Source organism: Haemaphysalis longicornis, unplaced genomic scaffold, assembly GCF_048455015.1.
Source record: "Haemaphysalis longicornis isolate Haplotype H1 unplaced genomic scaffold, Haemaphysalis longicornis Haplotype H1 scaffold_3, whole genome shotgun sequence".
NCBI lineage: Eukaryota > Metazoa > Arthropoda > Arachnida > Ixodida > Ixodidae > Haemaphysalis > Haemaphysalis longicornis.
In genome coordinates, this window is record NW_027526335.1 from 167,123,785 (window position 1) to 167,267,963 (window position 144,179).

At 47.3% G+C, this 144,179-nt stretch overlaps 1 protein-coding gene across 5 annotated transcripts; it reads right to left on the minus strand.

Moving 5' to 3' along the window:
- Positions 1-5,237: 5,237 nt before the first annotated feature.
- LOC144175581 (proton-coupled zinc antiporter SLC30A2-like) lies at positions 5,238-118,182 on the minus strand. 5 transcript variants are annotated; one of them, XM_077704639.1, is made up of 9 exons: positions 118,108-118,182; positions 50,824-50,877; positions 35,930-36,095; positions 26,334-26,451; positions 24,952-25,098; positions 21,406-21,559; positions 18,091-18,361; positions 10,450-10,690; positions 5,238-7,019 (listed from the first exon to the last, which is right to left on the minus strand). In XM_077704639.1, exons 1-9 carry the CDS (start codon positions 118,125-118,127, stop codon positions 6,874-6,876), a joined length of 1,317 nt encoding a protein of 438 aa, XP_077560765.1. In that variant the 5' UTR covers positions 118,128-118,182; the 3' UTR covers positions 5,238-6,873. The 5 variants fall into 5 exon arrangements, with proteins under 5 accessions (XP_077560765.1, XP_077560766.1, XP_077560767.1 ...); XM_077704640.1 differs by lacking the exon at positions 118,108-118,182 and adding an exon at positions 109,614-109,642; XM_077704641.1 differs by lacking the exon at positions 118,108-118,182 and adding an exon at positions 105,216-105,899.
- Between the last annotated feature and the right edge of the window lie 25,997 nt (positions 118,183-144,179).

Here is a 144,179-nt window from a genome sequence, read left to right on the forward strand (position 1 = left end):
TTGCGTGCGTGCCTTAAGTATACATCAACGTTACATAATGCTCACGAGGTTTGTGTGCTTCAGTTCTAAGGGAAGAAATAACGCATGCCCATGTCATAATCCTGACATTGCAATTTTATTCCAGGATAAACATAAGACAACTTTTTTACACTGTATACAAAATCAGCGTGTATGAAAATAAGTGAAAAAAGTTTGTGGCCGCTACATGCATTATGATTTTCTTTGCGTGTCGAAAAATGGACTTTAACCGTAACGCATAGCATTATGAGCAATGAAAGTCTCAACAGCAGAACTACTTCGCAGAAAAGCAGAACAGGAAATAGGGTAGGCACTGCTTCTTGACGCAGAAAACTGAGCCGCAGGATTGCCGATTCACGAAAGTTCAGGGAGCACACCACTCTGAACCGCAGCTGTCCTGGCGTCTTATCAAGTAGACATGGGTTTCTACAGAACTCCACTCAGGATTCACTTCTGCAATTTCATGGTTGCATTGTTTAGGCAAGTGTCGCAACGGATAAGAAAAAAGAGAAACAGTGGATCAATGCAAAGTAAAGCGACGTCAATAAAAAAACACATAGCAGGAAAGATGTGGCAGCAGCGCAGCACAGAGCAGCACAACACACTACGGTGATGGGAAGATTGCTTGCGCATGCAAGCGCGGGAAACAACGATCACTACAAGCGTTGTAACGCGACATAGAAGGCACTGCGATAGACAAAACGAATCGTTTGAATCCGAGTGGCGCACAATACTTGCGCTTTTGGAATACGCTGAGATGTCCTAGAGTATTTGACACCACTGGCTCGGAGCCAAACCTGAGGTTAAATCAAGCGATAACTGTGACATAACATAAAGCTTTAGGCCCATTTTTTTATAAAGCCCCGCGATGTCCCCATAAATAACCCTTCGTGCACGTATTAACAGTGCTATAGTTTTGCCTTGCCTTGTGGAAATGAGAGGAAAACGGTGCAGTGAAATGCCAGGCGTACAGGAGTGGCTGTTGCAACCTTGTACGGTACATGTCGTTTCCGTGGGTACCGAGGAAAGCGCTCCACGCCAACCATTGGCAGCATCGCCCCGTAGGGCACCGTGCCCGTCGGGCGCGGTACTAAACGGGTTCACCCGCCATACGACGCACCTCGCAGCTCCACGCACAGCAAAAATTAAGTTCACCCCAAATTAATAAGGAAAAACGAATGCAAATGAGCAACACCAAAACACGTGAGGTGCGTTTCCTAGCAGGCGAACTTTAGGCGCGCCTTTCCGAACACTACCAGGACTGCATCACAGAGCAACTGCGTGTGCCATTCTTTAGACGGCGCTCCAAAAAAGGTTATTTAAAATGAATAACATTTTCATAAATTCATTGTGCATTGTGCCCAAAAATCTGATTCATAAATAAATACCGTTCGTAAAATATAAGTGTTGTTGGATTGCTGAATAAAACTTGTATATTTGTTATTATTGTTTGTTCCGTGCAATCGCCACTCCCATAACTCCCCGTATTGCTGTCACTGGCAATAGGTTCTGAACCGCCTTTCGTCCGAAGCCTCGCTACCAGCAGAGTCCTTCAACGCCTTTGAAGGACTCTGCTACTAGTTACATTTCCCTTGCTACATCTGCGAGTGCCCCCCTTACCGTCCTCCTCTCCCAATCCGTGCACGCATAAACCAGCAACCGGTAATGCGCGGGTGCTTAGAAGTGAAAGATACTGCCGAACATGCCGCTCTGAAAATCCTTTAAGCTGAGCGAGTGATATTGACCCACGTCGGCGTTAAAAGCGGGCCAGTTGCTGTTCATCCGGGTGGGATTCGCGGCTACACAACCAGCTGGAAACTGAGGCGGAAACGGCAGCCGCCGCGGCTTTCCTTGAAGTTCGCGCCCATTCACACTTTTGTTCGGGCTGACGCTTCTTCAGTTTCCGCTTTTTTCCCTCCAACTAAGCGACATGCTGCCGCCCCATAGCGAGTGAACACCGCGACGGCACCGAATTCTATACTAGTGGACACACACATGGGTGTCCCTTTTGCTGCCCAGTGGTACGGTTCTAATTGTCTGTGCAGCACACCAACCCATACCCAAACCGCTCGACTCCGGAGAACAGCTGACTGGGCATATTGAGCCATGAGTCTGCCACGTTTAAATCTCCCACTACCACGACGGGTATGTCATCGGCAGCGGCAGTAAGCCATTTTGTGCGTGCATGCCCACCCCCTTCACGACCAGCGCCGGCTTGGATTCACAGCACCTCCTGGTGTCCAGGGCTGAGACAGCGAGGTCGTACCATGGTCTCCTGGACTGAGGAGCCACTCCCACATCACCAGGTTCACAATAAAGTTTTTCCTCCTCATCCTCCGACGCCTAAACCGTCGACGGGGGATAGGCGCCTAATTAGGCGTGAAATACACTGGCTAATGGAGAGAGAAAGACTAAATGCGACCAGAATAAGATTTAATATTCTTCCGCCAGAAGAACTATGACCAGCTGGTCAACTAGGGGCGCGGACGCGACAGTGTTGCTCGGAATGGCTTTCAAACTAAAGAAGAATAATGTGCTAACACCAGCGTTCCAACGGGGCAAGTTTCTTCCAACCGGGAGGAAACTGGAGCTAGTGGGCGATTTGTAATTTGAAGCGGTAACGGCCGCCGCTACATTCTTGGCGGCGGCGGCTTTCGGGCGTCTTCACACGCATTCGCGCTGGTGTTGATTCACGAGTAAGCTACAAAAACTGGCCATAACAAACACCTTTGAGGAGATCGACGTAGCCACGCTGATCGCTCAAAAACAAAGGCTGCAACTCACTAGAACAGGCCGAGCCATAATAGAAAGAGTAGGCACGCCCGTAGATAACATCAACATCGCATGTAAAGTCGACCTTGACAAAGACATACGCAGAAATTATTTATATCACCAAAACCAAGACACATGGACAAGACAGCCCACCAATGAAGACGAAAAGCAAGGATAGCAAATATAGAAAAAACCTTCATGGAGACCCTAACACAGTCTACACTGACGCAGAAATGTACAAAAACAGCAGAGATGCGTTAGCGGCTGTCATAGATTCTGACCACAACGTAATAGACTGCTTGACTATTAAGAACACGAATCCCGAGGAAGCGGAGGCCGGAGCAATATGGTTTCGCCCACGGAGAGAGACAACAGAAGAGCCTGTACATAATCACGGTCTCCAAGCAAGCATGCTACGACTTCGTTAAAGTAAGAATACCACAGGTGGCAGCAAACACACCGAACAAGATCAAGGGAAGATCCCATGGTACGCACAGATTGACCTGGACCCCCGGTCACGAGGGATTAGCGGGGAACGAAGCGGCTAACAGCACTGCCCGAGAATTTACGAACCGGGCGGGTGACAGCACGCCGCTTTTCACCCTACTTCCCAACGGCTATGGGGAAAGACTGGAAGCCCTCAGGGCATCCAGGGCACTGTACCCGTCCCTTCACAAAAGCTAAACGCAATGGAAGCCACCTCCTGGAGACAGATTGAAACGAATACTTATCCAAACCTCCACAGGTATAGCCTCAGTTACCCAGGAAAATACCAACCAGAATGTCCAACCTGCAGCAGCACTCCCACAGTCTACCACATCACCTGGGAGTGCAACAGCAATTGGCGTGAAGACACAACACCGGAGAAAAAACTTGCGCTATGGGAGGCAGCCCTGGCCAGCTCGAGCCTGGAAGACCAGCTACATCTGGTCAACCTGGCCCGGGAGAAGGCCAGACTCAGTGGAGTCCTGGACTGGGGTCCCCACCCATTAGCGACACCAAAAGCCTTGTTTTTCAATAAAAGTTTGCTCCCCCTCCTTCTCCTCCACAATCATCTGATAACGGCGCTACGGCCGCTGTCAGCGGACTGCACAACTTGTGAAAGAGGCATCAGTGGAGGCGAGGGGAATAATCGTTGTGATAACCCTCCTAAAAGAGGGGTCGGTGGTGGCGAGGAGGAGCGCGGAGCGTCGCTGAGTAAATCTGCTTCACTAGAATGAAAACTTGGGGGAGGGGGGGGGGGGGGGGCAGGAGGGAGACATACACCGTTTTGCAGTAAACACCAAAAGCAGCAGGTTTTCCAACCAGTGTTTTGGCATCAGCGTGTAATAAGCTTCTCAAAATGATAAATGGTCGTGATAAGACTGGCGCAAAGAAGTAGACCAACAGATAATGTACGCCGCGATTCCTTATGTTCACCGGACCACTCATAGGCTAAAAATAGTTGCTTCCAGATATGAGGGGGAGGTTGCTATATCGGCACCAAATACACTTGGTAGAGTCTGTGCCTTAGTAGACAGAAGAAAGAAAGGTAAGGAAGCTGGTAAATATGACAAGTGCTCTGTTAATCACAAGAATGAGTCTGTTCCATGTTGTGTTAGTGCTGTTTACCAAATTCTTTTGTCATGTGGTCAGGCATACTTTGGCGAGATGGGCTAGTGTTTAAATGCGCGTTTAAGAGAGACCTTTAATTCCTTGAAAGGCACACCGACATCTCATTTGTAGGATCACTGCCGTTCATGTTCCTCACGCTCCTGTCAGCCCCATTTAGATAAAACTGTTGTACTGTTCCGTCATCGCAATCAGCTTAAGCAAGAAATTATAGAGGCCTTCAACATAACCAGGCTTGGTGAAAAGTCCGTTAGTCAGGCCTACGTTTGTTTACACGTGAAAAGTGGCCTTTCTTGATTGTAGTTAAACACAAGAGCAAGATAGGATCCTTCCTTTTATCTCTTAGTGTTCGGATATGATTTTTATCCTAGCGCATGTGCAGAGTCATCGTTTTATGCGTAAATACTTCTTCGTTTTGAATAATTCTCAGTTGAGTCAGCGCTCGTCTTATCTGGTTTTGTTTGTGGTCCTGTTTTAGCGCGCTGTTTACAAAGCCATGTTGCCTTAGTACCCCAGGACATAGGTATTTGAAGATTAGCGACATACTTTCATTGGATCACGTGGGAGCTTCCTCCAATATACGTAAATTTTTCTCACCCGCCACTGTATACTTTTTTTCACCCTGAAAACAATGTGGTTCATACGTATCTTTGAATTTCCCGTTTATAACATTGCATAGGCAACGCGTCAACACGGTGATAGCAAAACTCCCAATTCAATGTCGAGCATGTCGTATGTACTTAGAATTGGCAGGTGTATCCTTGCCTTTCTCGTTGCAATGTATGTGTGAGGCCCAGCGTGTTTCGAGAGCCTCCAAATCCATAAAAGACAACAGATAAAAATGAATTATTTATATCAAGTTTGGTCGCGGAACAAACCTATAAACTTTGTACAAAATAACGAAGCCACGCAACGCACAACCGTTGGGAGGCGCCCTTGTGGCTTCGACGTTTTTCAACCTAAATACACGCTTCAACTGACAATTAACTCTAAAGCGAGATCACAGTTCCTAAGATGATCACATTCGCACTATCAGTATGCACAAAAGGCGCCGTAGTACTGCACCCAGTGCGTTGCTACACGAGTGCTTTGTATATAGATTGCAATCAAAAGTACGCTTTGTTCAATACTCCCGGAAGGGTTCTCTTGTGGGGCTTTCACACCAAACAGCGTGCTTTGTTTTGTGTTTTTAGCATCGTCTTTGCTCACAGAGGCGCCGAATCGGATACACCGTATATCATGGTCTTTACGTTTCTGAGAAGACAAAGCCGGTGAGTTGTGTACAGCTTAGCATTACTTATTTCGTGCATCAGGAACGTCGTTCAGACCGGCCACCCTGAGAATACAAAGGCGCGGGGGCATAGAAAACGTGCGCAGTTCGGTCCATAGATTGTGCAGAAAGAAAGACAATAATGCTTTGGCATCATGATTTCAAACTGCTGCTTCAATACTTATTAAGAGTGGGGAGCGAACGGATGTGTCCAAATACTTAATTCTAAGCATCTCAAGTACTTGATTCTTTGCACTAACCCGCCCACATAAAGAAACGCTGTAACTGGAATTTCTTGCACAGGTATGGATGAAATCGGGGACCAGAATATGCATCACAACCAATAATTCCCCTGAACAGTAAAACTCGGTGCACGAATAGCATTAAAAGAAGCATGCACGTTCAAATACATGTATAACCAGGAGGTGCAGAGATTGCAAAGAACGCATTGGAAAAAAGTGTTATTTTCAAACAATGTTATCTTTAAAACATACTGAATATCACTGCACTGCAGGTACTAAGCGGGAGTGCACAAAATTCGAAATTATAAGTTGTGGCCTGGCACTTCCACTTTACCCGTAACTCCTGGGTCACTCATATCTCCAACAGAGTCTGGTGTTGCGCGCACATCATTCGAAGCCGCTGAAATTGTTGTAGCGCATGGAGCTCTGAACAGACTCATCAGAGTAAATTTCACAGCTCTTCACAAAATTTGGCTATCTTCGATTCGGTACAAGTAAGTCGTCTCTATTCAATGCGCATCAAATTAAACGTCAGTTACCCAGCGCGCTAACTGGCACGGGAACTACTTAAAAAGTGAGTAAATGTTGCAGCCAAATCTATCGATAAAACGTGAAGTACTTTGGAGTAAACAATGCCAAGAGCGCACCGAACATCTTCATGACATCGACAGCCTCTAGACAAGGGTTGTTGCAAGTCCAAGAAGCACAGCTTTGAACGTCTTATCAATAACTGCCCAAACACCGACGATCGTGGAAAGAGTAATTGATGCAGCAGTACAAGCGGCATTTCCTGAACGTCGCACTTAATTAAGCACTGTGTGAGTTCGACACCACAAGAGATGTACGGGGCAAGCCGCAAGCTTCACTGGTCTTCATACGGCCTTGGCGGCATCTGCCCGTTTGGTCACCCTTCCGAGATGACGCGGTTGAAGACTCGACGATGTAAGAACCACAATGGCTTCAGTTCCGCAGGTCGTTGCACTTGGCACAGTCTTCCATGATTTCGTGGTACTCTTCCACCTGCAGCGTCAGCTCGAAGATGTCGTAGTTGGAGCGGATCATGCGCGAGCAGGATTTCAGGATCTGCATGGCGTCCTCGTTCGGCCCTGGATACGAATGAGCAAGGACGGCAATGTGATTTCATCGTAGATTAAAATTATCGATTTTACAGGGTTAGCAATCACGTGTATGTCGTTAATATTTTTATACCAAATTTTAAGACTCCTTTTGGAAAGACACATAAGGGTGGCGTCATGTTACACGTGCACGGTTCTGGGAAGGAGCGTGAACTTGATAAGCGAAACCAAAAGGGAAGTTTAAAAAATAATATCGACGGGTTACCTTAAGAATTTATTAGCAACAAATCGCAAATCCAACACTGACTTCCACCGTTCAAAGGTGGTTCAAATCAAGACGTTCGGAGTATATATTTTATTTTAGAATGCGTTACTTTTAGGCGTGGGGTGCCAGCGGTGTACTGCGCGCATTCACTGTTACCGATACGTCATAGCGCGCGGGGGTTGAAACAGTTCCTTTCACTCCGACTTGTTCGAGCGGCGCTGGCTACCAACATAAAACGCAAGGCACAATTTTATTCTCATAAATACCCCAGAAAGTGGACGGTACTGCGGAAGACGCGTATACCGAAGGTGGTGGGTTCGTTGGGGAAGGATGCTTTCCTCAACTTTCGTTATTTCAAATGCTTAAAAAATATATTTTTTATACCAGAAATAGATATATGTGATCGTACCTGGTGGCTTTCCTTTCTGTGTTCATTCAAGGAGCCCCTCATTCGAAATTTTGATTCGTGACACATGCGGGCAGTTGCATCTATTCACTTGCAATTTGAAGTCGAGGTGTGCAGGAAATTTATTCGAATTATACGAAATTAGAATTTCAAAAGGTCATTGTATAGAGTACTTACGCACAACGCTCAGTCAGCCAGCAAGTTCCGCAACGTGCCTTCACACAGATTGCCAGTTCAAAACATTGGGTGATGCTCATTTGGGAGCTGCTCTTCTGCCTTGACTACAAAAAATAAATTACAATACTCCCTAATGTGAAATTTGCGCGCAATGCCAAATGCCGTCTTCTTAGTGACTACGCATTCCAGCTGCGTCTCGGAAAGGGATCGCCGCATCAGCGAACGCATGAAGGGGACCATGCCTCGCGCAAGCCTCGGCATACCACCCTTCCCCTTACACTTCCGCCATATTTCATTCTCAGCTTTCTTGCTCGCTCCGTCTTCAGTGCCTCTCCGTCCTCTCGGTTATCTGGTAGAGCGTCGCCGCCGGGGAGCGTCATGTGCCCCTCGGCCTACCGCCCTCTCCCTCACACTTTTATCCTCCGTTTTCCTGCTGTCTGTATCCCGCCTGTCTTCGGTGTCCCCTTCGTTCGCTCGGTTACAACGAGGGGCGACTGCGCGGCGGAACCACGGGAGTGGGCGCTTAAGAGCTACACACTAAAACGTCACTTGGGGCTTGCAGACTAGTCCTAACGCGGTGTGCGCTTCTCTCGGCGAGTGTAGCAGCACGTGGTTGTATCCAGCGCCCACAATTCTCCGCGGATGTTATTATGCGACCCGTCTCTGCCCCATGGTCCACGAACATGTAACTCTCAATTAGGGCCACCCGGGAGTACATGCAGCGCTGACACTGAAGGCGTCGCTGTGTCAGTTCGCTCCCGGTACAAAGTACAAAGTTACCGGACCACAGCATCATTGAGAATTAAGCATGCTCAAATAAAGTAGAATCGAATGTATGCACATAGCTTGATCTAAATATTTCTTTCAGACCTGCAACGAGGACGACCGCGTTCCAAAGCATCGACTCGTTACTGGTTTCGCCGCTATCGAACACCGTCTTGAAGAGGCCATAAAGAAAAAATGCAGCTTTGTTTAATTTGAAGGAACCCCTTTTCGTTAACCAACTCAGCCCCATTAATTCACGAAACACGTATTTTAACAGAAAAAAAAGCAAACGCAAGAAATAATAAACCTTCACATTTTATGCTACACGACGCCAGCTAATTGATTGTGGAGTTGAACGCGCTGAAGCTAAACTTGGGATATGATCCGCGCCGTAGTGGAGGGCTCCGGAATAATTTCCACAACCTGGGATCTTTAACGTGCACCAAAATGTCGATACACGGGCGTTTCCCCTTATCGCCTCCATCTGAAAAGCAGCCTATGCGGCCGGGGCCAAACCCGCGTCAAACCCGCTCAGCAGCACAGCGCCTCAGCTACTGAGCCACCGCGGCATGTACACGACGCCAGCGGTTGCTCTTAGCCTTCAAGTCATATGATCGAACGGAACTAGAGGCCCTACTGCGATCGAACAGTCCCGTTGGATGGCGGTGCCTTTGGTGAGCAGCCGCCAAGCCAGTACAAAACGGATGCCGTTACGCCATTCAGACACAGAAAAATTGGCTAGTGATTCGCCACGTGTTGATGTGCCTTCTTTAATTTCTGGATTATTTATTTGAATTTCGCGATACAATGTTTTTATCGTTATTAAGACAACGTGGCCTTCCTAATGAACGAAATTTGTATTTTATCCTCATGGCCCATTTAGTATATGCCGAATTCACAGGAGCATCGTAATACCCGCACCCTCCCACCCCCAGAGGAAAGCACTGCATAAATTCAACAGCGGTAAGACGGGGCAGTGAAGAGTAGCAAAACACGGGCTCTGACAACAACGGCTTATTTTTATAAATACAGGCAATATATAGAGGCGAACAACACATGCATGGTTATCGCTGCGCATGGGCACTGCGACACGCGAAAAACAGACTATACAAAGCTAACAAAGCGAGAAGACGTTTGAATAATATCGACGCAGCCTACAAGTCGGACGTGGGTATGTGCTGTCTCGTCAAATATGCTGCAGTACACCCCGTTAATTCATAATTTCGGTAACCCCCAGAATTTCGGCTAACTGGGACGTGGGGTCTGGTCCCGTTCAAACTGTGCATTGTTCTATATGGCCGGAAACACCTTAATTCGGACGCATTCGGCCGCAGTTCGGTTAATTTGACCTCCCAACCATGTACACGTGGGGAAACAGCAGCTCATTCCCCCACGGCCGTGCTTCAGCTAATTCGGGTTCGCAGCAGAAACAAAAGGCGCATCTAAAAAAACTTCGACCAAGTTAGCAAAATAATGATTGTTTCACACATTACCTCCGCGAGGCAAATGACAATTACTGACTTCGAAAAAAATATTTTGGTGATGGTGAAAGCTTTTTTCAGCGGCAGTAGTCGATATAATTCGGACACTCGGATAATTCGGACATTGTCTCCATTTCCCTGAAATATAAATTAATCGGGTTCAACTGTATTTCTTCATCCATCAGGACAACGGATGGTTGGCTTACGCATGACGATCATCTGTACAAACAGATGGTCGCCATGTTTGTATTAGTCAGCAGCCGTGATTGGTGCTCTTCATACTGGCCCGTCTTAGCGCTGTTCAATTTATGAAATGTACCAACTAGTCCACCTACAACAAACTCTCCTGCAGGAAAGCGTCCTTACTGATGACGATGTGTGCCGAGAGCGCAATCTTGTCCATGGAGAGCGCCCAGATGCGCAGGTTGTGCACCATGTGCACGCCGGGCTGCTCGGCGAGCAGCGTGAGCACCTGGCGGAAGTCGATGCTGCTCGGTTTGCCCTCCATGAGCACCGTGAGCGCCTCCCGCAGGATGGCGATCGTCGACAGCAGCACCAGCACCGAGAAGAGGAACGTGCACAGCGGGTCCGCGATCCGGTACTCGGGCTGCGCACAAAGTGGCAACGTGCAGAGCACGAAGATCACTCGTGTCTTCACTCGTTGCAGGCATCCGATAAGAAAACGGTCAACAGCGCGAGGAATCGTCGGAAGCTACGCGCATGCGCATCGGACACCGTCATCGGGACACGTGCCTTTTTACTTCGGGCAACCAACGACTGGAGTTGCTGGCTTCGCTACAAAAGGGAATGGAGCACCGGCCAAGCCACATTCAGAGCGGTACCGGCGGCCGTGGTGGACACCTCGGCTAAACCGCTGTCTTCACTCGTTGCAGGTGGGGATTCAATTTTACTGCCCATTGTAATTCAGCTATTTACGGCTGCCGGACTGCTCTGAAACTTGTGTGTTACTGTAGTCGTTATCGTAGAGTTTTACTGTAGCCTGTGCATCTGTGTGTTACTGTAACCTGTGTGAAATACGCCTTAACACGATGGGAAGTAAAAAGGGTGACACTTTGACCACATTTGCACAGACACTCGCTAAAAAAGCGCCTAGCAGTATAAAAGAAGTAGTCAAGGTTTTGACAGACATGACTTCCAAATTTCTGGAGGTAATGAATGAACTAAAAAATGAAGTAAAAGAGCTGCACTCATCGAACAATTCTGTCCAGGCAGAACTTGCGTTAGTGAAAGAGGGAGTGAACTTCATGAACGGAAATTTCGAAGAATTCAAAACCGAAGTTATCACTCTCCGTAATGAACTGAAAGAGGCAAAACATATTGTCCTTGAATGCCAGAAAGAGAACCGAACACTAAGCAAAGAACTTGATGAGACGAAACAACAGCTAATTGAACTGAAGCAGTACAGCAGGAGGAGCAACCTCGAAGTGAAGGGCATACCTGTTACTGACAATGAGGATATTCCCAAGGTCGTTGAAGCAATCGCTTCGCGTTTGTCTGCACGACTGTCCAGTCACGACATAGAGGTTGCACATAGAGTGCCTACAAAGGCTAAAGGACCACCAAACATTGTTATTCAGTTTGCCTCCCGAACTACCCGAGACAGATTTTTGTTGGCAGCAAAGAAAACTCGTTTGAACGCATCGATGCTTGGATTTCAAGGGGCGAATCCCATATTTGTCAACGAACATCTATGCCCGGAGAATAAGGTTCTTCTGGGGAAGGCAATCGCAACCAAGCGCGCTAAAGGCTGGAAGTTTGCTTGGGTCTCGGACGGGAAAATACTGATGAGGAAAGCTGAAAAATCAAAAGTAGTTCACGTTACCTGTGAAGCAGATCTACAAAAAATTACTGGCACTTCTAGCATTCACCCACAAAACGAAGCAAGCTACACTAACTCTGGCCCATGATTGCTCCCAGAAAAAACATATCCGTTCTTCGCAGTAACGTCCGAAGCATAAATAAAAAACTGAACTCCCTTCTTTCTTTTATCGGTACACAAGACGAGTCGTTCGAAATCATAGCGACAACTGAAACATGGCTAAGAAAACGCGAAAATACAACAATTCCTGGCTACATGACAATATCGCAGCCACGGGACTCTCCGTTTCGTGGTGGCGGTGTGGCATTATCCGTCAAAGATAGGTTACAATACACTATCTTATCATCAGTTTCTTGTTGTTCGCCGGCACTTGAAGCGTTATTTTTGAAACTTGAATGTGGGCTCGTAGTGGGCGTTGTCTACCGACCTCCGCATTCAAGCCTTGCCGGGTTTATCGATTAAATGGAAATAATCATGTCTTCCTTAACCAAGAAAAGCAAAACTTGTGTCATAATTGCCGGAGATATGAACATTGATGCAGCTTCCAAGAATTTCATGGATTACACACTCCTTCTTCGATCGTACAACTTTCGCAACCTGATCACCGCCCCGACGCGTATAACAACGTCTTCGGCAACATCAATCGACCATGCGCTGACAAACATTGATACAGGTATAAACGGAGGGGTCTACCAAACACCAATTTCGGACCACTTGCCAATCTTCGTACAGGTTAACACACTTCCTATGGTAAAAACGCTCATGCCGACACGCAGAACCAATGTAAATTATGAATTATTCCGCAACAAGCTGTTGTTAATCAGACCGGATGATATCTATCATGAAGACGTAAATACAGAGTTCTCGAACCTGATTACTACCCTAAATGAGCTTATAGACTGCAGTAGCCGAAATGTAGCATCGTCGCAACGCTATAAACCAATTTGTCCGTGGATGACCGAAGAAATTCTAAGCATATTAAGGAAAAAGGACTATTGGTATCATAAGTGGCTGCATCATAAGGGAAACGAATATTACCTGTACCAGTTCAAATGCGCGCGTAACAAATCAGTGTCTTTAATGAGAGCCAGAAAAAAAGAATATTTTACTCGCCGCATTGAAGATGCCTCAGGGAATCCGAAAAAAATGTGGGAAGTAGTCAACGAGGTAACGAGAAATTCAAAAAAATGCTCCACCCTTCCGCCTATCGTTACCAAAGACGCCGTTAACGAATTCAATACTTTTTTCACCAATGTTGGTCCTGAACTAGCTTCGAAGCTTCCAGTCGCAAGTTTGGACAGTGTTCCTCTACCGCCAGTTGTTAACTCTTTCGCCCTTCACGAAATTGAAGCTAACGAAGTATTGTCGGTTATTGCGCAGTTGTCAACAAAGAAAGCAGTAGGCTTGGACAGCATTTCTGCAAAACTAATTAAGGAAAACAGTGATATCATAGGACCAATTTTGTGCCGTTTGTACAACCATTCCTTGCTTGAATGCACATGCCCGTCTTCCTTAAAGATAGCCAGAGTTACACCGGTATTTAAGGATGGTGATACTTCTGACCCTTCCAGCTACAGACCTATTTCTGTTCTAAGCGTTATTAATAACATATTTGAAAAAATTCTCTCTAAACGTATTCACAATTTGCTAAATAAATATAATATTATTTGCCCGCAGCAACATGGATTTCGTCCGAAGCATTCCACTAGCTCAGCCGTCATTACACTCACCCAGTCTATCAATAGTGCCCTAGACACCAACAAACTAGCTGCTGTTATTTTTCTAGATATAAAGAAGGCGTTCGACACGGTGAACCACGACATCTTGCTAAACAAATTAAAAATATACGGGTTTCGTGGTAGGGTGCTTGAATTTTTTGCTAGCTATCTTACAAACCGTCAACAAGTTGTCTCAATGAAAAATGTGACGTCATCTATGCAGTACCTGCGAACAGGAGTACCGCAGGGCTCTACTCTTGGTCCGCTATTTTTTTCCCTTTACGTGAATGACTTGCCTCAGATATTAACCTCAGCCAACTCTATCATGTACGCTGATGACACTGCCATTATAATTACTGCCAAACATACTACCGAACTCGAAAGCATCGCAAACGCTGAGCTGAAAGCAATCTCAGACTGGTATCTGAGGAACAAATTGACAGTCAACACAAAGAAAACTAAGTATGTACTTTTCCAGTCGCGAAACCGATCTCTCGGTTTGGCTGATATCAGATTAGCTATTTGCCAAGCACAGCTTGAATCAACCAACTGTTTTACGTACCTCGGTGTCAGCTTAGATAAACATATACACTGGGAACATCACGTCGACGCGGTTTGCGCGAAGATTGCGTCTGGCTGCTCTGCTCTGATCCAGTTGCGTGAATACTTCGACACCGATGTTCTGCGACTCCTATACTTCACGTTAGTGCACACTCATCTTACGTATTGCATCGAGTCGTGGGGCTGGACATACAATACTTACCTAGAGCGCCTGAGGCGAGCGCAAAAACGAGCTCTTAGAATAATTACGCGTTCTGGCTACTCTTGACCCAGCAAGTCGCTGTTTACTGAACTACGCGTCTTACCATTTGATCTACTTCGCGAGAAAAAAACTGCTGAATGTATCCACAACATAATAAGAAACAACCTTCCGTTTGACGTGTCTACACTTAATACTCCTACACGCGCAACACGGGGCCATACCTTTGGAAACTTTAACTCAGCCATAAAAAGAAATGTGTACGGTGCGCGTATGCTAGAATTTACTGGTGTAAAGATCTGGAACAGCCTGCCGCATGACGTAAAAGTTGCTAACAAATTTTCTGTTGCAATAAAAACGCACTACCTTAAAATGAATGACGCACTTTGAGTTCATGCTTGCAGCTATTATTTGTACGTTTTCTCACACTTATACCCCATTATCGAATGACATGATTATTCTTATACAATGTGATGGCATCCTGAATTTTAAGTGATTCTGGTGCTTTATTATGATGTATTCATTGTAACCTGCGTGACAAATGCAATTGCCGTTGTTACTGCTGAAAAAATTCAACGTGTTCTTGCTTATTTCACTGGCTTTTAGAATTGTATTCATTCAAGAAATATGTGCTTTAACAAGTGTTTAGAGTGTCTTTACCGTTTTTTTTAATTTACTATTGACGATGTGTACTGACATGCGTGTCTGCAATTCTTGCATTTTTTTATTGGGCCCCTTACTAGCCGCTGGCTATGGGTCCAAACAGTTTTTGGGTATGTTTTGTAGCGCCACATAGAACAATAAATCGAATTGAATTGACCTATATAAAAAAAAAGATTAGCAGAGGTAAAGGGCCGTACACATGTGCGGCGAGCGACGCGTTTCCGCGCCCGTTTTCTCTCTCCGTTAACCGGTCCGGCAGCGCTCAGGGACACGCATAAAGTCCGTTCTACATGGTGCGATTTTCCCTGCGATTTCGCAGATGCTGCCCCGCTAGTCCGGCAAAATGAGCTTTTTTCGTTGCTGCGGCAAAGTGCCAAATGTTTGGTAAGGTCCAGGATCCCCTGCGAACGCCACTCGTGCGGCGTGGAGGTGCCGGACCTGCGGTCGATAGGAACGCAGCTAGGTGAACATCACGGCATCACAATCGGCACGCTCAGCAACCAAATGGCGTCGCAGGCGTGGGTGCACCAAAGCAAACGCACGTGTGTTCACAGCACCATGTCGCGCTCCGTTTTCAAGGAATGCTTAATCGGTGCTCGCGCATGTGGCGAACATCACTGCAGGGAACAAGTACAGAAGAATTCAGGAACCGTCCGAGGTATACCGAGGTGTGCTTGGCACGCACAACAAGCGAACCCAGGGTTGGTTGCTGTGTTTGTCTTCTCTGCTATGTGTGCGTATGTTGATAAATAATTGGCGAATGTTACATGAAAACGCAAACAAACTCGTATTTACTGCAAAACAGGCTGAAACAATTCGTTTACAAAGTTAAATAAACCGTTTTTTAAACCACAACAAGCTTTGCTCGTGGCAGACTTAATTCGGTCTGCAAAAAAATGTGCCTCTGAAATGCGAAAATCGCGACGTTCGCAAGTCATGTAGACGACATTTCCAGGCATTGCGAGCTTCGCAAGTGCGAATGTTCGTTCTACCGAATTCGCAGACGAAAAACGCACCAGTAGAAGGGGCTTGAAGTGGGCGACACATGAGCGGAGAGGGACGCGTATTCGCACTCTGGAAACTGGTCTGGTGGCGGCCAGCAGCACACATGAATGCTACAGGACCGGGGAAGAACGGAGAGGGGAAGAACGCGCGCCGGAACGCGTCGCTCTCCGCACATGTGTCCCCCGCTTAAGAGAGCGACAAGACCGGTTCTGGAGAAGGGGAAAAAGCGTGTGAAAACGCGTCGCTCACCGCACACGTGTTTCTTCCTTAAAAGGTGCAGAAGGATGAACATTTGGGCAAGTTGGTACTGGTTAAACATCCTCGAATAATGGCGTAAATACGCAGACACTAGGGGAAGAAATTGGCAGGTGCCAGGAGCGTCCTCCTGGCACCTGCCAATTTCTTCATCCAGTATTTGTGTATTGAGGCTGTTGTTCGAAGATGTTTAATCTCAAAAGGGGTTCAGTAATGGGCATTCAACCAGTTATCGACTGAACTCGCCCAGCTGGCGTATCTCCGAACTGCACCTACGTTCACCTCTGAACAAAATTGAGGAAAGATTGTTGAAGGGCCATCGCGTACGTTTTGAGAACATACACTTTTTTTGCACTAGAACTGCTATGAAATCGTGAACCTTGCACCAAACAAAAGCCCGAACGTGAGGCGCAAACAGGGGATTAACTGAACACGGCCGTATACGGGTTGTTCCTCCCCTTCAGCCCCTCTCTGTACACATTGGCTCTACGTATTTTAAGGTGCATATCATTGAGAAACCCAAACTCGTGTAGGTGTCTTTATGCTCTGTCGCTTTATATACTCCCCGTCCCGAAAGTTATCAGCCAGTCATGCTCCGTCATCCGAAATGCGATGACAAATCTTTGTTTAGTGTTCTTTAAGATGTTCGCTCCGGAAACGGGCGTTGCGTTCTTCAATCTCTGTGCTGCCATATCTACAAAACTAAAAAGGGAGTGTGAAGGGAGTGAGTGTGTGTGAAAAAGTAAAATGGAGTGTGAAGAGAGTGGAGGGCCAGTAGGCGGCAGAAGAGGATGGATCGGGAATGATGTCGGTGAATGGCCGGTAATGAAGAGCAACCAAAGGAGCGACAGGCAGCCAGTGCCACTGCTAAAGGTAGTAATCATGATTACTGAGACGGTTAGACCGCAAATCACAGTTGGCACGGTGTGCGAAGGGCGTGCGAGAAAAACTGTGTTGCGGGCTCCTCAAGCCGGATCAAGGCGTGCTCTTCGGGCCGAACATAAAGTTTCCGAGGCGGAAGGAACCAGATTCGTGTGAATTCTAGGAGACACAGATACAGCGGTGTCTTTTAGACACCTACATATAGATGAATGATTATGTTTTATTGCTCTAATTTCTCACAATGCGTGACTGAGCATCAAGCTTTCGACTGCGACGTTTCTTTTTACTATTTTTAACTACACTTTGCATGGGTCGTAAGTAATTTCTTGAATATTTCCACGTGTATAGCGATAATTAAACGCTGACGCCGGGACGGTTCGCAGAAGATGAACTTGCCTGACAATCGTAGCCCTCGCTCCCATAGAACCTTTTTAGAACCAACATTAAGTCAAAAAATGCTTTGGAGGGGAAAAAGAAGCACCATTCCGTAATTTGATACTGTTCTTGCCTTCATTCTGACCTCCAAATGAGCCAATGTCTACGTTTCAAGTGAAACGTGCATGCTACTACGATCCATACCAGTATTGGAGAAAGAGAAACGAGTCCCTCGTCCTTGCAAGTAGCACTAGCAAGGAATTTTTCTGAGATTTGTTTGCAGCTCCTGTTATTGTGTTCGGTACAGACGAACATGCACGGAGGCATTCTGGAGAGAGGGTAGAAGTCACGCAACAGTAAGTCGAGTTCGCAGACTCGCCAGTTCCCTTATATCATACATTACCCAGGACACACGTGATTTTAGCGAGCGCACTTGAAACGTGCGTACTCGAATGAAGCGTTGAAGAGTACGTGCTCCGGCATGCGGCGAATCTGCCCAGTGTGCTCACCTTGAAGAAGATTATGAGGGCCGCCACGAACACTCCGAGGCTCTGGAGGAAGTCGCCGATGACGTGGATGAGTGCTGCACGGACGTTGATGTTCCCCGAACCTCGCGACGATCTAACAGCTGCGCGCTGTGGCGAGGCCTTCTCCATGTCGATGGACCCGTTGCAGTCGGTTTTCACGGCCAGAGCGCCGTGGTCGGAGTGTTCGCTACCGCCGTGCCCTCCGTGCGAGTGGCCATGCGGGACGCCGCCAACTTGTAGGGAGACACCCATGCTGCGAGAAGATGCACCAGCATTTCTCTCTTGCTATTCTCTGAGGTTTCACTCGAGGAACCGTTTACCGTGTCAACCTTTTAAGCAATACCTTTGGGGGTAATTAAGTACACCAGGGCATCATGTTAGAGCGCGACCAGAAAGTTCATGTTCCCGAGAAACGGCTCCACCTTTTTAAACATGTTATGTGCATATGCTATTATTCCGGTGTAAGGAGCGTTTATTTCTAGTCCAAGATGAGGAATCCGGCACAGAAACTGGGCTCCAAAGACCACCACAGTTAAGGGAGCTTCATACTTTTCCACGCCAATCAAAAGGATTTCCAGCTATTGGATATGTGCCCACCCCGGATGCATATATCCAATCGATATGAACTGTTACAGTACGTACTAGAATGTAACATGCCTTATAAAATTTAATTTGTTCAGAATATCTGCCACTCTTAAAACAAATTATACACGTTGACCCGCTGAGAGGTTGTGAAATATTGCCATGTTAGGCACTTTTTAGATTGATTTTATTAGTCGCTATGGGTTAGCTTTCGTAACTAGATTTTAAATACCGGCTTGGGATTACCATGGTCACGAATGACGGCTGTAACTCGTCTTCTACTGAACATATATTTAGCCGAGCGAAACCGAATTTCGCCCCTAGGGCACATAACATTTCCAAGGTTACGACTATTTATTAACAAAAATAATAAGCGGTTGCTACATAAACCGAATGGTGCCATCGTCACACCCCAAGACGGGAATTAGGCTGCATTGTTTCTTAGAAAACAGTTTTAAATGGAGTTGTTATTGATTGATTGTAGGGTTTAACGCGCCGACGCAACGCAGGCGATGAGGCGCGCCGTAGTGGAGGGCTCCGGATTAATTTTGACCACCTGGGGATCTTTAACGGGCGCCGGAGTTGTTATGCGGATTTACTCGAGCGAATTACGGCGCGTCTTTACAGCGTAATCAAAATGTAGCCTTGAAAAGTTTCATTAAGGATTAACGATCAAAGATTGCCCAGCCCGGTTGTTTTAACAACATTACGCGAACATTAAATAACTTCTGCTGCCTTTTCTTCCCACATTAACCTTGCAAATTGTTATTTTTTACTCGAATTATTAACCACCTCCGCTCTCTTTTCAGTATTACGGGTGCTTTCAGTTGACAGTGACAGTGTCCGCACTTCAAAAGAACATTTTACCATGCAGACAACTTACGAAGATGTTTACGAGCTGCAAGTGCTTTTCCCAATTCCATCTTTTGTCGCGCTAAGCCTGCCCAAAAATAACTAATTCTTTTAGCCAGATAAGCTCAGCTGCACGAAACAATTCTTAGAAGAACCTACACCAAATTTAAAACTGTCGACTACTCTTTGCTTTGAACAATAAGAACAACCCAATTTCACCGTGAATTTTTCGTTGTACACATGAGGCACTTCATAAGTAGATTTGCCTAGTACATCCAACCTTTTTTTCCTTCCCTTCGAATTAGTGGCTCCACGTTCCACTGTACTGACACTTCATCCAGCCTTGACCGCACGCTTTAGGCTATTGGAGACATTACTTTGTGTGCTATTCCGACACATCGGCAATCTTCAAAATAGATTCAATAGCTTCATTCATTTTCGCGGGATGAAATAAACTGCAAACAGCACAAACACTTCATAAATGACCCTTTGTTTCCAGTTTCAGGTCTCGCCTGAACACCGTATCGTCTTCGCTGTGCAAGTAAACGAATGTTATGAATGGACTTAGCACAATAACCCTTTTTTAGCTTGAAACCGCACTTCTGTAATATATGCTACCTTAGCACATGTACGTTAGGTAACCCTGTGCACCAAGTGTAAAGTCACGGAGGCGTCGTTTCGTTCCAAACGGCGTTTGCACTTTTAGCTTCGAGCACACTGATCAAACCAGTTACACAGATGTTACTTCATCGCTTATGCAGAGCAGAATAATATATACGTCGGGCCTTGCGCAGAGACCATGGAAGCGAGCCTTCAACTGCAATGGAACGGTAAATTTATGCCTACTGAAATGGTCGTCTTCTGGTAGTTTGTTATAGCAGGGAATACGCCGATGACAGCATTACAGTTCGAACAGAATGGCTATGTAAATGGTGGCACAAGTTGTAGACAGGCCCGCTTCAAGGACCAGGAGAAGCCTTAGGATGAGGTGCCATCATAACTAAGGCGAGCCTGTTGATGATGTCTGGGCACCCGCAGGGTGGGGGTTTCCTCAAGAAAGGGATAGCCTGGTTTGCAGCTGGCCTCCCGGGCCCTCTCCACCAGGCTACGCTGGAAGGAGAGGTCGGAGCTGGTCAGCTGTGCCACCCACTTCTCGTGTGGGAGTAAGGGCCGGGGTTTGAAGACTTTCCCGTAAAATGTACAGGAAGACCGCAGAATGTGGCCTTGCGCGTAATAGCAGGAACAAACAAAGAGCTGCCTTCCTATTCGCGCTTTCAGATATACCGGAAATCAGCGCCAAGCAGGGCATGCCAATGCGCGTGCACACACTTCACCAAGAAGGATACGCTGTACGGGCTAAAGGAGTGGACCACCCAGCACAGTATCGGAAAGTGCAGCGTGCAAAAATCACAAATTTATCCCTACTATGCATTCACTACGGCAGTCGAAAGTTGATTGATTGATTGAAGGGTTTAACGCGCCGACGCAACGCAGGCGATGAGGCGCGCCGAAGTGGAGGGCTCCGGATTAATTTTGACCACCTGGGAATCTTTATCGTGCGCCGAAATCTCGCACACACGGGCGTTTTTGCTTTTCGCCTCCATCAGAAAAGCAGCCGCCGCGGCCGGGAATCGAACCCGCGACCTCATGCTCAGCAGCGCAACGCCTTAGCCACTGAGCCACCGCGGCGGGTGGCAGTCGAAAGTTGTCGCGCTCACCTTTACAGACATCACGACACAGCATGGTCTTGCCGCACTCTCCAATCTAGTAGAGTACATCAGGTAGGCTTAGCAGCAGCCTTTCAGCTTTTGAAAGGCCTTGTTACAGACAACGTGTTTACTGGACGTTAGCGCGTGAACTCACATGATGTTGACAAGTATTCCGACGCCAGCAGTGATGAGCATAATGGTGGCGTTGATTTCGTACTCCTCTAGGATGATCCTCTGCACAGCCATGTACACCAGTACTCCCGTTACGACCCATATTAGCAGCACAGACGTGACGGCACCGATGACCTCTGTGGAAAGAGAAACAAGAAGAAGAACTAAGGTATGGCTGATGAATAGGAAGCTAATTTTAAAGCTGAACACGACCACTAAATCTTCACTTTCACCGCGTCCCTAACAACCGTTTATTTTGTAGAAACTACGAAGCCTAACTTTTATTTTCTGCTGAGTCGCTTTCACAGGGATCCATGGAGGTAATCCTGCCTGCTTTTTTCGGGCGCGTACATTTGGCCATGGGGGAGGAAGAAAAAAAATTCCTTCGGAACGCAGAGTCCTCTGTCAGCGGGGCCCACTGACAGAGAGGAGAGACTTCTACGGGTATTAATGCGTAGCATTCTTTTCCACGTACTTCCATAGCCTGGACATTGTAACCACCTGCATTCGCGCAAAAATGAATTGGTGGAATTAAGACATTTAACCGTTATAATAGCGTAAATGAAGGTCGAATAGATTTTGAAAAACCATAAAAAATAAGGAAAACAGAAAAATTAAAAATTCTACAGAAATGTGCTAACGAAATAAAAATAAATGGGAATCTTGTTCTCCTCCTCAACAATTAAATTAAAAAAACAACTTAATTAAAAACAACTGGAAAAGAACGTTGGAAATACGAATTAAAATACCAAAACGCGCCAATCCTGCACTAACGTTCGCATCTACGGAAAAATACGCTTTAGCGAAGTGTAAATGGTATAAATTTCCATCATTGGAGAGAAGGAGCAAAAGAAACCTTCGAACAATAAAATATCCCAAAGTATTTCGCCACCCATAGTTAAATCTGACTGTAATGTACTCACCGTGTATGCCAGCGGGCTAATAATGCTATGCCTTAGTCGAAGATTCTTTAAATTTCTGCACATTTCTTCGACCGGGATGGTTTCCGTGGAGTGTTTTTTTTTTTCCGGTGAGTGTCTTAACTTCAAAGTGGAGTGTTTTGGTTGCACCATACCTCACTCGAGTTTCCCGCGGGGGTGTTTCCAGAATGGTGTTTCACAAGGTGTTTACATCGGAGTGCACCTGACTGACATCGGTGTTTATCGGCTTTCACTCATCTAGCACGCATGCGAGGTGCTTCAATGTTGTAACAAGCGCGGTGAACCGCAACTCCCCTCCTCGCGGCTCGCTCGATTGCGGTGGGTTTTTTACGTCGTTAGAATACACTGTCATCAATTATCTCAAAACACAGTATACATTAACAACCACAGTTTGTCCGTGAATTGACGAAATTCACCCCAAATATTTGCAACCGCTGCGCCCTCATGTCGCCCCAATCTCTTTAATTGTGGAGTTACTGAGTAGCGAAGCTATCATCACCGTCTTCATTAGCGTCCCTATCACGATCATCAACCAGCTCGCGCTAAGAACTCGCTTGTCACACGGCCTGGAGCGTGCCGTGTTCTACACTGCTGGTCCACCACCGCGGCGCAGCTGCTTAAAGAAATAAATGTAGGCTTGGCCCCTTCTCGTCGTCGGCCACCTACAACTTGTGCTAGTTGCCTGCTTCACTCAACATTTTGTCGCAACCGTTGGCACCGCCTCTGTACGACCTCCTGCGTGAGTAACACCTGCTGAACGCACGCTTTGTCGTGGCCGTGTCCTCATTTGCTCTGCAGTGAAATTAACGCTTCCTTATAGCTGTGTGTATTGCAGAAGCTCTAGCTGCGACTGATTTGCGCACCTTAGTACAGGAGTGTGTTAGCAAGTTGTAGGTGCATTTATTGACGAGACGTGTTCGCGTATAGATGGGCCCCAGCAGCGTTTATGGACATTTTTTGAGATGAGAAAGGTGGCTTTAGTAGCTGATAAATTTTCTAAGTGTCCGTATACCGCCACCAACTTCGCGTCTTGCTTCTCAAGTACGGCTTCAGAAAACTGAATATATTTATCCTTCAAGCACTGCATGGCGTTATGTCCACACCGCATTCCAGATATATTGAAGAAACGTTTCTAACACATTTCTATGACTGCCACAAACTCATTTTGCCGGTTTCTGTCCACGCTTAGCAAGAAAACCTTCATCGACACATCTTGAGTATTCAAATTTCTGACACCTATTGCTCATAACTGCACCATGCAGACCAATGCAAACCTCTCCACTAGCTGGGAAATGGTTTCAGGCGATTTTCGTCTGCCTGGGCTCGAAACAAATGTCAGCCCTAATCATACCAAATTTTCGAATCCCGCGCTTCCATTGCATATCCCCTGGAGCACCGTCTCGCATGTCTCATCAATCCGTTGATTAGCTTTGGGAATATCTCAATTATTGTATAATATTCACTGCAATAAATACTTGCTCCCAGCCTATGTTGCCAGACTCAGTGGTGTAATTACAATACTTTTTTCCATTATTTTATTCATTGCATAAATACGAAGAATTTTATAACGCCCTTTCGTAGTGCACATCGATCTCTGCGTTGGTAGAAACCTATTGTATTGACCATGTTTGTTGCCATCGATATCTCAATAAATTTGTTCTCTAATAGACGTTCAACTCCTTTGTTCCGGGAGCGGCCAATCATTGTACTTCACTAGCAGCACTATAATTGATGCAGTAGGCAGGGTAAACTGCGCATGCGCGACAATGTCAACTTTATGCGCCTGTTTTGTTACGATATGGAGAATTAAATGGGCGACACTCAGTTTCCTGACTTTTGCGTTTTACCGATTGTTCAGGAACCACATTTGTCATTGATTGATTGATTGATTGATTGATTGATTGATTGATTGATTGATTGATTGATTGATTGATTGATTGATTGATTGATTGATTTTATGGTTTAACGCGCCGACGCCATGGAGGCGATGAGGCGCGCCGCAGTGCAGGGCACCGGATTAATTTCGACCACCTGGGGATCCTTAACAAGCACCGAAATCTCGTACAAACGAGCGTTTTTGCTTTTCGCCTCCATCAGAAAAGCGGCCGCCGCGGTCGGGAATTGAACCCGCGACCTCTTGCTCAGCAGCGTAACGCCTTAACCGCTGAGCCACCGCGGCGGGTACATTTGTCATTATCAATAACTTTATTGAGAACAAATTAAATATGTATATTCACTGCCGAGCGGTGGTTGGGGTCCTCATTGCAAGGCTCCGTGGGATCTTGCCACCAATCTAACTTGTTTAATCAGTTTCCCATGAAGCTCCATGTCTGAGCTGGCAATTGCTGCCTCCTATTGATCTTGTTTCTCCCGTCGTGTTGTACTGCCTGTTCATGTAACCGTGTCATCCCGTGTAACATGGTGCAGTGTGGATTTACTGCGGCCATTTACGGCAAGTGTATCGATAACGTTGCATATATATTAAGCTGTACGTAAGCAGCTTTAGATGAGAGTTCACTTGAATTAGTCGTCATGATATAGATTCTTCTGTGCGCCAACTGATTCTTCTGTGCGCCAACTGTACTCACCTGCTCGATACCAGCCGAAACTCATACGCTTGGTTGCCGGCCGGTGGGCCAGCCAAATGGAGAACAGGCTGATCATGAAGCTCGCGAAGTCGGTAAGCAGGTGCGCAGCGTCTGTTGCAATGGCCAGACTGTTGGCGAGGAGGCCACCTATAGGCAAAGCATGAGCAAGAAAAGGGGTGTCGATTCGCAATGCAGACATTAGTGGCCCAGGTCTTCAGAACTATTTGCATTAAAAGGCCCTAATACATCGGCATCGGCCTCGATATGCTACGCGCAACGATCTACCATCGCAAAATAAACTTTGGAAAACTGCGGACATTTGCTTCTGGGCAGCAAATAGTCACGAAGGAGCCGCGATTGCAACTCTAGTGTGAAATCAGAAGCGGCGCTGAGCTCACCATCATTTTTGTAGCTCTGTTTACCGACGTTCTCCTACGTTTTATGTTTGTTGTGACCTTTCGTGTACGCTTTCTTGTTATTTGAACTGCAGTTGTACTCACACCCCCCCCCCCCCTCCTTCCACTGCGCATTTTTGGGTATTCACGCTGTGAACTGAAGCTATCAAAAACAATAGTCTCTCACAAGTGAGTTATAGTTTAGAACATGCGCAGTTATAAATGACTTCAAATTTTGCGAAGGCCTTCCACCCTCTTTAGGTGCGTACCTACAGTGGTGAAAACTGCACCTTTCTCTCACGCTTAGTCGGGAGCGATGTACTTTACCGGATACCTTCCATTTTAAATCACTGAAAATTTGATGAACCCAATTCCCGCTTGGGTGGCACTCAAATATTTATGCTCGAAAGGAAGGCGCTTGGATGGGTGCCGGATGAAACATGACCATTAAGACGCAGGCGAAGAAATAAAAAACAGGCTCAAGAGGGCAAGGATCAGGCCATTGAAAAACGATTGGCGACACCTGAAAAAACTCATGGGAACTCATGGAAGTTTATTTGCGTTGGTGTACTTATCTTCAAATAAAAATTTTCAAATGGATTCAAGAAAAATAATGATGAATACTCCAGCGACATAACTTTCATTAATAGCCAGAGAGGGCACTAACACTGAAAGTAGTCATGAGCAATGCCATCAAAGTTCAGCACCGATGCACCGACTAACCAACGTTCGTCCACCCAGCTTTAAGTAGTGTTATTGAATGTTAATTTAAAGAGGGATAAGCACTCCGTTTACAGTGAGTGGATGGGCACCGTAAACGTTGAGATCTTCAAACACATGAAATCTTCAAAAACAGCGCCGTAATCCCTCGCTGCCCTCTTCATCACCGCAAAATTTCCGCGTTAAAAGGAGTTTTCATTATTGTTTTCATTGTTTTCATTATTGTGTGCGCCGTGTTCCAATCTCGGGTAAATCGCGTGTACTCGCCTACGATTTCCAGGATCATGAAGAGGAGGCACAGGATGCTGGCGATGATGAGCTTCTTCCTGGCAGAGTGGTCGATTTCGACGCCATCCGGGCTGTGGCAGTGCTCCTCCTGACTCGCCTGCGACACCATGTGCGCGGGAATGAGTGTTCAACAGGAAACCTCGCTGAAACGGGGTTTCCCCATGGGCAGACGAGTGCTACACCGCTATGGGGTGGGCTACTAGCGTGTAAGCGAATAAAATATTACAGCGTGGGCCTGGTTTACGGTGTAAAATAACTTTGCAACCCGGAAAACAGCGCAACCGAACGAATTTACAAGACGAAGCATGACACGAGCACGGCATTGACTCACCGCCGAAAGTGCATTGTTTGACACGTAGTATAAATAGCCACATTATCAGCAGCAACAACTGCAGAAAGATGAGAACGATCGAAAACATATTTCGATAAAAACACAAACGGAAAACCGTGATAACACAAAACTAAAATGAACGCGCTCACAGCACCGTCATGGTAGCGTCTGTGTGCCCCTTCGTGACTGTTTATTTAGGAAACCCTGCTTCTCTGTGGAAAGTGAAATAGGCAATAGTTAAATAGTGTAGAAAGCTAGAATGGTTCAGCAACTGAGCAAACCATGCTACAAAAAACTAAAGGGCTCAGTTTGAAATGTGTGTGACCACGAAGACGCGTAAAACAAGGTGAGCCCTTGCGAGTAATCGTTTATGAAAACAATACGTAGTAAAATAAATAAGCTCTCTTTTTCAAAGAAAATCGAGGTTTCTAAATGTCGCGGATTCGTATGCAAGGCAGAACATCGAAGACGCATTTTCTCAGAATACTACAGAAGAATATACGTCGCTTGCGAAACACGTCAAAGATTTCTATTGCTCCTCACCCAATCGTGAACTCATCGAATTTATTGATTAGTGAATTCTCAAGTGAGGTCCAGTAAAATTTTATAACAATGCACGTCTGTCTGTTTACTGATTTGTTTATTTAGTTACCGTGTACTTGAACTCCACTTTTGCGTAAAGAAGGCGTCTGTGTCGGGTAGTGTATCGCACCAATCTCAAGCGACCTTATTATGGCTAGCTTAGACATAGCATTAGTGAACGTTCATGGAGGAGCCTGAGTCGCGGAAGTATTCTCCTTTGTAAATTATTTTTATTTTCTTTTATACAAATAAAACGGGATTTTAGAACTCCTTATCACTGCTTTTGGATTCGTTCCAGCAAGCCATAGCAACATCAACCTAATTTACCAACTGTCTTTAGAGGGTAGCATCAGGTTCTTGTATTTGAAACTTCAGTTAATACGCTGAAGCACTAACAGGTGTGCTGGAATTATGAACATAGTGGTTGCAAGCAACTGTGGCTTATGGAATCGCCCATTCAAGGGTTGTGACGAGAGGAATGCCACAGCAAACACTTGCTACGTAAAGGTTCCGTGTTAGTCTGCTTGCAATGAAGAAACAGCGCCTTCTCTAGTTCCTCAAGCAGCTAGTTTCTCCACGCATGTGCTTCCATTGGTAGCATAGTATATGGTCAAAGAATAAAAAAAAGATATCTAGAAGGATGGAAAGGTTGTTCAAGGGGAGAAAAATTAAAATATAAAAGGTAGCTGTAGTGCCATATGCCATACATACCTGCCGTATCGCACAACCTCAAGAACATCAGGAAGCGGAATCACGAGAAAGTTTTTTCTGTCCTCAGAACTTACCACCATTTGCAGAAAAGTAAATTCGGGTGCTTGAGAAAGACCAGAAATGTCGTACAAAGCTTCTCAAAGGATTCTTTTCGGGTTGGGAAAAAGTGGCCATCTATTTCTTTATGGCGTGAGAAAAGATGCGTTGTGTAGGCTGATGGCTGCCTCAATGAAAGACTAAGTGATTATGATTACAATGTGTCCCAAGTAGTTAGTGGAGACTTAGATACACACTGCCGAGACTGTGGGTGTTCGCCAAGATGTTACCACCACTCTGCTAACTGCAGAAAAGGAAACCAGACGGCGTGCAAAATTGTCGAAACGTCTGGGATTGTGCGACTAGGTACAGTGTGTGTAGACAAGCCTAGTTTCCTAGATGCCTAATTTCTTAGATGCGCGGTCCCCAAGCGACAACCAGATGTGCGCGTGACGTTGCTGTGAATGTGTTCATTGCAATGGTTTGTGCTATCATAAGTTTATATATCGCGTTTTTTATTGAAATCTGTTTCTCTAGTTCTTATCTTTCTGCAGTTGTTGATGATAACGTGATTCATTCTCTACGTAAAACAATTATCTGTTGTGACTGAGCGCCGTGTTTGTTCCCTTTTTCCTTTTTCCTCTTCCCTTTTCGTCCGGTTCCGCTATTTTACAGGCATGGCGTACCAAATCCTCCAAACTTACACTGTCGCAAACGTTGTAAACACACACACTAATTCATCGGAAGTGATGACCCGGTATGTTCTTCAGTTAACATTCTAGACACGTCTGAATTTTTTTTTGCTGATTTGATTTGTATAACCGTCCTTCACGGTAATAAGGGTGGAAAAACCAACCGCATTTTTCTACTCAACGCGGCCGCATCGGCGACCTAATTGATGAACTATACAGTACATTCTCAACCTGGCGAATGCCTTATCCCGAGATCCGAGCAAGATGAATGTAGGGGTGTAAACGTACAACTTTCTCAAGTACACTGGCGTGGTTAAAAGTACGCTCAAAGCAAGACTATGTGACAGAAAAAAGATTTAGCGCAGCGAAAGAAACGGACGGTGAACAGACGGGACCGGAGCTAGCAGTCGGGCCCCGTCCCGTCTGTTCACCGTTTGTGGCTTCCGCTGCGCTAAATGTGTTTTGTAATAGAAACGAACTGGTCAACAAGGCTTACTGAAGACTGTGACCCTTTGACATGTCCTCTAAAGACCCGTACGTTTGTATAGAGGTTAATTTTTTTATCCCACACACGGCACGTCCTCAATTTGTCCCTGGGACACAACCGAAATATCATCATCACCTAATTACGATGCACCGATGTCTGGCAGTAGTAGTCATTTTCCGTCCAGTGCCCGGACAAGCGAGCACTGCATGACTTCAGATTAGGCGCACCCCATCCTTTTGAGGGTCTCCTCTTTGACTCATCGAAGCGCGAAACGCAAACTACACCTACTTTAAAATGCCAGAAGTAGCCAGATGATCACTTGTAAATGTTCGATTACGCATTCGGCCTTCCAAGGCAACCCAAGCTGGCTGTAGGCTTTCGCAGGAGCCGGGTGTCTGCCCCCATTACATTCAATCTGCGCGCAGATGGCTGTTACTTAACGTCTTACCGCCACTTACTGCCATAATACATCAACAGAGCAGCCCGCGCCGCAAAGCAGTTCGTTGAATAAACAGAGCCTCTATGTTACAGGTGGTCACGAGTCAGGCGAATCGAAGCCAGGTCAGCCAGGCCGATCTTTTTTTTTTTTTTAGTTCAGTGAGAAGTAACACATTGGCCATGAAGCCTGCCTTACTAAAATACAACGGAAGGTTTTCCCCCCTCTAAAAAGGATTCCCACATGCGTTTCGCTACTTCGCTTCCATAAGAGATACTGCTAAAGTGCTCACAACAAAACTTACTCCAGTGTGATCAACACTTTACCGTTTTAACCACTGAGCTGATGCTGCAAGGTAGTGAATGCCGGCCTCTCGTGGCTTCATTTTACCAGCGTAGTGGCCTTTCAGATCGTCTCGTCACCAGCAATATCCCTCGCTCATCGCTGTGCATATTAAGAAAAGAGGGCAGCACGAACGCAAGTGACCATCGAGACTTACAAACGTCATTGCGAAGAAGTAGCGCCCGTAGAACACCGGAAGGAGGGCTTCTAAGTGACGTGATTAGTCCTCGACGGATTCTTTTTCGGAAGTCGGGAGGAGCGCTTTGCCAAAACTGCGAAGCTTGATTATCGGGCGTCCGCACCAGACGACGCGAGACGCGCCAGGGCCGCGAGGTTCGTCGTCTCCTCCGCGCTAACACGTCTGCAACACGGAGAACGTAGCTCGCAACGAGAGACGCGTCTTCGCCCGCGCATCTCGTCCGTGACGCGGCGCAACAATATCCGGCGAAAAATGGCCGCGGATTAGGTTGCACGTGTAGTATAGACGGACTTTCTCCTGGCGCCTGTACGCGAACACCTGTCGCTTCAGGCATGAAGGTAACGTGTTCGTTCCGCGCGGGTCAGGATTCGCGATATCGGAGCATCCCTTTGCCGTGGACACACCGGCTCAACAAGTTTCTGGAATGCTCGGAATGACTAGAGTAGGTGTAAATTCCAAAGGTCACGTTGATAACAGAGAACGCTGGTTTAGTAGTTGGCTCGGCTTGAAAGGCGGGGTTGCTTCAGGCAGAAAACAAAACCACTGCGCAGAAAATTGTAACAGTTTTTGCTAACCATACGTAACCTACATGCGGCTCAACGGATTTTACTATTTCTGAAATTCTGGGTGCAAAATTGGGCGCTAATTGTAAGCTCAGGGACTCGCGAAGAACCGGGTTTTTAATAACTCTTTTAAAAACACTGTGTCTAAGTGTACGTCGGACATTCCCCGATCCCAGACGCTAAAGGTACGTCGGACGCACTTCACGTTCGCCATCCGCCTTCTCAACTTAGACTGCAGAGCAGTCTGTCTTAATTTTTTCCCAACTGGTTAAACTGCTTCCGCTCAATCACTAGTCAGAGCCGCTGTCAGTGAGTCATCGCTACAATTATTTACAGATCACCACACGTAGCTCTATCGGTGGCTAAGTCAGCCGTGGCTTGAGTGAACGCAAGCGGTATGGCCGGTTGGGTAAAAATGAAGTTGCATGGCTTTCATCGTGAGTTATCAACCGGGCATGAGGTATAGCTATCACTGAACGCTAATTACGGCCACAGACAGAGGTAGGAAGAATCGAACCCAGGACCATAACGATAACAAGCGCATGCGTAACCACGACACCAAAGAGGGCGATAGTTCTGGGAGTTCGAGCAGCAGTATTTCCCAGTTTGACGGTACTCTGGACACTTGGCAAAATAACAGTAACTCTGGTTAGTTAGTCAGCGGATGCGGTGTGGTCGGTTGGGTAAAAAAATTAGCAGTAGCTTAGCTCGGCTATGCCCAGATGTACGTAGCGTGAGCTAAGGTTCAGCTGGTTATACTTAGGTTTCCTGGTTGTCTAGGATTAGCTGATTATCATGCTTAGGTCTGCTAAAACGATTTCCAATCCAATCCAATGCGGTCGCGGAGTTAGTGGTGGTTCAGGCGCGCCAGCTGTGCGCCGTGAGACGTCACTGCAACTCGCGCATGCGCAGCACGGCTCTCCAGGTGCACGCGAAACTGCTCAACCTCGGGCAGTTTAGCTCACGGTACAAAATTACGGCCCGCTGAAATTCACACTTCGGTATACACCCGCGGGTGCGTCAGAAGAAGCTTCAGCCTCCGGGATCCGGGTACCCTGTGGGACTGGAATACGGCCGACGTCGGAAGCAATAATCCGGATTCTATATCCGGAGTCGTTCGGTTTTTCTGAGGACTGAGCGCGCGTCGGCTTGCGCGAGAAAACAGACAGGTGGACAGTTAACATGTGCAGGTAAGCACGTTTGAAGTTCATCGTCATCATCATCATAATCATCACCCTATCTGCACTCACTCCAGGGCAAAGACCTCTCCCATGGATCAACAATTCGGATTGAAGGCGGGCCAGTTGGTACATAGCTCATATCTCCAATTACCCCGGTCGTGTGCTAACTGCGACCAATTTATCCCCGCACACTTCTTGATCTCATCTGCCCATCTAACTTTCAGCCTCCCCCTGCCACGCTTGCCTTCTCTTAGGATCCATTGTTACCCTTAAAGACAAACGGTTATCTTGCCTTCGCATTGCATGCCCTGCCCACGTCAATTTCTTCTTCTTAATTTCTACTAATATGTCCTTAACACGCGCTTGTTTTCTGACCACTCCGCTCTCTTACTGTCCCTTAATGTTGTTACACGTGAATGTTAATGTAACGTGTGCAGTTGTGGAGGGACAAACTCATATGAGGACGGTGCACTGCCATTCGAATGGTGCCGACGCTTGCTCCCGACAGTACCTTTAGAGCAGGGTCAAATAAACTTGGTCTGTTTTTTTTATAAACATCAAACTACTAATCAGCTCAACTAATGCATTTTCAGATGCAAGAAGCTTTGGCAAGGGCAACGTAGGCATACACAAAATCCATAGTAAAAAACAAGGTCACTGTACTCGCACAGTGTCTGTACACAATTTAAACTTGCAGTCTCTTTCGACATATGACTGTGCGTGGCTTCCCTTTGTTACCTAAAATAACGTCGGGCGGTGCATTTGCTGTGGCGCGGCGCGCGGACGATTAGTAATTTTCCCTGTGTTTTTCAATTGGGTTGGGGCATTTATCTCTGAAAAAGAGGAACTAAAACTGATTTCAAAGAGAATGTTTTTACTCTATCATTGAAATCAAGAATTTAAGTGGTCAAATTAATCACTCGGGTGACATTTGCGGTCGGGGCTACTTTGCAACTTTATCTACATGGCAGTACTTTATTAAAATTATGTTCAGACAAAAACCCCCTATTTCTTGCCATAAATGTATTTTTGGATGCACTGTGTCGTGGAGACATCGAGTGCACGTGAATTTCCAAGAACGTCGTTCCAGTGGAGGGGAAATACCGTATAATGTCGGGTTTTGGCCGCCCAACGAACGACCCTAATCATATTCTGATAACATTTGAGACATCATATATTGTGTTCGTAAGTTGTTTGGGATGTGACTAGTTAGTTAAATGGTTTCGAATACTTGCAGACGGCAAGGAATCGTAGCTGTCGAGAAATACCTGGTTATTTAGAGGCTCGGCTTGCGGTTTTCGCTTGTGCTTCGAATCCTTTACGTTCTACTTGCTACTACAAGCTCGACATCGATGCTCTGCATTCGGTTTCCGGCAATTTCCTGGACCAAATCTGATTATCGTACACCTGTATCGTCTTAGAGATGTCAGTTTACCGCCCGTATTCCTACCAATAATCCAGTAAGAAACGTCATCGCAGGAAGTGACGTCGAATCCGGTTATTGTGCAAACTACGACGCCGCTTTTCGTAGTGACGTCACGGGGGCGGTCTCCGTATCGTTTCAGGACATACGCGTTGACTACCGCGGGGGAAGGTCTACTGCATTTTTCTTTCGTATTTATGTGCATGTAACTGCGCACCCTACACTGGCGGGTGTCGACACCGCCACTAGGACGGTGGTCATTTTCTTGTTGCTTTTTTTTTCTGCGAGGTGTCAAGACTCAAACTTGAGCGTGCACGTTAACATATGAACCGTGGGGTTCTGCTTATGAATCCCGTAATGACATCCGAGAGCCATGGGTTCGGTTCGGCCATTAGCGACAGCTCACAACTTGATGCTTACGCCGCTGTGAACGCGCACAAGCAAGCACGCGCAAACAACATTTAAGGAGCACTTGTATTCCATTGAAGGAATTTCTTCCTTAAGGGGCACAATAACGCAAGAAGCGTGAATCCGAGAAGCTTGGAATGGTTACGAAAACAGACCCGGTTACGATCACAAAGCAATCAAAAGAACCCATTGTTGTATCATAAAAAAGTAATCTGGCCTTGAGGAGGCCGTGCAACAACCTAGAGCATTTTTAGAACAGCCGCTGAATGAAACAGCGTGAATAGAACAGCAGCTGGCCTCATTCACGCACGCAAGGTCCCGTGCTTTGAGCGTGGAATACGCACTTCCGCACATAGATCATAGTCCAGGTTTGTCAGCAACCTCCGGCCTCTTTCCAGACTGCGGTCCTTCCATCACGCCTCTATGCGTTCCGTTGCGTTTAAAGCTACTCCTGTGTTTAAAAAGGACATGTGGTCAATTTTTATCCGACATTTCTTTTCAATATTGCCACAACTGTAAGGTTGATTCCGCTGTCAGCGGAATCCTATTAGAGAGGATTTTCATAATGCACTCAAAGAAGAAGAAAATTTCGGGCCGCCCGGAGGCCAAGGCAAAAAAGACGAGAAAGAAGAAGTCGAAGCTGACTTTGACTGGGTCGCTGTCGGGCACAAGTTCGCCTTTTGGAAAAAACGCACTGTTTTCCCCAGGTACAACCCCCAACGAGCACAATAATATGATATCCTTCCACATTGAGACCCCCAAGTGAAGCCATCATTGTGTGACCACCGGAGTCTCACTGTACAGCCGCTCTATCTATGTATATAAATGCGTCCCTTCATTTCCACACCTCACGAGGACTACAGTAGTCAACTTTCGAAAGGTTGCTTGCGCCTAAGCCACGTGGTGTGTGTGTTGGGCGCGCACGAGCGTTCTTAATTGAGCTCACGGCACCGTTGTACACTTGCTCACTCATGAAGAGCGTGCTATAGGGCTAGACTACTCTTGAATGCACAGTTAGGATACACGTCTTTGGCGGAAACTTTAGCCATGAACACCTTTTGTTATTATCCTTATTCTGGACCACAAAAAAAAGGCTGCTCACACGGGTAATCATGGAGGGGCCTGTGCACGGCCAGCATATGACGCGAAAGGAAAGAACGGCTGACTATACGGTGTACATAAAGAGGTTGAGCGTGGCAAGCGATATATCATGGCAAACAGCCGAGAAACCAAAGCGAAGAAAAGGCGCTAATTCACTCGGAAAACTAATCGTCTGATCTTGTGTGGCAACCTGTCAGAGGGTTCAATTGCGGCACCTGCGCAATCGCGACCTACGCAGGGAGTGACGTTGTCTAATGGGAACGCAGGTTGCTTTCTGACAAGTTACGCGGCCACGTTACGTACGTTCCATATCACTTCAGCCGTATGGAGCGATATCCGCGGTACACCTATGGTGAAGAATCAACACTAGGGTGAGTTGGTATTCATGAAGCAAATGCACAAGACGGCGCTAGACAAGACGGTGCCGTCTTGCCTACTGCCTTCTTCACGTATTGTACTTCTGCTGTGCTCCAAGATGTTCGATACACTTGATGCTTGTGCGACTTATAAAACGCTATTCGCTTTCGTCTTGATATATTTTAAACAAGCGTATTCGCGCTTTCGTAAGACTGTTAATTGTTTGAAAATAATACATAAAGAGGGTCACAGCGGGTAAGGTTTCGTCGTAAGGCATGGAAAAACTTTATATCACTGAGTAAAAAGCATGCAAAGAAAGCAATGCGTGGAAGTATACGCCCACCACCAAACTGATAACAGCAACCGCCGCACGTGTTATTAGGCGACAAATCCAGCGCCCTGCACTTCGGACTGCCTTCTTAGTGACACACGCAGAGCGAATTTCGTAAACTTTGTCGAGTCGGTAAACCCACCTTCAGGTCACCTCTTTCACACGAGACCACCAAAAACAGCTTCCCATCAAAACAAAGCTGAATCCCCCCTGCGAGGAGTTAACACGCACCCATCTTCCAGAAACGTAGGTTTCCACGGGCTGTGCTTCTAGATACGGCCCTGGTTATGATATGGACATGCTCGCAGCACTGAGTGGCAGCCCTTGAACAACCTTTAAAACGCGTCCCAGTTACGACACATCGCAAGCACGCCCACAGCAACTACCGCACTCACCTGAGAGCTGTTGTTGAGAGGCATGTGCATCGAAGCTTGGCCTCCTGCTCCTCCTCCGCCCTCGCTGTCGTCGGGTCCCCCTCGCGCCGAGTAAATGATGGACGAGCCGGCGTTGACGATGGACTCGTAGTGCCTCGGGCTGCCCGCCAGCGACGCCTCGCGTTTCCTGTGGAGCAACGGCAGGTAGCCGGCGTTTGAGCCCCCAGCATGGTCGCCGACCAGCCGCCGCACGCACGACTCGACCCACGCGGTGCACAGCATCGGGGCCGACTTCGTACGGGCGTCGGGACGAACGGGGCAGGAGGTCGCATGTGCTGTGGTCGCCGCCCGCGGGCCTTGCGGGGCCCGGGCCCCTTCAGCCTCCCGCCGGGCGCCCCATCAGCATCATGATGATGACGCTGGTGGTGGTAGTGTTGATAGGGATGGCCAGTTGAGTTATATTATATTGTTCTGCATTATTGTGTTCGTGCTGTTTGTTTGTTTCAACTCTCCACCATCGTGATGATTGAAATATGTCTCTAAATCAGAATATTGTTGAATGATGTTTCCTTTCTAGCAATATTTTATTATCAATTTTACAGTGCTGTATTTTTCTTTATTACATCAAGTTCTTGTTGATTCTATCCCCTGCTGTAGCATGACAGTGTTGTGGGTTTTTTTTTTTTGTGCAGTGTGCCGCAACTAAGGCTTCGGCTCTTCCGGAGCGCGTTAATAAACTTTGGTTCTATTATCTTTAGTATATTTATCATTAGCGTTATATATTGCTATTACGATTGCGCACAGAATACCGCATGTCTACTGGGACTCGGGAAGATCGGCCATGAAAAATTTGGGTTAATAAAAATAGGTAGACAGCCCAGGGCCGCAACCGTATTGGTATAGCGAACATTTCCCTAATTTTTCCCCTGCTTTCCAATGAATGTGTCATGGCATCGCATTTAATTTGTTTTTAATCCTACGCATCCGAGGGATGAAGCCACATCAACGTCACTTCAAATTTCATTGAGAAATTAAACTTGAAAAAGTAATTAAAACCCGGGCAGTATGAGTGTACGAGCTAAGAAGGGTTGTCTATTTCCAACTAACGTGACGAGGTATCGACGTGGGAACACGCAGTTGCAATAGCCGATATTCGCATAGCGTAGATATAGTTAAGCCTGAAAAAGTAAATGCTAACCGGAAGGAGTACAGGACCTTAAAATTCAAATTACCGGGCTTAGCGCGCCGCGGCTACGAGGCGGGCTGTAGTACAGGACTTCGTATTATTTTGACCACCTGGGGATACTTAGTTTGCACCGAAATCTCGACACACCGGCCTTTTCACTTTTCGCCTCCGTCTGAAAAGTGGCCCCCGCGGGCGGGATGGCACCCGCGTCCTTGGGCTCAGCAATGCAAAGTCTCAGCCACTGAACCATCGCGGCGGACGTAGTACAGGACAGTCAACTGTACTTTAGACCCCTCATTTTCTTCTGGCCAGTTAAACGAGTCTCGGTTAACGAGGGAACAAGCCAAGCCAAGCTACTACCCGCTGCCGCGCAAAACGGCTTACACGTCGCACTTTGCGACCAGTATACATAGACCATGATGCAATGCTTCTCAGTCTCTGTAAGTCTCCATAACGGTCCCTCTCACCAGCAACGGATACCGCGAGTGAATGCCGCTTAGAGAGGCTAAATCGAGTAAGTAACGCTACCAAACATGCCATTAACCGCAACACCGTTAAAGGCACACTAAAGGCTGAGTAATGTTTGCAGCGGAGCTGTTCTAGTTCCGTGCATTTTTGTTATGCGTGTGCAGCCACTACGGTTCCAAATTTGATACAAAACCGTTTGGTTATAGGCAACCGCTTATACGTCTATCACTTGCATATGCATTTGGAGTCGATTAGATTGGGTCGGCGGGACGATCTACAATACCAAACGAAGGCCTTCCATGCCATATGAAATTTCTTTCTAGCAATGGAGATACGCGAACATTTTTTAAATGTATGCACGTTCCCTTGGAAAAGTGCGGCGACACACATCGGAGTTATGCGTTGTACTGTAGATAGGTGAATAATTGTGTATACATTTCATTGTGGTTGTTTGGTGTAGTTTTTATATAGATGCGTATATGTTCGTTGCGTTACATTTCCCGTGTTTATAGGTACGTCCACGCTTTGGGCATATTGTTGCCGTATGTATGTCTACATATTTCTCGCAACAAATTTCTCACACAGGGCACACGGGTCCTTTCAATGGTTGTTGGTTTTGTTGTGATTTATGTTACCTTGTGGTTTTAAGGCAGTCACTATTGGCGCCGAACTCCGCGACTCTGCGCCGCCTGCCGCCGCCTTTCCACGGCGTCTACGGAGTGAGCGCTGCGTATCTGACAGAGTTCAGTGTTTTGGCTCTTTCTTACTTCTTTTCGCTTTTCCGCACCTTAAAAAACACATGGTAATGTCTGTAAGCGCAAATAATTTTAGGGTCAGTCCAAAGAAACGTGGTTAAAACGTGAAGTTTGGTCCCATGCAACCCGACCCGAGTCAAAGTCAGCGAAATGCAAATTACGGCCGTGTCGGCATGGCGCAATCGTATCGACGTCGTCATGAGAATGCGAGGGACGAAGGTTCGAATCCGTCCACGGGGAGCTTTTTTTAGGCACTCATTGCGTAAATTGGCCTCCCTGCTGCGCGTTCTGCTAGAACATCGACGCCGTTACTAAGGAATAGATTGCTTCTCTTTAAAAATCATTGTGGCTTGACAGGGTCTTCGAACGAATGCTCTTTTGAACTGGATCTTTCAAAAAACGTTGGCACTGCGGATTAATAGAAGCGGTGATAATGTTACCTTCATGAAAGGTAGCGCGTGAAAGTGGCCTTGGTCCATTACAATTTCGCATACAATGTAATCTGAATGGTATGATTGTGATTTGTGAGCGCCTAGCTGCGAATGGTCCTCTTACGCTGTACCAGAAGCGTCCGCTGGTTTTTGCTGGCGTCAGGACGCCCTCGCTCAGCACTCATCTAGGTTATCCTGGCGTGATCGAAAATATTGTCAATGTGACTGGAGTCTTTGGAAAGGTATGATGAAGTGAGGTAAAAAAGAAGACGACGACGATAACATGAAACACAGTTATGTGCTTAGCACGGACAAGTACCGCCATCCCGCGGAGCCCGACGTAACCACTGGCGGCGCACTCACACGGTTGCCGGCATGCGCACCTCGCAACCAGTGAATACAAGCATAGCTTTAGCGCTACCGAACACAGAACACTACCGAACACTGTGGTTACGGACTCTCAACGGAGAAGTTACGGACTCTCATGGAGAACTTTCACGTTGGCTGTAGTGACCCCGGCTGCAGTTAGCATCCTGCGGAGCAGCCTCCGGAACCGCAAGGTCGAGTTTGTTTGGATCCCGGCACACTCCTCCGTAAGAGGCAACGAGTTCGCTCATTTCACGGCTCTAGCCCTCGCCGACCACGCCACGAGAAGAGAACCAGAGCCTACCTTCACCCTTTAACGACCTACCATGAAATCACGGTACATTACAAGCTGAGCAGGAATGCCCTCCCAGACCCGCGCCCACATCTGACAAAAACGCAGGAAACCACTATCAGGTTCCTTCGAGCGAATACTTTGTGCATCCCCATTCGAATGAATCTACTATTTTTCCACACGGTACGACCCCGAAATAAATTTTGTGGACAACCAGGCACACTCTCTCGCATCATGTGGAAGTGCAAGGACAACCCAGATCCACCCCCCCCCCCCTTCCCGCACCCCCGAACAGTGGGAGATTGTCACCGTTTCCTTAATTGGGTGCGCTGATAGAAGATATGGGGAGTTGACTCAAGGGAGCAAACAACCCCACCGAATCTACAGGGCACAGGTGACGGAGGGGGTGGCCGTCTGATGTGCGGCTTTCGCCGACCAGAGCGGTAAGAATGAATCCGAGCCTTGAACGAAAACTCAAAGACCTATATTTAGACAGGCAAAGCACTGTACAAGCACGATGACATGTAACGTAAGCGAGAGGTAACTTAGAATGAATACAACTGCGGGAAACAGTTCAAAATTAGACAAAAGGGTACAATCAGAAACTAACAATGAATATTAGGAGGTAAAAAGTTAACTAAAAGAAAACAGTTCGATGCATATGAGAGACAGAGCCCCACAATATTCACCGACCGGGCCGGACGATGCATCGCTGTCGGAAGCGATTCGGCTACCTGTGAAGCGTGGCTTCGTTGTAGGCGAGGCCGTCCGAGACGATCACGGTGATTCGAGGCCCGGGAGTACGTTGGAGCGCTCCAGGGCGTGGGTCACCGATGGTGTAGTGCACAAACTAGCATGTCCCGTCGCCACATCACGACGTCAAAACGCAGCTAATTTGCTTCGGCGCGGATTCTCTTTTTATAACTGCCGGCGTGGAGAGAAGGGACACGCCACACAACGCGCCAGCCGCCGCCGAGCGCACAACTTCCCTCTTTCTCCCTTCTGTAATTCTGGAAACATAGGAGCGCCTTAGCACTGGCAAAGCTACGCTCGCCCTCTCGAAAGAACTCGAAGCTTCGGTGAAAGCTGAGCGGCGGAACTTTTGTTTTCGTATTTTCTTGAAGCGAGTGATCGCGTTACCGCCGCTTCGTTCGAGAAAGTTCCAGTGTTTTCTCCCGGCGAATAGAACCGAACTGAATGAATGGGACGACTGCAACAAGAACTAGGCGCTGTAGAATATTATGAAAAAAAAAAAACTATACGGTACTTTTAGACGTCGTACGCTCGAATTTGTGACAGATCAATGCTGTCGAGCTCGCACCTTCCCGACCGGGCTCTTCTGGTGGAGAGAGCTGCTAAGGCGAAGACGGCACATGGGCTCCTGAACTGAGGAGCCACTTCCGTTGAATACCATGTTACATAAGAAGTTCTCCTCCTCCTCGCTCTAATAAACCTCCCTTCAGCCATCCTCCTTAACGCCTCGCTGTCTACTGCGACGGTCAACCCTGGTTCGTTGGCTTGTTTAAAATGCGTTTAGATTCGCTGCTTTATTTTCTAACTGCTTCCAACTGCTTATAAGTGCACAAAAGAAAAAAAAAATTATTCCTCCAAGCGACGACCTTACAAGCCGCAGTCCTCTGAACAAGTTCAGACGCCCAGAAGACTGCATACCACGCATTTTCTATGGGTCGGGAACGAAGATTTGCGAAATTTCAAAGACGCAAATGTTCCCTCCTTGCCAAGTTTCCATAAATACGGTTCCAGGAACTAAAAGATTGTGGTGTAGTCAATTGTGCAACGATAAGTACGGAGGAGGTTTGCTAACGTCAAACGAATTTTACCGCCTCCAGACGTTTTCTTACTGTTGAAATCGGGGCACTGCGACGAGGTACAGGCTCCCGCAAGATATATCTTTGTATTCTTGGGTCAAAACATTGCTTTCGACGCCTGTTTTTTAGCCCGCGAATAGCACTGCCAGTACCACTTGTGCCTTGATGTCTTGCCTCAAATTTCCGTAATGTTTTTTTTTTTTTTTTTTGCTCAGCAATAGTGACAGATATGAAGAATGTTTCGAGATTTAGTGGTTCGGAAAGGTTTTGCCCATATAAACATCTTGTTCAAGAATTCTTTTAACTTTCGTCCGGATTGCTGAATCGAGGGAAGGACGGAAAGACAGACAGACAGACAGACAGACAGACAGACAGACAGACAGACAGACAGACAGACTATGGTCCTTAAAAAGACCGTAAAAAAATTCGAACTTGCCCAGCCACGGCGATCAGCACCCGCCGCTACAACGACGTCCAACTGAGTATATGCTATCGTATAGTGACGCAGGTTATACCTTACGGCATATAAACAACGCTTTCCAAACATGAGCTCTCTACAGCGTAGAACAATTGGGAACAGTGAACACGTACCACTATCTTCCCAAGGTCCTCTTTCAACAGCTGGAGAATGCCGAACATGAAAATAGCATGCTCCCCCGCTCTCCCTCAGGCAACAGCTGGATCACGCTCACCAGGCTAGGCACAAAAACAGTGTTGTACGGAACGGCCTTCCTAGAACTAGTTCCTTTTTGGAGGAACTGAGGGACGCCACCGTTCCATTAAGGGTCGGTGGAACTGCAACGGTAACTCGTTAGGTTTCTGAAGGAACGGCAGTAACGGCGTTCCTTCTGCAAACGTTACATTGCTAGGATTTGGCTGTTTTTGATGCCAACGGTCGAGTACAAAAATCCACAAGTCGCTACTGTGTTTCTCTTCCTATAAGCTGACCCTTCAGCGGAACGTGCTTCCTCGAAAGTCTAAGGCGGAAGAATAACCACGCAGCGGGCCGCAGATTGTGCTTGCTTTCATGCCGGTTGAGCTTACGCGGGCTGCGACGGGTGAATAGCGCAGCCGCGAGAAAGATTTTCAGATTTCATGGTTTGTCTGGAGAGGCCAGGATGCGTGTCTGGGCGATAAAATTCTTCCCTGCGGACGGCGCTGCAGTTCCCTTGTGAAACCACCGCATTAGTGCACACGAGGCACGGGTGCGTTGCTGTCTTGGGAGTTGCGCTCGCGGTGAGGTCATTCGGAGGGCCACCGGCTATCAATAGGGCTGGACGCGCAGCAGTATCTCGGGATGGTGGACGGCTCGAAGGTATACAGAGTACGCACGCAGTTTGTCACGGCGCGGTCTGTCGCCGATCTGGCGGGAACGGGTCGATGGGAGTGCCAGGTCCTTTTGTATTGCAGGCGTCGTGTTGACAAAAGACAGGAATTTCGTCATTGTTGGGCATAATTTCGTCGCGTGTCGTGGGATCCGGACATTTCGGTGTAGGGCATTGCGGTGCTGGGCGTTTCGGTGCCGACATTTCGGTGCACGGAATGTCCGAGGAACACTTTTAAAAACATTTTATGTCTCATATTGTAATTTTGCCAGTTGATATGATTTTTCATTCGAGAGTTGTACTCAGCGCTGTCGTGTGCGGAGACGTAAAACCCAATTTCGGCGGTAGATATTAAAAATTAACGTTGCTAATTTTCTTCCGTTCAACCTTTTACATTCATGTGAACAATCGTAATAGTGTTACCGAAGCGCTTGGATTTCGCTTCACCCAACGCTGCTGCTTTTAGTCCATTCCGATCTGTCTCCACCCCCTCCTCGCCAAACCGCCGCGAAAAAAACAAAGGAAACGAGCTAGCTCGAGCACGTGTGCATTCCCTTTTAATTATTTTATCAATGTCGCCTTTGTTGCATTCAGTGTCTGTTCTACTTGAAAACTAACCAACTGTAACACTTAGTGGCGTTACTAAAGGGGGGGGGGGGGTCGGGGGGAGGGGCGGGGGAGGGCTGAGCACCGCCGGCGACCACCCCCTTGGTAGAGAGAGGGGGGGGGGGGGGGGGGGCTCCACTTGTGCTCCTCCATTGTATAAACAAGACGTCGAAATCTTGAAGACGACTGTCGCAGCTCTCGTCAAACCGACCTATTCAATTTTTTCTTCTTATAATGGAAGAAAGCGAGGTGTGTCTGGGGCGTCCATGATATGTGCTACATGAAGATTTAATTTGCGATGGGGCGATTCCTGGAGCGATTCCTGGAGAGGGGCCGCCGCCGGTATGACCGCGATGCGCGAAAAGGTGTAACCAGCAAGCTTGTTCCCCGATGGTATGGTGGCTAGTATGGTGGCTAGCTAGCCACCATACCGATGGGGACGACAGGCGCCAACGATGTGTCCTACGCAGTTTCAAGTTCGGGTGGCTTTTTGTTGCGCGTTAGAGAGGGTGTTGGAGCCTATGGTGAACGTATAGCTTTGTCTTGCATCAATGCGGTGACGCTTCGGAGTCCTGTAAGGTTTTCAAGGGAAACCGAAAATAATACGAGTGAAAAAAAATCTGGGGGAAATTGAAACCTAAAGACAAGGGTAGGGAGGGGACGGGTGGAGGCTGGGACAAAGAATTAAAATGAAATGAAAGTACGCGTGCAAACATAAAACCCTAATACGGGAATGAGTGATATTTGTACGCACAATCCGTACGCGCTTTACCAGTTGTTTTCAGAAGGGCCCGTTCTTCCTACACGACAATATCCTATAGACTTGTCTGTAAAAAAGCTAGCGACAACAGTGTTTGCAAATTCATTATAGCGTGACAGCGCAGCCTACATAAAAACTTTCGTAAGATTTTCTGCATCTTTGGGGGAAACCGAATATTTGTAAAGCTGCTTTCTTTGGATGGTGAAAGTGTGCCTTTCATTGAGAGAAAACTACATAAAAATGCATTACACCACCGTAAACACTGCCTAATTATCTTAGCTGTTTTGCCTGCCCCATAAAGGAGCGAATATAAATTAACGCCTTGCCGTGAATTAAAAAAAATCACGTACAAAAGAATTCAATAACTTGGCTGCATAACAGGTGTTCTCTGAACAAGGTGGTAAACAAACATGTGCTAATGTTCAATTTCTAACAATAACTGGTAAGAATCAAACACGGCATCAATGTAAAGATGCAATCACTGCGCTAGATTATGGTTCATCACTCACGTTATGCGGAAATAAAAATATAACGGTTGTTTGAAACAAGCAAGCACCGATAATTCGGTCGCCGAAAAGTTTGCGCGCCGAAATGTCCGTGCACCGAACTGTCCGTGCACCGAAACATCCGTGCACCAAAATGTCCTAGACCCGCGTGCCGTATGGACAATACCTGAAATAGGCCGCCCGAACGTGGATGGCCAGCGTTCAGAACTTCTTTAGTGTGTCGGTTCCAACCTGTGCTTTGATTTTTTTATAGTGTAAATGTTTTCTAAGCACGTGATTAGAACGTGATTAGGTTCCACGTTATTTATTGTGTTTTTCCCTTACGCTTATTTCTAACCACAGCAACTGATTTGTGCATCGCGTCCACATATTTGGTTATCTGTCGTTGTTTCCTTTATCTACTACCCTGATTGTGTTCGGTATACTTTGTAATTCCTGCGCGTAGATTTCGTGTGTGACTACGCTTTTGAGTTATTTTTTTTCTTCTTGTTATCGACTTCCGACTTAAACTCGTATTGCGAACTTCGTAGCCATTACTTGTTCCGCTGTTTTTTGTTACTCTCAGATTTCTGTTGTATGATCCGCAAAGCTTCACTTGTGTAATCCCCTTACTGAATTCCCTGCAAAGGGCCTGTAAAGTATTTTAAATAAACTGCAATATTGAATAATCATTCATTAAACGCCTATGTATTGTTCCTTTCGACACAGTTTCTTAAGCAAGAAATTTAATGACGTTCGGCATGGGAGTAACTTTCTATCTACAATCTGAAGCGCACTAACCTAACTGCGCATTTTTAAGACCGAAGTGGAAAGTGGCATATGTGTTGCACTCGTAATAGACGAGAACCAAAATCGCAGTTAGATATGTGTGGAGTTTGTCCGGTGCTTCCTGAAAAAAAATCGTCTGGGAGCTTTTCTTTGGATTCTTTTTATCTCCAGATAATCTACTGCCAGCGGTGTTCCTATTCGTATAATATACGTAGCTCGGTGTGGGTCTTAAATTTCTCACTTTATTTCGCCTCACAATTATCCGAAACCATTATTTAATCTAGAAAAATGAAGTGCGACGTTAATGTAACGAAACGTTTCGATTTTCGAAGTGGAGCTGGAACGCGTTCCTTTCGCAATGAAGAAACTTGTAAAGGGAACTCGTTTCAAAATTGGGAAGGAACGAGGAACGAGCTTTCTTTCCTGTTTTAGAGGAACGTGTACAACACCGGACACAACCGCCTTTAGGCTTCCTGCAGAACGCCCAATCACTAACTCATTGTGCCCAGGCTTTTATCAACAAAGTTCGCGGGAACGCGGCATTGCCCCTTCACATCACACTCAAATGGCATCACCCGACGGGCGACCATCCTCCCCGCTGCCCATATTGCAACACAGATACACTGGCCAATCTGACCCACCTTACTTGGCACTGCTCCGCTCGCCAATTCGTCCGCCCCCTCCTGCTGATTGCCCTACCCAATCCAAGCGAGAAAACCCGCGCGACACTCTGCGACCAGGATTTCCTCGCTGCCCGTGGGCGCTTTGCTCTCGAGAGTGGCCTCGCAAAGGTAGTTTAGCCGGGGTCTACCACGCGTACCTGTGCATTCAGGAACCGGTTAATCCTCTCCCGGATCTTCAAGTAAACATCACCTCCTGATGACCTCTCCCTTGCTCTTTCCCCCATCTCCCCCTTCGGGCCTCTGGGCCCCTCTCATTTTCATAAAAATTAAAGCCGTTCCACTCAACGTGAAAGCAGTCGGAAGTGCAGAGCAGTGATCCGCCATTATTGGCTGTAGCGCAGTTATCCGCTCACTGCTACCACCCGATTCAATTCAAATTTCCCGCCTCCGCTGTGCTCGCGTGCCCCATGCCTGAAATAGCTCCAGCGGAAGTTGTTATTTTTGTGCTTTCTTTTCCTCCCGCACGTTCCGCCGTTGCACTGCAACTTTTTTTCCCTTACTATCGTAAAAACCAACCGAACGAGTGCTCCTAACTAAACGAACGCGAGCGCTGCGTGTTAATTACCCATATTTTTCCTCAAATGTACCTACAGTTTTCTTTGCGCTTCTGAAGGGGGAGATGTATCACAAGCGCCAGCGATTCACGAGTTTCGAACGGTTATGACCATATAGACCGCTTGGTTTTCTAAGCCTCTGCAGGACGCCCTACGATGGATATGCCGGGCTCTACTTGCGTTATCTCGCTGCGTCGCCTGATTCCGGCAGTCGCTTGAGATAGACCGTTAGAGCGAGCTACGACGACAAGCCGAGCCCCTAAAGTACTCTGCACTTAAGACTTTCACTTACTCGCCCCGGAGGGAACCGGACGAGCGGTTCTGAAGCCTGAAAAATCCCGCCCGATTGAGGATGATCAGCGCTACGCTGTCTTTTCTTTGATTCTAAAGTGCGCGGAAACGCCATAAAGATCGGCAAACAACAAGGACAACTCCATCCGCCGTAATATATGAATGGACAAATCCACGGTAAGAGCCATGCGATGTAGTTTGTGAAGTCGTTTTGTGCGCAAAGCGTCGTTTGTGAATTCACACGAAAGCCACTGAGTACACATGCCAAAACATTTCACAAGTTAAAGCCGTTCGACTCAATGTGAAAGCTGTCGGAAGTGCAGAGCAGTGATTCGCTATAATGAGCTGCAGTGCCTTTATCCGCCCACTGCTGCCCCCACCACCCAATTCATTTCAGAATTCCCGCGTTCGCAATGCTCAAGCGACCCCTGTCTGAAACGGCGCCAGCGGTGATGATGCTGATGAATAAATCTTTATTTCTCAAGCTGGTGCAGATGTTAGGGCACCGGCCCGGTGGGGGGCTTCCCTATTCCGGGATACCCTGAGCTCGGCTGGCGGTCCAGGCCCTCTTCACCAGTTCACGCTGGATCCCAAGGTCCGGGCTCGTCAGGCGGTTCACCCTCTTCTTCTAGGAGGGGGAGGTTATTGGGGCAAGGCCTGCGGTCTTTTGGCACTCCCAAATCTGGTGGTACAGTGTACCGGGCGTTGGACAGGAATTGCAGGTAGACGGGTATTGGGTTGGGTAAATCGCATGGAGTAGGGTTCTGTGGGGGTACGTATTTGTCTGTAGTCTTCGAAGGGTGCTGGCTTCTGCTCTTGTTAATTGGGAGTGCGGAGTCGGGAAGGTTCTTCGGCCTTGACGGTAGTAAATGAGAATGTCAGCATACCTGACAAGCGGTTCTGTTTTGGGGACCGCAAGCGGTGTTGGTCCCTCTATGGTAATGGCCCGGTGTTTAAGCGCGCGGGCAGCGGCGTGAGCCGCCTCATTACCTTCGAGAGATTCGTGTCCAGGTATCCAGATGAGCCGCGTGTCAGGTATGTGGGCAGTATTCTTAAGAATTTGAAGTGCCGTTTTGCTGATGCGGCCTCGTTGGTAACTGCGGCACGCCGCCTGCGAATCCGTCAAAATTGTAATTGCAGCGGGAGTTGTGTTCTTTTTGTGCTTGCTTTAATTTCGTATGCTGGAGCTATTTTGCGTCATTTCAAAAGCGTAATTTTTTTTTTCTTGCGCGGCTGGGGCCTTTCTGCGGCATTTCGAACGCGCCATAATTTTCTTGCGCGGCTGGAGCCTTTCTACGGCATTTAGAACGCGCCGTTTTTTTTCTTGCGTGGCTGCAGCCTTTCAGGGTAATTTCAAACGCGGCATTATTTTCTTGCGGGGCCGCTTTTTTAAAAAATCAACCCGACGAGCGTTCCTAACTAAATAAACGCGGGGGCTGCCGGTTATATACAGAGATTTCGCCTCAAACGTACCTGCAGTTTTCTTTCCGCTAAACAACGGGAGATGTATCACAAGCGCCAGCGGTTCACGAGGTTTGAAGGGTTATGACTGTTTAAACCCCGTGGTTTTCGAAGCCTCAGCGTGTCTCCATGACGACGGTATACTCTGCTTGGGTCCATTATATCCCTGCGCCACCTGATTCCGGCAGTCGCATCGGCCGTGGGCGAGCTACGATGACATGGAGAGCCCATAAATTGCTCTGCACCTAAAATGTCACAAGCCATCACTCGATGCGACGACAGTATTAGCCTTCATGTTGAGGACGCTAAACGCTCGCCCTCGCGAGCCGAGGCTTTGGAACTTGAAGCCAAAATCGCTTCAGATGCGCACCTCGTTTAAAACGAGTTGCGTATTAGAATTTTTGCCTTTCTCGCGCAAACTGTCGTGTTAAATTTAGGTGCGCTGCGTCTGCCACAATTTAGGGTCGTATCTGTTGCCCGCCACAGTCCCAAAAGGCTACAAAAACCTGACTTCACTTTTTGAAGGATACAGGCCTACCTGAACGGCCGTAGAGACGTTACTAGCGTGCAGCGCCGCTCTTCGCTCGCCAGTTTTGTCGGTTTACCGGCTTAGTTTTGTGCACTTTCTCTTTGTTTCGTGCGTGCTTTGTGCTGGCTCCTGACCACGGTGTCTATCATTTCTACGCTTCGGACTTTTTTCTGATTTTCATTCCCATTTTCGCTGTCTACTGCGGTCCTTTCATTTTCAATTCCCGTACCACATCCCCATGTGTAGGGTAGCCAACAGGACGGTTCCTGAATAAACCTCCCTGCATTCCCTGTACATCTTCGTCCCTTTGTTGTGACGCTGGGGCTTTGTATGCGGGTGACGCGACCACCGGGAACGGGAACAGCTCAGCGGCAGAAAAAGTAAGACCGCTCGCAAATGGTGGCATTCGGCGAACGTTTGCCATTTGATTCCACAAGCACGACATTTTGCCCCTGATGTTGTGTTTACAAGTCGAAAATGGAGCAGTTTCTTGCTATAGGCAATACAAAAAAGGCCGTCATTATGCGGAGTAAATGTGAATTTATTAAGTATGACATTTGCACTTGAATTTTTTATCTGGTCTCGCGTTACATAAAGCTCTTAATTGTTATTACCGTTGATTTTATTGTACCGGTGCACACCAATAAAAAGAGGAGGGGAAATATGGTTCACTCGGTATTTCTTTCAGGATATCATCATCGCCGTACCACCTCGTTGTAACAAAAAATGGCTGCTGCGCAGCCTCCGCTCTCAAGGAAAAAAGTTCAATGCGGGATCCGCGTGATCCGCGCGCTTATTATCATTTCCGCAACTTGGCGGACCGAGCGTTTCCTACATTCACAGACGCACTGCTGTAGCATTGAAAAGCAAAAACCTCGCAGCGTCAACAAGGAACACTAAGCACAGAAAGTGGTAACCCAAACAACAGATCTAGCAATTCAGGTTGCCTCGACCGTTTTGTCCTTCCTTTTTTCCCCCAGGATAACAGTGTTTAACAGAGAGTACCCCTCGAAAAAAAAAGTATGCACTTCGCGAAAGAACGAGCCGCGTTGGGAGCCTCTCGGGCTTCGCAACGTTATTTTAGGCTCCGTGAAAGTTGTAGCAATCCGGCCGCTCCCTGCAGTGACTACGTAACAGCGATGGCGAGCGCTGCGAAGCACAATCAGTGATAGCCACGCAACAGGGGCAATGTCACACCGCGTACAGGTACGCTGGGGACGAGGTCATGCCCTCTCCTGTCAGTCACACATTCTTGTTTGAGCGCTCGGATTGTACGTCCGGAGCCTGAGCGTCCATTGACGGCTTGTTGTGTCGCAAAAGCTTTCAAAACAAACGGTGCACACTTCCCGGCTATATTTACCGAAAGAAAAAAGCAAAGCTTGGTTCAAATTTACAAGTTATCCCTTTTATGCCCAAAGCTTCATTTTTTTTTGTTGCAGATTGTGAAAACATTTTTGTGAACTAAAAGTACTTCCGACATCACAATTAAATATGAAATCATAAAAAAATTGGTTCATTAAAACGGACACAATGACCCACTGGGCACTGGAAAACACAGGGCACTGGCTGCCAATTGTCGAACAAAAAAGCTACCTTGATTAGCAAGATTTATGGTTCAACTGAAAACAATAACGTAACGATCGTACTGCTATCATTTGTAATAGCAACTAAATTGCACAATTTCACTTACCTGTCACTAGCTCGGTGAGCCCCCGGGCTCGATGCGAGTTGACACGCGTAAACAAGACTTTTTTTTTTAGTACAAGAAAGTACGTGCTGCCCTCTCTAATGTTTGAAGATCCTGGAATCTTTGTCTGTCAACAGATCGTGTTAAATGTCGAAAAAAAACACCAAGTGCGAGAAAAAAAAAAGCATTTAGTTGTTGCTCCTCAGTAACATTGGACATAAAAGGGCTAAGATATTGTGGCTAACCACTCGCCAGTCACAGTGCAACAAAACCTTTCATGAATACAAAGACAGAACGCCGGAATAGCGTCCATGGCCCCCTGTACTGCCTAACGCATTCGCCTCGTGACTTGAAGATCAGCTGAGCACTCTTCTTTTTTTTTTTTTCAGCGCTATCACAGTGTCAGCGAGTTACTCACAGTATCGCCTTTTCTTCATCGTGCACCATGGTGACCGGCGGAGAGGTTGGCACGCTGCATAAAAGAAGAAGAACGAGAACAAAGGTGAGCGCACTTCAATATTTCATTCCAGAGGCACAATGAACTCAGTACGCGACCTACAAGTGAACTATTATATGCGAGGGGCAGCTGTTAGGGCTCTCTCAGCAGATTTCGTCGTAGGCTGAATGCTGAGACGTCGACACTAGTTTTAGGTTTCGCCGACGTCAGTAAAACGACGAGCTACCGCTTTATTTAGGAATGTAACTGCATGCAATTTACCCGTTAACGATAGCTGCACCATTTAAATCCGTGTTATGCCGAAAAAAACGGCTCGAGTTTCGCGCGCGCAAGAGTAAGTGGATAACCTTGGAAATTGGTGTGACCTTGTATACGAGACTACCGGCATTGTCATGTTAGTGACTCGCTTGTGGAAAAGTTCATACGCAGGGAAGGGAAAGGCGATGGAACTATACGACGGCCTGGCGTTGGGACTAACGTCATGCTTTCAGATGTAAAGTCACCAGCCGGTACATGGAACCCGACGTACAAGTGAACAAAACGGTTTTTGGTGGGCAGTAAAGCTCAACTAAACGGTTACCTAACGTTCGGCTAAGCATAGGAGGTTCGGCCTAACGTAACACTTCGGGGTCTAACATCGTCAATCGCGGTACCAATTACAAACAGTACTCATTGTACGCAACGGGCGTAGCCGGGGGGGGGGGGGGGGGGTATTATAACACTCGCCGAAATTTTTTGAGTGCCGCATCTCTCTCTCCCCCTTCCTTTCGCTTACGCTATTTGCAATCTGAATCACTATATATAGCGATTCAGATTATAGCACAATAAAACAATATTTAGACAGGTGTCGGTTTATTAAGGCCGAAAAATGACTGAAATTTTTTTGCGGCGCAGGATCTCTTTCTCTTTATATGGTGGCGTATAATACCCCTTGAAAAATATTTATGGCTAAGCCACTGTACACAACGTGCGCTAAACTGCGGGAGCCGGTTTACGTCTTAAGACCTGAAAGTAAAACGTTAGGCCTAAGCTCCGGCACATAACCGGCAGTTGATGCTACCGTTCAAGCAAGGGAGTTGCACATTCCCGCGGTTGAGTACAGCACAATGCTTTTTAGGACACGAAGGTATGTTGCTACAGCGTGTGTTGTTACAAACGCTGCTGGCAATCAATCAATCAATCAATCAATCAATCAATCAATCAATCAATCAATCAATCAATCAATCAATCAATCAATCAATCAATCAATCAATCAATCAATCAATCAATCAATCAATCAATCAATCAATCAATAAATCAATCAATCAATCAATAAATCAATCAATCAATCACTTACAGCGTGAGCCCAAGGAGAGTCGATTACAAATGTGCCCGCACTTTAAATCCTGTATGCCTACTCCGAAGATTAACAAATTGTTACACACGCCCAGTGACACATACACACAACGGGGTACAACTCTTTCGACGCAGGACCGTATGCTGCTTTCGCAAGATATTCCTTGATTGACACAACCAGACCGTCTAATCAGGCATCAAACGATGCAAGAAATATTCGACATGCTTACGTGTACATCGGGTTGTACATCAGGGTGAAATGTCAATGTCATTTTTTTAATTGCGCACCACCTGATCGTGTTTTTTTTTTTGCAGCCCAAATATTTATAATCCAATTTTCTTCGCAATAAAGGAGGTATTTTGAAAATAAAACCTGATATCAACTGACTCACCAGGGCATACATGGCTACTTTTCACCCTTCTGACCTGCAGCGTACACTAGCACCGATATCGCCAATCCCCGAGAAAACAACAAAAGAGTGCGTCGTGATACGCAATGATGGAGGTATATTGCATAATTCGTCAACCGGCTACTTTTCAGTTCGCCGAACAGCGCCGCGAACTTCACTGACTCCCTCACTACTGCTCAATGAATGAATGAATGAATGAATGAATAAAATTGAATGGGAAGTTCTGGGAAGTGGAAAGCAAAGTGCACCAGCAGGCGTAATTTGTCACATCGGAATGCCTGCTTGTGCGGGAAGTGGGGGAGGGGTATGACAGACAGATGGAGAGAAGACGCAAAGTTGGCAAAACAACCGGCTGTCTTCACAATACATAATAAGGAATACAAAGCGCACGTCTACTCTGACAGAGTCGACGCGAGCTGAGGTCATAGACTGCCCTTAACTGTGTAAACTCCGTGCTCTGACAAGGTCACTACACGCTTTTGGGGCTGAAGCACCAACAATAAAAATCTGCCTTCGTGGGACCTACTGTTCATGTGATATTTTTTTTCTATTTATTTCGTTTACAGATGCACCGTGATCCCAGATGGTCGCCTCGGCGGTGCTTTCAATGACATTGTTTTTTTGCTCCACCGTAGTTGAATTAGCCCTTGAGGCAAGAACTAGCATCGTCTTGCATGATTAAAAGTGTGCGGATTGTGCCGCAATCGAAGTGTTAGCAGAATTTGTAGATGTGAAAATATTTTTAAGAGCTTTGAGTGGAGTGGCCCTTTTCCCCCGTGCAAGTTAGACATAAGGTAAATGGTTGAAAAGACGAATTTCGCGCGACAATTACGTAGTTATAGCCGCAAGAAAATGGGACGAGACAACCATCACGAGAAATTATCCAGCTAAATTCCTCTTCCGGAAATATGGGTTACGACCATAGAATGTGATGACATGTGTATATAAAAAAAACGCGAACGCGCACCCATTCTTCGATCTGCTTCGTGATCGTACCGGAGACAGCGGACTTGCAGCGTACTCCTTGTAGGCGAAGGATCATGATTCTGCCACATCATGATACTACTCTTTAAGATGTGCCGTCAAGAGCAAAAGTTTATGGAGTACGAAAGCAGCAATTTTGGGTTATTTCTTTGACGCATGGCAGCCCGGGGTATCATGTGCGGCATTTTTACAATGCTTTAGCAATTATACGACATTTCGCATGCACACCACAGTTTGTCGGCTGCCACGAGAATATAAATAACCCAGAAGTGCCATTTTTGTGGTCCCTAAACTTTCACTCATGAGTGTACGTCTCTCCGAGAGCAAGAAGCATGATACGGCCCGTCAAGGGAGGGATACAGTGGCGTGTGAGTGTACACCCCACTTATAACTCATCCGCCACTGCCTCTTCACAAGGCCCTTGCTTTGACATTTCGTCCCTTTTGGGCGTTATCAAGGAGAGGTATGCCCCCAACTGGACAGGGGACGTCAGAATAGGTCCCTTCGCTCACTCCCTTGGTGCCTCTAGGGAAGTCCGTTTAATGAGTATAGGTACAGGGTGCCACCCAGTCGAGAGGGAACAACAAGCTCGCTCTCTGGCGGACAGGGGCAAACCGCGTCAGAAAGGACCCACTGGGGAATTTCCGTTCTACAGTACTGGGCTGGTTATGTGCACTGTCCAGTTTTCTATGTAGTGTGTTTATGCAAAGATTTCCATTATGCCTACATGCAGTTGGACGTCCTATATGTTTTTAGATATTCAAGACGTTAAAACCGCAGGTCTAGTGGTTTTTACTCTGAGACCTCCTTGTCTGTTTTTACGCATTCTTGTATCAGGTACACCCTTTCTAAATAACATTCAATTAGAAAGAGTTCTTAGTCGGCACTGAGGCCATGTGACTATCATCAGCACTGAAGTAATTGGATACCAAAGACAACGAAGCAGGACAAAGTTCAGCAGTCACGGCCAATCGTAAAGAGAAATTAACGAGTTACCTGTTACTGGATTCCCAAGGAATTTGTTATTACATTTCGTAGGTTAGACTGCTTCACGGGCCGCAATGTCTTACCAGCGCGCACGCAAGCGAATCATAAAAGTGGCGATGTGGGTGCGTCTTACGAGCCGTGGATTTCCTTTCCAGCGTCGCATAAGTCGCCATCCTGCAGGGCGGGCGCGTCCCCCTTAGGAGCCATGCTAAGCATCGAAAGCCGCGTCACCGTCTGAAGTTCACGGACAGAGAGCAATCGAAGCACGTCGAGCGCATCCAGCGGCGCAGAAGCAGCAATTGGCGAGCGTCGCCGGAGCTTTCGGTGATTCAACGACGCCAAGCTGCGGTCGGAAGCCGGACAAACGGGACACCTGGTCAAACTCAGCCTGTAGTGAGTACGGGCGGGAAACGGCGTTTAACAGCGATGTGTAGGCGGCTCTTCAGCGGCGCGATGGAGAAGAATACAAACGGCCGGCCTGCGGGTGGAAGTGGGAATGCTGCGCGCTCGTCATTGCAGCTGCGTGCGCTCGAAAAGCGGCGTTCAAACAAGTACGCATACAGAGATCAAAGCGCGCAAACTTGACATTTGCTGACTGCGCGGCGTTCGTCAGAATGTTCGTGTCCTTCGATGGAGTCGCTAGCAGCGGTTACATGGCTGCGACAGAAGCGAATCGTGAAGCGCCAAGGGAGCGCGTGCAAGCACGCCGGTTCCGTGGCTCCGCTGCGCCTGTCGTGTGAATACTACCGTTAACGTCAGGTGGAAGCGGGGGAAACGGTTCGCTCCGCTTCTGTCGCAGCCATGCAACAACGGCTACTGTTCCCCGGATAAGTTACTCCCCATTTATTTTAAAGCTTAACTTTCTCTGCGCGACCGACGACGTCCTGTGAAGAAACTAATGCATTTTCCCATAGACCTGTTGGTCAACCCTAAAGCTCTGATAATATGTCTGGACACACGGCGCATGAGGGAAACTCGGCTTTTAGTGTGTCAAAATAGTTACTTGAAAATCGCAAAAAAGGAGCCGTTCTAGATAAGACAAGGCACCATGGATCACGAAGAAGGAGCACAACAGTACACCTTTATCTCATACACCACATATCAGTATACATTAGATCGTTCGTATATGCGTTTACTTAGGGGGCGAAAAATCGTCGCATGGGATCGTTAGTTCCTTTGCGATTCGGATCTTTGAAAGCTTGATGACTGAATCTACGCACTTTCAGCGAAGGTTTTGATGCAGTTTTGATGTGACAAAGCTTGCGCGCTACTCTCAACTTCCTTTGGGGAGGGTGATGATGATGGTTGTGTTTTAACGGCGCTAGGCCAACTAGGGCAAAGAGCGCCAACACAGTGGTTATATGGGAGAGATGACTACGTGAAAATAAAATCGCCCATCTAGAACACAATTAAAATAAGTCAAGGACAACGAGGGTGGCTGGTGTAGAAGGCCAGTTTGTGATTATGCGGGGAATAATATTAGGTCTAAAAAACTACTCGTGGTAGGAAATGAGCTGTAAAAATTTGATTTCAGTAAGGAACTCAAAAATTCCTTGTAGAGGAATCATGGGAGCATCAGCCGAAAACAATGCTGGATGTAGTGGAGTATATTGTCTGCATAGTTGAGGGAAGTGTTTGCGTCTTGTTCTGTGGAGTGGTTTGCATGTAATTAGAATGTGAATTACGGATAGGCCCTCCCCGCACCTGCTACACAAGAGTCTTGGAGATCCAGTGAGCAGATGGGAGCGTGTCACGTGTGTAGCCTATCCGTAATCTAGCTAGGGCAACTTCGATGAATCTGTTGTGTAAGTCAGTAGTGTATGGTACTAAGTGTCGTTTCATGATGTGGAACTTGTCTGTCTGTGTACTCCAGTCGGCTTGCCATATTTTGCGAAGGTGTCTTATGTGTTGCTTCAGGTCGGTGTAGAGTAATGTTGTTATGCCCATTGTATTTGTAAAATAGCAGTGACGGCCATTTTATCCGCGGTCTCTTTCCCCGCGATTCCAGCATGGCCTGGAACCCAGCACAGGGTTAGTTGAAAATTTTTACCACATACAGACATTATGGCAGTGTAAACTAGATTGACAATGTGGTTTTTTGGGTTCCTGTGTGATGACAATGCATCCACAACACTCAAAAAGTCTGTAAAGATGACGGCCTTAGGAATTTGTTTCTTAAGAATGCGCTGTACGGTCAATAAAATGCCGTATGCTTCTGCTGAGAAGATTGTGGTGTGTACGCTCATGGTTCTGCAAGAATTAAAGTTAGGAGCACGAGCATGACTGTAAAACTCAGCCCGTGTATATTTATCCTTCAGGGCCAAGAAGTGCTGCAGAATCGCAGTTTTCAGAACCCTGTTTTTATCTATTTTCAGAAATAATGAATCACATGATACAGGCTGAAGTTGCCATGGTGGCAAAATGTCAGTAAGTGATGTGCGCAAGTCTAAAAAGGAGACGGTGAGAGCCGACGCCTCCTCTCTCACTCTGAGCGACAAAGGCAGAGAAACAGACTGGTGATTTCAAAAAAAGTTCGGACATAGATGTATCATTTAGAGCACGCCTAAACGGGCGACTATTGATGAGATCTTAAAAGTGCATCGTAAATTTAGGCACCAGTAGGTGCATTCAACGTACAGGCTCTGCGCCGGGCTAGTGCGGAAAGCCCCCGAGGCATGGCGAAGCCCTGCGTGCAGCACTAGATCAAGAATCTTTAGTGCTGTAGTCCTAGCCGACCCGTACACAATGACATAGTACAGCCGAGACCCCACCAAGGCAGAATAGACACGCAGGAGGAGTTTTTTGTCGGCACCATAGCACTGGTGTGACAGGACCTTCAGGATGTTCATAGTTTTAAGCATTTGTGTTTAAGTTTTTTGCGGTGTGGAAGGAATGTGAGCTGTTTATCAAAGGTAATACATTAAACTCCTGCTGCTGTTTCACAGGAATCAAGTCACTATTCAATTTGAGTTCAGGACTGGAGCAGATTCCGCGCTTTTTGGAGAACACAACACAGGTACTCTTAAGAGGATTAACTTTAAAACCATTTTTATCTGCCAGAGAGCAAGTTTGGTGACTCCAAGCTGTGCCAGAGAGCAAGTTTGGTGACTCCAAGCTGGACTTGTCGTTCACATTCAGACATATTACAAGATTTAAACGAGACTTTCACGTCATTCACATAAACTGAACAAGAGACTAATGGTGACAATACCCTCTGAAGAGAATTCACCTTCACTATAAACAACGTGCAGCTCAAGACACAACCTTGAGGAACACCATTCTGATGCACCTGTACGTGTCACAGTGCTGACCCAACACTGCCGCTGAATGTCCTTTCAGACATGTTACTGGCAAGAGTGTTCAACATGTTGCCGTACACACTGAATGAATTCAGGTGGATGAGTATGGCAACGCTTAGCGGTGCCACACGCCTTCTCGATGCCAAGAAACACCTACGCAAAACTGCTTATGGACGAAGGCATCCTTAATGTACCTTTCAAGGGCCACGAGTTGATCAGTCGTGGATCGCTTCCCGGCAGCTCTCAAGAAGACCATTGTACTCAAAAAAGTACACAAGTCTCCTGTTTATCATCTTCTCGAGAAGCTTGCACAGACAGCCCGTCAGAGTGACGGTACAGTAACTTGAGGGGGATGACGGGTCCTTACCCTACTTTAAGAAAGCCGCTACTATGGCATCCCGCCACGACCATGGAATGTGCCCCGAAAGCTTTATCTTATTGTATAGGTGGAGGAGTGTTGAAAGAGTGTCTGCGTGTAGGTGTTGCATCATTGTATACGTGATGTTGTCTAGGCTTCGAGCTGAGGGCTTACACGTGCTCAGAGCAGCCCTCAGCTCATGTAGCGAACACAGAGAGTTGTAAAAAGTCGGTTTTGTTGTTGTCCCGTAAGGACTTCTTTGCACAAGAGGTTTTATGTTTCAGGAAAGTGTTTCTGTTGTGTCCAGAGCTGGACACGCGATGTAAGTGTTGTGCAACTGTGTTAGCCTGGTCTTCAAGTGTGTCCGCTGTTGTGCTGACCAGGGGCAGGATATGCATATATGTTGTCCATTAACTTTACGTGTTCTTGTCCATACCTTGCGTGTGTCGGTTTATGATATTGTGGTTGTTATGAAGGAGTGACAACTATCTCGTTTTGCCTCATGGCGCAGGAGCTTTCCCAGAGCCTTTGCCCTTTTGAAAGAAATTAAGTTATCCGACGTGGGGTACCCGCGGAAGACACCCCACGCCTTGTTCTGGACCTTTCACGCTCGCTTGCAGTCCTCGTTCCACCAGGGCTTCCTTGGGTTGCACTGGGCACCGGCGACCTGGGGAAGGGACTTTTCGGCGGCACCGAGGATCTGTGCGGGGAAGAGGTGGGCGGTTTCCTCTACGTGTAGGTGTTCTATGGATGCGTGGTGTAGTTGTTATGTTTCTGTAAATGAACTCCAGTTCGCTCTAGCTTAATTGAATCATTTATGGTAAGGTGAACCGTTTGTGCCTTTACCTATGTATGTTAATGTGGTTAGGAAATGGTTAGTATCAACATCTTACTCCAGAGATGGAAATAGTACTGCAGAGCCAATAGCCAAGTAAAGGTGTGAATAGGTGTTTTGTCGTACATTATGGTATGTAGGCTTGTTTTTGTTGAATAGCCATGCCCCCTAAGATGTTGGAAATTTTTCAATAGGGTGACCTGGGGCATCCGTGCGAGAAGAGCACCAGAGTGCATCATGTGCTTTGAGGTCGCCTAAAAGAATGGAAGGTGCGAGTAGCTGATCTACGAGGTCTTCGAAATCTGAGCTCGAGAGCTGGTAATCAGGAGAGATGTAGAGCGAACATAGTGTTATTAACCCATTGAAAATTATGGTACGAATGAAAAGGAACAGTCTGTAATTGGATTGTGGGACACGCCAAGGACTTTCGGGCAATGATGGCCACACCCACAGAAGATGCACCACCACCATCCCTGTCCTTCCTAAATACCATGCAACTACTCAAAATATTTGTGTGTTTTGAATTTAAATGTGTGTTTTGTAGACACGACACTAGGCTGATTGGAGCGCAGTATCTCGTACATATGGTCCAGATTTTTAAGAACGCCTCTACAGTTCCATTGACTTATGTTTTCTCTTCCAAGTATTTAGTGTAAGAGCTACTCGAGTGTGTATGTTCGTTTGTTGTCTTTCGGGGCTGTTATTCTTGGAAGGGGCTTTTTGGGCTTTGCTTTTACCTTGGACACTACAGGCCATTCCCATCGCTGCGACGCAGGCAAAAAGGGTCCGGCGTCTATTTCGTCGTCGGATGTCTCCGGAGTGGCCAACGGACTGGGCTCCTTGTACCGCGCACCCTTTTTGGTACGCCCTGCCTGAGCCGCCATCGCCGAGGGCATCAGCAGCGCCACGCGTGGCACAAGCGGTTCGGCGGGGGTGGTAGATGCCGCCAGTTCCTCCTTCTCCATCTCCCTCGTGCCCTCACGCGTGCTTTGGGCCGGTGGAGGGGAAATGGTGGATGCAGGATCGCTCCCAACAGACATGGTTGCCGCCACGTCCGCTGCTGTCTCGGCAGGAAGTGTGGTGACTGATGGGATGGCGAAGACCAGCCAGGGGGGGGGGGGGCGCGGCGGAGGGACAAAGTCCGACTCACGGTACTGAGTGCCAGCCAAAACCAGACGCCGCTCCGCCCCCCGGCGAGCTGCATCAGCGCACCTTCCGAGGAGAAAAAAGGCGAACCCCTTTCGCGCCTCTGGGAAGGTGATGTTCGCTATTATTTTTCCATTGATTATTTTTTCCATATTTCAATTTCTCGCAGGTGTGGGACCATGGCGCGTGCGGCCCCTGACAGTTTGCACAGGTGAAGGTGCTGGAGTCGCAGTTGTCAGTGAGGTGGTCCTGTGCGGCGCATTTTGTGCAGGTTGTTTTGCCGCGGCAAGAAGTTGTACCGTGCCCGAACCGCCTGCACTTGAAGCAGCGGCGGGGGTTAGGTGTGCACGTACGCACTCCACACCTAATGAAACCAGCATCGATGTGTTCAGGAAGTTTTGATCTGTTGAAATTTAAGAACATGTGTTTTGTTGGTACATTGCCTCAGATGATGGTGATTCGTCTCACTGCTGTAACGCTTGATCCTTCAGGACTTCCAGAAGGTTCGCCTCTGTTTTCTTAGCAGATCTGGCTCAGATATCACACACTGCGAGCTGTTGAGGCTGTGGTGGAGGTGACTGATATCCAGATCTGCCATGCGGGTTTAGGTTAGGAAGTTTGTGGCTTCCTGTTGCGGCTTTACTTCAACTAACACTTCACCTGTTTTTAGTTTTTAGCATTGTATGTCCTCCCAAGACTACCTCCCATGAACGTCTAGAGCATGAATACGGATTAAGAAGAGAGGGGATTTTGATTTGTCCACAGATTCAACTATCAAAAAAGTGGGTAGTTGTGGTATTGCGAGAGAGTCATGGTAGGAACGGGTGTAAGGAATACTTTAGTGCGGCCCCTTTTCAGGGACCGATGATGTTTGTGTGTGTGGGGAGGGGTAGTCTGAAAATACTATACGGCATGAAATAAACGCAGGGGGCTCGGGTACCGTATTATACAGCCTAACCCTGATAGGTAAACATGTCCCTGAGTACTTGCTGGTAAACGGGCACGGAGCCCATCGGCCGGAGCTTGACCAAGGCACCGACCACCACCGTTCGTGGTTTCTTACCCTTCATCTATAAACACATCGCCACTGTTAGTTCCAGCTTATGTATGGGGACTGGGGGCCCGCGGTGTCACCAATAGCGTCACCATGATTACTCACGGGTAAGAAGGAAAGGATAATAAAGTAAGGTTAGGAAGGGATGGAAAAGTATCTATCAGCAGAGTTGTTTAGGCTTTTAGTTTTGCCGTGAGGCGTTACCAGAAAACTCAGCCCAGCCGAGTGCACATGAGCCTGAGCCTAGGTAGGAGCGCTCGGCGTCGGCCAGCTCGACCTTCGAGAACACTCTGCCCAGCGTTCGTGGCGTGATCTCTCGCGTGCTCTTCTACTCACGAGTTCAAGCGGGTTGGCGGCGGAAGTGGGGAGCACAGACGCTGACTTCGCGCTACAGACGCAGAGTTCTGGAATCCGGCTGGCGAGGGTTCTAGCGCGTGCTCACGAGGTCCACTTTGGGAGAGATGTAAAAGCGTGCGGACAAAACAATCCGGGCCGCCAGTTATGCGGAACTTTCAGCGGCAAGTTGAAAAGATGAGGTGAGGTGAAACAGCCGTGTCTCTAATGAAGGGAGAGGGGCCACCAGCTCTGCTGTTTCTCCAGCCTGGCATCATTAGTGCAGGCTGCGCCAATTATAACGCGCAGCATTCTTCTCCGAATACCCGACAGCCAGTACCGTGCAACTCACTGAATTTCCACAAAAATGCAGATAACGCGGAAGTTCCACCTCTAATGGTACAATAGCGTAAATGGAGACAATTGGTTCAACGAAGTTTTGAAAAACTAAAAAATAAAGAAATATAAGAAAGTTAAGGAAAATGGCGAACCATGTAACGCCCTGCATTTCCGCAATAATGGATATTTCGTGAAAGTTCCAAATGTAATCATTTTAATAGCGTAAAGGGAGAAAATTCGTCCGGAAAAAATTTGAATAATAAATAATAAAAATATAAAAAATACCGAAATTGGCAAACCGTATAACGTCCTAATTTTCCACAATAATGCAGACTTCGTAAACGTGCCAAATATAACCGTTATAACAGCGCGTAAATGGAAATAATTGGTCCAACGAAATTTGGAAAAACTCAAAAATAAGAAAAAAAAATATTACGGAAAATGGCAAACAAGGCAACGCCCTGAATTTCCACAAAGCAGATTTTGTCGAAGTTTCCCCGGTAATCGTTATGTTAGAGTACATGAAGATATTTGGTCAAATGAAGAATTTTTGAGACCCTAAGAAAATAAGAAAAATATAAAAAATATTACGTAAAATGGCGAACCGTGTAACGCCCTGTATTTCCACAGTAATGCAGATTTCGTGAAAGTTCCTCCTGTGATAGTTATAATAGAGTAAATGGAGATGATTGGTCCGACGGGATTTAGAAATACCAAAACATTTGGCTTCACTAGCGGCATACGATGCTACGCATTAGTAGAGAACTCTGGAGAATTTCTGTAGATTTTTTCTTACTTGGAGTGAAAAAAGGCGCACCCATAAGTGGAACCCAGCTCCGTTACTGCATCAGCTGCCGGGGTAGGGGTTGCTCGAGGCACGGTACAAAATTGCGGCCGACACTGTGCGAAGTTGCGCTATTTACGGACAGAGTTTGGCAGGCGTATTTTTTTTTACCAACATCCGGCGCGCGTACACCGTCTCGCTGCTGTGCCCTTGGCTTGCGTATGCTTTACGTGAAGAATGAGATTCGCGCAACTCCCAGGGAGGGATTTGTTTCAGCGCCGCGCAAGGGTCAGTAGCCCGCGAATGTGCAGCCGCCGTCCCGCCGACGAAACACCAACCGTTTCTCCACACAAACGAACAAAAATGAAAATCTGGCCGCACTGCTTGCGAATTCCCCGTAGTTGGAAATCCAATATACTCATGGAGGATCTGCATTCACCACTGCTATGACAAGGCTTCCGATTATGTCTAAAGTCAGGAGCGGATGTTAGCCGCCTGCGCTCATTTTTATAATCCAAATTATCCTCAGCCGAAAGGCTCGCTCCGGGGCGGCATTAACGAAACACGATTGGTCATTGACGAAATGGTTGCAAACGTCAGGCCATGTAATGTGTTTTCTTTCTTTCTTTTGGGCGGTCCACAAACGATACCGCAGACAATGGCATGACGAACGGTGCACTTCTGAAGAAATGCTACCGTAGATACGGAGTGATGCTTCCGGAGGCCGCTGAAATGCTTTTTACTACCTGAAAGGCTTCCGGAACATTATAGACGTGACTAGCCATTACATGGTCGCACAATGTATGAGCTAGATATTTCGGGCTGACACACACCATATAACTTTAAAAGTCTCCCAAAAGGATCGTTCTCTTACCGCGGCAGCTGTAGAGGTCGAGGAATCCATTGTTGGGTTTTATGTCCTCGCACCGGCCATCTCACCCTATATAGACGGCAGACTTCCTTCCCGTTGGAGCACTAAACATAATCCATAAGCGCCTAAATAGCAACGCCACAAAAGAAAAACATGCATTTTAAACATGTGCTGCTGCGACGAGCGGATCATGGCTCAATGTCGACTGGCAGTGTTTATAGCTTTCACAGCCCCTGCAGACCACCTGGTCTTTCTGGGAGCGCCGCATTCTGAAAATGCCTAATGGGGCCACATATGCCAACAGAAAACAGCTGCATGTTTACACCGTGCGCCCATAACCGGGTACACGTTACGAACGGCAATAACTTCCGTAGTGTATCCCTCCGCCGAAGCTACGGACCCAGATTTCAACGCGCGCGCACGTTTTGAAAAGAGATCACAACTACCGCGCGATACAGTGTTTCCTTTTCATCTAGTTGGTTGTCGCTGCAGTAATTTGCAAGCACATTAAGTGCGGAAACTTACTGAAACGAGTTGTGTCATGCTCAAAATACCAGCCGTAACGCGCTCTTTGTCCCGCGCGAAGGAACAGCCGGCTGCGGTTATGAAGCGCAGGGGCAACCTCATTAGACAGCCCAGACAGCAGTGGGTCTGGACGGAATACCAATGCAACTGATAAACCTGCTTGGACCTAAAAGTAAGGCATCGTTTATGAGGGCAATAGATAACGCGATACAAACCAAACAAATACCAGAGGACTGGTTAGAAAGTACGATGAACTTAATAAAGGCAGAGGTGCCAAAGCCAGTATTGATTCATGCAGACAACTCACAGTAACGTCAGTGGTGTATAGGTTCATAATGCAGGCGATTAAATGAGAAATTCAAGCACGGGTGAAAGAAAATGAAATACTTGGGGAAGTGCAGAATGAATTTAGACAAGACAGGCGACTGGATGATAATTTTTTCGTGATAACGCAGTGCATTGAAACTGCGAAAGCGCAGAATAGACCATTATGGATTCAGTTCTTGGTCATTAAAGGGGCAAATGACAACGTAAACAGAGAACTGCTGAAGAAAATGCTGAAACTCCAGGGATTAGATGACGAGTTAATAAGTTCCTTATGGCGATCTATAAAGACAATAGAGTGCACCTCACATTGGAAGGACAGGAATACGCCCAGCAGGTCAACACCCATCGGGGACTAAAACAGGGATGCCCTTTGAGCCCAATACTGTTCATGCTTTACATGGCAGGGTTAGAAAAGAAACTAAAAAAAGTCAAGTAGGGTTTAGCCTAACCCATATGCTGCAAGGCGAAGTGGTACAACAGCGTACTCCGGGAATGTTATAAGCCGACGACATTGTTCTTTTAGCTGATAACCAGACCAATAGGCAACGTCTAATAAATGTTAGCTGCCAGGAAGCCACCGACCTCGAGTTAAATTTTAGATTAGAAAAAAACAGGAAAAATGGTCTTCAATGACCTTACCACTGACGCAGTGTCTATCCAGCAAGGCGAATTAGAGCCGCGGATGAGAACAGGTGAAGTGGGCTTGGTGGATTTCTCAAGGTGCAATACCTTTGCCAAGTACGCGGGAGTGGCTTGCGTGGATCCCGTCAAGAGAAGAACTGATTCCAGCGCTGTTTACGAGCTTGCGAATGTGTTTTTGAACATGTTTATGCGCCCGTCTAGCTGTTCGAATATCATTAGGAGACGCCGTTTTTCGCAGGAGAGCATAGCGGCGAGCACGAAGTGCACCAAGTCGCTCGTACTCGATGTCTATTTCTAATACCTCCTTGTGGAGCAAACAGCGTCTTTTGGATGCAACCCTCGCGTTCGAAACAGCGTCAGCAAACTTCTCGTGCGTGTGAAGAGTGGCACGGCCGTCCTCCAGAAAATCTCGGAACTTTTCTCCCAAATTGTGCCGTGCACACTGAGCTTTTGTGGACCTCCAGAGATTACCTGCTCTATATGTGGGCAAATGGTCACCGCCAAAGCTTTCCACGTCGGTGTACCACGACGCAGTTTTCAGCAGGGAGGTAGATATCATCGTCCTATCCAAGGCACTCGATGTTTTTCCACGGACAAATGTGGCGCTGCCCTTGTTTATGATGTGCAATCCAGCGTTTGTAGCGACGTTTAAAAGGCGGTTTCCCTGAGATCATGTGTTTCTGCTGCCCCAAGCCGGGTGGTGTGCATTGAAGTCAGACGTCAGTACATGAGGTGGTGGCGTGGTGGCCAGAATAGAATGCAAACGCTTGGTGTCAAAGCGCCTCGAGGAGGTATGTAGCCGTTGATGACTGAATTTTACGGCCTTGTGTTGCACCGTAGCCGCGACGCCCTCGTTAGAAGAGTCCTGGGCTACACTGTGAACAACAAATGCGAGGCCATTGCGAGTTTCTAGTAGGATCCTGCTTCGTTCCATGTCGGTTGTTGATTATAAAAGCGAATAGCCGAAAATTCTAACATTGGAGTGCAGGTTAATTTCCGATTTGACGATTATCGAGAAGCGGTGCTTGCTGACAAATTGCCGGATGTCAGAGAATCGTGAGTGTAGCCCACAGGCATTCCACTGAAGTATGGTCACCCGATTCCGGATATTTTCTCGGTGCATGGCCGTGCCGATGCTCAATGCCAGTGCTGTATGAGGGGAGCGGCGACATGGAGTAATGTTCAGATCGCACGGACCACGGGAGACGTGAAAGGAGTCAGGAAGGACCGCACCGCGTCCAGCAGCATTTGCCATGAAGAGCTTGAAGTATGAGTGGGCAGCTGTTGCAGCTGGTTTGCTTGGGCTCGCCAAGGACTCCTCCATGCCATCCGTAGTGGTGTTGAGGGCGGTTATGCAGGGTCTGGACTAAAGGCAGATGATGTGATTGCGGCTCAGCTGTTGTCCGTTAGCTGAGATGGAAGCGATGGTAAGTCGCAGAAGTCATCAACTGTAGCTACATTGGGTGGTTGATCCTGTTTCTTCACCTGGGCCTTCTTGGTGCCATGATGCGTAGAACTTTCGCTAGGAAGGACAGCCGCTTTTGCCGCGTTGTAATCAACTTTGTTTAGGTTTTGTACCTGTATATGTTCTCTTGGCATAGAGTAGGACAAGAGGCGTAAGCAGCCTCATGCGTCTGTCGACAGTTGGAGCATCCAAGTTCTTCAGCCTTACAATCAGCCCGATCGTGATCACCTCCGCAGCGAGGGCAGTGGTTTTTCCGGTTGCATGTTCCAGCGATGTTTCAGAACAGCTGGTATCAAGAGCATTGTTTTGGTTTTCAGTGTAGTCGAACACTGTGTACCTGGTATAGCCTAGGATCATATACTCAGGCTTTGTGTCGGTGTTGAAGACGATGAATATGGTATCCGACGTCTTCCCCAGAAGACGCACAGTTTTCACAGACGTTCTCTGCAGTAGGTTCTCTCTTATTTCAGCGTCGGAAGTTTCAACTGGTAACCCTCTGATGAGAACAGCTGCGCAGTTTCCCGGACGCGGCTCATAGGACTTCACAGGGATGCCTATGATACTGATGATTTACAACACACGTGCTTTAGTGTCAACATTTCTCGTGTCGACCGACAAAAGATAGAGCCTATAGTTCGGCCGAAGCTATAACACGCCATCAGGAGCTACGAGTTCAAAGGAGGCCTTTCAGCGATAGTGGATTGAAGCATGGGATGATCTTGGCGGGATCATTGGGTTTCAGAATCACAGTGAGGCCGTGTCTCGGCATGTTCACTCGAGTGTTGTCGTCCGCGGTTGACAGAGAACCTTTCGACCCTCGTCGACGTCGCTTGCCTTTCACGAGCTGAAATTTACCATCCCCGTCAGCTTCCGTTGCTTCGCCTTCAGCGTATGAATAAATAATGGTTCCAGAAGTGTCAGAGCAGATTGACTCCTTGTCAATCATAGCATCTTCTTCGGTAACACCCTTGGGCTCTGCCTGCAACACGTTAGCAACCGTCGGTGCGCCTACCTGTAGCTGGGGGGAGTTCAGCCGTGGGCGAAACACTGTCTGCACCAGGGGTAGTTACACGAGGCACACCGCGAGTATCCAGCCCGGGGTCGCGCGGGTACGTGCGGTAGGGAGCCCGAAGTAATTACAGGAGGCATGACGTGACGAGACAAGGACAGCACAGGTGGCGACAAGCCTGCTGGCGGCTGCAGAGAGTATCCAGCTGGGGCCGCGCGTACGGCCGGTAGGCCTATGCCACCATGTCCAGTCTCGTGTGGCACGTCGACAAGCGATCCAGGTGGCAGACCTGCCAGCCCCAGGGCACCCGCGGGCAGCATAACCGGTGAACGAGAAATGCAATCGCTGTTGAAACTACGAAAATAACACGTAGAGCAGCGCAGTGGGTGAAGCACCACTTCACTTCGTCGTGCGCGAACAAACGCTCTGTAGCTGAAGGACGCCTTTTTAACAATGGAAATCACATGCTGATTAAACGTCAAATTGAGTCGAGGACAACGCCTAAAGTTGCAATGCTGCAAAAGGCAAGTTTTCCAGAAAATAACTGAACATTTGGAAAAGCGGGAAGTGATTTGTTAGGTGAGAAATGGATCATAAAGCAGTTTTAGCTAACGTTAATACATAATTTATTTGTTGAACACTATTTGTCTAGTGAGAGAAAGTCAGTTTCTAATTTGAAGAGTAAATTTTTAATATCGTTGTCACAAGAAAAATAGTTGTGTCGTCAGCATACTCAATACATTGTGAAGGTGTTAAACACTGGGGCAAGTCATTATATACATCAGGAATAAAAGAGGTCCCAGTATTGGCCCTGGGGCACACCCTTTTGTATATTAGCCGGTAGTGATGAGTGACCATTAATGCCGACGACCTGGCGCCTATTTGTAAGAAAGCTTTTCAAAAGAGTTAGTAATGGTCCAACAATTCCATAAAGCTGCAGTTTATTCAGTAGGATGTTATGATCAATCGAATCGAAAGCTTCCGATAAGTCAATAAAAACGGAACAGGCATAATTACCACAATCAATAAAATACTTATTTTATCAGTGAAACAAGCAATTTCGCGTTCAGTAGATAAACCACAGCGATACCCAAACTGACAATTGCTGAGTAAATTAAATTTGGTAAAATACCGGCAGAGTCTTAGTTCAATTAGTTTTCCCAACACTTTATATCAAAATGAGAGGATGAAAACGGGACTGTAGTATTCAATTAAGCGGTGACCCCCCTTTTAGAGTACTGGAACAAATTTTTGCCAATTTCAATTTGGAAAGACAACCGTCTGAAAAACCCAATTAAAAATGCGACTAAACACATTAGAAATAAGAATTCCGGCAAGCTTAATATGTGCACCGTGTATGCCTCCCAAACCAGGGCCTTAGCTTTAAGCAGCTCAATAACAAACCCAACTTCTGGAGAAGCAGGCAAAGAGAGAAGGATTTATCACAGTGGCGAAACGGAGCGAATAAGTATTAGAATGTGAATCAGGGATATTTGCAAAATATGTGCTGAAGGCGTTAGCAATGCCCTTTGGGTGAACAATACAAGAATCGTTATACATAAATGAAGAAATGGCTTCCTTTTGATCAGCGTTATTTAAAAACTCAATAAATAGTTTCCACTTTTTCTTTGTGTCACGGCCGCGAAATTGGTGCTGACGTTTATAATATTGCTGTTTGGTAGTTTTAAGTGGGGACGACCGAGTTGAAGCATAACGTTTGTAGTGTTCTTTAAGATTACTGTTAAAAGGTTGACGCTTGATTTTCTTGAAAATATTTTCTTTTGTAAACAGCGTAAAAGTGACTGCGAAAGCCAGGGACTACGAGGGGCGTCGTATCACCTGTATCAAGTTTTTACTGTAGTGCAACTGCTTACAACATTCGTGAAAACTGAGATAAACTTTTCGATAGCTGCATCAGCGTCAGTATTTAAGTACAGATTAGACCAGGTGACATTTGAAAGGGTGCCTGTGAACATTTCTTTAGCGAAAATGCATCTCTGTTTAAACAATGGACCATTATTTTTTTTACTCGCGTGAGAAACACAGGAAAATGATCCGCGATGTTACATTCAACAATGCCACTTTGAATAGGAACATCATGATTGGAAATAATATGATACATCAGTGAGTCAGTAGCGTGTTCGACGGCACGTGTAGGATTCTCGCGTTATCGGAAGGATTTAATGGTCCCCACTGCAGTGTATAGGAAGCACATCATATCCGCTTTTCGCACATCATAGCCTGGTCCACGTAATAATGATGATGATGACGAAGCCAGCTAGGGCAAAGAGCGCTAAGCAAAAGTTCTTTAATGGCTGTGGCGTAAACGTAGACTGAAATTGATCAGTAAGAATTATCGTGAAATTAAACATAAGAAAACGAAGATGGCTAGTGTAGAGGGCCAGGTTGTAAGTATGCGATATAAGCAATGAGGTGTAAAGATATATCGTCTAATAGATACTCAAAAAATTAGCAGTGACTTAGCTCGGTTATGCCAGGATATACGTAGCGTGAGCTAAGGTTGAGCTGGTTATTCTTGGGCTTCCTGGTTGTCTAGGATTAGCTGATTATCGGGCTTACTGCTGCTAAAACGATTTTCAATCTAATCCAATCCACTCCACTCCAGTCCAATAGCGTCCAGCCCGGTACAGTTACTGCTCCTCGCGCATGCGCAGCACGGCTCTCCAGGAACCACGCGAAATGGCTACCAAGCGGCTCCGGTGCAGCGTCAGACTTGACTACTCCGCAACGGAGGCGCACAGCTGTGCACGTGCCGGCGCCAGTGCGTCTGCCGCTGCTATGACGTCACTCCTCTGGAATGCGCAGACCGGCGAATGTGCAGACCCAATTGTCTACACACCCGTACTCCAATTGGATTGGATTTCCGATCCAATCCAATACAATCCAATTTAATACAATTCAAGCCAGGCCAAGCCAAGCCAATCCGATCCAATCCAATCCAATCCAATCCAATGCTCTTCGCGCTTGCGCACAAGAGCCCTTCAAGGTCCACGCGAAACTGCCAAACCTCGGCCAGTGTAGCTTACGCTACAAAATGCGCTTAATGAATACCACGTAATGATGAATAAGGTACCATGCTTACGGTCAAGGGGACTGACAAACGTCTAAAATATGCTGTAAGGACTGAGGTTTTCGTCCTGTGTAAGCTGGTGCATTTTAGTAAAGTAGCTAACCAAGAATAGCTAATCTGGCACAGATGAATTAAAGAAGAATCCGGGTGTCGGGGGTACAGCGAGGGTATTCTAACAGAGGTTGCGTGCAGTTTCAATTATTGTGCAATATCCAGCAATCAGTCTGGTATGTAAGGTTTTTCAGTAACAGGAACGTATTCATTCTGTTAGTAATAGGAAGCATAGGAAACACAACCAACTACCACTAAGTTTTCACGCAGGACCACCTCCTTTTATATATTTTCCTGTTTGTATCGTGGTAAGATTACAGGAAGCCCGCTCCTTTTTATTTTTAATGCTGCTAAAATACTGGAGATCACCCCATTCCCCCTCGCCAAGAAACCAATCTTATGTCGACACAGGTGTAGTTGGCCGCTACCGCTGAGCCCGAAACGAAGCCACTTATGCGCTGCACTGCTCTATGCGATGCAATGGCACGGCGATGGTGGAACGAGCATCTCTTGGCAGCTAGACATCCTATATGGCTAGCCTTCAGAAAAAAGCTTCAAGCTAGGTCCAACGAGGTAACTTCAATGCTTTTCAAGGACTTTTAATGGCTGACCAGTAGATTCTCAGCAGCAACAAAACTCCCGGTGCATTCACAAAGCATCTTTCTTGAAAAGTCACGAATTACAGCTCTTTTGTTTGAAATAATGCAGGATGCACAACAACTAAGTGCAGTTTATTAATCTTGGAAGGCTGCGTGCGCTATTTTCGTTTGTCTTCAATGTCAATTAGAGATTTACTGTGTCTTTGCTACCCATTCCCGGCACTTTTATGTTATGCACGCGTGGTCCCCTATCGTACTGTTTCCAAGCTAAGTGTCCACTGAAGGGGCAAGTTCAACATGTTTTCAGCAGCGGTTTTTTTTTTCAACAATACTTTTGCAGAGAATTCCTCCACTAGAACGCCCCCTACGGCAACCGCCGTTGACATACAGTTATGCGTCGGCCATAGTTGTCCACATGATGGCAGTTACTTCCTAGCGACTAGGCATGGCGACGAGGCCAAGATGGCATCGTTTAGCTGCCGGCTGAAATTATGTGGCGCAGCAGATCCTATCTCCACATTATTAGGCCCCAATCTCTGCTCCGGAACCCCCCTAAATATTTCCACCAATTAAGATCGCAATACATGTGTCTAGCTGCAAGAGTTAGGCATACGGCTGCGGAAATTACGCTCTTCTAATCGAAGCACATTTGCAAAAAATTAAAGACCCTTTCTCAACAGAAAGATGGTTCAAACGCGAAGCTTTCTCCAACGGCACCGGATTCAAAGTCCAAAATCACAACCGCATTGACGGTCGCGGAACGGCGCAATCGGATAGACGTCAGCTCTACAACGCGAGGGACTCAGGTTACGTCCCGATTACGGAAGTTTATTTTAGTGCTTTTGAAGTGCCTTTGTGGGAAGCGAATGTGTAAGTTGGCTTTCCTGCATTTCCTTTTGGTGTGAACGGTCGCCATCAGTGAGGCAAAGAGCTTCGCTTCAATAATTACGGAGCCAGCACTGATGGCTCAGTGATGCCTACATAGTCGGCGGTAAGTATCTGGATGCATCTCGAAAAACAAGGAGGCCGCCGGTAGGGGGCCATGACGAGCAGTCGCATCTCACAACGGCTCCGCGTCTAATTAACTCCCAGTGGCATTTATCTACCTCGATTGAGCCGCGGACCACTCGATCGTCTTCCGCAAGTCTTCCGCTACCCGGCGAGGTGATTTTTATTACGGTGAGCAGCGGTACTCAGCAGTGTGACCGCCGGCGAGGCGGCCGTGCTCGCCGCCACGGCTACGTGACACCGCTCGCAGAGCTCCATCGTCTGAAGCAGCCGCCGACATGCCGACTGTCGAGATCGAGGGTGAGTCTATCTCACCTGAAGATTATAATAATGCTGCGGGTTGGATCGAAAGCTACCGCCGACGAGGCCGCCGTGAGCTGGCCCAGCTAACCCTAATGTCGCCGAACAAAGGACAACATGGCGCCGGCTACCACGTCGATGCCAGAAGAGGCAGGCAAGATGGCCGCCCTCGCTCCAAGTCTCGCGGCCGTCGCCAAGAGCGTCGAGCTCCGGAACTTCCACCGACCGACGTGAAAATCATTCTCCGCCCGAAGAATAATCTCGACTTACAACGATGCAGCCACGCCGTGCTCCACGACAGCATCCGCAACGCAGCCGGCGTGAATCTGGAAGAAGCGCTAGCCGACACCTTACGCATTAACAACCTCCGCAACGTCATCGTCGTCAGCACACCTAGCTTGACCAGAGCAACTCTCTATGGGCGCATCGACTCGCTTCGTCTCGGGGACCGAACTCATGCAGTGAGCGCCTACACGGCCCCACCCGAAGGTACGGCAAAGGGCGTCATACACAATATTCCGGATACTGATGACGCCGACGCCATCACCCGCAGTCTCGTCAACAGCCGCAACCCTACCATCCTGCAAGCCCGACGCCTCGGCACGTCCCGCTCAGTGATTATCGCTTTCGAGGGTGGCACCGTCCCCTACTACGTCTATTACCGTGGGACTGAATACAAATGCTATCTGCATAAGAAAAAGCACGAAGTTTGTGAGCGCTGCACAGCATATGGACACCGTATCGACGTCTGCCCCAAACCAGACAATTATACTCTCGAAGTATGCCCGGTATGTGGTCTTCGCGATCCAACTCCTGTCCATCCTTGCACCCCACGTTGCGCCATCTGTGGCCTAGACCACAAGACGGGCGACAAAACGTGCAAACAGCGGTATCGCACCCCCTACCTATTGCAACGACGCCGCTGGGATCAAGAACGACACCGAAGGCACACTCCCGGACGATCATTTCACAGCAAGGACCGGGATACCTCAGGCACCCCACGGGACCGTTCGACCTCCGTCCCGCGTCTCGCAGGCCCCGCCGCACCCCAAGGGGTTCAGCACCGCTCCCGCTCTAAGCGAAGATCTACAAACAAGGGGGGCCTCGTCACGCTCGGACGCTCTCCGACGCCTAAACCTAGTGGACGCCAGCACAGCCCTCCTCCAGAACAGCGCCAGAGCTTGTCTACCGCTCGCCATCCCACCTCGTCTCCCACTCGCCAGCGGAGCTGCTCCGGCCGACGCCAGATCCGGTCTCCAGCATCAGGCGCTACAAGCTTCGCTGCGCCCCCTAAGGTGAGCTGGGCAGAATTGGCCTCCCAGTCCACACAGCACGTACATAAGGTAGACCCGGTACAGCAAGAATTAGTTAAGCTCAGGCAAATGATTGAACTCCTAGTGGAAGAGAACACTCAGTTACGTACACAACTCGCCCGACAGGCGGCAGGACAGCTCTCGTCCCAGGAGAACATGGACACCACTACTACACTTCCTTCCGAGTCAGCCCGGCACACCCCATCTGAAATTGCACGCAGTGAGCTCCCCAGCGACATACCCACACCCGCCGACTCGGAGCCCGAAATCGCCTCTATACAGTCTTCCAAACGTCGTAAGGGACTTGATGCTAAACCCAAGGATGCTCAGTATACAACTGAGCAAGTCGTGGACTCTAAACTACAGCAATTCGAACAGAAAACCGAACGTGCAATGAACGACCGCCTGGAGGAGCTCAAGGGCATGATCACGGATCTCACCAATACTATCGCAAAAGAATTCTCAGCCATGAAAGCCCGAATCTCGGTTCTAGAAAACACGCAGAGCCAGCCGGTCTCCGGTGGCGGCGGCCCAATTAAGCACAAGCCGTACACGCGTCCCACCCCTGAGCCCAACACAAGCACATTCCTAGAGCATATTGCATTACCTAAGAATACTCTCGGGGATTAACATGGGACAAGATAACCGACGGCCCTATAGCAGCATAATTATCTGGCAATGGAACTGCAGAAGCTACCGAAAGAAGCGCGACGTCCTTCAACAGCACCTAAATGCAGTGGGGAACGACGCTGTACCAGATGTTATTGCATTACAAGAGACATATGGCACCTCCAAACTCGCAGGCTACCGTGCCTTTGCCCCGTTAGATACTGCCCCTGCCAGCCGCCCCCACCACCTGGTCACCACGCTGGTCCGTCGCAATATCCCAGTTATACAACATGCCATGGGAGTCGAGGGGGCCGATCACGTGCTGGTGGAACTGGTTTTCACCACGGGCCAGCGCAAGAGCAGCGTCTTTATACTTAATACGTACAGCAGCCCCCGGCAGGCTCACCGTTTTTCTAAACTTTTTCGACGTGCGGCCGATCTGGCAGGCCATCATTCCCCGCTCCTTGTCCTGGGCGACTTCAATGCCCCACACACAGCATGGGGCTACGGACGGAACACAGCGAAGGGCACCCGCTTATGGCTTGATGCACAACAAGAGCGTCTTACGCTCTTGACCGATCCGATGCAACCCACAAGGCGGGGTACGAGTACCACACAGGACACCACCCCCGACTTCACCTTTATTCGAAATCACCACCGTTCCGTTACTTGGACCAACACTAGGGTCGACCTGGGTAGTGATCACTACATCCTGAGCATTCACTTAGAGACGCCGCTATGCAGACGTCGTGCTGGCGATACTCAGCAACTCGTTGACTGGCCGGAGTTCCGCAAGGCGCGACTGCAGGGCACCGAACTCGCTCAGCCCATAGAGAATATCTCGGAATGGGTGGCCCAGCTACGGCAGGACGTTCAACACCACACCCGCACAATACCACAGGAAGCTCAGATCCAACAGGCGGACTCCCGTCTGCTACGGTTGTGGGAAGCCAAATCTAGCCTCCAGCGACGGTACCGTGCCCGACCGGGTAGCAGGGCGCTCCGCCGTAGAATTGTACAACTTCAATGCGAGATAGAGAAACACGCCGCTCACGTAACGGCACAGCAATGGTACTCATTCTGCCAACATCTGGGAACTAATATGAGTGCCTCACGCACTTGGCGTATACTCCGTCATCTCATTGACGACACCAAGAGCAGAACATCCCAACGACAGGAACTTCTCAAACTCCTGCACCAATATCCAGACGAGCCCCAGCAACTCCTTTCAGCGCTCCGAGCCCGCTACATTACTCAAGCGCCCCCGTCGGTTGCACGCACATATCACGGCACAGCCAATCCGACGCTTGATGCACCGTACACAGAGTCTGACACCCGCAGAGCCATGGCCCAACTACGTACGCAATCGGCACCTGGTTCCGACGGGATCACCAATAAGACACTTCGGAACTTGGACGACGCCTCTGTCACGGCACTCACAGCCTACTTCAACAAATGCTGGACAGACGGGGTGGTCCCGGATGACTGGAAAAGTGCGATCACCGTATTCATCCCAAAACCAGGAAAGCCCCTGAAAATCGAGAACCTTCGTCCCATCTCGCTAACATCATGCTTAGAGAAGTTGTTCGAGCACATGGTTCTCCACCGTCTTACTGCATATGTGGAAACACACCAATTACTCCCCGAAACCATGTACGGCTTCCGCCAGGGACGCTCTACGCAGGACGTATTGATACAGCTACACCATGACATCATACTGGGCACCGGAACCTCGCCACGGGACACGCGGGCCGTCCTTAGTTTGGATCTCAAGAGTGCCTTTGATAATGTAGCCCATGACGCCATCCTACGCGGCCTCACGGACATGAACGTCGGCCCAAGAGCCTACAACTACGTACAGGATTTTCTATCTCACCGTACGGCACGCCTTGCAATCGGGGACCTCAAAACCGATTCCATCCTGCTGGGCGATGTGGGGACTCCCCAAGGATCAGTGCTCTCGCCCTTCCTATTTAACGTGGCGATGCGGGATCTCCCGCCAGCCCTAGCCCAGATACCTAATCTCCGACACAGCTTATACGCGGACGATATTACTCTATGGATAGCCGGGGGCAGAGACGGCGACATCCAGGACGCCCTTCAAGCCGGCATCGGGACAGTGGAATGCTACGCCAACAGCAAGGGGCTACAGTGCTCTCCACAAAAATCTGAATTGTTAGTTATCTACCCAGGCCGTCACACCCCTCCACCCCACCAGAGCATTCAGTTATACTCTAGCAGGGGAACGCCCATACCTCAGGTTCCCGTTATTCGGATATTGGGGATGCACATTCAAGCAAACGGTCTCAACTCAGAAACCATCCGCCGCCTCGATGTTCATGCCACCCAGGTCGGGCGCATGCTCACTCGGGTAGCTAATCGGCGGCAGGGAATTTCCGAACACACTCTATTTCGCCTCGTGCAAGCCTTCATACTCTCCAAGATAACTTATGCCACCCCCTATCTCCTGCTGACTCGACTTGAAACAGAAAAGCTCAATATAATTCTACGCCGTACCTACAAGCAGGTGCTAGGAATTCCCGGAACGGCCCCTACCCACCGCCTTCTGGAGCTTGGCATCCATAATACAGCTGATGAGTTAATCGAGGCTCAGCGCACTTCTCACATGCACCGCCTCGCACTCACGCCTACGGGCAGAAAAATCCTACAACGGCTAGGCCGCACGGTCCCATTTGAACACCCTTCTGCGCAACCCGTGCCTGCCTTTTTACAAGCGGTGATAGAAGCGCCCCCTCTTCCCAAGAACATGCAAGCGGGCTCGCAGGACGGTCGGCGCCGGGCACGAACGAGGTACCTCACCCGCCTCCTCAAGACCCATTCACATGTGTGGTATACGGACGCCTCCCCATATAAAGGACGCCCCGCCCTTTGCGCTGCCACATCTAACTTTCCCAATAACCAGGAAGTCCCATGCACCTTGCCCCATGGCGACATCACAGACGCAGAAGAGGCAGCCATCGCCCTTGCGGTTGTACAAATCGCTCGCAGTGCCTCTCCTGGAATCATCGTAACTGACTCTCAGACCGCCCTGCGAAACATTACGAACGGCAAGTGCAGTCCCCCAGCTGCTCGAATACTACGCACCATCCCCGAGACCCCGCACTTACCTCCCATACGTCTCCTTTGGACCCCCGCCCACTCGGGCCTGGAGGGGAATGAGGTGGCTCATGAGCTGGCCTGCGAGCTCACCAACCAGGCGTCAGATCATCCGGCCACTACTCTGCTCTCAGCACCCCTCCTTAGCTTTCAAGATGTCCTAGCTTACTACAAGGACGCTAGACGCATTTACCCACACCCGCACGCCTCACTCACTCGATACGAAGCGACCACACTACGTCAAATCCAGACGAACACCCTTCCTTCCCCAGCACTGTACAGCAGAATACACCCTAGCTTATACAGCCCGTTCTGTCCATCCTGCGGAGTCTGGGCCAACATGCAACACATGTTATGGCAGTGCCCCACTATGCAGACCGACAATTTTATTCACAACGAATCAGACTGGGAGGCCGCGCTGCTCAGCCCCAATAAGGACATCCAGAAGGCGCTTGTGGCTCTAGCGATCCGTGCGGGACCTCCAGTGCTTCAGCGAGATCCGCCACAGCAACCACCTCCATGAACGGCCCGGCCACAGGGGGTCACCGTCGGGTCCAAGCTGTGCTCAACCGCTGACCCTCTGAACACTATCGGGCCACTAAATAAAGTTTTCTCTCTCTCTCTCTCTCTCTCTCTCTCTCTCTCTCTCTCTCTCTCGAAAAACAAACTGCGTGCAAATTAACGGGGTCAAGAACACATCCCGAAAAACAAACTGCGTGCAAATTAACGGGGTCAAGAACACATGAAGACGGCCGTCTTCATGTGTTCTTGACCCCGTTAATTTGCACGCAGTTTGTTTTTCGAGATGCATCATTACCAACTCGCCCAACTCTAAACCCTTTTAAAGTATCTGGATATCATCGTCGTCCACAACCATTCGCCTTAGCCACCCAGTCACTGCGCCGGGGACGCCGATGTGGGCTATGTCAATGAAAGAGAAACTTGTTCCAAAATAGCAATTAGTTCAGGAAAATCAGCGAACCGTTTCTATATGAAACGAAAGCGTTATGGCGGGATGCATACTAAAAAATGAAGCGGGTAATTTTTTGTTGTTGTTCTTAATGCGAAACGGCAATCAGTGGTGCCCGACTCCGAAACTCAATAAAAAAATCAAGAATTTGCAACCGCACGGAAATTCGGAGGATTTTGAGAGTAGAAAAGGGATTCCGGCAGCATCTGCCCAACAACTCCGGGGTCTCTTTAGAATACAGGTGCAAGATGACGCATTCGTCCATTTTTCAGACGCTCAAACAGGAAACATACATAGTTAAAAAAGTAATGAGTGACGGTTCCTTCAATGTTGAAGTGCAGTTACCAACCAATGCACGTGACCGTCTATACTAAGCGCATAATGGAACCCTAAAATTGCGCACATTCACCATAACACAACAGGAAACCAATGAACACAAGTAATAACATATTGCCGTGGCTTCGCCCGTTAGATCGACCGGTACTGTGAATATATAATATCCGAGGAATTTCGATGCGTTCTACTTCCTTGCCCACTGTTACGAACACTGACGGTGACAGGAGCGGATATCTCCCCAAGCAGTCCGTGAAAAGGCGTAATTGGTAGCGCTAATCGGCCACGTCGACAAGGTCACCAATAACAGTGGCACCATAAAAGCGGTACCATGGCAGTGGTAACAGGACAGTTTCGCTGTCACACGCCTTCTTCGTGAAATCGCTTATTGAGCACCGGTCATACTGGGCGTTTGCTTTAAAGTGCTTGAGTGGACGTATTTACTCACCCGCCGCGGTGGTTCAGTGGCTACGGCGTTGCGCTGGTGAACACGAGGTCGCGGGTTCGATTCCCGGTCGCGGCGGCCGCTTTTGTGGTGGAGGCAAAACGCAAAAACGCCCGTGTGAACGAGATTTCCGCGCACGTTAAAGATCCCCAGGTGGTCAAAATTAATCCGGAGCCCTCCACTACGGCGCGCCTCATCGTCTGCGTTGCGTCTGCGCGTTAAACCCTACAATCAATCAATGGACGTATTTACTCACCTGCCCGTGTTCGGCTCCGTCGCTGCTCCCAGTGCTGCATGCTTCTGCATGCTGCATGCTTCGTTCCAGCGCATACCACACCCCAAAAGTACGTCAGGACACCTCATCAAGACACGACCGTCAACAGTACCTTCGAGCGTTAGTTTTTACACATTCCAAAAGAGCAACGCTCGCGATTACACAACACGACCAGTGATTTCGAATAATGCAAGATAACTGACCCCCTCAAATCTTCTTGCACGCACAAAATGTGCATTGCTAGTCGGGCTCCCCGTTTAACGAATGCTCTTCGGGGAACTGACAACGAAGTCGGAATGACTTCGGCACTACGGCTTCAGAAACAAGATCCTCGTCGCCGTGAACCAGTTGTGCTTCACAGAAATCCGCGCTGTTTCTGCCCTTACAACCGCCATAAAAATAGACTGCTATTCAGACCGGCGTATCCGTCAATGGCGGGCAACAGAAGAAAAGGAACGCCCCGCGTTCTCCGCTAGAGGTGTTTTGTTTTCCCCGTTCAAGCTTCAGCTGCCGGAGAATGAAACGGCGTCGTGCGCTCGTTCGGTACGTCGAAAACCCGCACCGGCTTTGTTAGTTCCTTTTGGCCCACTATGAATGCTAAGAAAATTATTTAAAGTAATGAGTTACTTCTGCTTAGCAGATGAACAATGCGGAAAAACAAAACGCACAATTTTTAATCCAGGATGACAGCAGGACCATCGTCATGATACACGTAACAGCCACGTAAGTTATTTACACCCTTAAGGATAATTTTAGCTGTCTAAAACACCGTTAAACCCTAGCAAAAAACACAAAAAACACCATTTCGAAGGTTATTTTGTCGATTAAAACATCCTTTCGGACACGATATCAAAAATGAATTTCGGGTTAGACGGGGTATTTCGGGTTAATTCATCCGGTCACCCAAAAGGTGTAAAATATCAAGCCTTTCATACACATGTAAAACGCCCATGCCACATGGCCATGGTACACTTTGTAGCCATATACGGAAGAAAAGTCTCGCCCTCCGCTTCTCTGCAAAAGCTCACCCAGCAAAATCTCCGGAAATCTTTAAAGGTCGGGAAACAAAAGCTCAAAATTATTCCTTGAAATTCGAAACCGCAGAAAGAACGAGGGATGGACGGAAAGGGCACAAACAAACGATTACGTTTACACGTAGCTGCAGATTTATTGAAACACGAAATTCATGCGTGAAAACAAACCACAGATTAGACAGGCGTAGTGCCGCCTAGCAGGATCTTTCTCGTGTAGAGTGATTGAGGTTTCGGAAACACACTTGGTATCAGGCCAACTGGTATTTGCTTTGTTATTGCTGTTTCTTGCAGGTGATGTGGAGCGCAAACCAGAACCCCCCAAAAAAGCTGACTTTGCTAAACTTATTAGCGAATTGCAAACAAGCATGCAAGGCTCGATGGACAGAGTGACTAGTGTCGCAAAAAACATTAGAAAGCGCGGTGGACGATATACGTTCCCGAAAATTGATACGTCAGAAACCATAGCTAGTCACACGAAGAAGATAGATGAACTAAAGTATCAGGTGTTGCCCTGAAGAAGGTAATAGCGGCACAGCAAAGAAAGCTGGAAGATTTAAATACAGGAGCCGACGCCGTAATGTTATTTTTGGGCTTTCCGAGCACAATGGCGAAACACCTTGGGTGTTTCGGAAGGTGTTTTGAGCGATTTCCCATGCAAAACTGCGTGGGAACGAAATCAGTTGAAAGGGTACACCAGATCGGTAAAAAGAGTACTGGCAAGAGCAGACTTGTTATACTGAACTTCTTTATCTACAAGAAGAAAATGATCATGGTACAAAACTCTAAGGAACAAAGAAGGATCACCGATATATCCATTAGTAATGATTTCTGAAAAGCAACGCAAGCAAAACGCTCCAAGTTATGGCTACACGCAAAACAGTTCAAGGAACAGGGGTGTAAGGTGACACTTGATTATGAGAGGTTGCGCGTGGATAATGATGTTTACGCCTGGGATTAACCAAACTCGACCCCATTCTTTCTACGTTCGCATAAGGAGGACAACCATGAATCGGCCTACTCCTGACCCGAAAACAAACGCTTAAGCATTGCCTTGTTGAGCGCAAGGAGTTCGGTGAATAAGTGAAGAGAACCCGAGGAAGTACTATTTTAAAGACGATAGTCTTTCTTCGGCCACTTAAACCCAGAAATTTTAGTCTGTCTGTATGTCTGTGCCTCGATACAGCCACTCGACCAAAGTAAAACGAAGTCTATTATATACTCACAGCCAAATCTAAACGTCTAAGCCCGGTTGATATGTTCATACTTGTCAACATTGTTGAACAAGAACAAAAGATTACGCAAATATAAGACAGAAAATTAATACACCACGAACATTTACAGTGTTCCTTTATAAGAAAAATCAAATGCTTGGTTTTTTCGAAATTAAATACTACATCCTCTCCAGAAAAAAAAAACACTGTCGCCCGCGCCACTATAGCTTCTGGCGGCATTTTGAGAAATCAAGCGGCAACAGTTACGAAAGGTTCCGCTAAATAGGTTCCACGTTCTGCCTGGAACTCACGTGGACTAGGGCAACGTGGTGCTATAAACGTTGAAGTAGGGTGCCTCGATACACGCGCGTCTCCGCCGTACCGCAGCGCTCGCATCCGGGCACCCGGCCTGGAGCAGTGGGACGCGGTAAATTTAAATTGACTTGCGCAAACTTTTAGCGTGTTCACCTTGGGAGGATCGCGAAGCCAGAGGAAGAGAATGAGAGGTGATCGGGAAAGCTAAGGGAGTCATTTACTTGGGAGATGTCGACAAAGAATATCGTCTCTTGTGGACATTTGCAACGAAAGGATTTATTGATTGTAGGGTTTAACGCGCCAACGCAATGCAGGCGATGAGGCGCGCCGTAGTGGAGAGCTCCGGATTAATTTTGACCACCTGGGGATCTTTAACGTGCGCCAAAATCTCTTACACAAGAGCGTTTTTGCTTTTCGCCTCGATCACAAGCAACGAAAGGAGCAGATACGCGGCCAATTTTTTTTTTTTTTTTGCATGAACCACACATCCCTTTGTTGTTGCAGAAACGTGGCGTACTCCCAACATTACTGATAGCGAAATTATTTCCCCTTCCCATAAAGTACTATACACATACTGCAATGGTCGTGGTGGTGGCATGGCAATCATAAAGAAAAAACAAAGTCAATTTTACTGAACTATAGAAAATCCTTACGCATGAGAGTATTTTTTCAACAACAATTTTCGCCATTTCTCACTTCTTTTGGAGTCGCTTATCGGCCGCCGAAAATTTCATTTCTGATTTCAAAGAACTGAAAAAATTCTTCAACAGTGCGCTTAAAAACGAACAGAAATTTGTATCAACGGGTGATTTTACGTCGCAGGAATCCATTGGAAAGAACGGGCCATTTCAGGATCGCATGAAACTGATAGCGATTGGCTTCTGCTCGAGACCGCGTTTCCTTAACTGCTCATTCAACTGGTGACCTTGATTTTGTGGAAAAACAAGTTTCCGTAAAGTACACTGGCACCACTGGAAACGGTATAGCCGACCCTAAACTAGTTACAGTGGCGTTTTATCGCAACAAAACTAAATGTAAAGCTATTTCTCAGAATGATGAATCCATTCTCGACCACTTGCACATTGGTCTTCCTGCCTTCGGCCCTGGGGCCAATCTTTTAACAGTTTGGACTACGTTTAGGACGCTTATTTAGTCATGCATTTACCGATTTGTCCCTCTACGTCAGAGGACCACGAAACCTAATAATCGCTGCATACTTCCTGAAATCATACATACAAAGCCCATAATTGCACGAAGGTGAAAAAATAAATTCAACCACAGTAGGGATATTTAAACCACAACAGGGAAACGTCAACTTAAGTTTAACGGTATAGTGATAGCTACTCCTGAATGTATTCCTAATGAACTTAACTTTACATTTTATGGCTTGTTCACCCATCCGCTCTACGCCTTTTCCTGGTGTACAGCAGCTAAAAGGCTTGTCTATAACACAGCGTTCGTACTCTCAGCCCTATCCTGCCCCGCCGGAGCGGGATATGAATAAAACTACTGCGGAATTCTGAAGTCTTAGACCTTCGCTTTTGCCTCCGACATGTTTGGAACGAGTATGTTTCGGCAGTTTTCGGATGTAGCTGGTTGAAGCTGAAATCGCTGTTATAGACAAGCGTTTTACCGGCTGTACATCGTTGTTTTTTTTTGCGTCATTATGTCTGACCTAGCCTTCAGCCGCGAGGGAATGTTGGACCTTTTGCTGAGAATTAAAACTGAGAAAAATTGGCGAATCTTGCACTAAAACGCGCAAGGCTAGAGCCACAGCGAAGCTGAAGTTTTCCTTCTATGTAAGCACTGAAGGACACAAGACCACGCATTACATTAGGTTTCAAATTGTTTATTTGCACGTGCCGTCATCGCTTTCCATTTAGGTAGTAGTATTCATCGTCATCTCCATCTATATCGTCTTCTTTTTCATGCATGACTGGCGGGTGCGGATCGTTTTGTCCGCAGACTTTCTCAGTTCTCCCGAAGAGGAACGCGTCAGCACGCGCTACAACCGGCGGCAACAGGCTTCGCGAACTGGGCGTCTGTTGTGCTCCCCCTTCGAGGAGCGCTCTGTTTTGTGTGTATGTTTTGCGAGCGCCGCGCGCAATCCTGGACGACGCCGGGCGCTCCTCGTGAGGCGTGTGCTCACGTGCGCAGTAAACGGCGAATGTAACCATGACCCTGGGTCTTAGTATAACGCCGCACACATTACAGCCAGCAACAACAGCTTCGCTGTTAAATTCTTCTGGTCCTAATAACTTGCCAAACGCCTTTATGCACCTGTACGCGGAGGTTATTTCAGAGTATCTGTACGAAAGTGTAATGCATCTCTTGATGAAGCCTCCCTACCAATGACCAGCTGTTGGCAAAGATTATACCAGTATTGAAGGCAGGGGTTACGGTGTCCCCTTCTAATTACAGGCCAATTTCTCTGATCAGCACATGTTGCAAACTACTGGAACACGTTACCGCTAGTCCTATATCTTGCAACCTAGAAGCCAATAAGTTTTTTTGTTGAATATCAGCACGGATTTCAAAAAAAGATGTTTCCACAGTGACACAACTAGTATCTGTTATTCACGACTTTGCCTTCAAAATAGAAAGGAACAACAAATTGACGCAACCATTCTAGATTTATCGAAAGCTTCCAAACGAGCACCCCATGTGCTGTTGGTGAAGCGATGAAAAGAAATGCTATCCCGCAAAAGCTGGTGCGATGGATTGATGCCTACCTGCCCAAACACGTTCATTTTGTCGAATGTATTACCGCTACTGTCACCTTGTGGGAGCCCGCTATTGTCGGGGGTCCTACAAGGGTCAGTACTGGGCCTATTATTTTTTTATATATTCTTAAATGTCATTTGGAAGCAAACTGATGAAAGTGTGCACTGTGCACTGAAATTATTTGATGACTATTGTGTTCTTTATTTTGTTATTGATAACTGCTATTCTAAGTTCGTCTGAATAACAACATCTGTAAACTTGTGGATTGGTGCCGACGTAAAGGTATATAATTAACTTCTCTGAAACACTTTCAATGACATTAACAGCCACAAAAATGCGTTGACTTGTTGCTAAAAAATCATGCTGCAGTATATGAAATCTGCAGTTAGGTAAAATATTTAGGCCTAACAATGACAAATAACCCTAACTGGGACACGCATTACGATGAAATTTCCAACAGAGCATTTACAAAGCTCTGCTTTCTTCTTCTTTCTGCTTTCTCTGCTGAGGCAGTCAGCCAAAAAAGTTAAACTAGGGGCATAACGCACATTATTCAGACCAGCCCTCGAGTATGCACTGTCGGTGAATTGTATGGAGTCCACACCACACAAAACATAATGGATAGATAAAGCGGATCCAACGGCTCACTGCGCGGCTCTTTCTGATTACAGAGTCCGCTCATCTGCTACTAACATGTTAAACCAGGTGAGTTAGAGCCGCTCCAGAAACGTCGTATATTGCCAAATTGAAGTTTCTGTGTCTTCTTTTTTACAAGAACATTGGCTGGAGCAGGTACACGCATCTCCACCCTGCCTCCCACACTTCAGCCAGACTAAACCACGCAAAAACAATACGAGTATTCTTCACCCGTACCAAAATATTTCTAATCTTTTTTTTTTTTTCCTTTGTGCAATTAAACATTGGAATGCCTTGTCATCTGGTTTTGTACAGTGCTGTGGCGTAAAATCTTTTGTACTCTTGGTAACATCTCTTATGTAACCCTCCCCGCTTGAGCAGCATGGCTGTCCGTAGTATAAATAAATAAATAAAACAAAAGTGGGCAATCATTGACACATTGTCAAACATAAAGATCGTCCGAGGAAAAGGCCGCGTGAACCATGCGCAGCCTTTATTTCGCTGTGCGATCGGTGTTGCCTATAAAATTTTTGTTATACAAGTTTGCGCACGTGGGCCAGACGGGACGGTGTCTAAACGTCTGTTTGCGAGAACATGTTTATATAACGAATTCCACGAGCGAGAACCTTCCTGCGCATTAAAAAAAGTGTGGCTGTCATCCCGTATTCGAATAGACTGGTTTTGTACCGGCGTAATGACGAAACTGTTAGGGGGCCGGTACAGGCCTTTCGTATCAGTTTGCATAATACCAAGTGTGTCGAAAAAATGTCAAGCACTCCACAGAAAAAATAGCGCCCGCTAATCGGCACCTTGTTTGTCTTATGTACGGTTGGTCTTCATGTATAAATTTTTTGTGTTTCAATAAATTGGCAGTTGCGAGTAAACGCTTATTTCTGCCCTTTCCCTCATAAAAACGTTAACCAAGATTTCAAAAACTTGTTATAAGATCGCTCAAAATAATCCTATAAACATTTCGTTAACATCTTATATAATATTTCTTTTGAGTTACCATTACAAATAAGACACCGCGCTTTAATTAGAAGTCTATAGAGCCTAGTCAATAGACCTTACCTGTTTTGAATGTAGTTTCTTATAAGTTTCTCGAGGGGATCTTATAAAGAAATTTCAATAAGGTTTGTATGCAATTTTCACTGAGTATATTCGTAAGAGACTGTTGCGTGTGAGTCAGGTATGAATAGAGTTTTTAACGGGTTTTAATAAATTTATCGCACTTAGTTTTCTATAAAATTCATATTGGTTGTAGTTTTAACATCCTGTTGTATGTGAAGGACTTTTTGGCGAGTCTTGGTGACATTTACCTCAATTCGGTTTATTAAAATTATTATTGAGTATAGTCGTAACATCCTGTAGCGTGAGTCAGATTTGAATACAGCTTCTGATGGGTCTGTGTTAAATTTATCTCAATTACATTTCTATAAAATTCTAACTTTGCCCGGCCATAACACCCTCTTGCAGATGAGCGAAGTCTGAATAGAGCGTCAGATGATATTATTAAATTTATCTCAATTAGCTTTCTATAAAATTTTTATTGAGTATAGTCGTAATATCCTGTTGCCTGTGAGTCTGTTTTTCTGGTAAATTTTAGCAGCCGAGCGTTTTAGGCGCTCAGACTGCCCGGCAGGGATGACAAATCGCCTCGGGCGCCACCGCTCTCTAGTTCTCCCAAGACGAAGTGACGGTAGTCCATCGCGCGATCTCAGTTCCTGCGGCGGGGCACGGGGCGCAATAGTCCCCTACATATATGCACTGATAAACTACCAAACCTCCGTGGGTGGGCAATAGAAATGCAATGCAGAGTCCATTGAAACTCAACCAGATGCTTGCTCTGTGTTCGTAATGAAAAAGGTATTGCTTGTCTAATGACCACAGTCCACAAATTAGGAGTTCGATTGATCTTACAGAAAGGCAATACAGAGTCTGTAAAAACTCAATGTATTGAAGGCAATAAAATTCTTGTTGCATTCTTGCAATAAAAAGTCCGTTGTTTTTACACTGGCCGAAGTTTTTAAGAAAGGGGTTTCGGTCCAGTCTGTAGAAACGCAACACGAAGTGCATTAAAACTCAATGTCTTGAAGACTAAAATGTTGGTCGAGTTTGGGCAATAAAAAGCGTGTTGACTTTCTAACGAGCACCCTCTATAAGCGATGAGTTTTAATTGACTTTTTATTGACTATAGAAACACGATAGGGGGTCTATTAAAACTCAAAGTCCATTTTTATGAGGGTTCTGGCCGTCCTTCGTTCCTTGTGCGCTTTTCAACTTCCACGATGCACCAACTAGCCCAACTTTCGGTGTTGCTTCGGCTAATGTTCTTCCATATATGTAAAAACTCGTCTTAAAATTGTTGTGGCGGATGGTAACACGCCCTCTAAATGGGCGTATTACCATGGCTAGGCACAATGGGCTCTGGAGTGAACCGTGCGTGGCTCCTGAATGACTCATCATTTCAAGCTTTGATGTGATTTGATTGTGGGCTTGCCGAAGCTGCACCCAGGTTATCGTTCGCGCCGTAGTGGAGGGCTCCGGATTATATTTTTACCAACCGCGGCATCTTTCTCCTGCGCCAAAATGTCGGCACACGGGTGTTTTTGCTTTCCGCCTCCATCAGAAAAGCGGCCGCCGCGGACTGGAATAGAACCAACGTCCCCAGGCTCAGCAGCACAACGCCTTAGCCACATCTCTAGAGTATTTGGCGACTCCATCAAACGTATTTGCCCGGTGCCCTGGAATAGAACCAACGTCCCCAGGCTCAGCAGCACAACGCCTTAGCCTCTTCGGCGACTCCATCAAACGTATTTGTGCGGTTCCCTGTGGACGTAACTTGCCCTGGTGTGCAAAAGTGAGCACTGTTAAGCGTCATGGACAAGGTTTGCCTGAACCATTTTCCTTCTACCCTTGCTTCCTCTCTCCCAGCGTGACGTTTGGCATCCCATTTAGAAAAAAATTATGCATTCTAATCACCGTCCAAATGCGTCAACATGCTGAAATAACCTGCGTGATGGTGCTTTACATAAAACTTCGTCAGAATCATATGTTCACTGTTACCTATCGTCTACCACTGCTCCATTCAGACGAGGTTGCACGGTGCATGCGTTACGATGCGCCACGGGTACATTTTGTCTTTATGAAGTTTTAGAGCACGACACAATGCTCTGTCTGGTTATCTGGTTGCAGAGAAACAATTAGGCTGCCAAGTTTGTGTGATTTCAGACTGTGGTGAAGTTGCCTAGGGGCAGAGATGTCGCGCAATTGCAAGAAGCACCTCTTATCAGGGCAGTTGCGGGTAGGTCGTGTATGCACAGCCGTGGAGGCAATTCCCCGAGAAGCCGTCGCTGAAGCGTGATAACCGTTCCCGCAGTACTGCAGCAGCCTTATCTCAAAAAGCAAGCCAAGCCCTTTTCAATGAATTCTATTCGAATGATGCTAACGTCACAGCAGCGCTGGAAAGATATTCGACTCCTTAATCGCACTGAAATTCGGACGTTTCTTCCGCTAGGTAGATTGCTCTTGCACAGTCAGGGCCTCAACGAAAAAAAAAACAGTAAAAAAATTATATACCTTCAAAAGAACATTCAATAGACAGACGCAGGGGACTATGCTTTTGACAGCTAACAAAAAGTTTATTGCACTTGGTTTGTTCAAACATTTTTTAAAACCACTCGAGAAGGATTTGATGAGCGTGTGAGTACTGCATATGGCGCTCAAATGGACGTAACGAGTTCATAGTTGTCCCACTGCTGTACTATACTTATGTATAGAATTGCATAACTCAATGCTGAACGTTTGATTTTGTGCTTGTATCGAATGCGTTTGTTTCTTTGTTTAAAAAGAAAATTTCTATGCGCCACTGATGGCGTGAGATTTCGCGCGAAACCCCCTGCAGGAAAGTCATGTTTACACAGTGGGTTTCACAAAACGATGCTGACGATAAGCGAAAGGACATCAAGCGCCTGAAGGGAAAAAACGGGTGCCGTGTTTCTTTGTTGCAAGCCGCCGTTTGTGTGTGTCATCGCCTTGTATACAGGAAGCGATGGTGTGCGTGCTGCCTCTGACTCCAAGGGCCTCATCAGGCGAATTAAAATGTCGCCTTTTGCTATAGCCCGCCGCCATCACTTGTGCTGCCGAAAAATAAACAATTCAGTTCAAACGCCCTAGCCTAGTTGACACGAATGCTTCATGGGCTGACGATGGCACAAAATACTAGAAGAGTCATGTGTCATCGTCCGCGCTTCACCCACTTCTGTTGAAACGGCCTGATTAGCGGCACAGCCAGTTCTCGCGAATCGTTCTTCCATCTTATCTCCAACTCTTCGACACCCCGCCGTGATCAAACACGTAAGGTTGTTTTCCCACTGACGCTCACACCCACACACTTTCATTCCTCGAATGTCACAAGACTACGGCGCCATTCTTGCTTTTTTCAAACGTCTCCGACTCGCGTCACTTCTTTTTAAATGCAAAGGCCGTGCATGCTCGGTTAGCGTTGTGTCAGGTCATTTTTATAATTTTGATGTTTTGATACTAATGTTCACAAGTGGCCTAAATGACATATTTAGTCAGGCTGCAATGGAGAGAAGAATGAATCAACAAGTGCCGTTATGGCTGCCGAAAGAGGGATACAAGAAAAGGTGTAGAAACCTCGCACGGAGAAGACGGGGCGACGTCGTGATCTTGCTATGGAACGGCTGACGCTGTGCTGCCAACAGCCTTGCCTCCGGCGATTCGTTGTTTTGTCCCCGTCGCATATAAAAAGAAATTTGGATTTAGACAGTATTCTAAAATTGTCCAAGACCACCGATACTCGGCCTCATCAGGCTCCCCGGAATCATCTTTATTTGTTTATGTATTCTATTGTTTTGTAATCACCTCATCAGACACCAAACAGGACTTGACTGCCTTGCCTGTGACTTGATGCCGTGTATGTGAAATCGCCCCAGGTATTTCTCCGCCTTTGGCCAGAATATATCCAGCTCTTGTTCCATCTAACCGGCGTAGGTAAGAACGCCGAGACATTGGAACGACCTTCCCATCGTTTGCAATGCAGACCAACCAATGCCGTACGTAGTTCCTGTTATCAGGAGGTCCTGTTGAACAGATCACGAGGTACGTTTAAATTTTATTTGAACCCAATTTATGTTCACATAGCTGCATCTGCTATTGGCTAATGACCCCTCTCTGTCTCGACCCCAAACTAATTGAATTCGTCACTAACGGCATTCGGCAGAATTCCCATCACGATATCTCGCTAGGGGGGTTGTTTTGAGGCACAACCTGCAACATAATTTTGAAGTTTTCTTGAAATGATTAGGAGCACGTATTTCCCCGATGTATGTGCCCTCAATGACATTTGTGTCTCCTGTGACCGTCTGCTTGTGACACTGCTCAGGTAAGTCCGATACGTTTACTAATCTGGTATGAAAAAAAAAACAGTGTTTCCCAATTGCAACTGCATCTCCGTCTTAGTACTAGACACTAGGCAACAGTTGGATCTAACAGACATATGTGCAGTCAAGCAACCGGTATCTCAATATTATTACCGCTCAATATTACCGCTTAACCACTGACAAGTTAATCATTCACGTACTCGGTGTCCACTCGCCAACGGTCCGTAATAAATGCGGGAAATAACATTCGAACGAAAATCCAAGCTAATCCGACAATTTTTACGTCCTTTTAACCGAAGAACCAACCAATCATCCCCATGGTTTATTGTAATCACCTGACAAAAAAATAAACTCAGGTCGATGACGCTTTCCTCTTTCCAAGCATTCTTACGCCGGTGTTGCGGCAGCAGTGAAACTGCCCTTGTCTTCTGATAGCCGACCCCATGCTATTATTGCGGCCTTAAAACTGCCTGTCCTGTAACGTGAAACACTAACACGAGAAAAAACACACATACATTTTACACTATCAGGGTGCATGCCTCGTGTGTGTTCGCCTACCGTGTAAAGCATAAAAACACTCCCTACTTCAATTGCGCATAAAAGGAACGAAGGCTGGAGTTCAAGTACAGCGCAATTAAAGTACGACGCAATTCAAGTACAGCATGAATTACCAACTCGCCCAAAACTACAGCCTAATAAAAACACTTAAAATCAGAATCTTGACCGAATAGCCACGGCCGGTCTAGACGCGCTCGCGAGCTCTGCGCTATCCGTTATGGGGCTACCATTGTGCTGCGGTGTCACCTACGACGCAGCGGGCGCATAGAGGATGAAAGACAGTAGAATTTTAACAGCGGAGCTGTCTGAGATTGATCTTTGTGCGGTGGCATTCCCCCCAAAAATACAAAAAAAAATCCGAGCACACGTGAACGTGCGCCTCGGGAGGAGCGCCCTGTGTCGTCCAGCTCGACCTTCGAGAACTCTCTGCCCAGCATTTGTGGCGTCATTTCTCGCTTGCTGTTTTGCTCTCCCGTTCACGTGCGTTTGCGCATGAAGTGGAGAGCACAAAACAGCGCGCATTACAGATGGCGAATTTGCAAATCCGGTTGCTGCCGGTTTTAGCACACGCTACCGCGGTCCACTTTGGGAGAGGTGTGAAAGCCTGCGGACAAAACGGTCCGGGCTTACCAGTCATGCAGAACGTGCAGCGGCAAGTTCAGAAATACGTGTGAGGTACAACAGCCGGATCTCTGACGAAGGGAAAGAGCAGGCAGCTGCTGTTTCTCCAGCCTTGGACCACAAGTTGTACCAATTTGTACCAAATTGTACCAAAGCCTTTGTACCAAATTGTACCAAAGCCTTGGACCACAAGTTGTACCAAATAGCTGCACCAATTTTTTTTACCTACGAAATTGAGTCCTAGAAGCATGGCAATATGAGGATTATGAAGCATCTATCCTCCTTAATATATCTTAATAGCCTTTGTGCCTGTGTGAGAGGGAGAAACAGAGAGACAGAGAAATAGACCAGCGCATGTCGTCGACAGTCGGCTTCGTCGCGATAACTTGCACCGCTTCAAGGCGTACGCTCTACAACCGCCATAGAACTGTCATTCAAACGTGGTTGCGCCATCCGGTTGAATTGCTGCGCGAAGGAGCGCACCTCAAAACGCACGGCATCAAAAAGGACAAATCACGTTGAGCATGGCTCCCTTTTCCGGTTCCCTTATCTTATCTACTTGCCGAGCTCTTGGCAATCAGCAACGTAACACCATGGGAAGCTTGCGTTTATCTATGCAGAGGGTCTCAGCCTTCTGCATCGAGTTTGCCAACTTCACGACCAAATGAAATACAATAAAGAAACCCTGCAACACTTCTTTCAACTTCTAATCCTAGTGACTTCAGAACGTACTCAACAGATCCAGTGCTTAGAATAAAGGGTCACACGATACCTCGCCAAATATTGGTGCTCTGTGCTTATCGACTTTAAAATGAATTTCTATTAGTTCTGGATCATATTTTTAACAAGTTATCCTTTGAAAAAAAGATATCTTACTTGTGGGCGATATAAACATAAATTTATTAGATGAAACTTCCAATATGTATGCAGCTTATACCGATTGCTTTACTGGCTATGGCTTTGAGTCATTAATTACTTCTCCCACAAGAAGCAGCATTCATGGGACAAACAGCCTATTAGCCTATTAGATCATGCTCTATCAAATGTTACGCCACCCTCAGTCTCTGGTGTAGTTGAAGTTGACATTACCGATCATTTTCCCATTTTTGTTGCTTTCCTTGGTGAGGCCTCTCCAATGAAGTCCCCGTATTTTACAACTGTCTTTAATAAGAATAAGTTTGTTGACGCCATAATTTCCACTGACTGGTCTAACGTTAATTCATCATCTGATCCCGTCGAAGCAGTAACTGAATTCTGTAGCCTTTTCCTTGAAGCAGTTTTTGTCAGCTCGAGGAAAGTGAAGTGCAAAAAACAACATAACTTTCCTAGTAACCCTTGAATGACGAGTGCACTGTTAACTAGTTTAAGAAAGAAAGAAAATTTGTATAAAAAACTAAGAAACAACCTTTCAACACAACTCTAGTGGAACGATATAAAAATACTGTAACGTATTGAACAAACTATTGAAAGTGGCCAAGCAACGCTACTATAGCAATGCATTCATGAATAATAAAAATAATCCCAAATATCAACGGAAGCTCTTGAACGAATTTTTGAAGCCGTCCTTTGCTCCTAAGACCATACCTAAAATTCGATTTAACAACGAAACATACAGTCAGCCTGGCCACATAGCCAACGCTTTTAGTGTCTAATTTTCATTATCTCACGTACATAATCAAGGAACGTATCAATAGACTTGCCTCGTCCCACGCGTTCATTTTTTTCTTTTTCCAGTAACGTCTGAAGAAGTACATCGAACAATCCGCAACTTAAAAAACACGAGTCCCGGATTAGACAATATCTGCGCACGTCATCTAAAAATAGTGGCGGACTTGATCTGCGTACCCATGAGCCATATAATTAATCTAATTTTCAAAACCGGCATTCCCCCCTCCCCCCCCCCCCTGTTAAAATGCGCAAAGGTCATTCCGGTGTATGAAAAAGGTGATAAAACGGCAACTTCAAACTATCGACCTATTTCAATTCTGTCTTCCTTCAGCAAGATTATTGAGAAGTTGTTAAGCGTTTAACTAATTATTTAGATAAGTTTAGCCTATTAAAACAATGTCAATTTGGTTTTCGTTCTGGAAGTTCTACTAGTCTAGCCTTACTTTCTTTAACTGATCACACTAAACATTCAATTGACAATGGTTACCTAGTTGGCTCAGTATTTCTGGACTTCACCAAAGCTTTTGATACCATAAATCATAGCATCTTATTTGCAAAGCTTGAAAGCTTTGGAGTAACTGCCCTACCTTAACTCTTCTAAAAAACTATCTTTTAAACAGGGAATACGTTGTGTGCACTAACGGTATATTTTCAGAATCAAAAACTATTAATCAAGGCGTGCCCCAGCGGTCGATACTTGGACCCCTGCTGTTCATACTGTACATCAATGATCTTCCTAATTTCCTGAATTCATGCCATTGTGTTTTATATGCGGATGATACTAAAATAAAATCTTCTGACATATCCATCGATGGCCTTGCATCTAAGTTAGACACTGATCTCGCGAACGTGGTTAATTGGTGCCGTAATAATTGCTTATATATTTATCCTGAAAAAACGAAGTATATGATCTTTAAAACCAGTCAAAGGCAAATACCCTCCGTTCCTGCTTTAACACTTGATACCAATCTTATCGCTGCTTGTAACTCTGTGTCGTTTCTTGGCGTTTTACTGGACTCTAACCTAAAATTTATTTCTCATATCAACCTTATCAAGAAAATCTGCATACGGTATTAGGGCCCTAATGAAAGCTCGTCCGTTTTTGTCACATGATGCGCTTTTATCACTTTACTTTTCTTTCATTCATAGTCATTTAAATTACGGGATCGTAGCATGGGGCAACACCTATCATTGTCATACATCATCAGCCCAACATATCCAAAATAAATCAATTCGCATTATCACCAGGAGCCATCCTCAGTCCAATTCCCAGGATTTATTGCGCCTTTATAATGTGTTACCAATCAACAAGTTGTTTCAGTCTAATTTAAGCATAATATTTTTTAAGTCTATGTTCCCAACTACATTTCAATTTTGTAGACCCAAAATTTTTAGTAAACTAGAACACCACAAAATTTGCCTCAAATAAAAATTTTCTGCTACCACGTGTTTTAACTAATTACGGCAAAATGACTTCAACTTTCACAGCCATATCAATTTGGAATAGTCTACCAGCTGCTGTTAAACCCACTAAATGCGTGTCTTCATTTAAATCATCCTTGAAAAACCATCTGTTGTCTTATTGTGTTTCTATCGCTTATTCTTTTTCTTGTTAGTCTTTCGCATTGATATGACGGCCTTCTACACCTACCTCGTACTTTTTCTGCTTCTATGGTTTACTTAAAATGTTGTAGTTCTTTTTTCCAATTGAAATACATTTTCAATTGAAATTTTTCTACTATTTATTGTTGTTTTGGATCATAATTGCTTGTCGCTGTTTATTGTTTGCTGCCTGAAATTTACTCAGTGATTACCCCTGTTGTTAACTTACCGAGGGTCCCGGTACAGTCTTCGACTTTGGGACCCTTGTCTGTAAAATTTTGTACTGTTGTATCACTTGCCCACTGCATTTTAATAAACTTCTTCTTCTTAAAAAAAATGTGCTCAAAATATGTGTTTCTTTCCATGACCTGACGTTCTTCGAGCGCCTTAATGACGCCATTAGAGCGGTGCAGCGGCTACTGGCCGGGTTTTTAGATGCGACGCTGAGAGGAGCATCTCTTGCCGGCGGCCCTGTCCTGCGTCCGTCGTCGTTGTCGTCCGCACAACTGCGTCTCTCCTCCGCTCACCTCCTCTCCTCTCTCCGATAGCAAACACTCTCTCCCAACATCTGCGGGCGCGTGGCGCAGCGCACTCACTCCGCCGGTGGGCGGCGCTGCGCGCTGTGCGCATGTAAAACCCTTATATTTGGGAAAGTAGCGACTTTCTTGGACCTTTGCCGCCGTTTCCCTAACCCGCCACTGCCCTCCTCGCACAGCCTCTCAGGAGGGGAGACGACGGGGCTTCCGCGGGCCGTAATTGGCTGCGGGGAGCGGAAACGTCAACAAACGTCACCGTGACATTTCCGCCGCTCGTCAAGCGGGTGTCGAACTTGTTTGCATTTTTTTTTTTCGCCGGACGCCATTTGCCGCCCTGTGGCCACGGTGACTTTCAGAGCGCTTGCGCTTCTTCGCGCTTGTTTATAATCGCAATGCCGTTCTGTTGCGCCTACCAATGTAATAGTAAAATTGAAAAAGGATTCTCGCTGTTTACCATTCCGAGTGTCAAAAGAGGTGTCCAGCGCAGGAAGCAGTGGCTGCACAACATCGGAGGGCAAGACTTTGTGCATACCAGAAGGACTTCTTTGTGCGACGTAAGCTACAATTTTTGGTATTTCAGCGCGTGCACGAGGAGTTGACATAACCTGGTGAACTCGCTCTTTCACTTTCACAGCTATTCTTAATTTTTGCGAAACAAGGCTTCCCTCTTTTAAGTGCGAATGCACTTTATAGGCGACCCTGAATTCCGTTGACCGCCGTCCGTCCACATAGCAACAGCTGCGGGTGCGCGCGCTCCTCGTCTTCCTTGGCAACGGGGGGAGATGGGCGCGCGCTGCCTGGCCGCTGACATGGCACATACCCACGTGGGGGATTGGCCAGGAATCTCCTCGTCTTCCTTGGCAACGGGGGGAGATGGGCGCGCGCTGCCTGGCCGCTGACATGGCACATACCCACGTGGGGGATTGGCCAGGAATCGGGCGTGAGAAGGGCTAATGCACCCGCTTAAAGGAGTACTGACACGAAATTTCAAAGCTGAGATCCGCTCTAGCAATCAAGTACAACGACAACACAAATAGGTGTCTGTGCATGGCACATACCCACGTGGGGGATTGGCCAGGAATCGGGCGTGAGAAGGGCTAATGCACCCGCTTAAAGGAGTACTGACACGAAATTTCAAAGCTGAGATCCGCTCTAGCAATCAAGTACAACGACAACACAAATAGGTGTCTGTGAATAAATGCATCTTTCTTTCTTTGTAGTTGTGTGTGTGTGTGATCTGCCTTTCGCGAACATTACCGAACCGCGCAAATTCAACTCCTGCATTCGCACTTTCACATTCTTCCCCTCGGGGAAATGCGGGGAAATTTTTTACGGAGAAGCGGGTCGGGAAACCGCAAAGTGAGGTCCAGTAAAATGCGCGCCTCTGCATCGATTGAAACTCTAACGCGGATTTAAGATACTTTTATTAACAATGTATACATTTATTGTCCCCTCTCTATTGGTCTGTAACGATGTGCTATTTCGGTAGAATTTTCCGCACGTGTCTTGAAAAATTGCTGTACAGCTGTATTTTGTTTTAGACATGCTGTTAAAAAGTTGTTTTTGATAGTAAGAAGAAGCGGCACTGTAATATGTTAGTCATGTTCAGCAACACGTATTTTTTTCAGTATTTCGGCATTGAAATTTGTATTTTGTATATTTACACGGGTTGTCCATTCGTGAGGTACTGGTTAGAGCTCGTATATGAACTTCCACATCACAACAGGACATTGAGGCTATGATTCAGTTCTTTTCTTCTTTTTTGCCGATCGGAATGTTTTAAAACCAATACCATAGAAGTGTTCGTGATACCACAGTTTCAAATAATCGTATTATTGTTTTGCACCTCCATTTTATTGAAGATCAATTCGAACCATTCATACTGCAGAAGTATGGGAAAAAAGAGGCTAAAACCAAACGCCGTTCCAACTTTGTTTTCCGACTAGCCGGCTCCAAAGAAACGAAAACCTCCCGCCAAAAGATGCGAAATTCGCACACACTTGCAGCAAGGCCCTCAAAGACATTTTGCGTGTGTTAAAGGTTCGAGTTCAACTGCTTGTCACGAATGAAAATGCAAAAGTAGCTACGATGAAAAGTAGCAAATGCGGCAGTAAAAGTGTTGGCATGCGTGCGGCTGTTGCGAGGTTCGGTGACCGTGAGGTGAAGTTATTTTGTGCATAATTTGTTAGAGAGATATGTTCATTCTTGCTCGTGTTCTTTTCCGATTGTCTTCTTGAGGTGCATGTATATATCCTAAAATGTAATGTACGCGCCTTTCGTTCGCGTGAGCATGTCTTCGAAAAATGTATTTATATGTCCAGTATTTTGGGGATGCAGCACGGTGTCTTAATTATATTACAGACGAAGTGCAAATAAAGAGTTTTCGTCGAGTGTTCTAATCAGCATGTATTTATTTGTTTTTATAAATAATACCGTCACGGGCGAATTGACATTACAGAGGGGAGTGGGTACAGAAACATAAAAAAATACCAAAACGCTGCTGAAGGTAGTGATTCCTAATTATGTACTGTTCGCTAACAAACTTCATAGTAAATAAAAGCACTTTAAGCATGGTTCAGTATATAAAATGTTAGCTAGGGCGAAAAAAAAAACGCAACAAGATGGATTGATTGATTGTGGGGTTTAACGCGCCGACGCAACGCAGGCGATGAGGCGCGCCGTAGTGGAGGGCTCCGGATTAATTTTGACCACCTGGGGATCTTTTACGTGCGCCGAAATCACGTACAAACGGGCGTTTTTGCTTTTCGCCTCCATCAGAAAAGCGGCCGCCGCGGCCGGGAATCGAACCCGCGACCTCGTGCTCAGCAGCGCAACGCCTTAGCCACTGAGCCACCGCGGCGGGTAAACAAACGCAACAAACGGAGTGGCAGTGTACCTGGCAATAAAATAACCGGATTCTGTGTTTGTCGTCGCTTTTCTCTTCGCCACCTAATTCTTCGTGAAGAGGTTAAAACCTGTTCATCGCAGTCGTCTGGCCTTTGCATAGCCATCGTGACGTCTGCATGTCACAGTTTTAATAACAACACGTAAAAACGCCGGAGCAACAAGCGATCCCATTGACCTACCGCAGCGTCTCGAGAGCGCAGGGCGACAAAGCGTGCCGTGTGCAGCGCGCCGGCCGGTGTGACAGTGAAATCCGAGGAGGAAAGCGGCCGGAGGGAGGAGAGTGTCGCTACTTTCCAAAATAAAGAGGTTTTATGCGCATGTGCAGTACTCTCTCTCTCCGCGGTCTCCTCTCCTTCGGGTGCGCTGCGCTAATAAGCGGAGTGCCGCGCTCCGGCCGGTCTCTCAGTCGACTGTCGCCCGCGCTTGCGCTTGCTCTCTCGCAGTACCGACGATTGCTTGATGCGACGTTTCCTTTAATAAAGCCTCCGTCTAAACGGCAACAACAACAACGTCTCTCATTATGCTCAAAATTACGCCCGCATCCCCTCGCGTGGAACCCAACGATGTGCTTGAAACGCAATTCACGTTCACTACGCGTTTCACGCAATTCGACTAATCGACCCAACGGAAACACCCAACGGAACCCCCTTCAGCGTCGCATCACACCAGGGTTCCCGCGAGGAGAGGTGGGCGTAATTTTTTTCAGTTGCAGCAATAAACGCATTCGGTAGCAACTTTAAAAAGTCGCCACAAAATCAAAGTGGAAACGGAAGGAGGCTCTCCTGCGACGAGCAAAGCATGCGGTATTTCTGCTTTGCTGTTGTGTCGATTTTTAAGGTGGCTACCGAATGCGTTTCCTGCTACAACTGAACGGGAGCCGGCCAGATGGCGTCATTCCAGCGCTCGAAGAACGCCAAGACCGGGAAACAAAAATCTTTTGTGCAAGTTTCAAAGTTATATAATGTGTATTCAGCGGTAATTTCTAGCTTTGGTACATTGTGACCCCCTATTTTAAGTACTTGACGTGTTGGTTCACCACGTCCTGAAAGCATTTAATATTTAGAAAAAAAGTGAAAAGAGTGTTGCAGGGTCCCTTTAATGGAAGATCTCACGCCAGGATCGGTTTAGAATTCCGTTATTTTTTTTCTGTGTAGAGAGAGAAAAAAACACTTATAAGCCTTTTAGGCTGCCTACTGGCAGCCGTGCCTTCACGTTGCCGTCTGTTGTTTGCTATGTATATGTATGTATGTATATATCACACTATTCGTTATTTTTGTGCGCCCGCGGCGGCCGCTTTTCTGGGGGAGGCGAAAAGCAAAAACGCCCGTGTGTACGAGATTTCGGCGCACCTTAAAGACCCCAGGGGGTCAAAATTAATCCGGAGCCCTCCACTACGGTGCTCCTCATCACCTGCGTTGCGTCGGCGCGTTTAAACACTTACAATCAATCATTTTTTGTGCGCGCTGCTGTAAAATTTTACGGCGTATGTCGAGGGGAACGTATCTCTACGGGGCAATCTTCACACTTTCATAGCTGAAATTTGTAAGAGCACAAGGGTTTACTTACGGCTTTAGTTGCACACTCAAAAGTGCTTCTGAACAACTAACGTCTACCGAAGAAATTCGTGTGATTTTTATATTCGTTAAGGGCTGAAATTAGCGTGAAGGACAAAAACTGTCGTAAAAGAGTAGGCGAGCTGTACATTCCTTCACATGACGTCACCCCCGCCCTTTTTAGAGCAACGCTCTCAGTTTCCTCAGCGTTGCTCTAGATCAGATACGTTCACAGCCTGTCGCCAAGAACGTCGGTGGCGACATGACAGCTACGCTGAGATAAGGGGTGGGATTTTTAGTTCGGTCCATTTCGTGTCCCCTTGTAAGTGAATATTTAAAGCATTCCCTTATAGGCTGAAAGGAGACGACCCGGACGCCATGCAGCACAAGCAAGGCGGGGCGTCGGCTTCTGCGCATGTCAGAGGCCCCGCAAATGCAACTACGTCACAATAGAAAGGGACACAAAAACGGACATTTCTGCAGCGCACGCAGCCGAAAATTACGCCCCTGTAGAACCTGTGGGTGGAATTATATGACTTTGCAGAGACCAGTGTACGTTTAAAGCTAGCGCTATTCTGTGCTCGCTGTAGGTGCAGGGTGTTAGTAATTGTAGGTGCAGGGTGTTACCGTCACTCTTCCTAATGGCGCCAACATGCTGTGCAGGACCGCTGTACGCCCTCACTTTGTTTGTGACCGTATTTAACCTTGCTTGTTATTTTTGCGGTTGGAAGTAATCGTTTCGTAAAACATGGGGTGTGCTGGACAAGCAGCGTCACGTAAGACAATGTTGCTTACGCAAATCGGCTACAGTGTCGGGTGAGCCAACCCCAAAGCGGCGGAGGGCAGTGCAGCCATAGAAAGCATAATGTGCGCAGTACCAACAGCAGTACGCACTGGGGCTTTTATGTTTACGTGTACTTCCGTAACTTTCATTGTTTACCCCACCACTCTTACTGCTTCTAATTGAATATGAATTACATTTAAGCGAAAACAGCTCGTTCTGCAAGCTTATAATCACTGCCAAACTTGCGCTTGCTTTTTTCGGCCTCATCCAATCGCACTGCTGTGCTTATCGCGTCAAAGGTTATAGTGCGGAAAAAAAGGCTAGTGAATCGCACGACCTTCACCTTTTTTCCTAATTAGCCAGTCTATTTCAGCGACGCTTACGTTAAAAGTGGTGTCAGTATGATTCTAACGAAGCAATCTTTGGGATGAACCAAACTTGTATTTTGTCTGCATGGGCCCTTAAGGTCGCTAAGATGCCGTAGCGCCAAACGACGTCATAAGCCTTCTCAAGATCAAAAAACACCGTTAAGCAAAGCTGTTCATGGACAAAGGCATCCTTCATGTACGGTTCCAGGGGCTCGAGAAATATCGTTTGTGGATCGCCCCGGCCTGAAGCCAGCCTGGCAGCTTTCTAGAAGACCATTGTACTATAAGAAGCACAGAAGCCTCTTTTTTTTTTAATTGCGAAAGTTTGCTGAACAGCATAAACGGTGGGGGCGAGTGAGTCTAATTGTACGCAAACAGGAAGTTTTCACTGAGAAAATCTGAAAGGCTCCAGTGATACGGCCCAAATTGATCATCATCTCGAGAAGCTTGAACAGGCAGCGTGTCGGGGCGATGGGACGATAACTAGCAGGGGAACATGGGTCTTTCCCCTTCTTTAGAGAAGCCACTATGATGGCCTCCCCCCTAGGTCTTAATGGTGCCCTGAAAGCCATATTTTGTTGTATAGGTGGAGAAGCGTTTCAGGTGGGTCTGCATGTAAGTGTTGTATCATAATGTAATGTTGTCTCCCCCAGGAAATAAAGGCTAACAAGTGCTCATAGCTACACTCAGCTCATGAAAATTGTGCGTTGTTTGTCGGAATCTTTAGAGTAACAAAACGAAGGCCACCACGTGCAAACAAAGTTCTTGTCGCTAATGTTTAGGGGGCCCATTTAATGTATTTGCTAACCAGCCCATAGCTAAAGCTGCGCGGCGGACGGTGCAGCTTTTTCGTTTCTGATAAGCCAACCCTCAAGCTCAGCTTGCTTAATTCTCTGCTCTTGCAAGTTGCTTTTCGAACTGCAAGTCAGACGTATACTTTAACCTTTCAGATCCTCCGCTGTGACGTAGTAATGAAATTACATACGTTTCTACCATAAATTCTTGCATAGTATTCACCTTCGAGAAACGTAAATGTCAAGGCTAGGGTATCTTTTATCACGTCATCATATTTGATCATTGGCATTTGTCCCAACAAAAATGCGCGCGTGGGGAAAACGTCCCGCTTTTTTTTCTAAGCTAAACAGCGCGTGGGCCAGCTTCAGGTGAACTTATTTTAGCCCTTCATAATCTTCAGAAGAATCACATTAGGCGATTTGAGCATATCACGAGTAATATTTGCGGTTCTCGATATCTAGGGAAAATGTGCGGAGGAAAGTTGCATATGATAGTCACACAGGGAGAGCTCGTTGCGCAGTCGTTTTTCGCAGTTGTAGAGACAAAATATGCTTCACGAACTTTCAATGTAATGCATATGGTCGGGGTTTCAGGCTCTGTTGAGTTTTATTTTCGCAAACTCACTTTTTCCCAGTGTTAAAGTCAACAAGATACTTTTAAATACTGCCGACTTTTACCTCAAACTATGTGTAACGTGTTGATTTTTTTGTTGCATTGTCTCTGCCGGAAATTAAATGCAATGCCCTGCCATAGAACCCGTAAGGTTTCTACCAGTACATAATACGCGCCACTGGCCCGGCCGCTCGATGGAAAGGTTTCATCGAGCGGCCGTGTCACTGGAATAGTCCCAACAGTGCCCTTAAGCTGTGTTTTGTTTTTAACAGTGCTTCAGCTTGCCGAACCAGCGACACCGATTCCTTGCGTGCTTTTTACCCACTCTCCACGTTCACTTCGTTGAAAAAATCAATAGAAGTGTTCAATCTCTACATGTTCTCCGTTGAGCGTCAGGTCGTGTTGACCAAATCAGTTTCGCTTTGAAGTGACGCGTGGACATAATTTCTTGTAGGAAATTCTGTTTCACATGGCTCGGTCTGTTCGTTTGTGATAGTTGCATTTACGCATCCGTTCCACTGTACAGCCAGGTTTAATTTGAACAGTGAAAACTTAACCATAACCATAACTTCTTGCTTCACAGTTCGAAACTATTGCTGCCGAGAATGCCACTTATAATGCCCCGTGTCAGCCACGTACTTATCACACCATTAGATCTGCCATAATTGATGGTTATCCATCATTGGCCGAAGCGTAATTTCTTCATGCCTTGCCATAGTTTGTTCCCAATGAACCACGATATACCGCAGTGTTCGCTTGTGCCCAAAAAATAATCTTTTGCAAACACGGAAAATGCTCTGCCACTCTGCCAAACGCACCGCAATAACAATGACGTTGGTTATTTACACACTAACAGATTGAGGCCTTGACAATGCCAAGAACACAGGCCAATATATACATGCAGCTGCTCGTATTCACGGTGCACAAATGCGAAACGCGGATGATACAAAAAACAGACATCTTGGTGTAGGGTCGTGCCATTCAAAATAGACGAGGGTGGTCTTAGTTTTTCTCAAGCATTTTATAGACGTTAGTCATTTCTATTGATAGCAGCTCCAAAAACTAAACTTGGCCGTTAACAAAGATGAAATCGTTGTTAGATCTGGGCCTAGGATAAATTCCTTACAGTTTCCTTTCGTCGTGAAAAAATATGCACGACATGAAGGGCATGATCAACGTGGGGGCTCTGTCTATCAGAAGAAATAAAAGTTTTTATTTTGCGCCGAACCATAGTGATGAAAAAATATTTCCATTTGCTTAATCTTTGAAACATCCAGAAGCGAAAGGTTTCACAACGGCGGACAGGTTGGTTACAGCGCCAATTCACGCACTGAGGCAGGCTTGTTAAAATTTCGGGGATTACGCCCAGAAGCCGCCCAAAAGGCGCATGACTTTTTCTTTTATCTCGCATTTCGCTGCTCCGAGCAGCTTTTCCGGTGTTATCAAACAGGCCAGTTTTATGTGCTTATCTATGATGACGCACACCACACGTGGTGCTCATCCAGCAACGCGAAAAACATTTGTCAAGTATACGCAATGCCGAAAGTTAGTAGAACACAAGGAATTACAAGCGCAACTGTACTTTTCCTGTCAGACAATTTTTTTTTCGCCAAAAAGCTTGTCGAAGCACCTTTTTTTTACAGTCCCAAAATAATCCCCGCAAATATGAACATTTGCCATTTGCTTTGACTCCTTTGTGGCCCTGATACTGTTGATTGATTGATTTTGGGGTGTAAAGCCCCGAAGCTATAGACCTGGGCTATCAGTGGAGGGCTCCAGATTAACTTTCACCGCCAGGGGATCTTTAACGCGCGCTGAAATTCGGACACATGGCCTGAAACTGTTGACGTGGCCTAGAAAAGTTTCACAAAGGCTCTGCACTAGCTCTCAGTTCTAATGCGACTACACACACACACACACACATACGCTGCGTTTACAGGGACCAAATGTCGGTTTAAGGCGTTATTTTTGCTCTCTCGCCAGTTTCTTGGCCCTCAAGGTTACTAGCGTCGCATCCGCCGCCACTTGTCTGCTCGCTATACACGATACACGCCGTATCGTCGCGAACGACGATAAAGAAGGCGCGGCGGCTTTTGCTCCTCAAGCAGACGCTGCGTTCCACCGACTCATGATCGACTACAGACGTCAGCCTCTGTTCCCGGGAGCGCAGCTGTGTAAGACCGACGCCGAGCCCCTCGAACAATAGCTTACCGGGGTTCTGATCCGACTGTCACGGCCTTTCGACGGCTGCGGGTGTCGACGACGTCGTCCCGATGAGCTCCGGCAGTGTCACAGGCGCGTCGATGAGCGACAAATGCCGATCGGAGTGGAGCAGTGGCCGCCGTCTCAGCAGATAAGTGGGGTGCTGCACACGAGACTCAGGTCGCTGCACCCGGCTCCCAAGGAGTTTCAACGCGCCGGCAGCAAACATGCCGCCATCGAGGGCCGCGGCCGCCATTGCATCATCGAATCCTGGAACCCTTGCAGAAGAACGGGAATGCGGTAAAAGGAAGACTAGTTGCAAAATGATCGGTGTGATTTACGCACATTCCCGGGTGCCCTGTAGATGGTGTAGTCGTAAACTTTATCTTCACTCGTGCATGCCAAGTTTATTTTTTGCTCTAAGTGCTTCGTGCCGCTTTAATCGGGGGCATGCCGCACATCTTATCGCAGAGCTATAGCAAGTGAGGAACCGAATCAGGAGCACGTTGCTTTGTGCACTGCTACTGGGGGCTATCGATCATTCCGAAACTGGGCCAAGAGTGGAAGTCGGGCTTCGAGCTCGCCCTCACTCCGCACTGATTAAGATGCGTTCTGTCACGGTCACTCGGTGAAAACACGGGAGCTTACTCCTGTCGCGTCACTAGTAAGAAGCGATAGCCGCGTATCTGATGCGCTCGACGGTCTGAATGTAGCCTTATAGCGCTGATCGCACCGCCTGGTATGGCAGGAAGCGTCATGCGCGGTAGCCAGGGTGAAACCTAGATCGTGCACCCCTCCGCTTTACGAAAACGACAATTAAATGCGACCCTCTTTTGTGAGGGATTGTGGTTGTTGTCTGAGTTTGGACATTGGCCACGGAGAAAGAGCGACATAGGAGGGGAAACGAGGCTTCCTAACGCAGCCATATAATGTCACAAGCGCTCGTCATACGTTAAGCTAGCGGCATCTGCCCCAGGTGAACAAACCACGGGGCTCCCGTTTTCGGCATTGCACTGCACTGCCACGGAAAGAAATGCGGCCGCTATCGTTTCGTCCTATACGGAGCACGTGGTTTCGTCCATAAGGTGGCGCTACCCTCTCCTTCATCGTCGCAGCGACGACGTTTGCAGTCCGCCTTGGTTTCGGTTGTGACATTATCGGGCCGCTCGCCCGCGCTTATCGCGATGGGCCGTTTCGCCTCCTATATATTCTTGCTCCTTGACTTTGACTCGCAGACGATTTGGGTCGACTCGTTCAGTTTTGACTTTGACTCGCACGTAGTTCTGACTTTTGATCACAGCTGCTTTGACTTTGACGCCTTGACATTTGATTTCTCCCAAAGAAAGCTCCGTGTTCATATATCGTCGTCGCTGAACGGAGGGGTACATGATTTTTCTGTCTAATATAGCGCGCCAATGCACCGCTTTCCAAATTCAGACTACTTTGGCCGCGTCGCAATAGCGCAGCCGGAGAGACGTCGGTTTTGTAACGCGAGAAACCCAGTTTTGATTCCTACCACCAGGAGCGTTTGTTTCTAAGGGCTCTTCCACGATCATCATCAGCATTAGCGAAAGTTGGGTTTTCTGCAGCGTGTTTTCGATGCGACATACGTCATCAGTCAGCTAGAAAACGTTTTGCTTTAAGTCGCTTTGAAAGGCTCATCAAAGTGTTAGTTGGCAGCATGCGCGCTGGTAAGCGACACCCGGTGGCGGTTAATACCGCTTTACAGCAGCCGTTCGTGAGACAATGCGGGATGTGGCAGGTCGATCATGCCTTTCATGCAGCAACTGCGGTAACTGCCACAGAAAATTTTGTCTCGGAACTAAAGTGGCCATTTTGGCTTGATAGCACTGAAACAGCGCCCGGATTACTTGTTTCCGGTACAAAAGCATCAAACAACGAAAGCCCCTCCCTTGAGAGAAAGATAGAAGGTGAAGCTTCCTTCCATGCAACCTGAGTCAAAGCACGAAATCCAAACTGTTTCCACCGTGTCAGAATGGTGCAATCGGATAGACGTCGGCTTCATAACGCGAGGGGCCCTGGTTCGATTGGCACCACGGGAAGCGTGTTTTTTTAAAGTGGGCTCGCCTTGTCGTCTTAGCTCGCTAACGGTCGATGCGACTGCCGGAATCAGGCGGCGCAGCGAGATAACGGACCTAACTCGAGCCTTCTCTACCGGGGTCAGGGAGTCACGCTGATGCTTCGAAAACCACGCGGTTTAAATAGTTATAATCGTTCAAACCTCGTGATTCGCCGGCCTCGTCATACATCTCTCCGTTGTTTACCGCAAACAAAACTGCAGTTATATTTCGACCGACCCAACGACCGCCCCTTTAGTTAGGAGCGGTCGTTGGGTTGGTTTTTTGTGATAGTAAGCGAAAAAAAGCGACCACGCAAGAAAACAATGGCGTGTTCGAAATGGCGCAGAAAGGCGCCAGCCACGCAAGAAAAAAAAAGGGGCGCATTCGAAACGACGCAGAAAGGTTCCAGCTGCGCAAAAAAAAAACGCATTCGAAATAACGCCAAACAGCTCCAGCATACGAAATTAAAGCAAGCGCAAAAAGAGCAGAACTCCCGCTGGCTCAGTTTCAGTCAGGGGGCGCGCGAGCAGTGTGAAGGCGGTAAATTCGAAATTAAGCAGTGAGCAGATAACGGGGCTGCAGCCAATTATGGCGAATCACTGCTCTGCACTTCCGACAGCTTTCACATGGAGTAGAACGGCTTTAATTTTTTTTGAAATGTTGGATGCGCCTCCGCGTATTATCGCTATGGTTTAGTGAAATTTATTGCGTAAAGCTGGCCTTCCTACATTGCGTTATGTATCGATATCAAACGCCATCAAACAGGCATAGAAAGCTTCGCTTGAAAAAGTTACTCCGCCTTCCCTCCTTGCGTAGCAGGCTCCCCACCGTATCGCGAATGGCTGATCACGACAGGCCGTGGAGATTGCGACAGCTGGGAGTTTCCACAGGACAAACGCCGGACACGAGATATGATGATATCGAAACGTTTCCCCTCGGTACGCCATTTCAGCAATGTATGTTTTCGTTAGCCGTTTGTCGGTCGTCCCTGTTGAAGCTCCAACAGAAACGCTATCGATATCTGCTTTCTTATCCTCAATCTATAACCTGATGGTCACGAAGATAGCAGCGGTGACCCCATAACGCGCGTGCGTGTGCTCAGGATAAGGGGGATTTTGAAATGTGAAGTGGCTTTTACGCGAACATCCAGTGATTTTCAGGGCGGGGTACTACGTAGTAAGTATACGTGTCTGGACGAAACAATATTGGCAAGAGGATAAAGTAAACCAAGCACAGGCAAAACAAGCAGCGGGGTCGCCTGCCAACCTAACAAGTACGCTGCTCACCGGGTCATCACACCGTTACGGAACCAGACTAAAATATACTGGAAGCCAGAAATCAAATCAGAGTAATAGATTCTGATATTGAAGATGAGAGCTTGATGGCGGCCGCGTTGACCGTTTTTCTGATGCAGGCGTGAAACGAAAGCACACGTGTGCGAAGACTTTAGCACACGTTGAAGATCGCCAGGTTGTTTAAATTATTCTGTAGCCGTCTACTACGGTACCTTAGTGCTTAGGTGAAGCTTCATCCTGTAACATCCCTTAATTCGAGCTTCTTATTTACCAAAAAAAAAACGATTGAAAGTACTGTAGAGTGACTGGCAAAAATTGAAATTCTCATTGCGGTCGGGATTGTTACCGCAAAGAGTACACGGGAGCGGTATTTCATGCGTTGTGAAGTATACGGTTTGATCGTGAAGAATAATAAATGTATCGAAAAAATACAGTTCTTAGCTAGAACTAGCTATACAGACAGGCAGACAGACAGGCATCACATTTTCAGGTTTAAGAAGTACGACAAAGACAAACCACACCCGTATGCCCATTTGCCACCCCGAAGAAGCACACGTGAACTACGGAAGCTGCACATCCATGACTATGATTTGGACAAGCGGACAGCCAGCTGCCGATCACGTGCATACCTTCGGTCGGAGGCACGCTGCCGCAAGCGCCGGACCTGAGCTGGATGAGACCGGCAGAAGGACCGGGCTATAGCGTGCCCAAAGGGAGTCCACTCAACCCACGTTCACAAGGTGAACGCCAGTATAATTTTTCTTTGCAGCGGGCTGTGCATTATCTTCTAAGAAGAAATCTGAATCCTGAATGACGGATTTACTATAGCGGAAGAGTGATCGAAACTTGAGGACCGGCGTAGCTCCTATAGTCTTTCTTGCTTTTTGCCTTAGACGGGGTGAAATCGAACGGTACAAACCTGTGGCGCAAGAACTTTAGGAGGCACGTATTGATATCTTTTTTACTGAAACCTTGCATAACAGTGCGTCATTAAAAATGAACAAATGTTTGGAAGCACCTTTTGAGCTCACCAAAAGCTATCCATCAACAGCCGTTCAAAATAAGTGCTTGTGGAGTGCTAGGAGGGACTTCTCTTCTCCTCTGGGTCTGTCCGCCACGATGCCGCAAGGTCCGGTAGCCCATGCTTCTTTACCCCGGCACTGGCGGTTTCGACGATGGGGGCGCTGCAGGAGATGATGCATCCCTCATGACTACGCCACTTGCAGCTGTGTCGTCACGTGTGCCAACAGTTTCTGTCAGCCATCATTGCTCATGATGGGAGGCTTTCGAGACAGTGTCCTTTACAGCAGTAGCGAGTGCGTCGAGAAATACTAGAAGTAACTATGAATATGCAACGACTCCATCCCCGGGGAACGCATCTAGGCTGTCGGCGTGTTGAGCCGTCGGCAGAACTTACTGTAAAGGAGAGACTCATCCACAAGACGTCTTCCGCTGTCACAGAGCTAGCTCCTATTAGGGCGGCAATGGATAATCTTCGCAGACCAGTGGCGAGCCTTGCAGCACTGATGCTACTTGCGCAGTGGCGGCGGTCACAGAAGTATCGACGCCGAAGTAACCACTCTCTCTCGACTTTGCAGTTTCCAGCGAAGCAACGCTGTGCAGTGGAGTCGATCGTGGTGATATCGCTGCCTTACAAGGATTATCGAGAGTTTGTCAGGACGCACATCTGCGAAATGACGTCACCTACGCAAACAGGATAAAGCAACGATGTCCAGTCGGACCCCACAGAACAGGCAGGATTTGAGAGAATCCAAGGTCGAGCTTTGCATTCAGTACCGAAACATCCTGTCGGAAGTGTCCCGAACTACCGAGAAATATGTTTAAGGCGCGGTAAACCGTCCTAGTAAAAATGGCGGAGGATTTTCTGCAGTGCGAATGTGAGCTCATTTTCAATATGGCGGACGTTTCGCGCTGGCTGGGCTGGCCTGGGTGCGCGCTAGTTCTGCTGATCGCTTTACGCGAGGGCTGCTACTGCAGCTCTAGCTAGTCGCATTCGACGCCTACAGTACCTGAAGACATCGACGCCTCGACTGGCATGAATAAAATACGAAAGAAGTCAGCGGGAACTGTTTATTGTACTTATAAAAGAAGAAAGTAAAATACGTACGAATAATGTTTACTACATTTGGTATTGTACATACATTGAGTAAATAAACTTCACATTGCAGTGATAGCTATGTAGCGCCCGCGACGTCATTTATTGAAACCTTTTTTATACAATACCGCCTGAACATGAGTCGCATGTGGGTTCATCATGCCAAACCTGTAGAGTATTTCAGGCACACAGTAGCGGCAATTTACTCTGTACAGGTGAATATGCATTAGTTAACTTAATTATGCACCGCAATATTATTGTTACTACTATCTCCACAATGGGCAGGCAGGCAGGCAAAATAGTTGGTCATATACAACTCTCCATACTTTTACAATGCAATATGCTATCATGCCATCTATTGCAAACAATTGTCTTTCTAGGCCTATTTCAAGTGTTTTTGCCGTCACACAATCGCTGCCTCCCCGATCATAAGTCAGTGCCTTCACAAAAACATAACACTCTTTAAGTCGCTGAACAACCCCCAAAGAAGGTTCAAATTTGGCCCAAAGCATTGAAGGCAACCGGCTAAGTCCTTTTCTTCGCAATACCCGACACTACGACTAACAGAGCAGTGCTTGCCCCATTCCTCATAATACAACGCCCGGTGTTAGCACAACCATGGCCAAGATCTTGCTTGAAATCATACTGCAAATTTTGTTTAAGTGGAATTTTATATAAGGCTCTGTTTGATATTTTCCAATTCTTTGTTTTTTTCCATTTAACAATTGAAGAACTTGTGGAAAAACTCCACTTTTAATGGTGATGCTCGACAGCCAGGCTCACAACAATGTGACTGTATAAAGACGTGAGAACTTAGATATGTATAGCCTTTGGACTGTTGAATTACAGGCTGAAGAAAAACTGTTGAAACTGTGGAGACCAGCGCATTTGTTTAAGGGTTGTAGATAGATCTGGACACGCAGAATGTCCACGAACTCTTTGTTCAGATACGTGGCTGACTCGGAAATGATCTGTTCTAATGAAAAATCTCGCCTTGTATAGGCTCCATTTGTGAGAGGTTCTGACGAAGCAGAGCTGCCATAGCGCTGTCCATTCCGCGTCGGCGGAAGTTTCTGCTAAAGCCCCTACGTACTGATCTCGCCAGCCGCCCAAAAAGCGGCTGTGGACGTGATGCAGGCGCTGCGAGTGCTAATTGCTTCCGCGACTAGAAAGCGACGCGCAAGGCAGTGAATGGGGAGACGCGCTCTGGGAGCAGCCGGCCGGTCTGCCTACAGGTCCGCCTACAAATGTTAGGCTTAACACTGCGGCGGATATTCGATTGTCGCTTTAGTAAGCGGTGCGGATGGCGACTTTTAATGGAGCCCGCCATCATATTACAAACTGATTGATTGATTGTGGGGTTTAACGCGCCGACGCAACGCAGGCGATGAGGCGCGCCGATGTGGAGGGCTCCGGATTAATTTTGACCACCTGGGGATCTTTATCGTGCGCCGAAATCTCGTACACACGGGCGTTTTAAATGCAGAGCATTTCAGTAACTCACGATGTCATCCGCGTTGGCGTCCGTAGTCCGCACGCTCGCTGCGCATGCGCGTCGAGTCGAGGCGAAAGCGAACACTCTCTCGCGAGGGGCATTGGATTGGATTCGAACACTCTCTCGCGAGGGCATTAGATTGGATTCGATTGGATTGGCTTGGATTGGATTGGATTAAAGTGGATTGTGTGGGATTGTGTTGCGTCATAGCCGCGGCACGTTGCGTCATAGCCGCGGCAGACGCGCTGGGGCCGGCGCATGTGCAGTGCTCTCTCTTCCGCGGTTTCCTCTCCTTCGGGCGCGCTGCGCATATAACCGGTGCGCCGTTCTCCGGCGAAGCAACATCCGCGCTTGGCTCAAACACCTAGGGTCCTCGCCGCTTTACAAGTACGCCAACGTCGTCGACTGGGACCGGCTTACGCAGTCCCTTCAACGTATATAAGCGGCGGAGCGCGCGTTCGGAATTCAGTCAAGGGCGTCTTTGCTTGGCTTTCGCTTGACGTGATGCTTTGCTTGCCTCGAGTAGATGCGACGCATTTACTCGAGTTCCCCCCGTGGGAAGATGCGGGCGGCTTTTTTAAGTAAGCGACCCCAAACCATCCACCGCCGGCGCCGGCGGCGTCCACAGTGCTCCTCTATATTTGAAAAAGAAACAGCATCCGGCGCCAGGTTTCGATCCGAGGACTTTGCGGCCGCAGCGCGACGCTCTACCGACCAAGCCACGGACACGACGCTGATATCAGTGTTAGTGACGCGCCTTATATCTTTAACGCATTCAAACTACGTCGTCAGCGGCGTGCGTTGGCGACTCAGCGGCGTTATAGCGGCTTGATAACTGCGTGGTGTACACGTGATACTACAAACCCGATGGAAGAGATGGAAGAGAATGCGGCGAGGCGGTGGGCTGCGGGGGCCGAGCGCAAGCGCCGCAAGCGGGCCGACAACCGTGCATTCGCAATTTCACATTCTCCCCCTCGGGGAAATGCGGGGGAATTTTTTGCTTTTCTCCTCCATCATACATCATATCACAGACTCCTTTCTCATATGTGCTGCCTTGTTTGGGACTTCAGTCCCATTTAGTGCAGCGGTAAGTTAACAAGCTATCGCTCGAGCTACCGGCGGCGGCCTGCACCACATCGCGGCTGCGGCCGCCACCTGTGCAGCGACCCGCCGCTCCCTCAGTGCGCCAGTCGTGTGCGCGGCGTGTTTTCGCATGCAGTGTAATAAAAGCAATAAAAGTAGAGTGCCTGTAACAGCTATAGAACTTAAGTCGCAGCCAGTTGCCTCTTTGTGTTTCTCTGGGATTCGTCGGGGGGGAACTTGTCAAAGCTTGCAGGGTACCCCAATATTCTTGGACAGTAGTCCAAAAGCCAGCAGCAGCCAGACATGGTGTTTTGTAGCGCAGCCGGTGGGCCGCACCCATCACTCGGGCTCGCTTGCTGATCCGATCAAACAGGTAACTGTGGAAACTGAGGTTCACGTTGACGTCGCTCCAGTCGCTAACGTGGTACGACATGACTGAAACTTTGTTATGCTGGAAATACATTGACTTCATGGTTAGTGGCACTAGCGATGGGTCCCGATCTTCACAATGAGCATTTAAGTACTTTTTAGAAGCGAAATAAAAGATATAATAAACGTTTGCTGTACCCAGCACATCGTGTTTGAGTGCCTGGCATACACAGGAAGCCTACAGCAGGCTTTTACAGGCTTAAGATTTGATGTCACAACGCCTTTAATTTTTTATTTTTAAAGACTTCTTGCAGTGCAAAAGAGAACTCTTCGCTGCACTGAGCAAGTATCTTGTGCGCACCACTCTGCTGCGTTATTTCGTCAATACGGTTTTCTTACAATACCTACATCAGTTGCTTGACCTTCAGCATTGTCTTTATATTCGCAGTGAAATATCAACGAACCCACCATTTCTCCAACCTTATATACCAGTGAATGCGGACACGATCTTCGGCCGAGTTGTCTCAGGACGCCAGTAATCTAAACAATCTATGGTAAACAAAAATTAGATTAGCGAATTCCCACCTTTCTCAACAATCACCCACATATTGTAAAATTAATGCAACAAATTGCGTCATGGCTCGTACTAAAGAGAAAATTAACAAATCACCTAATGTCTTGAAGTGTAACGCTTTACTCTGTGTAGTTGTCCACCCTGCTGTGATTGCTGCTATATTGCTTTTTAAAACATATATTTCTGGTGTTTTCTGCAGACTTTGTGTAGCAAATTTCTATAATTTGTACCTTCTCTTTTGTTTCACACCCTTGCTGTGCAATGTCATGTGTACGAAGGAGGAGAGGCCGCCATGAGGCAAAATGAATATGCCTTTTGCTTCTCCCCCCGAGACACTGTTTGGCTGGATCAAATGACATAATATAAAATGAAGCCATCTCACCCCGCAGCTAACACATGTGTGAGTTAATTAAGCGCATTGCACACTCCTATGTCACGAGACAGGCAAAGAATCTCGCTCTAGTGACTGCCAGGTAATTCAGGTATCCAGCGGAACATCATGCCATCGAACGTGGTCACTTCGGCCCCCAGAGACAGCGGTCCATCATTGACCCCGTCGGTGAATATTACGGGACTCTGCTGTCTTCAGTATCCTCCGAACTGTATCTGTCCTTTTTGACTTTACTGTTTTATATTGTTTTAATGCTTTCTTCTGCCGTGTTTGTATGCTCTAGACTTGTCTATCGCATGTGTTAATGCATTCGTGAATTTACTGCAACTTTGATTGAAATATTTAATTTAAATCTCATTTTGCTTTCTTTTTTAGTTAAGGTATTCACCAGTTCTCTCTCTTGGTGAAGGCAATAGCCACGCATCAGATGGCCTCCCCTCGTCACTGGTTGTCTTCAAAGTCAATAGTTTTTACGGGTGGACGCATTGAACAGCGACATTCTCTAGGCACTGATAATCCGAAGTTGTTTACAACTCATTCTTCTTGGCGGCCGATCGCCAAAAGTCATGTAACAGCGAAATTTTGACGTTGTCGCAACGTCCGGCTAGCTTACTTGCTTGTGAAAAGGAAATGACAGGGTTAGATGACAAAGAAAAGCGCAGCCTTTTCTAGCATGCGCATCTACGTACAACTCATCTATAGCTGTAGCAGACACTCGCAGGCATAGGCAGATCATTATACTTGCAAATCACGCCTAGCCTTACATAGAGCAACAACCTGATTTTTCATGTAGACGATATTTGACGTAGCAGATTCCGACCTTTGCTATAAGCAGTGGTATGAAGAGGGGTTTCCCGGAGCTGCGACATGTTCGTGGGCACATTACCACTCCATCACTGTCGTAGACGCACAAATAGCAGCTGCAACGCACGTGAACGGCTTGGCTGGGGTCACGCTGCTGTCGGCGGCTGCAAGAGAATGCGCGCGGCCCTGCTTCGAGAATCTACGGCATGTGTTAAGGGAAAAAACCCTTTTGTAACTTTTAGCCGTTAGTACTTCTCCCGATCTATCACGCCCAACTAAAGCCGAGTTGGTCGAATCGCAGCTGAGAGCACTGAGCAACAATAAACTTTCATTGATCAAGACAAACTTTCAGTGCGTTAGCATTCTCGGTTTGTTTCAGAGAAATCTCGTCCGTACGTAACGCGTGGAAGGATACGCTTCGCAGGTATATGCGGGCTATGTGGGTGGTTTTGCGAAATGTCCTAAGGCCTTCTATTCATAAAAGACCCTTAATCTATCTAAATTCCCTTTTTTATATAAACGTTAGGGTTGGAAAGAAGCCGCCTGAGGTGCATATTTATTTTCGGGCATAAACAGCTATGCAGCGTTTTAACCATGCACAGGTACAAGCGTCGGTTGCTTTCTAGTCATATTCGGTGAAGTTCCTGGTTAAAACAGTAACTTCACATAAGTTGAAATATGCGTTATCACCATTGCTTTTTACTTTTATAGTTATTGTCTTCACGGCTGACAGCAATAAAAACATATGAAACATGATTCGTTAGCTGCATGATTGCATATATTATTTGCACATTACAGTATGCGAGAATTCACGTCATGTTTGAAATAAAAAGTTGGCTTTCATCACCACCGGTCACTTATTGGCAGCAAAACTATAATAGAAGTGCAGGTTGAGAAGCAATGCATTGTCTTATTTTGGGAAAACGCTTCTGTGTGCCTCATTCTGGGGGGTTTCACATTTTTCTTTCCATTATTTACAGGTTCTGCAGCGACAAAAAGAATCAGAGGGGAGAGAAATTTACACGGTATTCATGGTACAAATGCATGGCCGAGACTAAAAACCTCATCGCTAATACACTCCCACAACACGTTTAAAAATACTGCAGGCTAGGCAAAACCCTAAAAAGCGTGTCAGAGGGACAGTTAAATACAGCACTTAGCAACTTATGCCACATACTAACGGATTGTAGAAAGAACGGTTACTCCAAAACGTCCATACGGCAAAGTATTTAGCGAGTTTTCCGGCTATGGTCAGATATCTGCGAGACAAAATTTGGATTAAATAAAAATTTGTAAAGATCAATGTTAGTTTATTAAACGTGTACGATAAAGCAAATTAGGTGGATAGGCGGCCTACGCTTGGTTAAAGATTCCCGATTAAGCTTTGTAATACTGGTGCACAAGTTGTAATTATCAATCACAAAGTAGGCGACACGGTTCTGAAACGCTCTAACAATCGCACAAGCCACCAAGTTGCATGTCCCAAGCGCCACAGACGGAGTCCATGACGGACCTTAGATTAGCGAAATAAAGAAAGTATGTTGCTTTAGTGGAGCATCGCTGAAATTCCGCCGACGAAAGAAGCGTACGGTAGCCAGAAAACAGACATGATCAGCCGCTCTTTTCCAGGTTAGCTCGAACTAAGTTAACACCGACGTATTGAGAGGCACATTGTCAACGAAATATATTGAATGAATGGAGGTGCGGGTGCGCTAAAAACATATGGGCTGCCATTTCTTTTCGTCTGAAGTGATTTTCTATTTTTGAGTGCAGTGCCTAATTGAGTGTAGATTATTTTGAAGACGGCGTGCGTCATGCGACGCCCTCATACAACATTTGTGACACTGCCATCTTGCGTGTTACAAATAATAGAGTGTTGGGCGTAAAATAAAGTGAAACGTTCGTACATCCCGGAGGATTGCAAAATCACTCCATGGTACATATCTGGTAGATACTTCTATCAGAGTATAAAAAGTCATACTAATCATGAAGTATTTCCTTCGTTCTGTGACGCTTCTTTGTTGTATAAGCGATACTTCGAGAATTAACGGCAACTGAACAGCAGGACAAAGAAAGCGAATGACATGATACGAGAGAGTAGTGCTTATGTTTCGTTCCTTACTGTGCCCACAAGATTAATTTTCGCTAAATAAATACAAGCACCCATTAAATGGCTCAGTTGCAAACTTCGGCAGCTTAGTGTAGCAGAAGATTCCGTCTACAGCGATCACAATAAAATGGTAAGAAATGCTTAAGATACACGCTCCGCACGCTTACCAAAAAAGGATTCGCAGCAAATGATGCCCTTCGGAAGAAGCGAGCCACTTTATCGGTGTTGGACAAGTGGTCGTCAGAAGATGGATAGCACTTAACTTGGGCGTCATCACAAACACATGGGATGCCCCTATATAAACGCATTAAAAGGAGAACACCGCCACTAGGATTACCGCCACAGCTGAAGATGAGAGTTGTTCCCAACTCTACAGCCTGCACGTAATGACAATGACCCCAAGAATACTTATCTTCCACCATCGCTCACCGGTCAAAAAGGTCGTATATTCATGTGGTAAGTTCACACCAAGGTAGCGACATTTGCTTAGAAAAAAGCGCCAAAATAAAGCTTCCTCAGAATATGTCACGTAGCGAATGCTTGGGAAGCCGTTCAAAAATAGAGGAATGTTTCCAACAAATATCTTGCCGCTTGCGATGTCATGGAAAAAGCACTGGAACAGGGCGTTATTTCTGTCTCCGTGTTTCTAAGGGAAGGGCGTTACTAGGCTCACCGGACGATTTTTCGTGAACGCTAGAAGTACGCTACCGTAGTTATCGGAGGTGCTAATCAAGAGTCCGCGTAATGACGTCATCACCGCCAACCGGAAACGCCAACGGCGGCAGCTAGAAACGAGCTCCCCCCAAATATGGAATCGGGCTTAGCGACAGCATGCAGGAGCATGGAAACATGGAGGCGCCTTGTGAGCTCGCCGGCAATGATTCCACGGCGGGGAAGAAGGCTAACGCCGCATCTGCGCAATAAAGTTCATTCCTTACTCATCAGTGCTCTGACGGCGGCCGGCAGACACGACTGCTAGTCGTTCCCGGATATGACGCCATCAAACCAAAGAGCCTGTCTCACTAGAACTGGTGCTGGCGGCAACATGACGTCACTAACCATCCACAAGGGCCCATAATTCGCGTAAGGTACTCAGAAAACCAATAAAAGCCCATATGTTGAACTGAATTACAAACTAAAGTATGTCCTAGTTACAAATTTTATCTTCTAAACAGTAAATGGGGTGTAATTATACTAACTTGCAAATTACCTTTCGAGTCTCCTACGACCCCGGCACCGCCGCAAGCTATGTCTGCCTAACGATAGATGGTGCCTCGCGGCTAAGTCCAGGCCCCGCCACAAAGCACACAGAATATATCGTCGAGAAAAAGTTAACAAAAGCTAAACTTCATGCATTAATCATGGCCTCTGGGATCTGATGCCAACGGCACGCCGCCGGCAGCCGATCGGGGAGGCGATGCATGAACAAAATGACGTCCTTTTTGCTGCGGGAACTTTCATTTCGTCTTACGGCCAGCGCTGGCGGGGTGCACCTAAGCTAGACAGAGAGAGAAAAATTATTTTGAGTAAAACGAAGGGGAATGACGCTGTCAGAGAGCTTCATAAAGTCTGGGTGCCTCCATCCAGGCTCCCACTGATGGCCTTCTCGATGACGTCCACCAAGCCACGTTGCCCTTCTCTGATCTTCTGGGCGCCAGCCTCCCTTAAGTGTAGTAGTGTGTAACTTGCACGTAAAGAGGGCATTCCCATTATATGTGTTGTTGATCTATCTTTCTGCGTTGCAGAAGTTGTACTCTAGCTGGTGTGTGTAGCGTAGACATGTAAGTGTTCATAAAATTTTGAGGGGCGTGAAAAAAAAAACGATTTTGTATATTTCTTTTTTTTTCAGAAATTATGCAAAATTGAAAAAGACAACCCCACGCAGATCTATAAAAAATTCGACACACTGGTTAGTGAGAAAGACTTAGATTGATTTGATTGATTGTAGGGTTAAACGCGCCGACGCAACGCAGGCGATCAGGCGCGCCGTAGTGGAGGGCTCCGGACTCATTTAGACCACCTGGGGATGTTTAACGTGCACCGAAATCTCGTACACACGGGCGTTTTTGCTTTTCGCCTCCATCAGAAAAGCGGCCGCCGTGGCCGAGAAAGCCTTAGATGCCTCATTAAACGCGAAAAGCGACTGTATACGAATGAAACCAAATTACAGCCGTTGTAAAAGTAAAACCAGGAAGTTAAATACGCATAAAAACTTATTTGGGTTCGAATGGGATTCGAACCCGGGTCGCCAACAGTCGCCGCCAAGTGTGGTAACTACAGCCCTAACCTTGTAAAGTGCGAGGAAGGAACAAGAATTATCCAGATGCCCGCTGCATGACAGGTGAACGTCACGTCACCGCAAACACGATGCAGCAGTGAAGAAGTCTTAGAAAATCGCTGGCTTTCGCCTTCGAATCACTTTAGAGACTTAGGCACCGGATACGTTTTTCCTTTAACACTGAAAAAAATATAATTGCTGCATACTGCATCACAAAAACTCCCGCAAAGCTTTGGCTCTCAAAATCTGCGCGATTTCAGGTCAGGGCATCGATTTCGGAAAGCGTTTGCCTCACTGCAGATTGGTCACATCACAACAAATTTCCCCCATAGAAGATCTTTTTTTTAATGTTATCCTGGCTGAAAAACGAAGAAAAACTGTGTTGTTCTCTTGCTTTTCTGGTTTTGGTGAATATCGTGGTTAAGTACATTTCACTTGTCTCTGGTTTCACTTTTTGTAGAGCCCCATGAGGGAATTGAAGTGACGACGCACGGGTAATCGTTGTGGGTGTCGTTTGCAGCTTCGCACTCCAACCACATTCACAGCGTAGGTTGGAGCCGCATGTTTTGTGAGTTAAATAAGGTAGCTCAGGCTACATCACTTGTAGTATTAGCATGATGTGTCTTGTTTGCAAGATCGGTGCGTGACGGGCAAGCGTTATCGACGCCAGTATTCTATCGGCGTATTCTGTTCCATTCGCGGCTACCGTGGCTTGCGTAGGGGGGAGCGGGGATCTAAGGTAGCTTTTCTTGACTTAAATAAGGGAGCTTTGGTTACATCGCTCGTAGCACAAGTATAATTGGCCGCGCCTCCACGATCGGTGCGTAAGAAACAAACGTTATGACTGCTCAAGTTTATCAAATACGGCCAAAATAAAACACACCCGACAATATTCGTTGGCAGCCTCAGTTAGTATACCGAATTCCTGGCCTTCGCCACGTCTCCTGGCATGGTCGAGAGGTTGGGTGTTGGTCTTCTGTTTTGAAATTCCATGGTTCGAATCTTGGCAAAAAAACTCGCTGTTCTGTTTTGTTTGTTTGGTTGTTTTTGCGGTGAGGGCATAATGAGCTTGTTCTTACAGGATACAGGAAGAGCGCCAGAGTACCTAGCCTTTAATCTACACGTGAATTTCGACTCTAACCGTAGTAGTGCGGCAGCGCTAAAACTTATTTTGCTTACGCTTTGAATGCCTGGCTTGCTGGTGATGTCACGTCCGCTCCCGCCTCTGCGTCGACGCCACGCCGGAGCACCGTGCCCGCCGCCGTTGCACTGGACGCGCATGCGTGCGCTGAAGTATTCTTATCTGCGCTTCGGATGTTACCGCTCCTTGCGAGGAATGCATACCACCTGTTTTTAGTAAGTCTGCTTTCTGCTTTTCACGAAGTATATTACCGCTGACTGATCGGATTGGCGCGCTCACGGTACCAAGAAAACGTAAAACTGATTTGATTTGATTGTAGGGTTTAAGGCCTATAAACGGTACCTCCGGCAAGATCGTTCCGTCCCGTCCAAAATCATTCCGGCGGCCGGAACGCAGTGCCTTCGGGCCGAAAATCGCTTTCCGCCAGAAGTTGGCCAACTTCAACTTTTCGCCGGTCCGCGATGATGACGCGTTTCGCCAGCCATCATCCGACGCCCCGATTGGTTCCTACCGACCTCCTACTGGCCAATCAGGGCTATCAGAAGGTTTCAGGCTAAACAACATGGCGGCGTTGCTCAAGCGAAGCGATGCGGAGGAAAATAGTCGCACCGGCTTATAGTACGTCGCGACTATTTTGTGACTGCTTGAATCGAGGTATAAATCCACGAAGCATTTGTTTGTGCCCGCGGAAGCATACCTGCACGGCGCTTAGTTTGAGATCCGCAGTGCCGCGATATTATGGCAGCAAGCATACCCCGATGTGTATGTTGGTGACGGCTGGCCTGTCCTTGTTTTTGGGTGTGCGTGAGTGTGTTTGAAGAAGTTGACAGCGTCATTTGTACTCACCATCGTCCAAAATGGACCAAGGAGTGACAAACTAGCAAGCGGTCAGTTTTGTGTGCGTCCGTGGGAGTTCGTGGTGCGGCAACGACTACGGCCAGGGTCTCGCGCCGATGCGCTGTGTACGGGCGACTGTTGTGTGCCACTGGTTTCTAAAAGTTCCGACCGTGATACACCGTGAAGCGAGCCAAAGAAATCATTGCGGTGGGACGTTGTATGTGATGTGCTGCCGTGATGCTGTTCACCGCATTGACCGCGACAATTCGTGTAAGCGCGCGCACGATTTTAAATTTTATTGCAGTAAGCTAGACATCCACGAAGGTTGTTGCAGACAGCAGCTGGCAGCATTTATTTACGCCGACAGCGTCATGTACACTGCGCAACAGTGCTCAACAGCACGCTTGCGCCGAAGTTTGTTTTGCGTGCGGGCGCTGGTGGTGTAATCCTACGGGCAGTGCTTTTCATAGGCAGGGATATGCTTTGTAGCAACACCATGCAGTTGTATAAGTACACGCAACGCAAAACCTTTAACAGCTGACAATAGGAGTTTCAAGAGCTGTGTATTGAAACATTAGTGAGTGACGCAGTCTACTCATTTGTCTGGGTTGGGCGTGTGCTAGGCTGATTGAGTGTGCTCTTGTTTGTGTCAGGAGTGTTCAAGCAGTCAGAGTGCACGCTCGTTGGGGTAAAGCAGATATACTGTTCTGTGTTGCTTCTGGGGTACACCCACTGTATACAATAGGCTCGTCACCTGCTGAGTATACTGGTGTTTGTGTGAAACTGACTCATTCTTTGAAATCAATCGATAACCATTCCACATGGCCGAATGTGTACTGTCGGGAGCTAAAGTCTGGATTCCACGCAAGCACCAACCAAAACACACTGCAGTGCCACCTTGGGGAAGGGCGACTGCTGCCGAAATAAAGGCTGTGTCGTTTTGGCTGTGACTGAACAGTGTTGCTTCAGCTGCAGATGTGCCTCTTTTCAAAGGTGGCCCCAGTGAGTGGCTGAATTTGCAGTTGCTATATGTGTGCGCATTAATTGTCATCTGTGTTTTTGTTCTTTATTGTTACTCCGTCTTCTTCAGTCATCGTTGCACTTCCTATACAATCTGGGACTCAAGAGTAAAATAATGCATACTCTGGCCTTGTTTGAATGAAGCATGTCGTGTGCTTTAGTTCGTGATAAGGAGTAACACGAGCGGCCCACTGGTTCTGCATATCATTCTACGTTAGCTACATCGTTCATCATTGCTCAGCGAGAACACTTAGGGAAGGTGTGACACATGGGCAACCGAAGCGAAACAGCTCAGTCCTTTTTCGTACTAAAAGCGTATCAACTCAGGCGAGCCAACGAAGGTGCGTGCAGGTAAAATGGGACGCACAACCAGTGTGTCGACAGGAGAAGCTCTTTCGCATGATGGCCCTGCAATACATTTTGGCCGCCACTTGTGTGGACTCCATACTTTTGCTCCCGACATTAATGAAATGGAAAACGTTGGCTTGTTTCCATTTAGGAATCGTCATAGCACAGCTGCAACCTCGTGTAGTCTTCAGTGTTCCAGTTTTGTGTCTGCCTTGGAATTTCTGTGCTTAATTGAAGGAGTGGGCACTTTGGCTTCTTTCTGTGACTTCAAATAAAGGGAACGGCCGTTGTATACACAAAGGAGCCATGAAGACAGAATACAAATTTGTTTTATTCGAAAGATTTCGCGTTTTATAGTGCCCCCAGCGCTTGTCCGGCATCAAATGATGCCACATTCACAGAAAAAATGATCAATTTCGGTTAAAATTTTGATTCTCCCGCCAAATCGTAGGTTTTCGTAATTTCAGCAATGATGTCATGAGCGCGTGTATTCAAGCGAAATTCCACTGCGTCATTCGGGTTTGCGGCCTTGCTGTCCGTCAGCCCTCCCAGGTGGTACTACTATAGTCATCCACGAACCGTTGTCCGCCGTTGCTTTGTTTTTGAGCGTATTCGTACCTGGCTTGTTTTCGTTACTGTAAAAAGTGATCGTCTCGTGAAACCTGGGGTATCCTCGACAAACAGGGTCACGTAAGACAACGCCGCTTACGCCAATCGGCCAATGTCCTGTAAGACAACTTCAAAGCGGCGGAGTTCTGTGCACCTAAAACAAGCATAGTGCGCCCAGTATCAACAGCAGTGCGCATCGATACTTCTATGCTTACGTGTGTTTTCGTAACTTCCATTGTTTACTGCACCATTCTTACTGCTGTAAAATGAATATGCATTACACTTAAGCGCAAATAGTTCGTTCGGAAAGCCTATAAGCCGTGCCTAATTTGCGTTTGTTTTTAAATGCAGAGCATTTCTTAGCCTCGCCTCTTCCTGCATCGGACGGCGTCCACAGCTCCGCGTCCGCAGCAGGTGCGCCTCTCCTCCTTCCCTCCTCTCTCTCAACAGCAGCCGGCGCGCGCATGCGTCGTAGTCAGCCCGTTCGCTCCGTCGCGGTCTCGGCGTAACAGGTGCGTGACAGCAGCGCGGTGGGGCGTGGAAGGGCGCGCGCTGCTTGCGCGTTCGCGCTCTCCCCCCCCCCCCCCCCCGTACTGCTTTCCCTCTACTGCGCGCGCTGCAAATATAAAGCGGCTAGCGGTCGCTCGTGCTTCAGTCACTGCGTTGCTCCTTCCTTCCTTGGTTGACGCTCACTCCCACGTTTACTCGTGTCTGCTACTCCAGCATCACGGAAGAAGCGATGGAAGCAACACTGCCTTCAACTAGTACTGAGGCCCCAATGTTCTGCATTTACTCGTGTTCCCCTCGCGGGAAGGCGCGGGAATTTTTTTTCCGTCCTCGGCCAATCACGCAGCTGGGCTGATATGACATCATAGGTTCTGTTGCGGGAAATGAGCCAGTGAGTCGCATGGCCATTCCGTTTTTTCCTAATTATGTACCTTATTTAGGCGAAGTGTGCGTTAACAGTGGTGGCATTATGATTCTAACGAGGCAATCTTTCGAATGAATCGGACTTGTGTTTTGTCCTCATGACTCCTTTAACTAGGATCATGATTGCTTGGCTGCCTTCTGGCCGTCATGTCTTAAGGGCACAGGGTAAGCCCTATACTTCCCATGCATTTTTGGCCATTTTGAGGTACATTTTTCTCGGCATGTAATAAAGGTATCTACATAATGTATATATCATTTTCTTTCAAATTTTGTGCTCTTTTAACTGTACTAGAATTTTAAACATCCTTAAAAATTTCAGTTTTTTATAATTTTTTGTCTGTTAGTACCTAAATTTTGGCATTATCTTAGCATTAAAAATTGTGTAACAAAAAAACTGTTTTGTGCATACTTTCAATTCTAGTACAGCAGGTGTGAAACGTTATGTAGATGACAGGGGGAAAAATCAGCTCGTTATCGTGAACGATATAGGAAATAATGGTACCTATGTAAGAAAAAACATTGTTTTGAGATAATTGAGTTTAAAGTAAAAAAAGAGGTTAAAAACAATACTTTTTTGCCAAAGACACCACTGGAGCCATTTATTTAAAAAGCACCAGCTTCATAATCACTGCCAAAGTCATTTTTTTGCTTTTCACCAAATCGTCTGTCCTTCCTTGACTATTTTGTGCACCATCGTACAGATCTGCTCACAAAGTATTTTGCTTGTGGTCAACCTCTTTAAGCCACTTAATGGTGGTGTTGCTTCCAGGTTTTGGTCTGAATGATTTCAAAATGCTGGCTCATGCGTTGCTTCAACATTTAATAAAAGAACAGCATCCAATGTTACAATCATTAGAGTGTGCAGCCCAAAAAAGATGTTGTTTAGTTCGCAGCTTCGAAGGGCAAATGTGGAAAAAACGCGCAACAGGGTCTTGGGATTGCCCTCACTGAAAAATCAGCTCTGCAATGGTTGCTATGCAATTTCTTAATACAGCTGGTTCCAGAAAAGCATTTTGATCTGAAACTGGGAGTTTTTTGATGAAAAAAATGACAATAAACCCTGAGAACATTCTTAAGAGGATGTGGGCGCTTACTACTTGCTTACGGGAAAACTGCTTTTTAGCGAGAAATAAGACTTTTTAAGGCAAGTGTGAATATGGAAAATGTGCACAAGGAATTGAACTTCCCTAATTGCGAAGAAAAACAAAAAGTCATTTTTTCAAAATTTCGCCTTACCCTGTGCCCTTAACACACTCCTACTGAGAAACATTTTTCGGCAAAAGTGGTTTCCTCCTCGGTTGCCACCTGGACATTAATGATCGTTACAAGTGTGTAAGCAGTGCCGACAACCTGATAAAAGCAGACTTGAATTTCGAGTTGTCAACTTTCCATGTGATGTGAGTGGTGGTGGCACAATGCACTTCTGACAGATGTAACAGCAATAGCTATGCTGATGTAACAGCAATAGCTATACCGTCGCTCATGAGTTTAAAGCTCTGGTTTGGTTTGTGAATCAAACACTGTTGATTGCACTTGGCAGTTGCATGGTCAATTGCGATAATGCAGTTTTATGCCGTATTTATTGTTTAAACTCGGTGAGTGATATGTTGAGGATGGCCCTCACACCCACTGTTGTACCCAGCTGTTCGAGGTGAAACAATTATCGTTTTCAGCATAACTGTTGAGAGTGGAATGCTGTCTCGGCTAGTGCTTGGTGCGAAGCTGGATCATTCTTGCTTGCCCAAGACCACTTGTCAAAGCCTGCTTCAGCCACCACGATGTCATTAAAGTGAAAAACTCATTTATTTACAAAGGTGTGGTGAGCCAAGATGGCGGACTGGGCTACCAGCCAGCTTCATCGTCGTCCTCTTCAGTATTGTAACGTGACATCTTTCTCGCTGGTGTCAAAATTTAAGGCGGCCACTATCGCAAGGCCCTGGAGGCCATAACATTTCCCCCATCAAAGATGCAGCCATCTCTGCAAGTCAGTGAGTGTCACGTGGTTCAAAGCGTTTCAAGCAAGGTACGCGAGCCACTTGAGTTCTGCGACTACGCCGTCCTCAAGCAGTAAGCTGAACATGACATAGTTCAGACAACTAAGTCAGTCAAGGACCACAAATGGGTTTGCACAGTCCATGCTGTCGCTGAGGTGTCCAGAGCAAAACCAGGTCTCCCCGCGAGTATGAATTTCCTGATGTCAGCTGTTGTAGCGGAGTTTCGAGCGGTCTTGTGACGGCAGTATGTGGAGACTAGTGAGTTTCTGAGCTTCTTCAGCAACGCAGAGGGTGTTTGATAGGCTGGCCTCGTCGTGAAAGAAGGGGAAGATGGTGTTGAGGTAGTTGGGGGAACACGTGCGTCAACTGGGTAGAATTGTCTCATTGTCTCATGCTTGGCAGTGTGGTAAGCATGGGTAATAAACGGCAAGATGTCGTCCCAGTTGTGGTCAGAAGCAACAGGCATGGCATTCATGTTATGGAGTGTCCGGATGGTCCGCTCAGTGAGACCGTTTGTTTGTTTATGATATGGCACTGAATGGCAGAATTGAGAATCGGACAGATGAAGTAGCTCCTTAACGACGTCAGCAGTGAACTGCCGCCCACGGTAACTGATGAGGACACGAGGTGGGCCATGTTGAAGTATACAGCGACTGAGAATGAAGTTCGTCACTTTGGCAGCTGTTGCAGATGACAATGCAGCTGTATCACTATGGCGTGAAAGGTAGTCGATGCACACGATCATCCAATGGTTCCCATTCTTTGACCGAGGTTAAGGGACCATCAAATCTATGCCCACTTTTTAAACTGGTAAAGGGGGGGAGAGGGATTCGCAGGGTGGAGTCTTCCCGGCTGAGCAGGCGTGGGGCATTTGTTGCGTTGACACTGGGGGCAACTCACCACATACAGCTCGGTCGAGTGTTACATTTTCGGGCAAAAATTAATGCTGTTGTGTGCGGTGAAGAGTGCATGCACAGTACCGATGCCCAGCTGTGGCGTAGTCGTGCATAGCATGAATTACAGAAGAACAATTTTTCTCGCATTACTAGGAGGTGCCAGGATCCCGTCGGCGAGTAGCTCTTCCTGTGTTGCAGACCATTGTGAACACAGGAGGATTGGGTCTGACCGTACAGCAGTAAACAGTGCTTTCACTGAACCCGAACTGGAACTAAACCAAAAAAAGACAATAGCATTTACTGGCTCACGACAAAAGAGTTAGAACATTTGTTGTTGGTAAACCGCAGTCAATGTCATTTGGTGCCGTCAATGTGGTAATCACCCATGCACTTTTCTTCCGCAGACCAATCACAACACTACAAGCCCGCTATCTATGTTCGCTAATTGTCACATTTGTGGTCTTAGTTCTTGTGTGTCACTTAAACATGAAGCCGAATGAAGTCTTGAATAGCCATACATACATTTGCTTCTCCTAAACAAGTGCAGTATATTTTTTCCCCATTGCTTAAATTTTTGTTGTTGATCTGTGGTAAAGAATGTAACAGGTTATCTGCTGTTCCTTTTATTCATTTTGTTCCTTTTGCTGTTATCTGCTGTTACTTTTTTAGCTTGCCTAGATCAGTCCTGAGAATTGGTTATATCTTGTGAGGAAAATAAGGCATGCAAAGAAGGTAGCACTAGCAGGAAAATATCCCCGGTTTGCCTGCAGTGTGTACTGCACGTCCCATTCCGGCTTTCCTGTGGGCAAAACATCGGGTAGAAAGCTCCTACTGTTGACATCACTGTGCGACAGATATAAACATGAAGCTGCTTCCCCATACTGAATTCAGATGTCATACAAATAGCTTCAACTTCCACAACTAAACTAATTATCAAGTATTTTCATCATAAGAGATTCTGTCAGAGAAGTACCTATTTGAAAAGAGCTACGGTTATGTCCAGTAATAAGCTAAAACAGCTTCTGCATTGAAATTATTTGCCACAAAAGTGATGAAACATAGGCCATCAGTTTGAATGGTTTGATTGTCAGCTGTACACCACAACATATAGGCCTGTGATTTTCCCCAAAAATAGTACCCGGGGGTAAACTTGTATGTGCACATAGCACTGTTACTAGTAGTGATGCCACAGGTTACCTACACTTTGCCCTGTAAGTGTATGTCAGTCAACAAAAATCTTGTTTCGCTTAAATGTGTTAAAGTGTGCACACCTATATGTTGTGTAAGTGACAGGAGAAGAAGTTCGAGGATACCGAAGCATTTCTTACGGGTTTCGAATGCAAAAGCACTAGTGTCCCATTGCACGCATGGTTTTCTCCAGAAGCAGCTGTTGGAATTTCTTGCCGAGACTGGCCTATGCACAATTCTGTAGGTCATGAAGCCGCTTGCATCCCCTCACTTTCCTTTTTTTACCCCTCTGTTACTTTGATGCCCTGTGTCAAAATTGTGCAATAAATAAATAAAAAGAATGCCACAGAGTGTTCCTTCAAGTGGGTATGTTCACATCACAGCCTATAGGTACTGGTGAATTCACCGTAAATTTTGACAGCACCTCTCATTATCAGTCGCCATTCCCACTCTGTCGGTATGTGAGAATTTGGTTTGTTATGAGAGTAAGGGAATTGGCCATGAGCTTCTAACAGCGGTCATTGTCATTGTCACCTTTTGAGAGAGTATATGTTTATTGAAAGGGAGAAGAGGCCGGCCTAAGAAACTACTTGGGCCTGCTATTTCCCATTGGGGGAATGGAACTGGGGACAAAAAGAGAACGGAATGAATATGGGAGGTATCAGGAATGACTGTGAAATCGGCAAATGAACTATGTACAAGCAGTACAACCAATAAACGCCTCATGTACAATGGGGCGCTGAATCAGATTATTACAGTCCACTTTTCACCATATAATTATCCTCCATAAAAAAATGAGACTTCATTCTGCAGTCAAATTTTTTAGCAACCTAAAGCCGAGAATCCACAGAGGAATCGCTAAGAAATATAAGCAGGGCTTTAGCGGTTAGGCTTTGTTTCCTGTTCCCAGCCCACGTGCCCAAAATCGTTTGTTCGGACAGAGGGAGAGTGTCCGCTGCCTCAAGAATCTTTCGCTCACTAGAGTACTAGGACAAGCGCTAAGCAAATGTGCCTAAGCCATGCCTAAGCCGACGTCAGAGCCAGGGGGCGCCACTCAAAGATCTTACCGCCAATTGGAGCGGAGCGGGCCGTCAGAAACGGTCGGCTAAAACTCTTTATTGTCAATTACCTGGTTTCCTCTTCGAGCTTTGCAACACTTGAAGAAATGAAGGCTTACAAATCGCTTGAACCCCATAACTACTTTACGAGCGGTTGGGTAAAGGCCCTGTCGGAGAAGCGACTGCAAGGAGTAAAGGTGCTCCTACTTGGAGAGGTAAGCTGGCACCCCCTTTTTAACGCCGCATTTCGTGCAGAAAATTTAGAAGTCTGTGATTAGACAGTGGTGCGTGCAGAAGATACGCGAGTGTGCAGTTCGGTGCGCAAAGGAAACAAACTACCACTGTCCATTTAACAATAGCGCAAAAGCAGCGTTCACATTCCGGGGTCAGAAAATCGTGGAACAAGAGAGCAATGTGCGCGAACATTCCATTTTTGGGAGATAGCAGTGGGTGCTTGCCATGTCTTTTTATATCTCTGCATTGTGTACATTATGTGTGCTTTGATCTCAATAGATCATTTTTACTGCCAAGCAGTAAATGCCTAACCCCCTCCCCCCTCCCCCCCCCAGTTTTCATTCCGGTGTCATCGATTTACTGGGCGCCGCTCCCGAGCTCCTCCTCACCACTGCTGACACCTCTTTCACAACTATTTCCCCCCTCGCCTCCACCGATGCCCCATTGGAAAGTTGCGCAGTCGGCAGCTAACGGCGGTAGTGCGGTTATAAGATGATTGCGAAAAAGGAACAGAAGCACGGATGGGCGTAAAAAAATGCACTGGCGATTACAACACTCCCTAATATGAAATTTGTGCGCAGCGCGAGCTGCAGTCTTCTCGGTCACGGCGCATTTATCCTGCGTCTCAGGAAGTGTTCGCGTGATCAGCGAACGTAAGGCGGCGAGCGCTACTCTGCTGCTACCTCGCAGTGCACCGCCGCCGCCGGCCAGCATGTTCTAAATCGTGTTTGAGCCTCAAGTGGTTCTTATTAGCCCCGCACAAGGGAGCAGCGAGCATCTTGTTGCATATAGTGTTTGAACCTCTCGCGCAAACGTCACGTGGTTTGGATTAGCGGAGAATGAAACAGCGTCTGGAGAAAGTGTCAGAAGGGAGGCGCTCCTTGGTGACGACACATGAAACGTGTGAGGGAAAGGCAGTGAGAGAGATGACGCCATAGCCGCACGTGTCATGCTCCACTTCACCCTTCGCTAGACGCTCCTCTCCGTTTTCTTTCTTTCGCCGCTGCAGCGTTCGCTTACTTGGTTACGCGGACATAAACAGACGCCACTCCTGCGAAGCCCAGGTAAAGGCTGCCAAAGGGCTGCCCCCTAAAACGACTGAAACCCACCGTGGGCGTTTCCACTAATATTCACTTCACCAAGTAGCTGCGAATCCCTCCCGCTACAAGCGAAACATCCCCAGTTGGAACGCTGGCTTGAGCCATATTTTTTTTCCAGCTTGGAAGGCCTTCCGAGCGACATTTTCGCCGGTGTCTTTCACGCCTAAGTATGCACCCTCACCGGTTGCTGGTTTATGCGTGCGCAATTTGCAGGTAGACAAAGGGGGGGCGTGCACGCACAGCTAGGCTTCATGCCGCAACCGATGAAATGCCGGTTGTGCTGGTATTTAGAAGTCAAAATTACGTCACTCTAAAGTTATTACGAAATTGCGACAGCAGTCTGAACCCGGCCTTACACGAACCGTTAGGTGCTTACGACGCGGGAGGGACACAGGCAGTTCCATGTTTATTGGCAAGAACAAAGTGTGGATCTGTCAGAGATTCATTCAGCTAATTGGCTAGGAAATATGCTCCATCGCAAATTATGATAAACGTGTTGTTTCGTGCACTCCGTGGACTGCGTCCAGCTTTGCAGGTAATCCTTCTTCACAGAGTGGAAGGGTGCTATTTTTTTTTATTGTCTTTGCAGGGGACAATGCATAATTTATCCTTGCCATGCTTTTTTACTTCCCTGCGTTGTTTACATAATGTATGGTTTGATTTCAACAGTTTATTAAGCGGCAACCACATGGAGCGTTTTGCTCGCGTCTGGTTGCCGTCGGTGTCGCCTAGCGGCGACGCAAAACGAACGTTGGAGATCACCAACTTCTAGAAAATAAATAGCCAACTTTACCAATGAGGCAGTTTTTAACTAACAAATCTATCTGGAAGATGGTGGTGGGGTAAATTGTGCTCTGCAACGTAAATTGTGCTCTGCAAAAAAACGGCTGATGTGGTCGGCGCTTTCATTTTTTCTTGAATGGCTTCACAGGGCAACCACTCACAACGACTGGGCGAACATTTGATAGTTTTATTGTAGGGTTTAAACGTCCACTGAAAGTCTGGATTCTCTGTCGAGAGAGTGGTGCCGTGCTGACTGCGCACTGTATACCTGCATGGCTGGTGTGGGCGAAGTGTGCTCACATGTCGGTGCATGTTTGTTGGCTATCGACGCAGGTGCGAGGTTAAAGAATGCGACTAGTTGCCCCGAAAAAAACATTTGTCTGCCCACCTATGTGGGAAAGATTCAGTTCAAAAGGTTGAAAGAGATCGCCTTTGCATCTGCCAAAGCAGAGAAACGGCAGCTAGAGGACATGATTGAGAGCGCGCCTACAGAGAAGAAAGCGACAAAAAAGCAGATATAACGCGCCACCAGCCTCACTCGCAGAAATGGTGCACCTGTGTAGTGTATTCGAGGGAAGTTCTGCTGTTCCTGCCATTTTTTCGTGTTCCTTGGCCATTCCGCTGCCTTGAAAGAACCATTGCCAAAACAGCAAGTACACCTCCGAAATTTGTACTGTCGACACCCTTGTTGACAAGACCAGGAAGTACTTGAGCATACTCTGGGTCAGTGACAAAACAGTGCAGTTGGTTGAATAAAAAAATAATGCACCGGACTAGTATCTGTACATAGCTGGGAGAGTGACAGCATCTGTCATGAGAGGTGTCTGCCGGACGCCGCAGGTGACCCTAGCCTGTCAGTTGTAGTGTCTTTATGCCACCCAGAAAAGTCGTTAGAAACTGCCATTGCTTGGGGTTCGGAACATGAACGGGATGCACTGAAGACCTATAAAGACCAATACAAGCAGAAACACGACGATTTGAAATGTTCCAGATCTGCACTTCACCTCAGTGCCTCGTATCCATTCGCTGGAGGCACACCGAATGCCATGATTTCATGCTGATAATGTGGCAAAGCCTTCATCATCATCATCATCACCAGCCTATCTACGCCCACTGCAGGGCAAAAGCCTCTCCCATTATTCTCCAATTGCCTCGGTCCTGTGCCAACTGTGACCAATTTATCCCCGCAAACTTCTTTATCTCATCTGCCCATCTAACTTTCTGCCGCCCCCTGCAACGCTTGCCTTCTCTAGGGATCCACTCTGTTACCCTTAATGACCAGCGGTTATCTTGCCTTCGCATTACATGTCCTGCCCACGTCCATTTCTTCTTCTTAATTTCTACTAATATGTCTTTAACACCAGTTTGCTCCCTGACCCACTCCGCTCTCTTCTTGTTCCTTAATGTTACACCTATCATTTTCCGCTCCATTGCCCGCTGAGTCGTTCTCAATTTCAGTTGAACCCTCTTAGTGAGCCTCGAAGTTTCTGCCCCGTAGGTGAGTAGCGGTAAGATTCAGCTGTCATACACTTTCTTCTTCAGCGACAATGGTAGGCTGCTATTCATTATCTCAGAATGTCTGCCATATGCACCCCACCCCATTCTGATCCTTCTAATTATCTCTGCCTCATGGTTGGGATCTGGGGTCACAACTTGGTCTAAGTAGATATATTCGCTTACCACTTCCACTACCTCGCCACCTATCTCAAACTGCTGTGCTGTCCCGAGGTTATTGATCATTACTTTAGTTTTCTGCATATTAATTTTCAGGCCCACGGTTCTACTCTGTTCGCCCAGTGCGGAAAGCATGCTTTGCAATTCGTCCCCCGAGTTACTTAGCAAGGCAACGTCAGCAGCAAATCTGAGGTTACTGAGGTATTCTCCATTAACCCTTACTCCCACCTGTTCCCAATCCAACGTTCTGAATACTTCTTGTAAGCATGCTGTGAATAACATTGGAGAGATTGTGTCTCCTTGTCTGACACCCTTTCTTATAGGTATTTTACTGCTCTCCCTATGGAGCCTTAGGTGAAGGGAAATAGTACCAGTATTTGGTGCGCGATGCAACCTCCTTCATTGAGGCTAGGTCTTATTTGACAGACATTAATGTGACTCTGCAACTACCTAACAAAATTTCGCCCACCTCCCCTCGCGGGAACCCTGGTGTGATGCGACGCTGAGGGGGTTCAAGCGCAAGCGAAGAGCAACCGTCGACCGAAAGGCCGTCGGAGAGCGGCACACCGGTTATATTCTAGGAACTATATATGCGCAGCGCGCCCGAAGGAGAGGAAACCGCGGAGAGAGAGGGTACTGCACATGCGCAGCACCGCGCGCAGCGCCGCCCGCCGGCGGAGTGAGGGCGCGCTGGGCCTCACACGCTCTCACCTGGGCACGCGCCGGCGCCAGTGCGTCTGCCGCGGCTATGCCGCAACACAATCCAACACAATCCACTTTAATCCAATCCAATCCAAATCCAATCCAAATCCAATTTAATCCAAGCCAAGCCAAGCCAAGCCAAGCCAAGCCGAGCCAATCGAATCGAATCCAATCCAATGCCCCTCGCGAGAGAGTGTTCGCTATCGGAGAGGAGAGCGGGAGAGTGGCTGCGGACAACGGACGCACGCCGCGGACAACAACGGACGCACGCAGGAAGGACAGGGCCGCCGACAAGAGATGCTCTGAGCGTCGCATCTAAAATGAGTATTCTTACAAAGTTCAGGCTCATATGACAATATGCAAGCTTGACTATCGCGACTTCATGTTCTGGGCTCCGAACACCTTCCACGTGGAAATAATTAGGAGAGATAACCATATCTTCGATCAGAAGTTTTGAATTGCAAGAGAATTTTTCGTCAGAGCAATTCATCTTGAGTTTGTCAAGTTTTTCCCACGACAGCACAGAGTCGCAGAAAAGACAGTGCGGGGAGCAGACGTTTACTGCTTCTGTCAAGGACCCGAGACCGGGATGATGATGATGAGCAAACTTTATTTTGCCCAAACTGGTCGAGGGAAGGGTAGGAAAGGGAGTGTTCGATGGTCCTTCTCCGTCAGATGGCGGCCAGGAGCCCATGAGCCCCAGAGGCATCTTCGGCCAGTTGGACAAGGCAGCGTTGAGTCTCTTGCTCTGAGCTGAGCAACACCGCCCCCAATTACTCTAGAGTCCTTATTACTATTGCCTGTGTTGTGTGCTGTGGTTTCTGGGGACAGGCCCATACGATGTGCTGCAGGTTAGCTCGTTCCGAGCACCATCTAGATTGCTTTTTGTAAAGTTCTGAGTATAAGCGGCTATAGGCTACAGGGTTAGGAAAGGTGTTTGACTGCAAGAGTCGCCACGCCACAGACTGCCACTGACTGAGGGAGGGATGCACCGCAGGGTATTTCAGGCGGCCTAAGCGATAGTGAGCGGTGATGTCTCTATATGTCACAAGCCTGTCCCTGTCCCCCGTGTGTAGAGATTGCTCATCAAGATCGACGCGGTCCCAGTGGCTGAAACCTTGGGCCACTTCGTGAGCATGCTCATTACCTGGCAAGAAAGAATGTGTTGGCGTCCATGTAAAAAAGACCTCGCGGATTTTTAACCCAGTAAATGGTTGAAGAGGGCGTGGCGCTTGGGGTGAAATTCTACCCTTCTCAAAGTTACTAATGGCTGTTATCGAGTCAGAAATATTTTCGCGGGTGTGGAGGATATGGAAAGGGCAATGTCTGATTCCTCCTCTGTCTGTGGGTGAATTGTACAAACTGATCCAGAGGCAGTTGTATTATCCTGCTGATCCATTGCCATTATGATCATGGCCGCTCTGGGTATTCCGCGACATCAACGTAGAACACTTGTTTATCCTTTCGAAGGCGGCGGTGGAGAGCAGCCGCCCTGGCTAGGCGTCAATCAACGTTGTATACCGGGTGCATATTTTGAGGGAGTGGAGAGGTACGGGTATGCGCCCCCTGTGAGTCAGTAACCACCACCTTTTCCTAATGCTGGGAGGCCTAAGTAATTCGGAGTCGCTGAAGGACAGTGCGCCCCGTTTGGCTACTGGAGAGACGTTGAAGGTGTGCTATTCTCTGCGCGTCAAGAATGTTTTCAAGGCTATTATGGATACCCATTGCTTCTAAATGCTCAGTGGATGCGGTGGTGGGAATTCCAACCACCTACTTGCAAGCTTTCCTAATAATTCAGTTAAGTGTATCTTGTTCAGCTTTTTGAGAGCCAGAAACGGCGCGACATAAGTAATTCGGTCGATAATAAATGCCTGCCCAAGCCGCACGAGGTTTACTTCATTGAAGCTATGATACCTATTCGCGATCAGAAAGATGAGGGGACTTATCTGCGTCGCGCTCGAGTGTAGTGCTCGAAGGGTTTTTGAGTTGGAGCCATCAGCTTGTATTCAAAGGCCTCGTACCCTGATGCACAGAACTCGACGAATAGTGTGACCTTGTACTTGCAGGTGAATATCTGGGGTAGCTTGAGGGCGCCTGCGCCCGCGTATTGAAGGTTGGTAGAGAAGGAGTTCGGACTTTTGCGGAGAACACGCAAGACCTCGAAGGGTCACGTAATCATGGACGATGTCAACTGCTTGCTGGAGTGCCTCTTGAATGTCACCATCCCTGCCTCCAGACATCCGTAACGTGATATCATCGGCATATAAACTATGCTGGAGGCCTGACACGGAATTGAGCAGCTGCGGAAGTTTAATCATGGCCACGTTGAACAAGAAAAAGGACAAAACGGAGCTTTGTGGAGTTCCCCTACTGCGCATCGTAATGATGTCAGATTCCAGACCGCCAATGACGAGCCAGGGTGTGCGGTTGGAAACAAAGAGAAGATGATTGCGTGCGACAACCCGCCATTCACATTCAACATTCAAATGGTCTCACTTCTCACGTGTGGGAATCACACGGGCACCAAAGACAAAGAAGTGGCCCTGTCCGCAATGCAATCAAGATAAAAAGAACTAGTTCCGGTGGAATTCCTATCTTATTGTGCTTAAGTAGTCTCTTGAATGAACAGTAATGAACTGAATGTAAATAAAGAAATGTGCATGCTACAAAACAAGCGTATTTTATTTACTGGGGCATTCTGCTACTTTTTGTTCTACAAATATCAAGGCACTTGCAATATTCTACCACTACCTAACAATGTAGCCATATTTCTTTATTTATTTCTATCTTAGGTATGCGTGTTTACAGAAGCTACGTTAATACTCAAACGAAAAAAATTTAAAACGAAATACATACTACAGAGTGGTATGGCACGGACAATGGTATGCGGAGGCACTACACTTTAATGCAGCTCTGAGGTAGACGAAGCCACTTCTCCGTTGTCTTGGCTCTGCAACAATTTATGGGCACAGGTTAGAGAAAGCACCGCATACAGCGACTATTTTGACCAGTGGCAGCGCATCATCACCTTCCCGGAAGGGCGCCATACTCAATGGGGAGAGTGCCTTTGAAGATTGTAAACTTATCACTCTCTCCACGTAAATGCACAATTTGGGGACAGCCGAAAAGTTTGTCATTTGTGCCATGCATGCTCCCATTTTTCCTTAAACTTGACGAATGGCACCCAGAAAATACCCGTCGAATAGCTAACTAGGGCTGTTTGCCACAATGTTTATTCAATGAATCAATCTGTCAATCAATCAATCAATCAATCAATCAATCAATCAATCAATCAATCAATCAAAGGCTTTCTTTTCGCGTCAGTATGCCAAACAATACACTAGCAGCCACAAAAATCGCGATTGCTCCTGTGCCTCGTTTACCAAAAACCTTGGATACAGGCCACTCGAGTGTTGCGCCTTTCTGTCTGTCTTCCCGGTGCGACAACTGCTAAAAAGAAGCGGGAAGTGCCGCAGGGTAACGTCAAGGGTTTTCTGTCTCATTTCTGCGGCAAGACGCCATGGCATATGCTGCAGATTATCAGAGCGCAACGGAGGTAGCGTCCGAAGTTGAGCACACCGTCGACAATGAAATCTTGAGTGCCTCGGTCCACATGCTCCCTCTATTTGCAAAAGACAAGATGCGGTCCTTTTGAAGTCTGCTGACTGAAGGCGGAACTGTAGAGAGGAGAATGCAGGGGAAGCCGAATATCAGCGGCAACGTTGTGACAGCGCGAGGCGAAGCCGAAAAAAATACGCGTTGCTTTCGTTTGCTCCGCGTAGCCTGCGGTGGCACGTGAGACCATGTGTTTTAGGGATGCTCGCTGTGCAATGGAGTCTTCAGGTTTATGTATGCGAAAGCATAAAATGGCCCACTTCGCGAAAAAAGGCAGATCGTTCGTAGCGAAAAAACGGTTCTTCCGAAGGCTTCCCATTGCACGTGGCGTTCTATAGCACGTGGCGATCTACAGCGTGAGCTTGGGCTGAAAAGGCCGGAATCGGCATCCGCTACAGGGGGGGGGGGGGGTGGGGAGGGTCTGTAGCGGTCACTTCGTCGTCGACCGTAAGCGCCCACTATCATCACCTTGTTCTCCGAGCTCCTTCACCTCCTCGGCACGACTCGTTTGCGTACTGCAGCGTACGGGCCCCAAACAAATGGGTTCGTAGAGCGCTTTCACCGACCACTTAAGGCCGCGCTCACAGCACATGGCTGCCCAACATAGTGGCTCCAGAGCCTGCCTCTCTGGGCATACGCACCGCCTTCAAGACCGGCCTCCCATGTTCTTCGGCTGAACTCGTTTATGGTACCCAGCTTCGACTACCAGCCGACCTGCTCGAGGTACCGTCTCAGGCGAGAGGGAGAGGGAGAGAAAATTATTTAATGAGGCCGAAGAGGTCATCCCTGTATAATGTTGGGCGTGCTACTTCAGATCGTTGGTGAACATGTGATTAGGGTTAAATGCTAACATGAATAATACAAATAAGACAAGGAAAAACGACAGAACAACCACTAGACGGGCACACGCACTCACATAAAAAGGCAAAGGCAGTCACAGGCTGGAGTCGAGCCCAGAGTCTCTAAGAAAACGAACTACTTAAAATCCAAACTAGCACCGCACTGTCTTCGCTGTTCCAGGGGCCTAGAAAGTCCTTCATGCAGAGTTCTCGCCCGTAATAAACTTCGCGCTGTCATTGGCGCCGAGTTGAAACGTGGATAAACACAGAACAGGTGTTCAGTGTATGCATAGATGATGCCTTCAGTCCGATTTTGTTGAGAAAGGTTTCGGTATAGGCTACTTTGAGGAGCAGGCAATGTATAGCACACTCTGTTTGCCTCGATGAACCGTGAGGTATACGAAACGCACACTGCGAGTCGAGAGCGTAAAGGTGGGTGTACTGCAGGTCAGGGTTCCACCAGTGCTGCAATTGCATGCGCCATCCGAGAGTTGTGACTATTCCGTTGGCGTCCTCCTTGGATAAAGGAAGTTGTGCTGGTGAGCTCGTGGAGTAGCCCTCGCCCGTGAGCCGATCAGATATCACATTGCCCGTGATGCCACAGTGTCCTGGGAACCACTGCAACAAAATAGTGTGTCCGTTGCGCGGTGCCTCTGTGTGTATGACGCTGATTTTCTGAAACAGTTGGCCTTGATTACTTCCTTGAGCAAGAGACCAGAAAAATTACCCAGGATTTTGGACGGCTGTCCGTGACAATCTGAAGCGCAGTTCTTACTGCTGCCAGCTCGGGTTTTGTAGCCGATGCCTTGTGACTGAGCTTCTGGCACACACAGGCCCCTTAGGATGGTACCCATACGCCTATGGCGGAAGATTCGGAAGTCACGGACCCATCAGCATACACGTGGGTATACCCGCCATAGCAGCGAGATATATGCTGAAGTGTGTAGTAGGTCAAGGCCTATGGAGGAATCGTGGACTTTCTACAGATTTCAGGCACTGTTGTTGTTATTGACCACGTAGAAAACTTCCAAGATGGTAACTAGAGTTTCACAGGACGTTGATATTAGAGTGGCAGGAATTCTGGCACATGGCTTGCGGAGCAATCAGCTAAAGGATGGGCAAACGAACCGCTAACATGGCGGAGGCAGACACGGATATTTTCTTGCCTTAATAGTACCCTGGCAGAGAGGAATCTCGCTTCACAAGGTGCCCTGGTCATTGAAGTGCACTTAGGGAGTGCCAGGCAAATGCGCAGAGCTTGCGCCAGTAGTGGCTCTAGTTGCATGACGTTGCTTGGTTCTTCACCGTGTGCGGCTAAATGTCGCTTACACCAATTACTTTCTATTCAATACGAAACAGGCCGCTTCCCCCTTGTGCACTCTTTGTGACGTGCGCGAGGACTTGAACCACGTGCTATGTGAGTGTACGCGGTATAGAGCCGCCAGAACGTCCCTTTTAGTGTCCTTGGGTCTTCCGCTGTCTAGAGGCCTAACTCTCAGTGACGTGCTAAGCCCTTGGACGAACTCTAAACGAGCATCTCGAGCGACAAAAGCTCTACTGTCTTTCCTGCGAAGCACAGGACTTGATCAGACTATTTAAACAGGACTCTCTTAACGAGCGCGTCATCTTCATCACAGTTATTATCATCATCTCTTCATCGATTTCTTCTTTTTTTTATATACATCTGGTGTAGCAAGCTAGGCGCCTTGGCCAGGCTAACCTCACCAGTATCATTAAAGACTATTCTCTCTCTCTCTCTCTTGGACAGTGAACCGAGGGCAGGCAAGCTGTGGCGAAGCAGACCAATAAAGAGTCACTTGTAGAGTCGTAGCAGCGAAGCAACCAGGCAACCCCATGCAGTGCCTACAAACATTCGTAGGATGTGCATGAAAGACTGCAGTTGGTCTTGGAGGCATCGAATATGACACGTTCATGACATTGACTTGTCAAATACAGTGCCCAAGAATCTATGGCATCACACATATGGTATGGTGCAGCCTGCCCTGCTATAGTCAGGCCATAACGAGACCTGTTGCGTCTTGTAAATGCCATCGCATCGCATTTTTGAGGAGAAAGAACCAGACGCCAATTTTGCAGGTATCGCGGCAATTTTCGGATGACCAGTTGCAGCTTCGCTCGTATGCTTGGGCGGTTTCTCGCTGAGCACCAGATACATATGCCGTAAGCATACAATGATATATTCACTCCAGGAAATAATACTTATGAGAGACCAACAAGACAGATGTTAAAGAGAGTGGGGCTAAGGACACTGCCTTGCGGAACACCTTGTTTTATAGTGTGACGGGTAGTAACTCCGCCAGTAGTGGTCATATATACAGTCCTGCCTTGAAGATAGTCCTTTAGCGACGTAAACATTTTTCCCCTGATACCTGCAGCCGTCATTTCTCGACAAATAGCATCGTGGGCGACACTGTCAAAGGCAGCTTTTATGCCTAGAAAGACAGCTACGGCAATATTCTTTAACGCGATCTGCTGGGTAATGTCCCATGACAACATAACAACGTTATCCATGCTACTCCTTCCACGCATGAAGCCCGACATTTGTGGTGAATATACTGCCTTGTTTTCAAGGTCCCAGACCAGGCGCTCCAAAACCATATTCTCCATAACCTTGCCAACGGAGCTCAAAAGTGTTATTGGTGGGTAGGAGTTCATGTCCGCTGGTGACTTGCCCGGTTTGAGAACTGGTCTCACAAGCCCGATCTTCCAGCTGGCAACGAGGCGCCCTGAGCTCCAGAAACAATTGTAGATGAAGAGTAACTGCTGAAGAGCCTTCTCACCAAGATGGGCTAAGGTGGGATAGGTAACCTTCTCGGAGCCTGGCGCTTACGATCGGTTCACAGACACTAAGGCATTAAGGAGCTCCCAATGGTGATAGGACAGTCCAAAATCACAGCATTTGACGTGGAGAGTCCAGACGTCACAAAATAGACACTACAGTAGAGGTGGATGAGAAAGTGACCTTCTTGCAGTACGCTTCCGCCACTTCAATCTCACTGAGTCCGCTACGTAGAGCCACTGATCGAAATGGGCGAATCTGACACGGCTACGACTTCAAGCTTCTACTACGCGCCAGATGTGCTAGAGGGGCTTGCGTGGGTCCAGCCATGAGCAGAAAGCCTCCATTGCTCATTACCAAGCTTGTCGATGTGTTTTCTCACATGCTTTGGTGCGCGCCAGGTAGCAAGGATATCATCTGCCGATAACGCCCTTCGCACACGGCGTTTAGCTCGGCGCCGGATGGCTCGAAGACGTTCATATTCAGCTTCCGCCACCCAGCGTGAATTCAATTGATGAATGGGAACTGTTCTTGCGGCAGCGGTTTTAACACGAAAGTGTTTTATGCCGGGGTACACAAACCGCACTGACGTCATATCCGTCACGGAAATGATATCAACAGAAAAAGTTCCTTTGGCAAGGTATCGCTTAGGTTTCGAGCCAACGATCAGTCTGGCCACAAGGAAGGTGTGAAACGCTCTACCGACTGAGCCATGAAGTCATGCCCGGGTATAAGTACGAACGCGCCTTATGTCCTTCCCTCTAACTTGTCAATTGATATGGTGCTGCCGTCTAAGAGAGGTGACGCGAAGTAGTGCGTCATGACGCCAATGAGCGCAGATAGTTGGCGCCTCGATAGGGCAGCGTGTAGTAGCGGAAGTTATCAGTCCGCCGCCTATGTGGAACGCCGCTCAGCTTGTGGAACGCCACCGCCGCGTTCCACAAGCAGAGGAGGAGGAGGAGGAGGTAAACTTTATTTAGTCAAGCTCTGTTACGGGGACGTGGTGGCCGCTGGCTTTAGCCTGGCGGCGACGATGGCAGCCCGATTCGTAAGGGAGGCTTGAACCTCCAAATCAGAGCTGCCCAGCGCCCTCTCCCAGTGCTCGTCGCAGGTGATGGAGGGAAAAGGATCATTGGGACAAGCCCACATGGTGTGGGATAAGGTGGCGGGAATGCCGCATGATGGGCAGTTAGGGGAGGGAAATAAGGACGGATGAATGCGATGGAGCAGCGCGCGACAGGGGAGGCTGCCTGTCTGCAGAAGGCGCCACGTGCGTTCTTGCACGTTGTCGAGACTGACGTGAGCAGGGGGATATACACGGCGGGCGAGGCGGAAATGTGTCGCTATGTCGTGATAGCTGAGTAGGCTATCTCTAGCTGATCTGGCACCGTGCGAGGGGACGAGGCTGGGGCCGGCTCGGAAAGTGAACCCTCGAGCAGCAGAATGGGCCGCCTCATTACCTCCTAGCCCGGCGTGAGCAGGGGTCCAGATCAGTTCTACTGAGGTGGAGGGGGGATTTTGAGAGATAATTTTGAGTGCCTGTGGGGATACGAGCCCCTTGGCAAAATTTTGAATGGCCGTTTTCGAATCCGAGATCACAATTGTGGGAGTCGGCCGGTGCGTTAAGGCAAGCGCTATTGCCGCCTCCTCCGCCGTTGCAGGATTGATGGTGCGGACAGAAATTGAGTCAACTGGTGGGGCATTAGGGCGGTCAATGACTGCTACCGCATACGCATCATAGTGGCGGTAGTCAGCCGCGTCCACATAAAGAATGTCCGGTCGGACGGGGAGTCGCTTATTGAGCGCGCGCACCCTTTGCTCCCGCCGCCCCCTGTGGTAAGTTGGGTGCATATTGCGCGGGAGTGGGCGAACCAGTATATTAGAATGGATATTCGGGGGGATTTGAAGCTTGCTGTCGGTGATTAGCGGAGCTCGTAAGCCGAGTTTTCCCAGAATGTGCCGTCCAGTAGAGGTGCCTGATAGCCGTTGCATCTGACCTATGCGATGGGCCTCCACCAGTTCCTCCGCGAGGTTGTAAATTCCCAAGCTCTCAAGTCGGGCAGTGGAAGTGTACAAGAGGACCTGTAATGCAGCCTTGTAGGCTTTCCTGATGAGACAATTAATTTTCTTCATTTCAGTGGGAGTGACCTGAAGGAAAGGCAGTGAGTATGTGATGCGGCTTACGACAAAAGCCTGCACCAGTCGCACTCTGTCTTCCTCCTTAAGCCCTCTGTTCCGGGCGGTTATGCGTCTAATGAGGCCGATTGTTTGATTCACGTGCGAAGAGAGTTGTGAAATGTACTGAGTGTTAGCCCGGTTACGCTGGATTAGAAGACCAAGTATACGTATGCTGTTTACCACTGGGACAGTGATGTCACCAATTTTAATTTGTATATCCGGGACGGACTTGGAGCTGCTTTTTGCCGGTAAAAGAAGGAGTTCAGATTTAGTAGGGGAGCAGTCAAGTCCGGCTGCGCGCGCTTCCTCGATGACAATTTGTGCTCCAGTTTGTAAAGTTTTTTCTATCTGTGCATCGCTGCCTCCAGACATCCAGAGAGTGATGTCGTCCGCGTAAAGGCTGAATTTAAGGCGAGGAATTTTCTGAAGTC

Excerpts from the sequence above, each read along its gene's own strand:
- LOC144175581 (XM_077704638.1), bottom strand. The coding sequence starts at position 54,794 with ATGCTTAGCATGGCTCCTAAGGGGGACGCGCCCGCCCTGCAGGATGGC. Across the intron at positions 36,096-50,823 it reads GATGAAGAAAAGGCGATACT|GAAACGCGAGGCGTCGCTGG; the intron begins GTGAGTAACTCG and ends GTTGCTCCACAG. Across the intron at positions 25,099-26,333 it reads CATGATCCTGGAAATCGTAG|GTGGCCTCCTCGCCAACAGT; the intron begins GCGAGTACACGC and ends CTTTGCCTATAG.